This window comes from Staurois parvus, unplaced genomic scaffold (genome assembly GCF_062004578.1).
Source record: "Staurois parvus isolate SC_StPar_1 unplaced genomic scaffold, SC_StPar_1.0 ptg001029l, whole genome shotgun sequence".
Classification (NCBI taxonomy): domain Eukaryota; kingdom Metazoa; phylum Chordata; class Amphibia; order Anura; family Ranidae; genus Staurois; species Staurois parvus.
The window spans coordinates 105,821-238,079 of NW_028318825.1; the positions used below are offsets into that span (position 1 = coordinate 105,821).

Here is a 132,259-nt window from a genome sequence, read left to right on the forward strand (position 1 = left end):
ATAGAGCTGGACAACCGATATCGGGCTCTGCAATTGTATGCAGAGCAGGAATATTTAGGGGTGACAACAGAATGCTCTCTGGAGGGATATGACTTTGGTGGCCCTGGATTGCTGTGGGAGAGCCTTACAGATCATTTTGTGTTTGGCGATGAAGGAGAACCTACCCTGGAGGACCTGCGAGAAGACAGAGAGGCTATGTTCAGTCTCACATTTTGAGGGGACAGCAAATTTACATGTTTAACAAGCTGTACACTGACTACGTCACATTGTAGCAAAGTGTAATTTCTTCAGTGTTGTCACATGAGGAGATAGAATAGAATATTTACAAAAATATGAGGGGGGGGGGCTCACTTCTGGGAAATACTGTATGTATGTATATATACTGTATATATTAATAGTGCCCATGTGCCGGGAACTTGAGCGAAGGTGTGAATTGAATTAGAGAATTGAAAAGAAACACAGCAAAGTACATATTACATCCGGTCACTAACCTCTTGTGGCTGTGAAGGAGGTTCAGTTTCCTGTCTTGTACAGTTTGGTTTGTTCCATCACTCACACGGCATTAGTAATTCATTCACCTACCTGGAGATAGCATGGAGCCCATAATCCTCCTCCTGGGGGTGATCTCAGGTAAGTACACACAGCACAGTCCAGGCTGTAGGTTTGGGAATATTTTTTTATTATATTAATATTTTTATTATCTTTTTTTCTATTTCTTGCAAAGATGTCTTTAAAACCACCCTATTAACTTGTTAGTAAAAGTTTCTTTTCACAACGTCCGGCATTTTTTGCTGGCTGATAGCTAAGAAGAGTGGGAAATTTGAGTGGGATGGAAATGAGGGAAGCTGGCAGCACTGTGGAGGCACACAGAGGATACCTGGGTAACGGGGGGGGGGGAAACATGGCGCACAGGGAGGGTGATGGGTCTTGTGGGGGGGGCAATTACTGGAACTAAACCCCTGTATGGCTCTCTCTGCAACAGCTGAAAGCCAGCAGGAAGAAGAGAAGAAGGAGCCGGCTGCTGCAGAGAGTCATAGAGGGGATCAGTTCCAGTAATTGCCCCCCACCGTGCTGATCACCCTCCCCGCCCACATCTGCTTCACCCAGCTGCCTGGGCCCCCCTGCTGGCCGGGGCCCCGTACAGGAGGACTGGTGGTACCCCCTTATCCACGACCCTGTGAAGCACAGTAGGGGACCAGGGGGGTGACACTACTGGAAGTGTTGGCTTCAGAAAAAAAACCTCTACCTGGCGATTCCTGTACTCAGTAGTATGGATGGGAGAAGAGCTGTGCAAATACTTCTCAGTTTACAGGCACATCGTTATGGTGACGTTGGCAATAAATTTGCTTTGAAGAGGAACTGAACTGTGGAAGCTGTTCCCAAAAACAGGGAAGCGGAGGGTAAAGGACCCGTCACCAGGATTACGTGAGGTCTCCCTGCAGCTGACTGTTCCTCCTTAGACTTACTTGGAGTTTCGCTGTCCTTTGTCGCTGTGTGGAGGTGGCCATCTTGGTATAGGCTTTGCTTCCTTCAGTTAGAGTCTCCAGCAAGGAGAACAATGAGCGGGACCAGGGGAGGACTGACAACTCATGGGGCCCCCTACTGACTCTGGGCCCTCAGGCAATAGGGGATCACGGGACCCCTGTGTCCTTGACCACACTCAAAGCACTCCCCAAAAAAGCCTATAAAAAAGATACCAGGGGCATTTCAAGGGACCCGATACTGACCCTGGGCCCTCGGGCAGTGCCTGAGTGTTCTAATGGTCAGTCCGCCCCTGAGCAGGACATGAGTCCCATCACCAAATCTTCTACAACCTTTAGTCAGAGGCAGCCGTACCTTGGGGCCCATGTTGATGGGCTTTTGTTCGTCCTGATGGGTTTTGCATTCCTTTACAAGAATGAAAATGCAAAACCCACTTAAAGCAGATCAACTGCAAGTCAGGAGGTCAACTGCAGGTTAAATGCGCCTGTTAGTGAATTCTGAATGATCTCAGAACTGCATCACATTGATGCCGGTGACAAGCACAAAGCCCATCCATACAGGTCCTTAGAGCTCACTCCAGCCAACCAGAAGGCTACAGAACAGAAGGTCCGAGGCACACCCACATACCAGGACGATCTCAGCTATTTTTTTTTGGAAGAATTCAAGACAAAAGGTCGATTTTCAAGGTATTGCTTAGGCTCAATTAACATAGAAACCCCATAAAATAGCTTACCTGGACCCCTTAGTGATCATTTGGTGGATGCTTTGTGTGTTTGTCAATGATCACCAATAAACTGTTCTATAGGGACTCATCGGTGGCAGCCCTGGATGTCACTGCTATCCCTAACAGCCAGGAGGGCAGACCATCTGGGAGGGGTGGTGAGTGTAGTGCAGGAAGGCCTAGACAGCTGGTGGTAGCGGATTCTATAATCAGAAGGACTGATAGAATAATTTGTCGCCAGGATCGCCTCAACTGAATGGTTTGCTGTCTCCCTGGTGCCACAATTCGGCATGTGGTGGACTGGGTTGATAAATTACGGGGAGGGGCGGGGCATGACTGGCATGAGTCTTGGTCCATGTTGGAACCAATGACAGAATACATGGAAGGTGGAGGCTCCTTAAGAGTCAATGTAAAGAACTCGGCTGCAAGTTGAAGGGAAGGACCTCCAAGGAGATATTCTCTGAAATATTACCTGTGCCATGCGCAACTCAGGAGAGACGGGGAGATTAGAGAACTCCATGCATGGCTGAAGACCTGGTGTAAGAGGGAAGGATTTGGGTTTCTAGAGCACTGGGCTGACTTTTCATTGAGGTGCAACCGATATGCTAGAGATGGGGGGAAGGCTATGGCAGATGGTAAGAAGGTTCCTATGTTACAAACAACCAGTGGAATTGGTACCATTTGTATGAAAATAAAAAATATGCAAAATCCGTGTGAACAAGGTGTCAGTGAATGAACAAGGTGTCGGTGAATGAAATGTTTGTTCCCCAATGCCAGAAGTGTGGCCAGCACAATAGGTAAGTTGAAAGATTTGGTGTATGAAGAGAACTAGGATTGAATTGGTATTGCTGAATCTTGGCTTCATTCTTCACGCGGCTGGGCCATTCATATTCCTGGATAGGTTCTCTTCAAGAGAGACATGGAAATAGGAAAGGTGGTGGTGTCTGTCTTTATGTCTGAAGTGCTCTCAGAGCGAGTGTGAAAGAGGACCTAGTTGATGGAAAGTGTGATGAGGAATACTTGAACAGAGGGGTGGAGATGGACGTGGTATACTTGGAGAGCAAGGTGGCGGTAGACGTGGTATACTGGGACAGAGGGGTGGAGGTGGACGTGGTATACTTGGACAGCGGGGTGGCGGTGGACGTGGTATACTTGGACAGCGGGGTGGCGGTGGACGTCATATACTTGGACAGAGAGGTGGGGGTGGACCTGGTATACTTGGACAGAGGGGTGGCAGTGGACATGGTATACTTGGACAGAGGGGTGGATGTGGACGTGGTATACTTGGACAGCGGGGTGGCAGTGGACGTCGTATACTTGGACAGAGAGGTGGGGGTGGACGTGGTATACTTGGACAGAGGGGTGGCGGTGGACGTGGTATGCTTGGACAGAGGGGTGGCGGTGGACATGGTATACTTAGACAGAGGGGTGGCAGTGGACGTGGTATACTTGGACAGAGGGGTGGTGGTGGACATGGGATACTTGGACAGAGGGGTGGCGGTGGGCATGGTATACTTGGACAGTGGGGTGGTGGTGGACGTGGTATACTTGGACACAGGGTTGGATGTGGTATACTTGGACACAGGGGTGGTGGTGGACATGGGATACTTGGACAGAGGGGTGGCGGTGGATGTAGTATACTTAGACACAGGGGTGGCTGTGGACGTGGTATACTTGGACAGAGGAGTGGTGGTGGACGTGGTATACTTAGACACAGGGGTGGATGTGGTATACTTGGACAGAGGGGTGGCGGTGGACTTGGTATACTTGGACAGAGGGGTGGCGGTGGACGTGGTATACTTGGACAGAGGTTTGGTGGTAGACGTGGTATACTTGGACACAGGGGTGGCGGTGGACGTGGTATACTTGGACACGGGTGGCAGTGGACATGGTATACTTGGACACTGGTGGCGGTGGACATGGTATACTTGGACAGCGGGATGGCGGTGGATGTGGTACACTTGGACAGAAGGGTGGCGGTGCATGTGGTATACTTGGACAGAAAGGTGGCGGTGGATGTGGTATACTTGGACAGAAGGGTGGACGTGGTATACTTGGACAGAAGGGTGGCGGTGGATGTGGTATACTTGGACACGGGTGGATGTGGTATACTTGGACAGAGAGGTGGTGGTGGACGTGGTATACTTGGACAGAGGGGTGGTGGTGGACAAGGTATACTTGGACAGAGGGGTGGCTGTGGATGTGGTATACTTGGACACAGGGGTGGTGGTGGAAGTGGTATACTTGGACACAGGGGTGACGGTGGACGTGGTATACTTTGACACAGGGGTGGACGTGGACGTGGTATACTTGGACAAAGGGGTGGATGTGGTATACTTGGACACAGAGCTGGTGGTGGACGTGGTATACTTGGACACAGGGGTGGTGGTGGAAGTGGTATACTTGGACAGCGGGGTGGCGGTGGACGTGGTATACTTGGACAGAAGGGTGGCAGTGGATGTGGTATACTTGGACAGAAGGGTGGACGTGGTATACTTGGAATAAAGGGTGGCGGTGGCGGTGGATGTGGTACACTAGGAAACAGGGGTGGATGTGGTATACTTGGACACAGAGGTGGTGGTGGATGTGGTATATTTGGACACAGGGGTGGTGGTGGAAGTGGTATATTTGGACAGAGGGGTGGCGGTGGACGTGGTATACTTGGACAGAGGGGTGGTGGTGGACGTGGTATACTTGGACAGAGGGGTGGTAGTGGACATTGTATACTTGGACAGAGGGGTGGCGGTGGACGTGGTATACTTGGACAGAGGGGTGGCGGTGGATGTGGTATACTTGGACACAGGGGTGGCGGTGGATGTGGTATACTTGGACAGTGGAGTGGCGGTAGATGTGGTATACTTGGACAGAAGGGTGGCGGTGGATGTGGTATACTTGGAAAGAAAGGTGGCGGTGGATATGGTATACTTGGACAGAAAGATGGACGTGGTATACTTGGACAGAAGGGTGTCAGTGGATGTGGTATACTTGGACACAGGGGTGGTTGTGGTATACTTGGACAGGGGGGTGGCTGTGGATGTGGTAGACTTGGACAGAGGGGTAGTGGTGGACGTGGTATACTTGGACAGAGGGGTGGTGGTGGACGTGGTATACTTGGACAGAGGGGTGGTAGTGGACGTGGTATACTTGGACAGAAGGGTGGCGGTGGATATGGTATACTTGGACAGAGGAGTGGCGGTGGATGTGGTATACTTGGACACAGGGGTAGATGTGGTATACTTGGACACAGGGGTGGTGGTGGACGTGGGATACTTGGACAGAGGGGTTGCGGTGGATGTGGTATACTTGGACACAGGGGTGGCGGTGGACGTGGTATACTTGGACACAGGGGTGGTGGTGGACGTGGTATACTTGGACACAGGGGTGACGGTGGACATGGTATACTTGGACACAGGGGTGGATGTGGTATACTTGGTCACAGAGCTGGTGGTGGAAGTGGTATACTTGGACAGAGGGGTGGTGGTGGACGTGGTATTCATGGACAGAGAGGTGGTGGTGGACGTGTTATACTTGGACACAGGGGTGGCGGTGGACGTGGTATACTTGGATACAGAGGTGGACGTGGACTTGGTATACTTGGACACTGGTGGTGGTGGACGTGGTATATTTGGACAGCTGGGTGGCGGTGGATGTGGTATACTTGGACAGAAGGGTGGCGGTGCATGTGGTATACTTGGACACAGGGGTGGATGTGGTATACTTGGACAGAGGGGTGGCTGTGGAAGTGGTATACTTGGACGGAGGGGTAGCGGTGGATGTGGTATACTTGGACAGAGGGGTGGCGGTGGACGTGGTATACTTGGACAGAGGGGTGGCGGTGGACGTGGTATACTTGGACAGCGGGGTGGCGGTGGATGTGGTATACTTGGACAGAAGAGTGGCGGTGGACTTGGTATACTTGGACAGAAGGGTGGCGGTGGATGTGGTATACTTGGAAAGAAGGGTGGAGGTGGACGTGGTATACTTGGACAGAAGGGTGGCGGTGGGCATGGTATACTTGGACAGAAGGGTGGCGGTAGACGTGTTATACTTGGACAGAGGGGTTGCGGTGGACGTGGTATACTTGGACAGGAGGATGGCGGTGAACGTGGTATACTTGGACAGAAGGGTGGCGGTGGACGTGGTATACTTGGACAGAAGGGTGGCGGTGGACGTGGTATACTTGGACAGAAGGGTGGCGGTGGATGTGGTATACTTGGACAGAAGGGTGGCGGTGGATGTTGTACACTTGGACACAGGGGTGGATGTGGTATACTTGGACACAGAGGTGGTGGTGGCGGTGGATGTGGTATACTTGGACAGAAGGGTGGCGGTGGATGTTGTACACTTGGACACAGGGGTGGATGTGGTATACTTAGACACAGAGGTGGTGGTGGACATGGTATATTTGGACACAGGAATGGTGGTGAAGTGGTATATATGGACAGAGGGGTGGCGGTGGACGTGGTATACTTGGACAGAGGGGTGGTGGTGGACGTGTTATACTTGGACACAGGGGTGGCGGTGGACTTGGTATACTTGGACAGAGGGGTGGTGGTGGACGTGGTATACTTGGACACAGGGGTGGCGGTGGACATGGTATACTTGGACAGAGGAGTGGCGGTGGACGTGGTATACTTGGACCGAGGGGTGGCGGTGGATGTGGTATACTTGGACAGAGGGGTGGCTGTGGACGTGGTATACTTGGACTGAGGGGTTGCGGTGGACGTGGTATACTTGGACAGAGGGGTGTCGGTGGACGTGGTATACTTGGACAGAGGGGTGGCTTTGGACGTGGTATACTTGGACCGAGGGGTGGTGGTGGACGTGGTATACTTGGACAGAGGGGTGGCGGTGGACGTGGTATACTTGGACAGAGGGGTGGCGGTGGACGTGGTATACTTGGACACAGTTCCCCACACACGGCTAATGTGTAAGGTAAAGTCTACAGGCTGGAACAATCTGAATGCAAAATTGATAGAAAACTGGATAAAAGATCGTATTCAGAGAGTAGTGGTTAATGATTCATACTCTGAATGGTCTGGGGGTGTCAGTGGTGTACCCCAAGGTTCAGTGTTATTGGTGGGGTACCCCAGGGTTCAGTGTTATTAGTGGGGTACCCCAAGGTTCAGTGTAATTAGTGGGGTACCCCAGGGTTCAGTGTTGTTAGTGGGGTTCCCCAAGGTTCAGTGTTATTAGTGGGGTACCCCAAGGTTCAGTGTTATTAGTGGGGTACCCCAAGGTTCAGTGTAATTAGTGGTTTACCCCAAGGTTCAGTGTTATTAGTGGGTTACCCCAATGTTTTGTGTAATTAGTGGGGTACCCCAGGGTTCAGTGTTATTAGTGGGGTACCCCAATGTTCAGTGTAATTAGTGGGGTTCCCCAATGTTCAGTGTTATTAGTGGGGTACCCCAGGGTTCAGTGTTATTAGAGGGATAACCCAAGGTTCAGTGTTATTAGTGAGGTACCCCAGGGTTCAGTTTTATTAGAGGGATACCCCAGGGTTCAGTGTTATTAGTGAGGTACCCCAGGGTTCAGTGTTATTAGAGGGATACCCCAAGGTTCAGTGTTATTAGTGGGGTGCTCCAAGGTTCAGTGTTATTAGTGGGGTACCCCAAGGTTCAGTGTTATTAGTGGGGTGCTCCAAGGTTCAGTGTTATTAGTGGGGTGCTCCAGGGTTCAGTGTTATTAGTGGCGGTGGACGTGGTATACTTGGACAGAAGTGTGGCAGTGGATGTGGTATACTTGGACAGAGGGGTGGCGGTGGACGTGGTATACTTGGACAGAAGGGTGGCGGTGGACGTGGTATACTTGGACAGAAGGGTGGCGGTGGATATGGTATACTTGGACAGAAGGGTGGCGGTGGACGTGGTATACTTGGACAGAAGGGTGGCGGTGGATGTTGTACACTTGGACACAGAGGTGGTGGTGGCGGTGGATGTGATATACTTGGACAGAAGGGTGGCAGTGGATGTTGTACACTTGGACACAGGGGTGGTCGTGGACGTGGTATATTTGGACACAGGAATGGTGGTGAAGTGGTATATAAGGACAGAGGGGTGGCGGTGGACGTGGTATACTTGGACAGAGGGGTGGTGGTGGACGTGGTATACTTGGACACAGGGGAGGCGGTGGACTTCGTATACTTGGACACAGGGGTGGTGGTGGACATGGTATACTTGGACACAGGGGTGGCGGTGGACATGGTATACTTGGACAGAGGAGTGGCGGTGGACGTGGTATACTTGGACCGAGGGGTGGCGGTGGACGTGGTATACTTGGACAGAGGGGTGGCGGTGGACATGGTATACTTGGACAGAGGGGGGCGGTGGACGTGGTATACTTGGACAGAGGGGTGGCGGTGGACGTGGTATACTTGGACAGAGGGGTGTCGGTGGACGTGGTATACTTGGACAGAGGGGTGTCGGTGGACGTGGTATACTTGGACAGAGGGGTGGCGGTGGACATGGTATACTTGGACAGAGGTGTGGCGGTGGACATGGTATACTTGGACAGAGGTGTGGCGGTGGACGTGGTATACTTGGACAGAGGGGTGGCGGTGGACGTGGTATACTTGGACACAGTTCCCCACACACGGCTAATGTGTAAGGTAAAGTCTACAGGCTGGAACAATCTGAATGCAAAATGGATAGAAAACTGGATAAAAGATCGTATTCAGAGAGTAGTGGTTAATGATTCATAGTCTGAATGGTCTGGGGGTGTCAGTGGTGTACCCCAAGGTTCAGTGTTATTAGTGGGGTACCCCAGGGTTCAGTGTTGTTAGTGGGGTACCCCAAGGTTCAGTGTTATTAGTGGGGTACCCCAAGGTTCAGTGTAATTAGTGGTTTACCCCAAGGTTCAGTGTTATTAGTGGGGTACCCCAATGTTTAGTGTAATTAGTGGGGTACCCCAGGGTTCAGTGTTATTAGTGGGGTACCCCAATGTTCAGTGTAATTAGTGGGGTACCCCAGGGTTCAGTGTTATTAGAGGGATACCCCAAGGTTCAGTGTAATTAGTGGGGTACCCCAAGGTTCAGTGTTATTAGTGGGATGCTCCAAGGTTCAGTGTTATTAGTGGTGTACCCCAAGGTTCAGTGTTATTAGTGGGGTACCCCAGGGTTCAGTGTTATTAGTGGTGTACCCCAAGGATCAGTGTTATTAGTGGGGTACCCCAGGGTTCAGTGTTATTAGTGGGGTACCCCAATGTTCAGTGTAATTAGTGGGGTACCCCAAGGTTCAGTGTTATTAGAGGGATACCCCAAGGTTCAGTGTAATTAGTGGGGTACCCCAAGGTTCAGTGTTATTAGTGGGATGCTCCAAGGTTCAGTGTTATTAGTGGTGTACCCCAAGGTTCAGTGTTATTAGTGGGGTACCCCAGGGTTCAGTGTTATTAGTGGTGTACCCCAAGGCTCAGTTTTATTAGTGGGGTACCCCAAGGTTCAGTGTTGGGATCCTTACTTTTTAATATATTTATATACAATATGGTGTCGGGGATCTCAGTCTTTGCAGATGACACCAAGCTGTGCCGGGAATAACGTCCTTACAGGATGTCTCCAACTTACAAGGTGACCTCAATGCTCTGTGTAATTGGGGGACTATGGGGGCCAATGAGGGTTAACTGGTTCCCAACTACGCTATAGCCAAAGGACGGCTACAGCGCGTTTGTGTGATTCTGAGATGACATCCATGGACATCATTACAGGACATGCCCCTCCGTGTGCCCCAACGGCTCGCACCCTGCCCTGCCAGTGATCGCTGTTTCCTACAGACACAGCTGATCACGTGGTAGAATATTGGTCAATCACTGCGGCTTTTACCACATGATCAGCTGTGTCCAATGACAGCAATCACCGGGTAAATTTAGTTGCCGGTTATCGGCTGCACTTTCCTCACGGTGTACCAGAGGAGAAAAGAATTGCCAATAACTGGCAATTGTCAGAGGGGATCGGCACTAATAATCAGGGCACTGATGATCAGTGCCCCCCACCTGTGCTGCCTATCGGTGCCCATCAGTGCTACCTATCAGTGCCACCTCATCAGTGCCCATCAGTGCTACCTATCTGTGCCACCTCATCAGTGCCCATCAGTGCTACCTATCCGTGCCACCTCATCAGTGCCCATCAGTGCTACATATCCGTGCCACTCCATCAGTGCCCATCAGTGCTACCTATCCGTGCCACCTCATCAGTGCCCATCAGTGCTACCTATCAGTGCCACCTCATCAGTGCCCATCAGTGCTACATATCCGTGCCACCTCATCAGTGCCCATCAGTGCTACATATCCGTGCCACCTCATCAGTGCTGCTGATCAGTGCAGAGTCACCAATGCCAATCAGTGAAAGAGAAAAATTATCTGTTTGCAAAATTTTATAATAGAAACAAAGAAACCTTTTTTTTTTTTCAAATTATTTGCTCTTTTTTTGTTTATAGCGCAAAAAAATAAAACCCCCAGCAGGGAGTAAATGCCAACAAACAAAGCTCTATTTGTGTGAAAAAAAAGATAAAAATTTCATTTGAGTACAATGTTACACGACCGCGCAATTATCACTCACAGTGCGACAGCACTGAAAATTGGTCTAGTCAGGAAGGGGGTAGAAGTGTCCGGTAGGCAGGAAGGGGGTAGAAGTGTCCTGTAGGCAGGAAGGGGGTAGAAGTGCCCTGTAGGCAAGGGGTTAATGTTGATAATTGTAAAGTTCTGCACCTGGGGGCTAAGAATATGCATCATACATACTGGGGGGGGTACGACTAGGGGGTCAATGGTGAAGGATCTGGGAGGCCAGTGGTGGAGAAGGATCTGGGGAAGGTCAATGGAGAAGGATCTGGGGGGGGGGGTCAATGGTGAAGGATCTGGAGGGGGGTCAATGGTGAAGGATCTGAGGGGGGTCAATGGTGAAGGATATGAGGGGGGTCAATGGTGCAGGATCTGGGGGGTCAATGGTGGAGAAGGATCCGGGGGTTCTGGTAGAGCACAAATTTAATAATTCCAAGCTGCGGCTTCTAAACTGAGCAAAACCCTCTCTGGTATTAGGAGAGGTATAGACTCCAGAGAGAGATATCACCCCCCCCCCCCACCCGGGTACAAATCATTAGTAAGACCTCATCTTGAATATGCAGTTCAGTTTTGGGCTCCAATTCACAAAAAGAACATTGGGGAACTGGAGAAAGTACAGAGAAGGGCAACCAAACTGATACGAGGCATGGAGGAGATCAGATATGAGGAAAGATTAGAGGAACTGAATGTATTCTCTACTGAGAAGAGGAGATTAAGGGGGGATATGATCTCCATGTATAATACATAAGGGGGGATATGATCTCCATGTATAATACTTAAGGGGGGATATGATCTCCATGTATAATACATAAGGGGGATATGATCTCCATGTATAATACATAAGGGGGGGATATGATCTCCATGTATAATACATAAGGGGGGATATGATCTCCATGTATAATACATAAGGGGGATATGATCTCCATGTATAATACATAAGGGGGATATGATCTCCATGTATAATACATAAGGGGGGATAGGATCTCCATGTATAATACATAAGGGGGGGATATGATCTCCATGTATAATACATAAGGGGGGATATGATCTCCATGTATAATACATAAGGGGGGGATATGATCTCCATGTATAATACATAAGGGGGGGATATGATCTCCATGTATAATACATAAGGGGGGATATGATCTCCATGTATAATACATAAGGGGGGGATATGATCTCCATTAGAGATGAGCGAAGTATTAAAAAATTCGATTCGACTGATTCGGCGAATTCGTGGAAAAATTTTGATTCGAGTCGAATATATTCGCTGTGAATTTAACTTAAAAAAGGGTGTTTCTAGGCTTCAGAGAGCCTTTATATTAGTGCAGAACACTGTACCTTTAATTTAAATGCCCTTGGAGTCTGCTGGGGAAGAGAAATAATACTGTCAGGCAGTATGACATGCAGATTAGTGCCGTCGATCTTAGAATCACCGCACACTTCACTCATTTGGGCAGTCACGGGGCCAAAACCAGAGTGTGGAGCCACAGTGTGGCGGTGGAGGCAGCAGCAATGGGAGGCCATACAGCACCCTATGACAAAATGGAACCCACCAGCAGTGTGAGGAGACCTGAAAGTGGCACATGGCAGAGTGTGGCGATGGAGACAGCAGCAATGGGAGGCCGTACAGGGACCCATGACACACTCTGGACCTGGCAGCAGCATGAGGAGGCGGTACAGGGGCCCATGGCAGATTACGGGCCTGGCAGCAGCATGAGGAGTCGGTACGGGGGCCCATGGCAGATTACAGGCCTGGCAGCAGCAATGGGAGGCTGTACAGGGACCCATGACACAATCTGGACCTGGCAGCAGCATGGGGAGGCGGTACAGGGGCCCATGACAGATTACGGGCCTGGCAGCAGCATTTGGAGTCGGTACGGGGGCCCATGACACACTCTGGACCTGGCAGCAGCATGAGGAGGCGGTACAGGGGCGCATGACAGATTACGAGCCTGGCAGCAGCAACTTGGACAGGAGGACGTTCAGTTTCTGCACCGTCTGGTGCGTGCTCGCAAACTGTTGTCTCTTGGAAACGGATTCCAAGAAAGACTGCTGACGGAATCCGTGAAGAGGAGTAGCAGGAGAAGGAGCATCTGAACGAGCGGAATATGCCAACAAGCGACAACAGGGGCCCATGACAGATTACGGGCCTGGCAGCAGCATGAGGAGTCGGTACGGGGGCCCATGGCAGATTAGGGGCCTGGCAGCAGCTATGGGAGGCCCGTAATCTGCCAGCACCCTATGACAAAAAATGGAACCCACCAGCAGTGTGAGGAGACCTGAAAGTGGCACATGGCAGAGTGTGGCGATGGAGACAGCAGCAATGGGAGGCCGTACAGGGACCCATGACAGACTCTGGACCTGGCAGCAGCATGAGGAGGCGGTATAGGGGCCCATGGCAGATTAGGGGCCTGGCAGCAGCTATGGGAGGCCCGTAATCTGCCAGCACCCTATGACAAAAAATGGAATACACCAGCAGTGTGAGGAGACCTGAAAGTGGCACATGGCAGAGTGTGGCGATGGAGACAGCAGCAATGGGAGGCCGTACAGGGACCCATGAGAGACTCTGGACTTGGCAGCAGCATGAGGAGGCGGTATAGGGGCCCATGGCAGATTAGGGGCCTGGCAGCAGCTATGGGAGGCCCGTAATCTGCCAGCACCCTATGACAAAAAATGGAACACACCAGCAGTGTGAGGAGACCTGAAAGTGGCACATGTTTGGGGCATGATTCATGGCGGATTTAGTCAGTTGTGTCAGGAACTGGTGGTTTGAAATCCAGACTAATCCACGCCTGATTCATTTTCACAAACGTCAGTCTCTCCACACTTTGGGTGGACAGTCGTGTCCTCCGCGGAGTTGCAATACCTCCTGCCGCACTAAACACGCGCTCCGATGCCACGCTACTGGCCGGGCATGACAGCCTTTCAAGGGCAAATTCAGCTAGTTGGGGCCAAAGGTCAAGTTTCGTTGCCCAGTAGTCAAGGGGATTGTCTACCTCGGTTGGCAGGGTGCTGTCCAAGTAGGCCTAAGCCTGTTGTTTGAGGTCCTGCTCCAGGTCCACCTGATGCTGCTGCTGCTGCTGCTGCGGCTGGTTAGTAGTTTCCTCACTGCGCTGGTGAAGAAAGCTACTCATCATCGACTGCAGACTGAGGCAGCCGCTGCTGGTGGAGCTGCCACTGCTCCTACCACCCCACCCCTCCCCTGCTGCCATGGCAGCGGAACGCGAGCGCACAGGGCCCACAGTGTCTGAGGATGGACGTTGGCGCAGACAGGCAGAGACCAGCTGACTACATAGGTGGTTTTTATAGTACGTTATTTTGGCCTCCCTCTCAGCAGGTGTGAAAAAGGCCACCATTTTTGAACGGTAGCGAGGGTCCAACAAGGTGGACAGCCAAAAGTCATCCCTCTGTCTGATGGTTATTATTCGGCTGTCGCTACGCAAGCAAGCGAGCATGCTATGGGCCATTTGTGCCAAGGAATGCGAGGGACTCCCTGTCTCCATCTCCACAGCATACTGCCACGGTGCGTCTGGGTCCTCTGTCTCCTCCTCCTCCTCCTCTACCAGATGCTCCTGCTCCTCCACTCCTGTCCGCTGAGTGGAAAAACCACCCATTTCACTCAATAATTCCTGAGCACCAATGTCCTCCTCTACCTCCTCCTCTTCTTCCTGTCCTGCCCCCACAGGGGTCATGTGGCGTTGAGATCTGTGCGCCACGTCTACCGCACCCTGACCAGCCATTGTTAACAGCATTTGTTCCAGGACGTGCAACAGAGGAATGACGTCGTTCATCCCATAGTCCTGCCGACTCACGAATAGCGTGGCCTCCTCAAAGGGCCTGAGCAAGAGCAGGTGTCACGCATGAGCTGCCAATGGCTGACATCTAAGTTACACAGGGAGTACCTTTATCCGCTTTTAACATCAGGAAATCGGTGATGGCCTTTCGCTGTTCGTAAAGGCGGTCTAACATATGTAGGGTTGAATTCCACCTTGTTGCAACGTCACAGCATGAGGAGTCGGTACGGGGGCCCATGGCAGATTACGTGCCTGGCAGCAGCAATGGGAGGCCCGTAATCTGCCAGCACCCTATGTCAAAAAATTCAACACACCAGCAGTGTGAGGAGACCTGAAAGTGGCACATGGCAGAGTGTGGCTATGGAGACAGCAGCAATGGGAGGCCGTACAGGGACCCATGACACACTCTGGACTTGGCAGCAGCATGAGGAGGCGGTATAGGGGCCCATGAGAGACTATGGACTTGGCAGCAGCATGAGGAGGCGGTATATAGGGGCCCATGGCAGATTAGGGGCCTGGCAGCAGCAATGGGAGGCCCGTAATCTGCCAGCACCCTATGTCAAAAAATTCTACACACCAGCAGTGTGAGGAGACCTGAAAGTGGCACATGGCAGAGTGTGGCGATGGAGACAGCAGCAATGGGAGGCCGTACAGGGACCCATGAGAGACTCTGGACCTGGCAGCAGCATGAGGAGGCGGTATATAGGGGCCCATGGCAGATTAGGGGCCTGGCAGCAGCTATAGGAGGCCCGTAATCTGCCAGCACCCTATGTCAAAAAATTCTACACACCAGCAGTGTGAGGAGACCTGAAAGTGGCACATGGCAGAGTGTGGCGATGGAGACAGCAGCAATGGGAGGCCGTACAGGGACCCATGAGAGACTCTGGACCTGGCAGCAGCATGAGGAGGCGGTATAGGGGCCCATGGCAGATTAGGGGCCTGGCAGCAGCTATAGGAGGCCCGTAATCTGCCAGCACCCTATGTCAAAAAATTCTACACACCAGCAGTGTGAGGAGACCTGAAAGTGGCACATGGCAGAGTGTGGCGATGGAGACAGCAGCAATGGGAGGCCGTACAGGGACCCATGAGAGACTCTGGACCTGGCAGCAGCATGAGGAGGCGGTATATAGGGGCCTATGGCAGATTAGGGGCCTGGCAGCAGCTATGGGAGGCCCGTAATCTGCCAGCACCCTATGTCAAAAAATTCTACACACCAGCAGTGTGAGGAGACCTGAAAGTGGCACATGGCAGAGTGTGGCGATGGAGACAGCAGCAATGGGAGGCCGTACAGGGACCCATGAGAGACTCTGGACCTGGCAGCAGCATGAGGAGGCGGTATATAGGGGCCTATGGCAGATTAGGGGCCTGGCAGCAGCTATAGGAGGCCCGTAATCTGCCAGCACCCTATGTCAAAAAATTCTACACACCAGCAGTGTGAGGAGACCTGAAAGTGGCACATGGCAGAGTGTGGCGATGGAGACAGCAGCAATGGGAGGCCGTACAGGGACCCATGAGAGACTCTGGACCTGGCAGCAGCATGAGGAGGCGGTATATAGGGGCCTATGGCAGATTAGGGGCCTGGCAGCAGCTATAGGAGGCCCATAATCTGCCAGCACCCTATGTCAAAAAATTCAACACACCAGCAGTGTGAGGAGACCTGAAAGTGGCACATGGCATGAGACACTGTGGACCTGGCAGTAGCATGAGGAGGCGGTATATAGGGGCCCATGGCAGATTAGGGGCCTGGCAGCAGCTATGGGAGGCCCGTAATCTGCCAGCACCCTATGTCAAAAAATTCTACACACCAGCAGTGTGTGAGGAGACCTGAAAGTGGCACATGGCAGAGTGTGGCCATGGAGACAGCAGCAATGGGAGGCCGTACAGGGACCCATGACAGACTCTGGACCTGGCAGCAGCATGAGGAGGCGGTATATAGGGGCCTATGGCAGATTAGGGGCCTGGCAGCAGCTATGGGAGGCCCGTAATCTGCCAGCACCCTATGTCAAAAAATTCTACACACCAGCAGTGTGTGAGGAGACCTGAAAGTGGCACATGGCAGAGTGTGGCGATGGAGACAGCAGCAATGGGAGGCCGTACAGGGACCCATGACAGACTCTGGACCTGGCAGCAGCATGAGGAGGCGGTATATAGGGGCCTATGGCAGATTAGGGGCCTGGCAGCAGCTATGGGAGGCCCGTAATCTGCCAGCACCCTATGTCAAAAAATTCTACACACCAGCAGTGTGAGGAGACCTGAAAGTGGCACATGGCAGAGTGTGGCGATGGAGACAGCAGCAATGGGAGGCCGTACAGGGACCCATGAGAGACTCTGGACCTGGCAGCAGCATGAGGAGGCGGTATATAGGGGCCTATGGCAGATTAGGGGCCTGGCAGCAGCTATAGGAGGCCCATAATCTGCCAGCACCCTATGTCAAAAAATTCAACACACCAGCAGTGTGAGGAGACCTGAAAGTGGCACATGGCATGAGACACTGTGGACCTGGCAGCAGCATGAGGAGGCGGTATATAGGGGCCCATGGCAGATTAGGGGCCTGGCAGCAGCTATGGGAGGCCCGTAATCTGCCAGCACCCTATGTCAAAAAATTCAACACACCAGCAGTGTGTGAGGAGACCTGAAAGTGGCACATGGCAGAGTGTGGCGATGGAGACAGCAGCAATGGGAGGCCGTACAGGGACCCATGACAGACTCTGGACCTGGCAGCAGCATGAGGAGGCGGTATATAGGGGCCTATGGCAGATTAGGGGCCTGGCAGCAGCTATGGGAGGCCCGTAATCTGCCAGCACCCTATGTCAAAAAATTCTACACACCAGCAGTGTGAGGAGACCTGAAAGTGGCACATTTCAGAGTGTGGCGATGGAGACAGCAGCAATGGGAGGCCGTACAGGGACCCATGAGAGACTCTGGACCTGGCAGCAGCATGAGGAGGCGGTATATAGGGGCCCATGGCAGATTAGGGGCCTGGCAGCAGCTATAGGAGGCCCATAATCTGCCAGCACCCTATGTCAAAAAATTCTACACACCAGCAGTGTGTGAGGAGACCTGAAAGTGGCACATGGCAGAGTGTGGCGATGGAGACAGCAGCAATGGGAGGCCGTACAGGGACCCATGAGAGACTCTGGACCTGGCAGCAGCATGAGGAAGCGGTATATAGGGGCCTATGGCAGATTAGGGGCCTGGCAGCAGCTATAGGAGGCCCATAATCTGCCAGCACCCTATGTCAAAAAATTCTACACACCAGCAGTGTGAGGAGACCTGAAAGTGGCACATGGCATGAGACACTGTGGACCTGGCAGCAGCATGAGGAGGCGGTATATAGGGGCCCATGGCAGATTAGGGGCCTGGCAGCAGCTATGGGAGGCCCGTAATCTGCCAGCACCCTATGTCAAAAAATTCTACACACCAGCAGTGTGTGAGGAGACCTCAAAGTGGCACATGTTTGAGGCATGATTCATGGCGGATTTAGTCAGTTGTGTCAGGAACTGGTGGTTTGAAATCCAGACTAATCCACGCCTGATTCATTTTCACAAACGTGAGTCTCTCCACACTTTGGGTGGACAGTCGTGTCCTCCGCGGAGTTACAATACCTCCTGCCGCACTAAACACGCGCTCCGATGCCACGCTACTGGCCGGGCATGACAGCCTTTCAAGGGCAAATTCAGCTAGTTGGGGCCAAAGGTCAAGTTTCGTTGCCCAGTAGTCAAGGGGATTGTCTACCTCGGTTGGCAGGGTGCTGTCCAAGTAGGCCCAAGCCTGTTGTTTGAGGTCCTGCTCCAGGTCCACCTGATGCTGCTGCTGCTGCTGCGGCTGGTTAGTAGTTTCCTCACTGCGCTGGTGAAGAAAGCTACTCATCATCGACTGCAGACTGAGGCAGCCGCTGCTGGTGGAGCTGCCACTGCTCCTACCACCCCACCCCTCCCCTGCTGCCATGGCAGCGGAACGCGAGCGCACAGGGCCCACAGTGTCTGAGGATGGACGTTGGCGCACAAAGGCAGAGACCAACTGACTACATAGGTGGTTTTTATAGTACGTTATTTTGGCCTCCCTCTCAGCAGGTGTGAAAAAGGCCACCATTTTGGAACGGTAGCGAGGGTCCAACAAGGTGGACAGCCAAAAGTCATCCCTCTGTCTGATGGTTATTATTCGGCTGTCGCTACGCAAGCAACCGAGCATGCTATGGGCCATTTGTGCCAAGGAATGCGAGGGACTCCCTGCCTCCATCTCCACAGCATACTGCCACGGTGAGTCTGGGTCCTCTGTCTCCTCCTCCTCCTCCTCTACCAGATGCTCCTGCTCCTCCACTCCTGTCCGCTGAGTGGAAAAACCACCCATTTCACTCAATAATTCCTGAGCACAAATGTCCTCCTCTACCTCCTCCTCTTCTTCCTGTCCTGCCCCCACAGGGGTCATGTGGCGTTGAGATCTGTGCGCCACGTCTACCGCACCCTGACCAGCCATTGTTAACAGCATTTGTTCCAGGACGTGCAACAGAGGAATGACGTCGTTCATCCCATAGTCCTGCCGACTCACGAATAGCGTGGCCTCCTCAAAGGGCCTGAGCAAGCGGCAGGTGTCACGCATGAGCTGCCAATGGCTGACATCGAAGTTACACAGGGGAGTACCTTTATCCGCTTGTAACATCAGGAAATCGGTGATGGCCTTTCGCTGTTCGTAAAGGCGGTCTAACATGTGTAGGGTTGAATTCCACCTTGTTGCAACGTCGCAGATCAGGCGATGCTGTGGAATTCCGTTCTGCCGCTGCAGCTCAAGGAGGGTGTGCTTTGCGCTGTAGGAATGGCTGAAATGCATGCACAGTTTACGTGACATTTTAAGGATGTCTTGCAGTGGGATGGTGGATTTTAAGAACCGCTTGACAACCAGATTGAACACGTGAGCCATGCATGGCGCATGGCACAACCTTCCTTGACGCAGAGCAGACACCATGTTCTTTCCGTTGTCGGTCAACATGGTTCCGATTTTCAGTTTGCGCGGAGACAGCCATCTGTCGATTTCTCTGTTCATTACACTCAGCAGTTCCTCCCCTGTGTGACTACGTTCGCCAAGGCATACCAGGTGCAGAACAGCGTGACACCGTTGCGCCCTGCACATGTGATATGCCGGTCGGGTAATGGGACTTGGCACGGGGGTGGCGGCTGAGGACACGGCGGAAGAAGAGGTGGTAGAGGCGGACATCTTTGCCGGACCAAGGACGTGCAAACGTGGAGGCAAAAGCGGCGTGACCTGTCCAAGTTGCTGGTGCGGCTGTGACGGCACCACGTTCACCCAGTGGGCCGTAAATGACATGTACTGTCCCTGACCATAGTTACAGCTCCACACGGCGCTGCCGTGCACTTTGGCAGAGACCGACATGCTCAAAGACTGGCCCACCATGTCTTCTACATGTGAATGCAGGGCTGGCACTGCCTTTTTGGCGAAGAAATGACGGCTTGGCACTCTCCACCGCGGCGCGGCACAAGCCATCATTTCTCTGAAAGGTGCTGAGTCCACCACTTGGAAAGGGAGGGACTGCAGCACCAGCAACTTGGACAGGAGGACGTTCAGCTTTTGCACCGTCGGGTGCGTGCTCGCAAACTGTTGTCTCTTGGAAACGGATTCCAAGAAAGACTGCTGACGGAATCCGTGAAGAGGAGTAGCAGGAGAAGGAGCATCTGAACGAGCGGAAGATGCCAACGAGCGACAACTCCCCTCAGCAGAGGTGTTGGAGCCTTGACTGGCTGATGGAGGGCGATTGACGTCGGGTGACGGAGCAAGTAACGGAGCGGGTGATGGAGCGGGGGCTGGGGCGGGCAGAACCGCCGTATCTTTATCACGGTTTTCCCAGGCCACCAAATGGCGACGCTGCATATGCTGCCGCAACGCTGTAGTCCCAACATGGGCCCCCTGGCCACGCTTGACTTTCTGGCCACATAGTCGACATACGGCTACGTTTACTTCCTCGGGCGGCTTGACGAAAAATTGCCACACCGCCGAGTAGGAAACTTTGCCCCCGATACTCCTCACTGGCTGACTGCTGCTTCCTCCGTGCACACCGGCACCACTACTGGCCGTGGTGGTAGGCTGCAGTGGAGCTGGTGCTCTACTCCGTGGACGTTTGGCTCCACTGACACTGCTGCGACCCTGCTGCTGTCTCCTGGGCAACCCACCGACTGTTTTGCTCGCTGCCAAGCTGCCACCCTCTTCTCCTGATGATGCGGAAGAAATTGCCTGATGACGACGAGGCTGCCAAGTGCGATCAACCTCCTCATCATCAAGTAGGGTCTCCGCCTCACTACTAGCCCCCTCGGCTGCGTCTGAGTCAGGAGACAGACCTGTCTCTAGACCGGCTACCGGGCCACTCTCCTCGCCAGTACTTGTTCGCTTGGCTGCTGAAAAGGCGGATGTCTCCCCCCGTTCCTTACCGCCCTCTGTTAGCTCTTCCTCACTGTACAGTGGGGCTGAGCCCACAGCATGCGTTACTTCGCTTGGTGAGGGAACACCAAAGGACAGGGGCAGGTAGAGGACATGTGATTTCAGTGGGCTTGGTCCCGGGCCATGCCAACTAACGGTTGTGTCTGACGTACCCACCGACCGTTGGCTGTAGGTGTCAGAGGTGACCTGGGAAGAGGAAGACGACCGAGCCAACCAATCGACGACGGCAGGGTTGTCGGTGGAGACACGACCGCTGGATGACACCGGGAGCACTGGCCTCTGGCTGCGAATAGTGCTGCCTCGACCCCTTCCTCTGCTGCCACGTCTGCTCGCTCCTAAAACATTGCCTCCTCTGCCACTCCTCTGCATGTTGTCTGACATACTCTTTAATTAAACGATTATGTGTCCCTGAGTAACAATTCTGTGTCCCTGAGTAACAATTCTGTGTCTGTGCGAGTAACAATTCTGTGGCCCTAAGTAACAGTTCTGTGGCCCTCAGTAACAATTCTGTGTCCCTGATTAACGTTTCTGTGGCCCCAAGTAACAGTTCTGTGGCCCTCAGTAACAATTCTGTGTCTGTGCGAGTAACAATTCTGTGTCTGTGCGAGAAACAATTCTGTGGCCCTAAGTAACAGTTCTGTGGCCCTCAGTAACAGTTCTGTTTCCCTGAGTAACAATTCTGTGTCTGTGCGAGTAAGAATTCTGTGTCTGTGCGAGTAACAATTCTGTGGCCCTAAGTAACAGTTCTGTGGCCCTCAGTAACAGTTCTGTGGCCCTGAGTAACAATTCTGTGTCTGTGCGAGTAACAATTCTGTGTCTGTGCGAGTAACAATTCTGTCTGTGCGAGTAACAATTCTGTGGCCCTAAGTAACGGTTCTGTGGCCCTCAGTAACAGTTCTGTGTCCCTGTGTAACAATTCTGTGTCTGTGCGAGTAACAATTCTGTGGCCCTAAGTAACAGTTCTGTGGTCCTCAGTAACAATTCTGTGTCTGTGCGAGTAACAATTCTGTGGCCCTAAGTAACAGTTCTGTGGCCCTCAGTAACAATTCTGTGTCTGTCCCTGAGTAACAATTCTGTGGCCCTAACTAAAGTTTCTGTGGCCCTAAGTAACAATTCTCTGGCACTCAGTAACAATTCTGTCTGTCCCTGAGTAACAATTCTGTGGCCCTAATAACGTTTCTGTGGCCCTGAGTAACAATCCTCTGGCACTCAGTAACAATTCTGTCTGTTCCTGAGTAAAAATTCTGTGGCTCTAAGTAAAGTTTCTGTGGCCCTAAGTAACAGTTCTGTGGCCCTGAGTAACAATTCTGTGTCTGTGCGAGTAACAATTCTGTGGCCCTAAGTAACAGTTCTGTGGCCCTCAGTAACAGTTCTGTGTCTGTGCGAGTAACAATTCTGTGTCTGTGCGAGTAACAATTCTGTGGCCCTAAGTAACAGTTCTGTGGCCTTCAGTAACAATTCTGTGTCTGTGCGAGTAACAATTCTGTGTCTGTGCGAGTAACAATTCTGTGGCCCTAAGTAAAGTTTCTGTGGCCCTAAGTAACAATTCTCTGGCACTCAGTAACAATTCTGTCTGTCCCTGAGTAACAATTCTCTGGCACTCAGTAACAATTCTGTCTGTCCCTGAGTAAAAATTCTGTGGCTCTAAGTAAAGTTTCTGTGGCCCTGAGTAACAATTCTCTGGCACTCCGTAACAATTCTGTCTGTCCCTGAGTAACAATTCTCTGGCACTCAGTAACAATTCTGTCTGTCCCTGAGTAAAAATTCTGTGGCCCTAATTAAAGTTTCTGTGGCCCTAAGTAACAATTCTCTGGCACTCAGTAACAATTCTGTCTGTCCCTGAGTAACAATTCTCTGGCACTCAGTAACAATTCTGTCTGTCCCTGAGTAAAAATTCTGTGGCCCTAAGTAAAGTTTCTGGGGCCCTGAGTAACAATTCTCTGGCACTCCGTAACAATTCTGTCTGTCCCTGAGTATGAATTCTGTGGCCCTAACTAGCATTTCTTTGTCCCTAAGTAACAGTTCTGTGGCCCTGAGTAACAATCCTGTGTCTGTGCGAGTAACAATTCTGTGGCCCTAAGTAACAGTTCTGTGGCCCTCAGTAACAGTTCTGTGTCTGTGCGAGTAACAATTCTGTGTCTGTGCGAGTAACAATTCTGTGGCCCTAAGTAAAGTTTCTGTGGCCCTAAGTAACAATTCTCTGGCACTCAGTAACAATTCTGTCTGTCCCTGAGTAACAATTCTCTGGCACTCAGTAACAATTCTGTCTGTCCCTGAGTAAAAATTCTCTGGCCCTAAGTAAAGTTTCTGTGGCCCTGAGTAACAATTCTCTGGCACTCCGTAACAATTCTGTCTGTCCCTGAGTAACAATTCTCTGGCACTCGGTAACAATTCTGTCTGTCCCTGAGTAACAATTCTCTGGCACTCAGTAACAATTCTGTCTGTCCCTGAGTAACAATTCTCTGGCACTGAGTAACAATTCTGTCTGTCCCTGATTATGAATTCTGTGGCCCTAACTAGCGTTTCTTTGTCCCTAAATAACGATTCTGTGGCCCTCATTAACAAGTCTGTGTCCCTGAGTAATGGTTCTCTGTCCCTAAGTAACTTTTCTCTGTCCCCAATTATCGTTTCTGTGGCCCTAACTCTGTCCCTAATACAGAGCGGTCTGCCTCTGTTCAATAACTGCAGGCAAATGAAGAATTCCAAAATGGCCGCTATTTATAGCTCGACCATTACACAGTGCTGGCTGGCTGGCTGCTGATTGGCTGATGCGATCACATGTAGTTGAGGAATGCATTATGGGTCAGCGCGCCTTGTCTGCGCGCCTTCCCAGACATCCCCGCTCCGTCGCCGCACATGTCAGCCGCCATTTTCTGAAAAATTTCGATTCGCGCGTCCGAATTAGGCTATTTTTCGGATTCGGCACGAATCGAAATTTTTCCGATATTCGACTCGAATTCCACTTCGGATACTTCGATTCGCTCATCTCTAATCTCCATGTATAATACATAAGGGGGGATATGATCTCCATGTATAATACATAAGGGGGGGATATGATCTCCATGTATAATACATAAGGGGGGATATGATCTCCATGTATAATACATAAGGGGGGATATGATCACCATGTATAATACATAAGGGGGGATATGATCTCCATGTATAATACATAAGGGGGGATATGATCTCCATGTATAATACATAAGGGGGGATATGATCTCCATGTGTAATACATAAGGGGGGGATATGATCTCCATGTATAATACATAAGGGGGGATATGATCACCATGTATAATACATAAGGGGGGATATGATCTCCATGTATAATACATAAGGGGGGATATGATCTCCATGTATAATACATAAGGGGGGATATGATCTCCATGTATAATACATAAGGGGGGATATGATCACCATGTATAATACATAAGGGGGGGATATGTTCTCTATGTATAATACATAAGGGGGATATGATCACCATGTATAATACATAAGGGGGGATATGATCTCCATGTGTAATACATAAGTGGGGATATGATCTCCATGTATAATACATAAGGGGGGGATATGATCTCCATGTATAATACATAAGGGGGGATATGATCTCCATGTATAATACATAAGGGGGGATATGATCTCCATGTATAATACATAAGGGGGGATATGATCTCCATGTATAATACATAAGGGGGGATATGATCTCCATGTATAATACATAAGGGGGGATATTATCTCCATATATAATACATAAGGGGGGAATATGATCTCCATGTATAATACATAAGGGGGGATATGATCTCCATGTATGATACATAAGGGGGATATGATCTCCATGTATAATACATAAGGGGGATATGATCTCCATGTATAATACATAAGGGGGTATATGATCTCCATGTATAATACATAAGGGGGGATATGATCTCCATGTATAATACATAAGGGGGATATGATCTCCATGTATAATACATAAGAGGGGATATGATCTCCATGTATAATACATAAGGGGGGATATGATCTCCATGTATAATATATAAGGGGGGATATGATCTCCATGTATAATACATAAGGGGGGATATGATCTCCATGTATAATACATAAGGGGGGATATGATCTCCATGTATAATACATAAGGGGGATATGATCTCCATGTATAATACATAAGGGGGGATATGATCTCCATGTATAATACATAAGGGGGATATGATCTCCATGTATAATACATAAGGGGGGATATGATCACCATGTATAATACATAAGGGGGGATATGATCTCCATGTATAATACATAAGGGGGGATATGATCTCCATGTATAATATATAAGGGGGGATATGATCTCCATGTATAATACATAAGGGGGATATGATCTCTATGTATAATACATAAGGGGGGGATAGGATCTCCATGTATAATACATAAGGGGGGATATGATCTCCATGTATAATACATAAGGGGGGATATGATCTCCATGTATAATACATAAGGGGGGATATGATCTCCATGTATAATACATAAGGGGGGATATGATCTCCATGTATAATACATAAGGGGGGATATGATCTCCATGTATAATACATAAGGGGGGGATATGATCTCCATGTATAATACATAAGGGGGATATGATCTCCATGTATAATACATAGGGGGATATGATCTCCATGTATAATACATAAGGGGGGGATATGATCTCCATGTATAATACATAAGGGGGGATATGATCTCCATGTATAATACATAAGGGGGATATGATCTCCATGTATAATACATAAGGGGGGATATGATCTCCATGTATAATACATAAGGGGGGATATGATCTCCATGTATAATACATAAGAGGGGGACAGACTGGGACATTTTTACGGAAGACAATAATTGGTTGGTAGAAAGAAACACAGACGTCTGTCAGACAGTTGCTACATAAATCCTGATTGTGTTTCTGTATTTCTCTGTTCTTCATTGTGGTCTGTTGGTGGTGACACAGTGACGGTGATCCAGGATCCTCCATTCCTTAACTTGTCTGCCGGTGACACGGCCCGGATGTCCTGTGATGTCAGCAATGTCAAGGGCGAGGAGATTGAGCACCAGTACTGGCAATTGTATATAGATGGACTCTGGAGGCCTCTTGTTAACTCCTCCCGGGTGACGGTCACCCAGAACTCTCTCACCATCTCCTCTGTCACCCCCAATGACACCGGACTTTACGTCTGCTTCTTGCGGGACAAGTACCTTCATCTATACAAAGGGAATGGGATACATCTGTCAGTCACAGGTAAGGTATAGACCACCATACAATGCCAACACCTGAAACACAATGAGTGGAAAACTATAAATGTTCAATGGAGATGAGTCCCTATAGAACAGTTTATTGGTGATCATTGACAACCACACAAAGCATCCACCAAATGATCACTAAGGGGTCCAGGGAAGCTATTTTATGGGGTTTCTATGTTAATTGAGCCTAAGCAATACCTTGAAAATCGACCTTTTGTCTTGAATTCCTCTTAAAAAAATAGCTGATCTCTTCCTGGTATGTGGGTGTGCCTCGGAACCTCTGTTCTGTAGCCTTCTAGTTGGCTGGAGTGAGCTCTAAGGACCTGTATGGATGGGCTTTGTGCTTTTCACCGGCATCAATGTGATGCAGTTCTGAGATCATTCAGAATTCACTAACAGGGGCATTTAACCTGCAGTTGACCTCCGTCTGACTTGCAGTTGACCTGCTTTAAGTGGGTTTTGCATTTTCATTCTTGTAAAGGAATGCAAAACCCATCAGGATGAACAAAAGCCCATCAACATGGGCCCAGGGTCAGTAGGGGGCCCCATGAAATGCCCCTGGTATCTTTTTTATAGGCTTTTTTGGGGAGTGCTTTGAGTGTGGTCAAGGACACAGGGGCCCCATGATCCCCTATTGCCCGAGGGCCCAGAGTCAGTAGGGGGCCCCATGAGCTGTCAGTCCTCCACTGGTCCCCTCTCATTGTTCTCCTTGCTGCAGACTCTAACTGAAGGAAGCAATGCCTATACCAAGATGGCCACCTCCACACAGCGACAAAGGACATAAAAACGTCTAGTAAGTCTGTGATGAGGAACAATCAGCTGCAGGGAGACAGGGGGTCGCTGCTGCTAGGGCAGAGGACAGGGGGTCGCTGCTGCTAGGGCAGAGGACAGGGGGTCGCTGCTGCTAGGGCAGAGGACAGGGGGTCGCTGCTGCTAGGGCAGAGGACAGGGGGTCACTGCTGTCAGGGCAGAGGACAGGGGGTCGCTGCTGGTAGGGCAGAGGACAGGGGGTCACTGCTGGTAGGGCAGAGGACAGGGGGTCGCTGCTGGTAGGGCAGAGGACAGGGGTCACTGCTGGTAGGGCAGAGGACAGGGGGTCGCTGCTGGTAGGGCAGAGGACAGGGGGTCGCTGCTGGTAGGGCAGAGGACAGGGGTCGCTGCTGGTAGGGCAGAGGACAGGGGGTCGCTGCTGGTAGGGCAGAGGACAGGGGGTCACTGCTGTCAGGGCAGAGGACAGGGGGTCACTGCTGGTAGGGCAGAGGACAGGGGGTCGCTGCTGGTAGGGCAGAGGACAGGGGGTCGCTGCTGGTAGGGCAGAGGACAGGGGGTCGCTGCTGGTAGGGCAGAGAACAGGGGGTCGCTGCTGGTAGGGCAGAGGACAGGGGGTTGCTGCTGGTAGGGCAGAGGACAGGGGGTCGCTGCTGGTAGGGCAGAGGACAGGGGGTCGCTGCTGGTAGGGCAGAGGACAGGGGTCGCTGCTGGTAGGGCAGAGGACAGGGGGTCGCTGCTGGTAGGGCAGAGGACAGGGGGTCGCTGCTGGTAGGGCAGAGGACAGGGGGTCGCTGCTGGTAGGGCAGAGGACAGGGGGTCGCTGCTGGTAGGGCAGAGGACAGGGGGTCGCTGCTGGTAGGGCAGAGGACAGGGGGTCGCTGCTGGTAGGGCAGAGGACAGGGGGTTGCTGCTGGCAGGGCAGAAGACTGGGGCACAGCTCCTTCTCTCATCCCTGCACTGCACACAGCCTGGGAACAGGCAGTACCTCCTCCCCACACAAAGCATAACTGAGATCAGTAGATTGTCAGTCAAGGGCAGTATAGTGTCTCGCTAGGGCAATGTAGTGTTGAACTAGGGTGGTAAAGTATCTGATTAGGTGGTATAGTGTCAGATTAGGGCAGTATGGTGGCAGGTCAGGCTAGCATAGTGGCAGGCTATGGAAGTATTGTGCCAGGTTAGGGCAATATAGTGGTAGGTTATGGTAGTATAGTTCTAGGTTTGGGCAGTATAGTGGCGGGTTATAGAAGTACAGTGGCAGGTTAGTGTTGGCTCTGGGGGGGGGCACAACTAAAATCTGGGGTGATATAGCCCACCCCAGCACTCCCCTAGTTCCGGCCATGACTCCTAGGCGTCTCTGTCCTAGCTGGCAGAGCCCCCAGCACAGGGGTCCTCCCAGTCAGTAGGCTGACCTTAGAACTCACCCAGGCTGGCCAGGCCTCAGAATATTTATGGGCTTTCCCTCCAACTATTGGAGACACCTCCCCAGGGATTGGCTGGAGATCCATACATTTTTTCAAGCTGCCTGCCCTGCGCTTCCTCCCACTATATAACTCCCCAGAAGACGGGAACATATCAGACCAGCAAGCGGTGAGACACTGAACAGCTCCTAATATTGAACCCCTGCTCCTCTGCTTACTGAATGTTCCTAGCAGCCTACCTAATCTAGGAGGGTGCTACATTCCTCCCCACTCCTGTGCCTCATTCATTCCAAGTATGGCAACACATTCCTACACATTACTGACACATACAACAGGCTGAGGTGGTTACTAATGTGTGCTACTTGTAGAACGTGCCACTGTTGCTGCAACAAAAATTCAGAAATATATGCCACCAATTTGTGGATAAGAGCAGCTCTAAGTTGGTGTAGAGATGGGTCAGTGCGGCTCCTCCTCACTTTGTATCTTCCCTCTTACTCTTCTCCCTGCTGTGTGCCTGATATCAGTCCTGTGATGTCCCCTCTCGGCTCTCCTGCTATCACTCTGGTGATCCAATCCCCCCTGGCTCTACCCCTCACTGCTCTGTAGCATAGGATCCCCACTGTTCCCCTCACCTGTTGCCGCCTGAGCACTGGCATGTTTGGTTGCTAGGAGACCAGTGACTGCTGGTGTCCTAGCAACCAGTGACACCTTCCTTGCCCTATTCCGCTGCTGGCCAGTAGATTCCCTGGACAAAAGTTGAGTTTAAACAAAGCGATGGGACTGCTGGCCGATCTCATTACTCAGATATGGCAATGGCCATGTTTGGTTGATGGTATCTCCAGTATTTCCACCCCTTTTTTTTTTACAGTCACCTATCAGGTGGGGAATTTCCCAACCAGCAGATGAACAGGACCAGGGACACATCACTGGTTGCTATGACATAGAACCACTGTCCTTGCAATCAGTGACCCTTGTGGTGCAGTTGGGGCTAAACCTGCACTGTGGACCAGTATGGACACTCCGGTCTGGATGACAACCTCCTCTATGGTAACAGATGGATTACAGGGAATGTGTTTCAGCAAAAAAAGGGTTTGTGTCTGTAGCTGGTGTGCTGCTAGATTAGGTCCAACTACTAGATTGGAGGAAGAGGTTGGTGTGAATGGTGTGCTTATAGCCTGCAGATTTTTCCGCACTACATAAAACATATCAATTATAACAATTGCTGTGCTTGGTTTGACCATTTCTCTGTGCCGTTCTGCTGCATTAACAGGTTGTTGATGTATTTTCCAGTGAGGCCTGTGGTGACCCTGGTGGAGGGCACTCGGCGTAATCTCCTAATCTGTAAAGCTGAGAGGTTTTATCCTCAAGATTTGGTCATTTCCTGGAGCACCTCCCCGAGCATCAGGTTAAAGATCAGGTTGATCAAGTTAAAGAAGAACTGACCAAGAACCAAGATGGAACCTTCACCAAGGTGTCTGAACTGACCCTCACAAAGGAGATGCAGGGACAGATGGTGGCTTGCAATGTAAATCACACCACACTGAGTACCAGGCTCTACCAACACGGTGAGTGGTGAGGAGGACTGAAGCAGGGGTAGGGGAGATGGTCAGCTATTTAAATATTACTTCCATGTTAACCTGATGTTCCTGATTTACTAGGGACAAATGAATAGTTGAATTGGGTCCCCCTTTAGTCCTGCACAGCCAGTCATTTAGCATCTTCCCACACAAGCTCTCATCCGTAGGCAGAAAACAGCCCTGGAGCATTTGTTTTGTTAGTTTGAGGGGATTAGAACTTGGATAGGGTAAGGGGTGTATATGAAGCCCATGGGAACCCAACTATGAGGACAACTTCCTGAACAGCTTCTTTTCTCGGACACACAGTCTCTGATGGAGTGCTAGCCCACAGCTCCAGTTGTACCACCCCAGACACTAGATGAACGCCTCTTCACCCAGCAATCCGGATATGTTTCCTGAGCATGGGATCCTGTTCCTTTAAATGGGTAACAGTCACCAGTAGGGGGCTAATCTGGTTTCCCACCAGAGTGCTGCTTCCCCTATCTGCCCAGGGGGTACTCAGATCCTCCCCTGTACCTCTCATGGGTTGGTGGCTGCTACCAGGCCTATTAGCTGGGCCGCTCTTTCCCTGCCATACAGGTGGTCCTCTCTCAGGGGGCCAATGAGTCCCGAGTTTTCTTCCTATCCAGTTCCAGTCTAGCAGACAGGACCCATCTCACTACGCCTCCTAGCAGTCTTCCTCCTCCAACCTCAAATCTTCCTGCTCCACACTCCTCTCCTACCACAAGGCTCCTGCTATTGAGCAGGCTCTTCCACTTCTAAGGGAGTCCCAGCCCCTTGCAATGCCTCCTGTTGGGGATTGGCTGAGGTCCCTCAAGAGTGTAGCCAGCCACTCCTCAGATCTACCCACTGCCTCCAAAGCCCTCCTCCAAAAGCCTCAGAGCAGGGGAAAATTCCAGAGGGGCTAACCTGCAGTCTCTCAGTCCTGACCAGAATTTGACCCCTCTGGCCATCTCATCTGAGCTGCTAATCAGCTCCTCTCGAGCCATCAGGGTCTAGCTCTCTCTATCTAAACTAGGAGGGTGCTACACCGGTATAGATAGAAATGTATCTGTCTGATGCGTTCTCAGGGTGTATGAATGAGTGCATAGCAAATGGGAACTCTAAACTTATGTAGCAAATCACATCCTGTATTTCAGTGAGGTCCCTATACTGTGAGAATGTCATGTACCTGGTGGAGAAGCCCAAAAAGATGAGGGTGGTTTTTTGCACAGAAAGGGTACTTGCCTCCTTTTCTGGCAGTCCCCCTGTCTGTGTTGTCCTCTCCTTCCTTTGGGTGCCTCTTTAGCAAGCCGGGTGTTAAGGAGGCACCCATGCACATGTGCCCTTGAGCCGAGCTGTGTGCATCCATAGACACAAACAGTAGTGGTAAGCCACGCCCCCCCGATCCATCCTCACAGGAGATTGAATGGCAGCAGTGTCTCCTGGGAAAGCAGGAAGTGAGGGGAGTGGTGCTGAAGCCAAGACAGAGTTGAAGCGGTGACAGGAGTCAGGTAAGTTTATAGGAATGGGGTGGTAATTGTACAGGAACGGGGTGGTAGTTTGCAGAGAATACATTAAGGTAAAATGAATAAATAAAATCAGACTTTAGAACAACTTTACGCATCATAATGCTCTGAGCCCTAAGATACTATAATTAATTATTATTATTATTATTATTATACAGGATTTATGGCACCAACAGTTTGCTCAGCACTTTACAATATAACAGGAGACAATACAGCAACAATACATTTCAATACAAGAGGGTTAGGAGGGCCTGATCCTGGGAGCTTACACTCTAAGAGGGAGGGGCTAGTTGTACAAAAGGTAGCAACTGTGGGGGATGGACTGGTAGGAGGAGTAGAAGATTCCATTATTAGCTGAGGGCGGGATAGGCTTCCCTGAAGAGATCGGTTTTCAGAGATCGTCTAAAAGTGAGCAGAGTAGGCGATAGTCTGATAAATTGGGGTAGAGAGTGGGGGAAGCTCTGGAGAAGTCCTGGAGATGAGCATGGGAGGAGGAGACAAGGGAGCTAGAGAGTAGGAGGTCTTGCGAGGAGCGGAGAGTACGGTTTGGGTGATATTTAGAGACAAGATCGGTGATGTAATTTGGGGCGGAGTTTTATAAATGGCTTTATATGTTATTGTTAATGTTTTTAATTTTATCCATTGGGCAACGGGAAGCCAGTGGAGGGATTGGCAGAGAGGGGTGGAGGACACTGAGTGGAGGCCAGTGCAGGGATTGGCAGAGGGGGGTGGAGGACACTGAGTGGAGGCCAGTGGAGGGATTGGCAGAGAGGGGTGGAGGACACTGAATGGAGGCCAGTGGAGGGATTGGCAGAGAGGGATGGAGGACACTGAGTGGAGGCCAGTGGAGGGATTGGCAGAGAGGGGTGGCAGATATGGAATTAATGGTTAGTAAGGTGGATGATTCTGGCAGCATCGATCATGATAGACTGAAGAGGGGATAGCCTGCGATGAGGTCGGCCAATGAGGAGGGAATTGCAATAGTCGAGGCGAGAGATAACAAGGGAGGGAATAAGTTGCTTAGTAGTTTCAGAGGTTAGGAACGGGCGTATCTTGGAGATGTTGCGGAGGTTGGAGATGTTGTGGAGGTTGGAGGTGTTGCGGAGGTTGGAGATGTTGCGGAGGTGAAGTCTACAAGATTTGGACAGTGATTGGATTTGGGGCTGAAAGGACAGGTGGGAGTCTAGGATTACACCTAGTACCCTGGCGTGAGGGGAGGGACTGATGATTGTGTTATTGATCTTGATGGAGAAGTCGGGGCGGGAGGGGCACGGGCTGGAGGGAATACTAGGAAATCAGTTTTGGAGAGGTTGAGTTTGAGGAAGTGGAGTGACATCCAAGCCAATATGTCACTTAGTAGGTTAGTAATGCGAGAGGAGACTGAAGGGGTGAGGTGAGCGGTAGACAGGTAGATTTGCGTGTCATCAGCATAGAGATGGTAGTTGAAGCCGTGGGAGTTTATCAAGTGACCAAGGGAGAAGGTGTAGATGGAAAAGAGAAGGGGTCCGAGGACAGAACCTTGAGGGACCCCTACAGAAAGAAGGAGTGAAGAGGAGCAGCTTTATAGGTGACACTGAAGGAGCGCTGCGATAGGTAGGAGGAGAACCAGGAGAGAACAGAGTCTCTGAGGCCAAGAGAGTGGAGTTTTTTGAGGAGGAGGGGATGGTCAACCATATCAAAAGCTGCAGAGAGGTCAAAAAGTAAGAGTACGGAGTAGTGGCCGTTGGTTTTAGCAGTTAGTAGATTATTAATGAGTTTTAGTAGGGCAGTTTCAGTGGCGAGTAGTGTGCGAAAGCCAGACTGTAAAGGGTAAGGAAGGTTGTTGTCAGTGAAGATACATTTTCAGGTGCCCTTCAAGGCTCCACTGGGTCCTCTTCTGTAGCAACCACTTGGCTTGCAGACAAGGACAGAGCTTGTCCCGGCTCTAGAAATTTGATTGAAAAGGGTGAAGTCCTGGAAGTCGCACATCACTGCAAAACCCCATCAGGTGTATTGCAGCCTCAGCCCAGGCTCCAACCAGGACACCCCCCCCCCCCCAATATGGTTCACTCCACCCATGGAGAAACGCATTGGGGAGTGGCCGGGTTGGATCCCTGGCTGAGAATGTCATAAACCTTCTATTTCATGATATCAGTACACCAAATATGCATTTGTGCTCCCACATGGGATGTGCATGTAAAACCTCCAACTGCCAGTAGACTCAAAATCCGTTTTTATTTTAGGCATTCTACCACTTAACCAGCACATGTTCCATGCCTCCATCACTGATAGGCTGGGTGTGTGCATATGCTTCGGTGAATGAGGCCCAATCAGTGCAGCCTATTTTCTAACAGGTGTGCTGAGCAATAGATTGGGGAAGGTGAAACCTTCAGACCTCATACTGCTTACACTTTACCCTTTTCTGGAACAAATTGAATGTCTACGGAGTGTCACCAATGTACGCTATATTGTCCAAAGTATTGTCCCCACCCTCCATATCATGTGATTCAGGTGTTCCAATCCCCTCCCAATCATGTAACTCAGGTGTTCCAATCCCCTCCATATCATGTGATTCAGGTGTTCCAATCCCCTCCATATCACGTGATTCAGGTGTTCCAATCCCCTCCATATCATGTGATTCAGGTGCTCCAATCCCCTCCATATCATGTGATTCAGGTGTTCCAATCCCCTCCCAATCATGTGATTCAGGTGTTCCAATCCCCTCCATGGACACAGGTGTATACAATCAGGCCCCTAGGCATGCAGACGGCTTCTACAAACATTGGTGAAAGAATGGGTCGCACTCAGGAGCTCAGTGACTACAAGCATGGTCCCGTGATAGGTGGCCATCTGGGCAATAAGTCCATCCGTGACATTTCCTGGCTACTAAATATTCCACGCTCAACTGTTAGTGGGATTATAACAAAGTGGAAGCAACTGGGAACAACAGCCACTCAGCCACCAAGTGGTAGGCCACGTCACATGACAGGGCGGGGTCAGCGCATGCTGAAGCGCACAGTGCGCAGAAGTCGCCAACTGTCTGCAGAGTCAATAGCTAAAGACCTCCAAACTTGGTGTGGCCTTCAGATGAGCCCAACAACAGTGCGTAGAGAGCTTCATGGAATGGGTTTCCATGGCCGAGCAGCTGCATCCAAGCCTTCCATCACCAAGTGCAATGCAAAGCGTCAGATGCCGTGGTGTAAAGCACGCTGCCACTGGACTCTAGAGCAGTGGAGACGTGTTCTCTGGAGTGACCAATCACGCTTTTCTGTCGGGCAATCCAATGGGTGTGTTTGGGTTTGGCAGTGGTCAGGAGAACGGTACTTGCCTGACTGCATTGTGCCAAGTGCAAAGTTTGGTGGAGGGGGGATTCTGGTGTGGGGTTGTTTTTCAGGGGTTGGGATTGGCCCCCTAGTTCCAGTGAAGGCAACTCTTAAAGTGGTTGTAAAGGCTCAAGGTTTTTTTACCTTCATGCAAAAAACCTTCTGTGTGCAGCAGCCCCCTTAATACTCACCTAAGCCCCCTCTCGATCCAGCAATGTTCACTGGAGTCTTGGCAATCCCAGGACTTCCTCTCCCCATAGGCTGAGACAGCCACTGTCAATCATAGCCAGTGAGCCAATGGGAAGAGAGAGGGGGTGGAGCGAAGGCACGGCTATATGTGTGAAAGGACACATGGAGCAGCAGGTGCCCCCATAGCAAGCTGCCTGCTGTGGGGACACCCAACTGGAGGGAGGGGCCAGGAGTGCAGATTGGGTACCCAAGAAGAGGATGATCCGGGCTGCACTGTGCAAAACCACTGCAGACAGCAGATAGGTATGATGTATTTATTTATTTTTTTAAAATATCACTTTAAGGCGTCAGCATACCAGGACATTTTGGACAATTTCATGCTCCCAACTTTGTGGGAGGAGTTTGGGGATGGCCCCTTTCTGTTCCAACATGGCTGCCCCCCAGTGCACAAAGCAAGGTACATAAAGACATGGAGGAGCCAGTTTGGGGTGGAGGAACTTGACTGTCCTGCACAGAGTCCTGACCTCAACCCCATAGAACACCTTTGGGATGAATTAGAGCGGAGACTGTGAGCTAGGCCTTCTCGTCTGACCCTGGATGGCCTCTCCCATCCTCTGGAACTCCCTACCGCAGAATATCCGGTCAGCCCCCACCCTGTCTGCCTTTAGGCGATCTTTGAAAACTCACTCATGAAGATGAAGCTCTGATGAAGAAGGGAACCCCCCCCCCTTCGAAACGTGTCAGCGTCACTCTGAGAGTTTCCCCTTCCCATGGGTTTGGCACGTGTCTCCTTATCGTAGGATTCGCTTTTGGATTCTATATGTCTGTTTTATTACTACTGTTGTGAGCAAATCAATAAATCCACTAATTGTTTACTGAGGGAATGGGCAAGATTGGTGCTCTACTATAGAGACTGATGTGACTGTGGGGGAGGGGACATTAGAGTGTAAGCTCCTCTGGTACAAAGACTGATGGGACTGTGGGGGAGGGGACATTAGAGTGTAAGCTCCTCTGGTACAAAGACTGATGGGACTGTGGGGGAGGGGACATTAGAGCATCAGCTCCTCTGGTACAGTGACTGATGTGACTGTGGGGGAGGGGACATTAGAGCGTCAGCTCCTCTGGTACACAGACTTATGGGACTGGCTCAGTGGTCTCTGTACAGCACTACAGACTATGTTGGTGATATTTACATGAACAAAGTATTGATATTTCCTGTACTGTCAGTTCCTCGCACAGATCCCGGGATCCTCCTATACCAGCAGTTGTTTCCTGTTCGGGTCCTTCTGCTGGTTGTATTATTGTTGAGTCCGCTGTTTGTCCATGTGTGTCATCATCTACAGGAGAAGGTAAGATACGTAAAATACTGCCGAGTCCGATATCCCCGATATCCCTCATATCCCGGATTTCCCTGAGCCACAGTCAGATCAGTAGAAGGTGAACACTGATTTGGCGCTCGTGGTCTGTAGGGTTTTCCTTTGGATTTCACCTTCTCTTAGTTTGTAAAAGGCACACTGAGAAAGATACGGAAGCTGCCATGAATGACCTTCTGAAAATGCTAGTTGCTTGGCTGTCTTTGGCTTTACACGAACTAGAGAAAAGCGTGCAGCAAGTGAAGACAGAAATCATGGTCGATCGGCGTGCTTGTTTGCGCAGAAATTGTTGGTGACGGAGAACCATCCATAACAGCCAAGCAGCTAGAATATTCAGAAGCCAGGATGAGCCAGGACACTTGGACCCGAAATGGATTTTTGGCATGTTTGGAATTGTGCCTTATTGTCCCTGAGCCCTTTCCTTGCTATGACCCACTTAAGTCCCTGAGCCTTTTTCTCTCTAGAACCCCCGAGCCTTTTCCTCCCTAGAACCCTTGAAGTCTCATTGAACCCTCTTTAGCCCCTTAGCATTTTCCTCCCTATAACTCCAATAAGTCTCTGAGCCTTTTCTTCCTATACCCACTTGAGTTCCTAAACATTTTTCTCACTAGATCCCTCTTGAGACTTTCAACCTTTTCCTCCCTATAACCTCTGGAATTAACAAGCCTTTTGCTTTGTATAAACCAATGAATCCTTGAGCCTTTTCCCCCTATAACCCATATGAGTTGCTAAGTCTTTTCTGCCCTATGAAACCTTGGGCCTTCAAGTCTTTTCCACCCTATAACCCCTTGGGCCCCCAAGTCTTTTCCACCCTATGACCCCTTGGGTCCCTAAGACGTTTAATCCCTATAACCTTTTGGGCCTCTAAGTCTTTTCCTCCCTATAACCCCTTGGTTCTCCTAGTCTTTTCCTCTCTATAACCTCTTGGTTCTCCTAGTCCTTTCCTCCCTATAACCCCTTGGGTCTCCTAGTCCTTTCCTCTCTATAACCTCTTGGTTCTCCTAGTCCTTTCCTCCCTATAACCCCTTGGGTCTCCTAGTCCTTTCCTCTCTATAACCCCTTGGGTCTCCAGGTCTTTTCCTCCCTATAACCTCTTGGGTCTCCTAGTCCTTTCCTCCCTATAACCCCTTGGGCCTCCAAGTCTTTTCCTCCCTATAACACCTTGGGTCTTCAAGTCCTTTCCTCCCTATAACCCCTTGGGTCTCCAAGTCCTTTCCTCCCTATAACCCCTTGGGTCTCCAAGTCCTTTCCTCCTTATAACCCCTTGGGCCTCCAAGTCTTTTCCTCCCTATAACACCTTGGGTCTCCAAGTCCTTTCCTCCCTATAACCCCTTGGGTCTCCAAGTCTTTTCCTCCCTATAACACCTTGGGACTCCTAGTCCTTTCCTCCCTATAACCCCTTGGGTCTCCAAGTCCTTTCCTTCCTATAACCCCTTGGGTCTCCAAGTCCTTTTCTCCCTATAACCCCTTGGGTCTCCTAGTCCTTTCCTCTCTATAACCCCTTGGGTCTCCTAGTCCTTTCCTCTCTATAACCCCTTGGGTCTCCTAGTCCTTTCCTCTCTATAACCCCTTGGGTCTCCAAGTCCTTTCCTCCCTATAACCCCTTGGGTCTCCAAGTCCTTTCCTCCCTATAACCTCTTGGGTCTCCAAGTCTCTTCCTCCCTATAACCTCTTGGGTCTCCAAGTCCTTTCCTCCCTATAACCCCTTGGGTCTCCAAGTCTTTTCCTCCCTATAACCCCTTGGGTCTCCAAGTCCTTTCCTCCCTATAACCCCTTGGGTCTCCAAGTCTTTTCCTCTCTATAACCCCTTGGGTCTCCAAGTCTTTTCCTCCCTATAACCCCTTGGGTCTCCAAGTCCTTTCCTCCCTATAACCCCTTGGGTCTCCAAGTCTTTTCCTCCCTATAACCCCTTGGGTCTCCAAGTCTTTTCCTCCCTATAACCCCTTGGGTCTCCTAGTCCTTTCCTCCCTATAACCCCTTGGGTCTCCTAGTCCTTTCCTCTCTATAACCCCTTGAATCTCCTAGTCCTTTCCTCTCTATAACCCCTTGGGTCTCCAAGTCCTTTCCTCCCTATAACCTCTTGGGTCTCCAAGTCCTTTCCTCCCTATAACCCCTTGGGTCTCCAAGTCTTTTCCTCCCTATAACCCCTTTGGTCTCCAAGTCCTTTCCTCCCTATAACCCCTTGGGTCTCCAAGTCTTTTCCTCTCTATAACCCCTTGGGTCTCCAAGTCTTTTCCTCCCTATAACCCCTTGGGTCTCCAAGTCCTTTCCTCCCTATAACCCCTTGGGTCTCCAAGTCCTTTCCTCCCTATAACCCCTTGGGTCTCCAAGTTCTTTCCTCTCTATAACCCCTTGGGTCTCCAAGTCCTTTCCTCCCTATAACCCCTTGGGTCTCCTAGTCCTTTCCTCCCTATAACCCCTTGGGTCTCCTAGTCCTTTCCTCCCTATAACCCCTTGAGTTTCTGAGCTATTTCCTCCCTATAGCCATGAGTCCCAGAGCATGTTTATTTTCCATTCAGTAACATCTCACTTCTGCAAGTTATACCCCATCATATTTAAAAGAAATTGCTTTGTACTTGCATTTTATTTTTTTTTAGTTTGACCAAACATGGAGAAATGTGCATGTGTTGCAGGGATGTACTGTATGTTTTTTTAATGCAAAAATATACTGTAAGATGATAAACAGCAATGTTTATTGATTTAATTCAGTTTTTTTTCTTCCTTCTATTGTTCCAGTGATTAGAAAAGACAACTGGAAGAGATCCGAGGTTGCTGCCCCCTCCCCTAGTCCTGGATAGTGGAAGGTGTCGGAGATTTCATCATTTCAGCCATTTTTACCATTGCTATTAGATACCTGCCATTTGTGTAACATTGTTTCTGTGTTGCTGATCTGTTGTTTCATTGTTTCATCTTTCATTTGTTTCATTGTATTAAGCTTTGTTATTAACCAGTAAGGAAATGTTTTTGTTTTTGTTAAAAGCAGATTTGCATCAAAAACAAGATAACAATTTTTGGCACGTTAACCACTTCCCGTCCGGCCTATTTACATAAATGGCTGGACGGGAGCAGTGCAGGGGTGGGTGGCAGTTTATAAATGTCCTCCCCGCTTCCCTGCCTGTGCGCGCTCCCTGGGAGTGCACGGTACCACGATCCTCCGAACACAGCGCAACACCAATCGCTGTACAGGACCTCTGTGCGAGGTCCCGATCATGTGATCACTGATAGGCCAATCAGTGATCACATGCAGAGTAGTAAGCAAGATGTCACTTCTGACATCATTGCTTACTACGTGTGAAATCTGTGAATGATCACAGAGATCACATGGTACAGGGCCATTCACAGCAGCCTTGCACCATGTGACAAGCTGTGACCAATCACAGCTCACTCAATATTTCTCAATGGCTGCACAAATGCAGCCAGAGAGAAGGAGAAATGATTGCTTGTACACCCATAAAGGCTGTAAATGCAATCAGTGTAATAAAAAAAAAACATAAATAATAATATAAAAAAATAAAATAATGTTTGAAAAATTATAATTTTTGGTTATAAACTATTTTTTTTTTTTTATTTATTATTATTATTATTATTAACCATTAGCCGCCCGGCCAATGGCCGTTTGGCGGCTTGAAATGTGCTCCTGTATTCCGGGTGCACGCCATTTGGCGTGCTCCCGCACATGCGCGGTTTGCGCGGTTTGCACGGTTGCAGAGCGACGCAGCAGTGCGATCTTTCGTCGGCCGTGCACCTCGGACACGGCCGATGACAGATCCGAGTACCGGCTCCCGTTGCCAGTACCATGTGACCTGCTGTGACCAATCACAGCAGGTCACATGACAGTTGTATACAATGGATGGCTTCATTCATGATGCCATCCATTGTATACTAGTGCCTAGCTGTGAATGGTCACAGCTAATCACATGCACGTGTCATGTGATTAGCTGTGACCAAATCACAGCTAAGCACAAAAAAAAAAAAAAAAAGCTGAATGAATCGATTTCATTCAGGTAAATGCTTGCTTATGGCAAAGTAATTCTTTGCTACAAGCAAATTGTGTAAAAAAAAAAAAAATACTGATCACTCCCCCAAAGTAGTACAATGTTACTATGGTAACATTGTACTATTTTGGTCATAGTAAAATATGAAAAGAAAATCTTAAAAAAAATAAAAAAATATGTAATAAAAAATTAAATATAATAAAAAAATAAAAAAAAATAAAAAAAATATATATATTTTTTTTTTTCATACTGTCACCAGTCAGTGTCCCTGATCACCGCCATGCCAGTTATATGATGACGCTGTACTGCACTGGTGACAGTATGTAAAAAAAAAAATTGTGAAAATAATTTTTTTAATTTTTTCATTTTCCGAAAAATTATGACAAAAAAATACAACTTCAAAAAACTCGCCATGCCTCTTATGAAGTACGTCGGACTGTCTACTCTGCAAAAAGGGGTCATTTGGGGGATATCTGTACTGTTCTGACATTTGGGGGATATCTGTACTGTCCTGACATTTGGGGGATATCTGTACTGTCCTGACATTTGGGGATATCTGTACCGTCCTGACATTTGGGGGATATCTGTACTGTCCTGACATTTGGGGGATATCTGTACCGTCCTGACATTTGGGGGATATCTGTACTGTCCTGACATTTGGGGGATATCTGTACCGTCCTGACATTTGGGGGATATCTGTACTGTCCTGACATTTGGGGGATATCTGTACCGTCCTGACATTTGGGGGATACCTGTACCGTCCTGACATTTGGGGGACATCTGTACCGTCCTGACATTTGGGGGATATCTGTACTGTCCTGACATTTGGGGGATATCTGTACTGTCCTGACATTTGGGGGACATCTGTACTGTCCTGACATTTGGGGGATATCTGTACTGTCCTGACATTTGGGGGATATCTGTACTGTCCTGACATTTGGGGGATATCTGTACTGTCCTGACATTTGGGGGATATCTGTACTGTTCTGACATTCTTGGACCTCAAGATATTAGATTGGCTGTCAGTACTTCAGGATTGATCAATATTCAGATCTATCCCATAGTTTGTGAACTCTATAACTTTCCTACAAACTAAATAATACATCCTAATTTGGGTTATTTTCACCAAAGACATGGAGCAGAATACATCTCGGCCTAAATTTATGAAGAACAATTATTTATTTGTAAACTTTTATAACAGAAACAAAGAAAAATGTGTTTTTTTTTCAAAATTTTTGGTCTTTTTTTGTTAATTTAGCAAAAAATAAAAACCCCGGCAGTGATTAAATACCACCAAAAGAAAGCACTAGTTGTGTGAAGAAAATTATAAAATTTTAGTTTGGGTACAATGTTGTATGACCGCGCAATTGTCATTCAAAGTGTGAGATCGCTGAAACCTGGCCTGGGGGGGAAGGTGGAAAATTGCCCGGTATTGAAACAGTTAAAAAGGTAGCTGAATACATTTTGGCCAAGATTTAGAAAGAGATTACCGTATTTTTCGCTCCATAAGACGCACCTAGGTTTTAGAGGCAGAAAACAGGAAAAAAAAAAATTCTGAACTAATGGACTGCAGACATAGTACAGGGATGACCAGAGACTGCGGACAGCACAGAGATGACCAGAGACTGCGGACAGCACAGAGATGACCAGAGACTGCGGACAGTACAGGGATGACCAGAGACTGCGGACAGCACAGGGATGACCAGAGACTGCGGACATAGTACAGGGATGACCAGAGACTGCGGACACAGTACAGGGATGACCAGAGACTGCGGACATAGTACAGGGGATGACCAGAGACTGCGGACATAGTACAGGGGATGACCAGAGACTGCGGACATAGTACAGGGGATGATCAGAGACTGCGGACAGCACAGGGATGACCAGAGACTGCGGACAGCACAGGGATGACCAGAGACTGTGGACAGCACAGGAGATGACTGCTGACCTTTGGGGAGGTGGGGAGAGAGTACCTGAATTTGACAGGTACCCGCTCCCACTTCCGTGGAGTTGTTCTTTCATCTTACCTGTTCCTCGATCCAGCCGCGCGCTGTCTTCCCGGCTTCTGTAATGGCGCTCGGCATGACAGCCGGGTGCCCAGTGCGCATGAGCGAGAAGCACTTGCGCTTTGTGATTGGTCCGGCGGCTTCTGGGATCGGTCATGTGTCCCAGGTACCGCCTTACCATTGACAAAAAAGCACCGCACATGCACACTTGGCACCCGGCTGTCATGCCCAGTGCCCACACTACAGAAGCCGGGAAGACAGCACGCCGCTGGATAGAGGAACAGGTAAGGTCAAAGAAGTAAGAGCGGGTACCTGTCCAATTCAGGTACCCGCTCCCCACCTCCCCAAAGGTCAGCAGTCCTCTCCTTAAGGTCCCGCTGCAGAGCTGAGCGGCCGGCCCGATATTCTGCACGGCGGCGGTGGAAATACCGGACCGGCCGCTCTATATTCGCTCCATAAGACGCACTGACATTTTCCCCCCTTTTTTGGGGGGAAAAAAGTGCGTCTTATGGAGCGAAAAATACGGTACTTATTTGCAAAATTTTATAAAAAATAAACACTTTTTTTTTTTTAAATGTTTGGACTTTTTCATTTATATAGCAAAAAAATAAAAATCCCAACGGTGAATAAATACCGCAACAATAAAGTTGTTGTTTTTTTATCTGTCTCAAAAAAATTCATATAGTTACAGTGTCGCATGACTGCGCAATTGTCTTTCAAAGTGTGATAGTGCTGAAAGCTGAAAATTGGCCTGGGGGGGGGGGGTTAAATAAAATCATTTTAGTCCTTAAGATCAGTTAAAACCACTAAACAGTATATATTTTCCAAAAACAAAGACTCTGGAGAATAAAATGGTGCCAGTTTCAGTTTTTCTTGTTGCACAATATTATATCAAATTTTCAATAAAAAGTACACTAAAGTTAGTTTTAGCTCACACAAATGTGATATATTACCTATTCTTTGGGGGTTAAAATATGAGGTTGTGCTGAGTAAACAGATACCCAACATGTTACGTCAATACGGGACACTTCCTTCTGGCCCAGGCCAATTTTCAGCTTTTATTTTCAAAGGATTTTATTTGTAAACTGAAAATTACGTTAATCGAGGCGTTCATAAACCGAGGTACTACTGAATATATATATATACAGTGCAGGAAATGTGTATTTGCTCCCCGGCTGATGCTGAATGTTCGCCCCTCACACAGAAACGATCGGTCTAACAATGGAATGTTCGCCCCTCACACAGAAACGATCGGTCTAACAATGGAATGTTCGCCCCTCACACAGAAATGATCGGTCTAACAATGGAATGTTCGCCCCTCACACAGAAATGATCGGTCTAACAATGGAATGTTCGCCCCTCACACAGAAATGATCGGTCTAACAATGGAATGTTCGCCCCTCACACAGAAATGATCGGTCTAACAATGGAATGTTCGCCCCTCACACAGAAATGATCGGTCTAACAATGGAATGTTCGGTGTAACACTGAGAGACAGAATACAACAACAAATTCAGCAGAAATGCGTCTAACAAATGATGACTGATCTGCATGTTCATGAGGGAAAGAAGGATTTGATCCCCTTCACAAAACATGACTTAGTACTTGGTGGCCAATCCCTTGTTGGCCATCACAGAGGTCAGACGTTTCCTGGAGTTGGCCCCCAGGTTCGCACACATCTCAGGAGGGATATTGGCCCACTCCTCTTGGCAGATCCTCTCCAAGTCATTAAGGTTTGGTGGCTGACGTTTGGCAACTCGAACTTTCAGCTCCTCCACAGATTTTCAATCGGATGAAGGTCTGGAGACTGGCTAGGCCACTCCGGGACCTTAATGTGCTTCTTCTTGAGCCGCTCCTTTGTAGCCTTGGCCGTGTGTTTTGGGTCATTGTCATGCTGGAACACCCATCCACCACCCATTTTCAATGCCCTGGCTGAGGGAAGAAGGTTCTCACCCAAGATTTGATGGTACATTGCCCCGCCCATCGTCCCTTTGATGCGGTGCAGTTGTCCTGTCCCCTTAGCAGAAAAACACCCCCAAAGCAGAATGTTTCCACCACCATGTTTCACAGTTGGGATGGTGTTCTTGGGGGTCATAGGCAACATTCCTCCTCCTCCAAACACGGCGAGTTGAGTTGATGCCAAAGAGCTGGATTTTGGTCTCCTCTGACCACAACACTTCCCACCAGTCCTCCTCTGCATCATTCAGATGTTCAGTGGCAGACTTCAGACGGGCTGGACATGGGCTTTCTTGAGCAGAGGGACCTTGCTGGCACTGCAGGATTTCAGTCCTTGTCGGCGTAGTGTGTTACCAATTGTTTTCTTGGTGACTGTGGTCCCAGCAGCCTGGAGATCATTGACAAGATCCTCACGTGTAGTTCTGGGATGATTCCTCACTGTTCTCATGATCATTGACACTCCACGAGGTGAGATCTTGCATGGTGCACCAGACCTAGGGAGACTGACACTTGTTTTGTGTTTCTTCCATTTGTGAATGATTGTACCAACTGTTGTCACCTTCTCACCAAGCTGCTTGGCCATAGTTTGGTAGCCCAGTCCAGCCTTGTGTAGGTCTACCATCTTGTCCCTGACCTCCTTGGACAGCTCTTTGGTCTTTGCCATGGTGGAGAGTTTGGAATCTGATGGTTTGATGGCTCCTGTGGACAGGTGTCTTTTATACAGGTAACACAATGAGATTAGCAGCACTCCCTTTAAGAGACTGCTTCTAATCTCAGCTTGTTACCTGTATGAGAGACACCTGGGAGCCAGAAATCCTGCTGAATGATAGGGGATCAAATCCTTCTTCCCCTCATGAACATGCAGATCCGTCATCATTTGTTAGACGCATTTCTGCTGAATTTGTTGTTGTATTCTGTCTCTCAGTGTTACACCGAACATTCCATTGTTAGACCGATCATTTCTGTGTGAGGGGCGAACATTCCATTGTTAGACCGATCATTTCTGTGTGAGGGGCGAACATTCCATTGTTAGACCGATCATTTCTGTGTGAGGGGCGAACATTCCATTGTTAGACCGATCGTTTCTGTGTGAGGGGCGAACATTCCATTGTTAGACCGATCGTTTCTGTGTGAGGGGAGAACATTCCATTGTTAGACCGATCATTTCTGTGTGAGGGGCGAACATTCCATTGTTAGACCGATCATTTCTGTGTGAGGGGTGAACATTCCATTGTTAGACCGATCATTTCTGTGTGAGGGGCGAACATTCCATTGTTAGACCGATCATTTCTGTGTGAGGGGCGAACATTCAGCATCAGCCGGGGAGCAAATACGCATTTCCTTCAATGTATATATATTAAAGAGAGAGAAAGAAATTTCATTTGGGTAAAGCGTTGTATGACCGAGCACTTACCAGTTAAAGTAGCGCAGTGCTGCATAGCAAAAAAAATAAAAAATGTCCTGGTCAAGGGGTTAAAGGCACCAAAATCCACAATGAAAAAATATTTGCAAAAAATGACAGACCTTTATTGTTACAAAATAATATAAAATCAATGTCTGATCTCACAGTAGCAGTTTATAACATGATGCTGTAAAGTGGGGGGGCGGGGCTTCAATGTCATGACAAAGATAACGCGATTACCCTGTACGCCATAATGCTGATATAGTGACCAATGAAGACGCTGCAATCTGCCCCCTCCCCCGCTGACTGCAGTGAATTGTATCTCGTACACCGGAGACAGAATGAAGGGAAATGTACAGAATTCGCAGGAACGGACGCAATGATACAATATGACTTTATTGATGTATTTATCACACAGATACAGAGGAGAGCGAACCGTCACCACAATCCATCCACAGGGACATGTCACCTCCAGGAACCCAGATCCGTACAAGGACCAGAAAATCACATTAGTAAATGTTTGACGGAAAAAAATAATTATTAAAAAAAAATTTTCACATCTTCTAATATTTTTTTATGATGTAAATGTTTACATTGTATCTCTTTTCATCTTCTACAGAAACAGTCAATGTATGCAGCACTTTACATATATATATATATACAGGGGCGGACTGACCATTTGGAAACTCGGGCACTGCCCGAGGGCCCAGGGTCAGTAGGGGGCCCTATGAGATGCCCCTGGTACCTTTTTCATAGGCTTTTTTGAGTTTGGGCAAGGACACAGGGGCCCCATGATCCCTTATTGCCCGGGGGCCCCATGAGTTGTCAGTCCGCCCCTGTATATATATTGTATGGTCACATCAGTCCCTGTGCCCAAGGAGCGTACAATCGAAGGTCCCGAACTTACATTCATACACTGGTGAGGATGTGGAACTCCCTCCTCCAACCAGTGGTGTCAATCGTTTTTAAAAAACAACCTCTTAGATGGGTATCTTAGTGAATGCAATATACAGGGAAATGGGAAATGACATTGAATTACACACACACAGGTTGCACTAGATGGACCGGTGTCTTTATTCAACCTTACCATGTAACATACTAGGGCCAATTTAGACAGGAGATAATTAACCTCCCAGCATGCTTTTTTAGTGTGGGAGGAAACCGGAGTACCCGGAGGAAACCCACGCAGGCACAAGGAGAACATGCCTGGTGGTGCCGTGGTTGGAATTTAAACCGACAACCCCAGTACAACTTTAAAATAGAAAAATACGGTTCATATGCCACACCCAAATATATAAATCAAAAATGAGAAAAATCTGAGGATTTGACATGAATTGGGGAACAAACAGGAAAAATTACAGTTCTGTGTAATAAACATTAAGTATAAAAAGACAATAAAAACATTAAATACAAACGATATAGAACACCACTTGGATACAAGTCCTACTTTCTATATTGGTATATATTGATATTCTGATATATAGATCTCTTAATCCTCTAGAACAATAAATGTGGTCCTGAGTCCTCGTGGGGCAACGCGTTTCTTGTTTGCACTTCATCAGGACGTTTGGAGATACAGCAGCAATGATTGGACATACAAAGAAATACAAAAAAGAAACTTTATAAAGTGCATACATTTTACATTACATATGTATATACTTCATTTATATGTATTTCTTTGTATGTCCAATCATTGCTACTGTATCTCCACGCGTCCTGAGGAAGCGCAAATGAGAAACGCGTTGATCCATGCCTCCTGAGGAATTCCCTCCTCTTGTGTGATCGTTATTAGTGATGTGTGTATTAGAATCCTCTCTCTACTCCTATTGGTTGGATCGGTGATAACATTTGTCCCGGCACTTGGCTATGGCTATGATCAAGGCTAAATGCCGAAACGCGTAAGTCATGGGACTAATAAGTCAATTTATTCAGGAAGATCGATATGATGGCTTCCTCTCATCTCAAATGTCTCCGTACTCAGTCCTGCTTGCCAGCTCTGCCGGGTGTTTGGGGGGTTTTTTTGTCTCCGCCCATATCTTCCTCGCTAGATTCCACGTGGGAGCACCATTTTCTCTGGTTGCATGTTTGAAGCACAACCGAAAGATTTTCAGCTGGTCACTCGTGCACTAGCACTCAACATCCTACACAGGTGAAGATTTTTTTTTTTACCAGCTGGTGGGTCTTATATATGGAGGCCTATTAAAGTAGTTGTAAACCTCAGACATGAAATATGAACAAAGCACATCCCTCTATAGTGTGTACTTGTCTCAATCCAGAGCACTGAGTATCATTTCTGTCTGCTGCCTCCTTCCTCCGCTATCAGCATGAACCACTTCTGACAAGTTTTGCTGACATCAAGAGGTAAAAAGGTGACAGGGGAGGGAGTTCCAGCACACAGCCTGTGATTGACAGTCTCATTTCTGTTCCTGTGTGCTGTGTGGTGGGGGGGGGGGAGGGTGTCTCTTTCCTCCAATCAGCTCTCACAGTGTAACTTCAACTGCCCGCTTCCTCCCTTCTGAAGGCTCAGACAAGCTGTGTAAATTCTAAACTTTCAAAGGCTGTAGAGATGAGTCCTCCTAGGACAGGAAGTGTGCTATGGGCAGGATCACCGGAGAAAAATAAAAGGAAATAAGGAAACAAATGCAGCCGCCACATCTAAGCTGCAATGTAATACCGTTCTGTCCTTTGGTTTAGATCGACTTTAACTAATGAACCGTTACTGCTGATGAACCGAAGAGCTGCTGCCGTGTTTTCCTATTGCTGAGGCTCATCTCAGGAGCCTGTTCATGTGAACGTTCGATGGAAGTCGAAGCTCACCGATTCCCTGATCCCAAGTAGAGCATTGAGAAAAAACTCTGCTATGCTGGAAGATGGACGCTAAGCCGTGGAATAGGATGACCCTTACACGTTGCCGAGCTCCGCAGGGAAGCAGCACAGAGGTACTAAGGAGCCAATCAGATCCATGCAAATTGGATTTCCTGGATGGTAAAGTGGTAAAAAGAGGATTCCATACGTCTCGTTTCAACCTCTCTCTCCCTGCACACCTTGGATGGAAAACTGCAGTGCAACCAACTTATCGTCTTGTTTCGTCACGCAGGAAATTAAAGGCGCTAAGCGATTGGATAGGACAACCCTACCGAGCTCCGCAGGGAAGCAGCACAGGTACTGAGGAGCCAATCAGATCCATGCAAATTGGATTTCCTGGATGGTAGCAGAGTAGGAGGATTCCATTCATCTCATTCAGCCTCTTACTCTCTGCACACCTTGGATGGAAAACTTAATTTCAAGAAGTTATCGTCTTGTTTAGTCACGCAGGAAATTAAAGGTGCTAAGCGATTGGATAGGACAACCCTACCGAGCTCCGCAGGGAAGCAGCACAGGTACTGAGGAGCCAATCAGATCCATGCAAATGAGAGTCACTGGATGGTAACAGAGTAGAAGGAGGATTCCATACATCTCATTTCAGCCTCTTACTCTCTGCACACGTTGGATAGAACGCTTCAGGGCAATAAAACTTTACCGTCTCTTTTAGTCACATAGGAATTAAAAAATACTTTACATACAAAAAGTCCCGTCGTATTCAGAACATCACTCAACACAGATAGATCCATCACCGAGGAAGAACGAAGAACAGGAGCTAGAAGTCCAAGAACAGGAGCTAGAAGTCCAAAAATATATTCATTCCAGGAAACTCGTTCAGCTGTGGTTGAGCATGCTGCTAACTCTGCACCCCACTCCCCTCACCCTCATGAGTCCACCTGTTGTGTCTCCACACACAACCTAAAGTGGTGGTCAACTCTGTCCTCCACCACCTCACACATTCAGAACCCCATTTCCCCAGAAGACCTGTATTTGTGTCCTTACTGTGTATACTGCCCCAGGACCTCCAGCTCTTCTACAAAGTCACCGGGACAGGTGGCCTTGGGACCCGTTACCCTCCTTCAGACTTAGTAGCACCTGAAAGGCCTCGCTCTGTATTCCTTCAGGCTAAAAAAAACGTTATTGGTCAAGTTCCAGCATGGACATTGACATGCCAACCCACTCCTTTCACGGTTGCATTTTGCACCTAGTGGAGCTTAATTGTTTTCTATTCTCCTCTTGCTCTACAATGAAGCTCCACTGGGGGAGCTTAATGAATCAGACGCAGGGGTGTCAAACCGGCGGCCCTCCAGCTGTTGCGAGACTATAAGTCCCATTATGCCTTGTAACCTTGGGTTATGCTTGTAACCGTCAATTTTGCAATGCCTCATGGGACTTGTAGTTTGGCAACAGCTGGAGGGCCACCAGTTTGACGCCCGTGAATCAGAGGATGGAGTGGGTTGGAATGTCAGCGTACACATAGGAACTTGAACAGTAAAGTTGATTTTAGCCTGCAGGAGGATTGAGTGTGCTCTTCTAAGTACTATTGAGTCTACCCCTGTTCTTGCTGAAGCTGGGGCCATCTTGTATGTGTCTCAACATTTACTTCTTCTCCATCTTCTACCCTCAAAGGCGTCATCCACAAAGCCTGCATATGCATGAACTAAAAGAGCCAAGCCCCAATCAAGGTTGCCATGCTCCATGTAACTCCATGCTGCCTATGTACCACTGATTTCCTAACTCCTGCTGGTCACCAGGGGTTTCAGAAGGTAACCGAAGCCAATGCCAGACCCAGAAGAGGGCCTCATCCAAGCAGGACTGTCAAGGTCCTACCTTTTCCCTGAGGTTTTGTTACTCCATGTGCTGGCGTCCATCTTGGATTCTGCTGTGCATGGTGGGAATCCTTTTATGCCTTCAGGTCTCTGAGGTCCATCCCCCAGAGGGGTGTGGCTGATGACATATAAGCCTGTGGCCCGCACATGCTCTTTGCACTTGTGTCTTGTGTCTTTGTCTTCCTACAACTGTGTATACGCTCGTGGCTCTTCTGGTATCTGACTCGGCTTGTGATTAAGACCATTCTCTGTGTTTTTCTTCGATCTGACCTTCCGTTGCTGAACCCGGCCCGTGACCTGTGATTCTCTGTCTACTGTTCTGTACCGTTTTGTCCCGTTGTTGTTGACCCGGCTTGCCTGACTACGCTATTGTCATTCTCACCAGCTACACGCCATTGGCAGTGGCCATTACCGCAGCCGGGGTGTCTCGGGGGCCGCGACCTGGTTCCTGGCTGCGTCAAATCCATCCCCACCATCAGGGGCCCTGGTGAAGGGCAGCCTGGGACTTAGACTCCGTGCCCTGAGGGACTTCGGTCTGTTGGTGGTGGTTGTCGTCAGCCAGTGCGTTACCCTGCCACAAGGCCTACCTGTCCGTTCCACAGCCCCGCCCTGACAAGGACGCTTTTATCATTGGCTCACCCAAGATGTAGTGAATGTGAGAGCGAATGGGCATGGGCAAACGAGGTCACCAAAAATACCCACATCTATAACTCATGAACGGAACGGCTTTGGAGGATTTGTATTAAGAAGCTCCTGAGTTGACGCCTACCTATCTATGCTTTGAAGGGTGAATGCCATGCTTTCAACAAGTAGTATGTAGATGAGAACAAATCCTACCCAAGCTCAACTGCTCTGTGGAAGACAGGAGACTGAGAGACTGGCTAAGGCGTTCACCCTTCAAAGCATAGATCCACAAAATAGGTATCCATCAACTAGGGAGCTTCTTAATATAAATTCTTTATCGGTTACACAAGTACAGAATCCAAGGTGCTAACATGTTTCAGCTTACAAAGCCTTCCTCATAGCATACCGCGTTACAAGGAAAGCTTTGTAAGCCGAAACACGTTAGCACTTTGGATTCTGTACTTGTGTAACCGATAAATAATTTATATCAAGAAGCTCCCGAGTTGACAACTACCTATTTTGTGGATCTATGCTTTGAAGGGTGAACACCATGCTTTGAAGGGTGAACGCCTTGCTTTCAACAAGTACTATGTAGATGAGAACAAATCTTACCCAAGCTCAACTGCTCTGTTGGAGTGTGGAGGCAGGAGACTGGTGGATTGGCTAAGGTGTTCACCCTTCAAAGCATAGATCCACAAAATAGGTATCCGTCAACTCAGGAGCTTCCTAATATAAATTCTATATTGGTTACAGGAGTACAGAATCCAAAGTGCTAACGTGTTTCGGCTTACAAAGCCTTCCTCATAGCAAAATGGAGGAGACATCAGGGCAATTTACAAGCTGCACTATAGACACCAGGACAGGAAGGGAAATATTACCCATATCATCCTTGGAAAAGTTCCAAGCCTTCCATACTTCATCCAAAACCAATATAGGCTGCTAAAGTCCCACTTTAAAGGATAACTCCACTTACGCGGGAAATAAATTGAACGAATAATAAAAAATAATAATAATGGAGCGCATACAATTGCAACACAAGTCATATAGTAAGTGAATCTTATTATAAATGAACTTTCCTTACAGCCTGTCAGACACCGCCTGGCGGTACCACTAGCACTCCACAGAACAGGATTCCCCAGAGCGAGGAATCTAAGCCCCAGCCTGCTGTTCACCAGGGCCCCTGATGGTGGGGATGGACTTGGTCGCGGCCCCTGAGTACACCCACCTGTGGTAGAGGGATCCGCCAGAAGTGTGTACAGGTGGAGAGCCTGACGTGAAGAGGCAGATGGGCCTGAGCAGTGGTGACCGGATCCGTGCAGGGCGGATGGATAGCAGGGCAGTAAGTGTGGTCAGGCAGGCCGGTTCAGTAACAGTGGGATCAGCGTGGTACAAGGCAGCAGACAAAGAATAGTCAAGTCACTCGCCGGGTTCGGTAACAGGAGTTCAGATCGGTAGAATTGTCCAGAAGAGTAGTCAAACGATCCAGGGGTCAGAGCAGGAGAAGTCAGTGAAGTCAGGATCCAGCAGGGTCAGCAACGAATCAATCAGCAGGAAACACACGAGCAGGAACACACGAGCAGGAACACACGAGCAGGAACAGGGTAAGAATACCATACGGCAACTTGTGTCTGTGCAGGGCTGGTTTAAATAGCCCGCCTGGCACTGACAGGCGCGCCTGGGTCCTAGTGCCTGCCCAGCGCCGTCATAGGTGACAGGCGCGCCTGGGTCCTAGTGCCCGCCTACCTGCATGTCTTGTCGGACACCTACGCATGTGCAGACTTATGCGTCGCGGTGATCCCTGACACAGCCGCTGTAAAATTCAGCATGGCGACATAGACCTCCCCCCCCAAGAAATTTAACTTCCTGCTTGTGTGATTGGCTCACTGATTTTCCCAGAAGTTAGATTTTGGGTGTCCCCTGCAACACAAACATCGTTTTTGGTGAGATGCTTACAAAGGGAAATCACAGCTAAAGTCCGATCACATACAGATTCACTCCGCCCATGGACACAGACAGACAAACAAACAAACGGCTCTTTCTTCAAAATAACAAAAAGTATGGATCTGCAACAATCCCTGCAATGTCCACCACCCAGGGGGGATTTTTTTTTTTCTCAAGTGGATTATTCTGATTGTAGCAAGAAAAACAAACGATCTCCAGATTATATAAACCTCGGGATCGCTGTACAAGTGTTCCTGAAACATATTAAAATACTGCGTACAGTATACTATCCCCGAGAAATATATGTAAACCGATAGTTATAAAGTGCAACAGAGAAAACTAAAGAGATGACTGGTTTTTTTTATATTAAAGTGTTACTAAACCCCCAACAGTGACACCCGTCTGTCTATGCAGCAAAGCATGCTGGTTATACTCACTGTGGAACCTAAGGGGTTAATCCTCTGCATTGTGTAAAAAGGGCTGTTTGATCCTGTCTTCTCTGATCCTCGGATCCTCCCTTTCTTCTACTGTCCTCAATCCATCTGCTGATAGAACAGAGCCTTGGGGGCAAGCTGCACATGTTCAGTTTGCTAGAGGTTTTTTTTTTTCTTGGAAGAGTACATGTGATCAGCACAGGGCCAATCAGCGATGTCCAGACAGAAGTCCAGGGTCCTGTGTCCTGCTAGAGTAGAATGAAAACTCCTACAAGCATTAACCAGTGCTCTGCAGGACACTGATAGAAGTCACAAGACTGCTATATACTGCTGATGAGAAAAGGTATAGTGATAGGAATAAGATATAGTGAATGCAGGGTCCGGGGAGAGCGGATATAGTGAATGCGGGGTCCGGGGAGAGCAGATATAAGGAATGCGGGGTCTGGGGAGAGCGGATATAGTGAATGCAGGGTCCGGGGAGAGCAGATATAGTGAATGCGGGGTCCGGGGAGAGCAGATATAGTGAATGCGGGGTCCGGGGAGAGCGGATATAGTGAATGCGGGGTCCGTGGAGAGCGGATATAGTGAATGCGGGGTCCGGGGAGAGCGGATATAGTGAATGCGGGGTCCGGGGAGAGCGGATATGGTGAATGCGGGGTCCGGGGAGAGCGGATATAGTGAATGCGAGGTCCGGGGAGACCGGATATAGTGAATGCGGGGTCCGGGGAGAGCGGATATAGTGAATGCGGGGTCCGGGGAGAGGGGATATAGTGAATGCGGGGTCCGGGGAGAGCGGATATAGGGAATGCGGGGTCCGGGGAGAGCGGATATAGTGAATGCGGGGTCTGGGGAGAGCGGATATAGTGAATGTGGGGTCCGGGGAGAGTGGATATAGTGAATGTGGGGTCCTGGAAGAGCGGATACAGTGAATGCGGGGTCCGGGGAGAGCGGATATAGCGGATGCGGGGTCCGGGGAGAGCGGATATAGCGGATGCGGGGTCCGGGGAGAGCGGATATAGCGGATGCGGGGTCCGGGGAGAGCGGATATAGCGAATGCGGGGTCAGGGGAGATGGGATATAGTGAATGCGGGGTCCGGGGAGAGCGGATATAGTGAATGCGGGGTCCGGGGAGAGCGGATATAGCGGATGCGGGGTCCGGGGAGAGCGGATATAGTGAATGCGGGGTCAGGGGAGATGGGATATAGTGAATGCGGGGTCCGGGGAGAGCGGATATAGTGAATGCGGGGTCCGGGGAGAGCGGATATAGTGAATGCGGGGTCCGGGGAGAGCGGATATAGTGAATGCGGGGTCCGGGGAGAGCGGATATAGTGAATGCGGGGTCCAGGGAGAGCGGATATAGTGAATGCGGGGTCCGGGGAGAGGGGATGTAGTGAATGCGGGGTCCGGGGAGAGCGGATATAGTGAATGCGGGGTCCGGGGAGAGCGGATATAGTGAATGCGGGGTCCGGGGAGAGCGGATATAGTGAATGCGGGGTCCGGGGAGAGCGGATATAGTGAATACGGGGTCCGGGGAGAGCGGATATAGTGAATGCGGGGTCCGGGGAGAGCGGATATAGTGAATGCGGGGTCCGGGGAGATGGGATATAGTGAATGCGGGGTCCGGGGAGAGCGGATATAGTGAATGCGGGGTCCGGGGAGAGCGGATATAGTGAATGCGGGGTCCGGGGAGAGCGGATATAGTGAATGCGGGGTCCGGGGAGAGCGGATATAGTGAATGCGGGGTCCGGGGAGAGGGGATATAGTGAATGCGGGGTCCGGGGAGAGCGGATATAGTGAATGCGGGGTCTGGGGAGAGCGGATATAGTGAATGCGGGGTCCGGGGAGAGCGGATATAGTGAATGCGGGGTCCGGGGAGAGCGGATATAGTGAATGCGGGGTCCAGGGAGAGCGGATACAGTGAATGCGGGGTCCGAGGAGAGCGGATATAGGGAATGCGGGGTCCGGGGAGAGCGGGTATAGTGAATGCGGGGTCCGGGGAGAGCGGATATAGTGAATGCGGGGTCCGGGGAGAGCGGATATAGGGAATGCGGGGTCCGGGGAGAGCGGGTATAGTGAATGCGGGGTCCGGGGAGAGCGGATATAGTGAATGCGGGGTCCGGGGAGAGCGGGTATAGTGAATGCGGGGTCCGGGGAGAGCGGATATAATGAATGCGGAATCCGGAGTTTAGTAACACTTTAATGCCCCCCCCCCCAATACTCATCTGAGTCCCATCTCGATCCATCAATGTGCAAGAAAGCAGTGGCTTTCTCCCATCTCATTGGCTCAGAGGCAGCAGCAGGAGCCACTGTCAATCACAGCAAGAGAGACGCACAGAGCCGGCTCAGGAGGGAGCGCACACAGGTGCCCCGTAAGTGACTTGCTATAAGGGCCCTCGGCGGGGGACCCCAGAAGAAGAGGATGGGGGCTGCTCTGTGCATAACCATGACACAGAGCAGGTAAGTATAAAAAATATAAACTGTGATCCTTTACAATCGCTAGAAGGCGGTCGTAGACATTAGCAATCATATGAACGAGTAGAAATGTAGCAAAGTATAAAATCTACAATATAGACTGAAGTTACAGAACATTTGAAGGTCTGTTTAGGAACGTTTTCACACAAGGTTTGCATGTTTTTCCCAACTGCATGTGTGAATCCTGAGTGAAAGTTGTGTGAATCTTGCCTGAAAACCTTTCTAAGTGGACCCTCTTGGTTTCTTATGGAGGTAGTAGGACAATTTGTGAACCATATAATTCATTGATAAATGTCCCCAGACAGTTCCTGATGGTGGGACTGGATTGGGAGGACATTCAGCCATTACAGAAGCAAATGATCACAGTAAAGTGCAGACAATTCTGAGCTCCACAACCTTGAGGTGACCACATCTACCCCAACTTGTGTAGAGCCGGGGCAAGACTCGGTGCTCCTGAGACTCAGCAAAAACTCCCAACCAGATTGGTCGTGGAGACTCTAGTTCACTATCACAGTCTTGACGGATTAGTAATTTCACAATATCGGTAGTGCAATGTGCAAAGTGCAGCAAGTATATGAGATGAATCTTCATTGCCTGCAGGCAGGCCTGGACTGGCCATAGGGGACATCGGGCATTTGCTGTGGGCTGAGGCCGCCAGGATACGAGGGGAAGCCGGGTGGCACATATAGGAGCAGATCATTGTATTTTACTCCTGCCACCGCTTCTCCTCCTCGCCCTGCGTGAATCCTAATATAAAAAAATGTAATAAAATTGGAAAAAATTATTAAAAAAAAAACTACTGACCCCAGTAGTGGAACCACCAGGGTTACCAAGGTCGCTCTTGCATCCGGGCCCTGCCGTTCTGCCATTGGGCTCCAAGGAAAGGGTACCCGGGCATGAGGCTGCTCATTCTAAATTGCCCGGGCCTATGTTTTGTCCCAGTCCGGGCCTGCCTGCAGGGAAAGTAAAAAAAACCTGCATAAAAATGCGTCAAAAATGCATGGGCAAAAAAGCAATGCAGAAATGGATGACACGCAAACTGCGTAGGTGTGAACCTAGCCTTAGGGGTGCATGCGGAGATGCATTGAAGGTCTCTGTCAGGTCCTGAAGCACATCTGCGCATGCGTATGCAATGACATTCTCGCCTAGGCAAAAAAAAAAAAGGTGCCTAAAAATGTATAGATCCAATTGTGGGAGAGGGAGGGGACTGGAACCAGGTGAAAACAGAGTTTTTTTGTGGGGGTGAAGGTCCATTCTTGGAAAGTTCTCAGTAGTTGTTTCTAATTCTTGCAAACCCTTGGAAGCTCTATAGGGGGCGCACATGGCTGAGTTAGGTAGACTCATCTGCTTTTAGAAGCTCAGAAACGTTTTATCCGGAATACATTCCATGAGGTGTAAAGCCTTCAGAAGCTACTATCAGCCCTATGGAGAGAATGGAGGTCATGTGACTAAGGGTTGGACAGGACTTGATGGATCACAGAGGAGAAGAGATCATCAGGGGGAGGATTTTCTTGTTATGGGGCTGTTTCTCACTCTGGAAGTGGTATTTCAGGGAGAGTCACCGGTTTTCCATCTGCAAAATAAAAAATAAAAAAATTGGTAAAGGTCTCATCTTCATCCAGACGTTCTCCATAAATGGAGCATTCATAAAACATAAATGAGTTTTGTAAGCCCTCCAATCCATTCTGGAGGACCAGAGGATGTTCCTTCCTATTTGCCACCATGAGGTTGGAGCTTGTACATAGAGCCCTGGGGACCTCAGTCTCTGACCTTCAGGCAGAATATGGAGGAAACTATGAGAACATCTTAGGTGGTATCAAAAAGTTTCGAGACTAGTTTTGTAACACGCCAACAGATGGCAGCACCAGGCTGCAAGTCAGTGTATCAAAAGACATTGTCCTGAGTTACACAGGCTGTGTACATTGGGAGCTGTGCAACTGGTGCTAATCTGACTGAGTGCGTTACCATTAGTGATGGGCAGAACACCCCCATGTTCGGTTTACGGTCAAACGTTTGAACCTAATGAACATTTGACCGTGAACTTAAAACTCAATGCAAGTCTATGGGACATGAACATATCCCCCCTTATGTATTATACATGGAGATCATATCCCCCTTATGTATCACACATAGAGATCATATCCCCCACCTTATGTATTATACATGGAGATCATATCCCCCTTATGTATTATACATGGAGATCATATCCCCCCCTTATGTATCATACATGGAGATCATATCCCCCTTATGTATTATACATGGAGATCATATCCCCCTTATGTATTATACATGGAGATCATATCCCCCCTTATGTATTATACATGGAGATCATATCCCCCCTTATGTATTATACATGGAGATCATATCCCCCCTTATGTATTATACATGGAGATCATATCCCCCCTTATGTATTATACATGGAGATCATATCCCCCTTATGTATTATACATGGAGATCATATCCCCCCTTATGTATTATACATGGAGATCATATCCCCCCTTATGTATTATACATGGTGATCATATCCCCCTTATGTATTATACATGGAGATCATATCCCCCCTTATGTATTATACATGGAGATCATATCCCCCCTTATGTATTATACATGGAGATCATATCCCCCCTTATGTATTACACATGGAGATCATATCCCCCCTTATGTATTATACATGGTGATCATATCCCCCCTTATGTATTATACATGCAGATCATATCCCCCCTTATGTATTATACATGGAGATCATATCCCCCCTTATGTATTATACATGGAGATCATATCCCCCCCCTTATGTATTATACATGGAGTTCATATCCCCCCCTTATGTATTATACATGGAGATCATATCCCCCCCTTATGTATTATACATGGAGTTCATATCCCCCCTTATGTATTATACATGGAGATCATATCCCCCCCTTATGTATTATACATGGAGATCATATCCCCCTTATGTATTATACATGGAGATCATATCCGCCCTTATGTATTATACATGGAAATCATATCCCCCTTATGTATTATACATGGAGATCATATCCCCCCCTTATGTATTATACATGGAGTTCATATCCCCCCTTATGTATTATACATGGAGATCATATCCCCCTTATGTATTGTACAGGGAGATCATGTCCCCCCCTATGTATTATACATGGAGATCATATCCCCCCTTATGTATTATACATGGAGATCATATCCCCCTTATGTATTATACATGGAGATCATATCCCCCTTTTGTATTGTACATGGAGATCATGTCCCCCCCTTATGTATTATACATGGAGATCATATCCCCCCTTATGTATTATACATGGAGATCATATCCCCCTTATGTATTATACATGGAGATCATATCCCCCCTTATGTATTATACATGGAGATCATATCCCCCCTTATGTATTATACATGGTGATCATAACCCCCCCTTATGTATTATACATGGTGATCATAACCCCCCCCTTATGTATTATACATGGAGATCATATCCCCCCCCCCTTATGTATTATACATGGAGATCATATCCCCCCCTTATGTATTATACATGGAGATCATATCCCCTCCTTATGTATTATACATGGTGATCATAACCCCCTCTTATGTATTATACATGGAGATCATATCCCCCCTTATATATTATACATAGAGATCATATCCCCCCTTATGTATTATACATGGTGATCATATCCCTCCCTTATGTATTATACATGGTGATCATATCCCCCCTTATGTATTATACATGGAGATCATATCCCCCCTTATGTATTATACATGGAGATCATATCCCCCCTTATGTATTATACATGGAGATCATATCCCCCTTATGTATTATACATGGAGATCATATCCCCCCTTATGTATTATACATGGAGATCATATCCCCCCTTATGTATTATACATGGAGATCATATCCCTCCCTTATGTATTATACATGGAGATCATATCCCCCCTTATGTATTATACATGGTGATCATATCCCCCCTTATGTATTATACATGTAGATCATATCCCCCCCTTATGTATTATACATGGAGATCATATCCCCCCTTATGTATTATACATGGAGATCATATCCCCCTTATGTATTATACATGGAGATCATATCCCCCTTATGTATTATACATGGAGATCATATCCCCCTTATGTATTGTACATGGAGATCATATCCCCCCTTATGTATTATACATGGAGATCATATCCCCCCTTATGTATTATATATGGAGATCATATCCCCCCCTTATGTATTATACATGGAGATCATAGCCCCCCCTTATGTATTGTACATGGAGATCATATCCCCCTTATGTATTATACATGGAGATCATATCCCCCTTATGTATTATACATGGAGATCATATCCCCCTTATGTATTATACATGGAGATCATATCCCCCCTTATGTATTGTACATGGAGATCATATCCCCCTTATGTATTATACATGGAGATCATATCCCCCCTTATGTATTATACATGGAGATCATATCCCCCCTTATGTATTATACATGGAGATCATATCCCCCTTATGTATTATACATGGAGATCATATCCCCCCTTATGTATTATACATGGAGATCATATCCCCCCTTATGTATTATACATGGAGATCATATCCCCCCTTATGTATTATACATGGAGATCATATCCCCCTTATGTATTATACATGGAGATCATATCCCCCTTATGTATTATACATGGTGATCATATCCCCCCTTATGTATTATACATGGAGATCATATCCCCCTTATGTATTATACATGGAGATCATATCCCCCCTTATGTATTATACATGGAGATCATATCCCCCCCTTATGTATTATACATGGAGATCATATCCCCCCTTATGTATTATACATGGAGATCATATCCCCCCTTATGTATTATACATGGAGATCATATCCCCCCTTATGTATTATACATGGAGATCATATCCCCCTTATGTATTATACATGGAGATCATATCCCCCTTATGTATTATACATGGTGATCATATCCCCCCTTATGTATTATACATGGAGATCATATCCCCCTTATGTATTATACATGGAGATCATATCCCCCTTATGTATTATACATGGAGATCATATCCCCCTTATGTATTATACATGGAGATCATATCCCCCTTATGTATTATACATGGAGATCATATCCCCCCTTATGTATTGTACATGGAGATCATATCCCCCTTATGTATTATACATGGAGATCATATCCCCCCTTATGTATTATACATGGAGATCATATCCCCCCTTATGTATTATACATGGAGATCATATCCCCCTTATGTATTATACATGGAGATCATATCCCCCCTTATGTATTATACATGGAGATCATATCCCCCCTTATGTATTATACATGGAGATCATATCCCCCCTTATGTATTATACATGGAGATCATATCCCCCTTATGTATTATACATGGAGATCATATCCCCCTTATGTATTATACATGGTGATCATATCCCCCCTTATGTATTATACATGGAGATCATATCCCCCCTTATGTATTATACATGGAGATCATATCCCCCCTTATGTATTATACATGGAGATCATATCCCCCCTTATGTATTATACATGGAGATCATATCCCCCTTATGTATTATACATGGAGATCATATCCCCCCTTATGTATTATACATGGAGATCATATCCCCCCTTATGTATTATACATGGAGATCATATCCCTCCCTTATGTATTATACATGGAGATCATATCCCCCCTTATGTATTATACATGGTGATCATATCCCCCCTTATGTATTATACATGTAGATCATATCCCCCCCTTATGTATTATACATGGAGATCATATCCCCCCTTATGTATTATACATGGAGATCATATCCCCCTTATGTATTATACATGGAGATCATATCCCCCTTATGTATTATACATGGAGATCATATCCCCCTTATGTATTGTACATGGAGATCATATCCCCCCTTATGTATTATACATGGAGATCATATCCCCCCTTATGTATTATATATGGAGATCATATCCCCCCCTTATGTATTATACATGGAGATCATAGCCCCCCCCTTATGTATTGTACATGGAGATCATATCCCCCTTATGTATTATACATGGAGATCATATCCCCCTTATGTATTATACATGGAGATCATATCCCCCTTATGTATTATACATGGAGATCATATCCCCCCTTATGTATTGTACATGGAGATCATATCCCCCTTATGTATTATACATGGAGATCATATCCCCCCTTATGTATTATACATGGAGATCATATCCCCCCTTATGTATTATACATGGAGATCATATCCCCCTTATGTATTATACATGGAGATCATATCCCCCCTTATGTATTATACATGGAGATCATATCCCCCCTTATGTATTATACATGGAGATCATATCCCCCCTTATGTATTATACATGGAGATCATATCCCCCTTATGTATTATACATGGAGATCATATCCCCCTTATGTATTATACATGGTGATCATATCCCCCCTTATGTATTATACATGGAGATCATATCCCCCTTATGTATTATACATGGAGATCATATCCCCCCTTATGTATTATACATGGAGATCATATCCCCCCCTTATGTATTATACATGGAGATCATATCCCCCCTTATGTATTATACATGGAGATCATATCCCCCCTTATGTATTATACATGGAGATCATATCCCCCCTTATGTATTATACATGGAGATCATATCCCCCTTATGTATTATACATGGAGATCATATCCCCCTTATGTATTATACATGGTGATCATATCCCCCCTTATGTATTATACATGGAGATCATATCCCCCTTATGTATTATACATGGAGATCATATCCCCCTTATGTATTATACATGGAGATCATATCCCCCTTATGTATTATACATGGAGATCATATCCCCCTTATGTATTATACATGGAGATCATATCCCCCCTTATGTATTGTACATGGAGATCATATCCCCCTTATGTATTATACATGGAGATCATATCCCCCCTTATGTATTATACATGGAGATCATATCCCCCCTTATGTATTATACATGGAGATCATATCCCCCTTATGTATTATACATGGAGATCATATCCCCCCTTATGTATTATACATGGAGATCATATCCCCCCTTATGTATTATACATGGAGATCATATCCCCCCTTATGTATTATACATGGAGATCATATCCCCCTTATGTATTATACATGGTGATCATATCCCCCCTTATGTATTATACATGGAGATCATATCCCCCCCTTATGTATTATACATGGAGATCATATCCCCCCTTATGTATTATACATGGAGATCATATCCCCCCTTATGTATTATACATGGAGATCATATCCCCCCTTATGTATTATACATGGAGATCATATCCCCCCCTTATGTATTACACATGGAGATCATATCCCCCCTTATGTATTATACATGGAGATCATATCCCCCCTCATGTATTATACGTGGAGATCATATCCCCCCTTATGTATTATACATGGAGATCATATCCCCCCCTTATGTATTATACATGGAGATCATATCCCCCCTTATGTATTATACATGGTGATCATATCCCCCCTATGTATTATACATGGAGATCATATCCCCCCCTTATGTATTATACATGGAGATCATATCCCCCCTTATGTATTATACATGGTGATCATATCCCCCCTATGTATTATACATGGAGATCATATCCCCCCTTAATCTCCTCTAATCTTCCCTCATAGCTGTTCTCCTCCATGCCTCGTATCAGTTTGGTTGCCCAAGACTTAACTGTATATTCCAGATGAGGTCTTACTAGTGATCTGTACTGGGGGGGGGAGGGGGGGTGATATCTCTCTCTGTAGTCTATACCTCTCCTAATACCAGAGAGGAGTGATTTCAGCCTCTGCACACAGATTACACATAAATAGTTGCCAGCCAGCTCATGGTGTCCCTTTTCTCTGCCCAACAATGTCTAGTGTGAACAACACCAGCGGGTCCTGATCACCGCCACACCAGCAGGTCCTGATCACCGCCACACCAGCGGGTCCTGATCCCCGCCACACCAGCGGGTCCTGATCTCCGGCACACCAGCGGGTCCTGATCACTACCATACCAGGTGGTCCTGATCATCACCACACCAGGGGGTCCTGATCATCACCATACCAGTGGGTCCTGATCATCACCACACCAGGGGGTCCTGATCATCACCACACCAGGGGGTCCTGATCACCACCATACCAGTGGGTCCTGATCACCACCATACCAGTGGGTCCTGATCACCACCATACCAGTGGGTCCTGATCACCACCATACCAGTGGGTCCTGATCATCACCATACCAGGGGGTCCTGATCACCACCATACCAGGGGGTCCTGATCACCACCATACCAGTGGGTCCTGATCACCACCATACCAGGGGGTCCTGATCACCACCACACCAGTGTCAATGCCATGTAAAAAAACCTACACCAGGGAGGAGGCGTTCCAAATTCTGAGCATGATGGATGAGAGTAGCGGGGAACTCTCACTGTCAGACTCACATTCAGAATATGAACCTGCAGACGGCAGCAGTCCAGAATCTGACTGAGAAGAAGAAGAGCTTCCAACTAAAAGACATTCCAAGGAGCATCAGGCAACAACCAGCAGCTCAATACCTCCCAGTGACATGGCTACCTGTGTGCTGTGTGTTGGGAGACATGTTGTGCAGAGAGATACAAAGCAGCATGTCCTTGCTGACAGGAGAGAGATCCGTGTTGTTTACATACAGACCTCTCCCCTGTCAGCTTTCCCCAACGATCGCCGTGTGCTGGCCAGGAAGCGCTGACCCGGGACCCAGTGATTGTCATCCCTAGTCGCCAATAGAGGCGCGGGTAGGGCGGCGCTCGCATGCCCCCTACCTGGAAATGCAAATCACCAGGACTGGTGGCAATGTAGCAAGGACCACTGTTGCGGACATACACTGGTCTGGTGGCACTGGGACTGGTGGCGAGGTAACAAGGACCACTGTTGCGGACATACACTGGTCTAGTGGCACTGGGACTGGTGGCGAGGTAACAAGGACCACTGTTGCGGACATACACTGGTCTGGTGGCACTCTACTGCTCTGGGGGGTGATCAGGTATTTTATTTTCTCACACTATGGTTGCTTATTACAGCAATGATCGCGGTATAAACAATCCCTCTTTATTTAGCAATCATTTATGACACCATTGTTTAATATTTTTGATTGATGTGATTGGCCACAACTACCGCATGGTACAGGGCCGCTTTGATGCCCTGTACTATGTAATTACTGTAACCCATTACAAAGAGCAATGGTGTCATGAATATTCCCCCCAGCCCGTGCCCCTCCCCCCGACTTCTCCATCAAGATCAATAACACAATCATCAGTCCCTCCCCTCATGCCAGGGTACTCGGTGTCATCCTAGACTCCCATCTGTCCTTTCACCCCCAAATCCAATCACTGTCCAAATCATGTAGACTTCACCTCCGCAACATCTCCAACCTTCGCCACACCTCCTACTCTCTAGCTCCCTTGTCTCCTCCTCCCATGCTCATCTCCAGGACTTCTCCAGAGCTTCCCCCATCCTCTGGAACTCTCTACCCCAATCTATCAGACTATCGCCTACTCTGCTCACTTTTAGGTGATCTCTGAAAACCAATCTGTGCAGGGAAGTCTATCCTGCCCTCCGCTAATAATGGAATCTTCTACTCCTCCTACCAGTCCACCCCCCACAGTTACTACCTTTTGTACCACTAGCCCCTCCCTCCTAGATTGTAAGCTCCCAGGATCAGCCCCTCCCTCTTAGATTGTAAGCTCCCAGGATCAGCCCCTCCCTCTTAGATTGTAAGCTCCCAGGATCAGCCCCCCCTCCTAGATTGTAAGCTCCCAGGATCAGCCCCTCCCTCTTAGATTGTAAGCTCCCAGGATCAGGCTCCTCCCTCTTAGATTGTAAGCTCCCAGGATCAGGCCCTCCCTCTTAGATTGTAAGCTCCCAGGATCAGGCCCCTCCCTCTTAGATTGTAAGCTCCCAGGATCAGCCACTCAATCTTAGAGTGTAAGCTCCCAGGATCAGGCCCTCCCTCTTAGATTGTAAGCTCCCAGGATCAGGCCCCTCCCTCTTAGATTGTAAACTTCCAGGATGAGGCCCTCCCTCTTAGATTGTAAGCTCCCAGGATCAGCTCTTCCCTCTTAGAGTGTAAGCTCCCAGGATCAGCTCTTCCCTCTTAGAGTGTAAGCTCCCAGGATCAGCTCTTCCCTCTTAGAGTGTAAGCTCCCAGGATCAGCTCTTCCCTCTTAGATTGTAAGCTCCCAGGATCAGACCCTCCTACCCCTCTTGTATTGATCTGTATTGGTGCCACTGTTGGCGCCATAAATCCTGTATAGTAATAATGAATGACAGCCGTTGTTTACTACTGAACATATGATCGCGGTGACTGGTCACATGTATGTAACTCGTTGATATGTGGAGAATATTTTTCACATCCAGATAAGGGTAACCAATACCACATATGGGACTACTTGAGCGGAGCATTGTGTTCACATCTTAGAATGCTCATGTACTTGTACAAGACTGGCCCATTCAAGCCTCCAAGGACACGGGAGGGACGTCATGACGCTAATGGTGGTCAGATTGACTTGACCAAACCAGTAGGGGTTCAATTTGTCACACACGAACTTCAACTGCACCAGCTTCCAGGGCATGGTGAGTGGATGTGTCAATCAGTCTGTAAGTGTCAGGGTTCTGTCCTCAGCAGAGGTGTTAGGAGACCTGGCACCCCTGCCAGTACCTTGCATGGCCGCAGAAGTTCACATCGGCTCAAACGGCCTTTATAAGGAAGCCCTGCACCACTCTCAGGTGTTGGTAGATCTCTGGCTCCCCAGTACCTTGTTCCTGTTCCTGTGCTACTGTGACCTGTGATTTCCTGATACCGACTTGGCTTGCTCCTGGACCTGTCTATTCTGCGAAAACCCTGACCTGACCTCAGCTTGGCTAACGAATATTCTCTCTCGCTCCTCTGTGTATGACCTTGGCTATCCCATCTGACTACGTCTGCTCTGATCTCCACCCGGTACCGGACCTTGGCTTTGAACCAGCTATCCAGTAATCCTCTGTTCCCCGGAAGGCCTTGCATACCTCGCACAGGTGCCACCAGTGCATCAGCTGTGCTCCTGGGTGGACCACCAACGAGCACTCCTACAGGCAACCTGTGCCACTTTTTGGCCTGACTCCCGCTGTCCCACTGTCAGGGGAGTCTGGAACTTAGCCGCAAGGGAAGCCCTCTCTCCATTGGCCTCCATCACCAGGTACGTGACAGTAAGAGGTGGAGACCGTGATTGCCTCCTCCAATGCTGAGAGGCTTTCTGGATCTATACACTTGGCACCATATAACCAAGTGGTCTGAATACAAATTTAAGAAGAAAAAAAAAATTCTTGACTAGGGTAACCCCATATGTCTCCAAGTCCTTCTACATCTCATCATAGCTACCCTTCCCAACTTATACTAATGAAGAAATGACCAAAGACCAGATCTGGAGGAAATTGGCCAACCTTGCCGTTTATTAACAAATAAAACCCAAATAACATTCCTTAAAACAGGATCATTTCTTTGTGAGGGGCGAACATTCAACATCAGCCGGGGAGCAAATATGCATTTCCTTCTCTGTATAATGAGATAGGAAGGAAGGGGAGCATTGAAGTTCAGTACCATGGAAGGCACCTCTCCCCCTTATTGTTATTTTTCTTTGTTTTTTTTTTTATTTTTTTGGTACTTTCTTTTATTTTGATTTTATTTTAACATTTTTATCTATTTTTATTTCCATTCTTACTTATTTTTTCATTTTCTTTTTTTTTTTTTATATATATATATATATATTTTCTTTTTTTTTTCTCTTCTTTTTTTTCTTTTTTTCCATTTTCAGTCTTTTTGTTTACTTTTTTCTCATTTTCATTTTTGTCTTTTTTTTTTTTTTTTCAATATTTTTTTTTTTTCCTCTTTTTTTTTTCTTCTTTTATATATATTTTTTTTTCATATTTTTTATTTTGTTCTGTTTTTATTGTTTTCTTTCCTTCAGTCTTTCATTGTTTGATTTTTTCTCATTTTTATAATTTTTTTTTTCTTTTTTCATTTCTTTTTTTTCTTTTTTTTAACTCTTCAGTTTTTTATTGTTTACTTTTTTCTCATTTTTGTCTTTTTTTTCAGTTTTTTTCAATATTTTTTTTTTCTTTTTCCTTTTTTTTTCTTCTAATATATATATATATATTATTTTTTTTTTTTTTTTTTTTTTTTTTCATTTTTTTGTTTTCTTTTTTCTTCTCTCTCTTTTTTTATTTTTTCTTTCTTTCTTTTTATTTTAGGCTCGTAATGATGAGAGGTTTAGACTGCACAGAAAATGAATACTTTGAGCAGCAAAATCACCCAAAAATGTAATCTGCAGCCAGGGGCAGACTGACAACTCATGGGGCCCCCGGGCGATAGGGAATCATGGGGCCCCTGTGTCCTTGCCCAAACTCAAAAAAGCTTATGAAAAAGCTACCAGGGGCATCTCATGGGGCCCCCTACTGACCCATTTCCAAATGATCAGTCCGCCCCTGTCTGCAGCATTCACATTGGTAATTGTTGCTGATACAGGTTCACATGGATGGGGATAGACAAACTCTGTTGTCCCCAGCATCACTAAATGTATGTTTGGAGAGGGCACTAGGTGTGTAGTTGCGTATGCACACGCATTTAGGCACATCTAGTGTTTAAAGTGAAGGTCTGGTAAAATTTTTAAAAAATAAAAGACAGCAGCTACAAAAACTGACTTTAAAAAACAAGACACTTGCCTCTCTCACATGACAGCACCCAAAATAATTACTATGGAAAGAAACTTGGATACATATTATAGTAATAAATGAATGAGGAAATCAAGATGAGCGGTGAGTGACAACAACGATTGTAAGTATTGGGGTCCCTCTGGTGACCCCTGAGATTGGGACTACTTTCTATATGACAAGATACCACTCGGTCGTTATATATTTGATGTTTCACCTTGCAGATATTATATATATGTATCTACTCCTGAAGAAGGGAACTAAGAGCACGAAACGCGTCGAGGTTTGGAAATTGTGCTGTAATTATGTATCGACATTTGGATTGTCTATCCAATGATGTATGAAATGCATTAAGCGCTTCCCATCCGGCCCATGTACATAAACGGCCGGATGGGAGCGCTGCCGAAGCGGGTGGCCATTTATAAACGGCCTCCGCATTCACTGCCTGTGCGCGCTCCCTGGGAGCACCGATCGTTGTACAGGACCTCTGTGTGAGGGCCCGATCATGTGATCACACATAGTAGTAAGTTTACTACGTGTGAAATCTGTGAATGATCACAGAGATCACACGGTACAGGGCCATTCACAACAGCCTTGTACCATGTGACATGCTGTGACCAATCACGGCTCTCACAGTATTTCTCAATGTCTGCAGGAATGCAGCCAGAGAGAAGGAGAAATGATTCCTCTTAAAGCAATCGGTGTAAAAAAAAATACAATCTTCATCACCCCCCCACAAGTAGTACAGTGTCACCATGGTGACCCTACTGCTAGGGTGACAGTATGTTAAAAAAAAACATAAATAACAAAATAAAAAAAATTAAAATAAAAATATAAAAAAGTTTTTTGAAAACTTATAATTTTTGGTTATAAACAAATTTGGGTTGTTGTTTTTTTTACTAAAAAGATAGCTGAATACATTTTGGCCGAGATTTATAAAGAAAGATTATTTATTTGCAAAACTTTATAACAAAAACAATTTTTTTTTTTTAATTTTTGGACTTTTTCATTTATATAGCAAAAAATAAAAATCTCAGCGGTGAATAAATGCCACCAAAATAAAGTTTTATCTGTTTCAAAAAAATGCTAAAGAATTCATATGGGTACAGTGTTGCATGACCGCGCAATTGTCATTCAAAGTGTGATAGGGCTGAAAGCTGAAAATTGGCCTGGACAGGAAGGGGGGAAAGTGTCCGGACTGGAAGGGGGGGAAAGTGTCCGGACTGGAAGGGGGGAAAGTGTCCGGACTGGAAGGGTGGGAAAGTGTCCGGACTGGAAGGGGGGGAAAGTGTCCGGACTGGAAGGGGGGAAAGTGTCCGGACTGGAAGGGTGGGAAAGTGTCCGGACTGGAAGGGGGGGAAAGTGTCCGGACAGGAAGGGGGGAAAGTGTCCGGACTGGAAGGGGGGGAAAGTGTCCGGACTGGAAGGGGGGGAAAGTGTCCGGACAGGAAGGGGGGAAAGTGTCCGGACTGGAAGGGGGGGAAAGTGTCCGGACTGGAAGGGGGGAAAGTGTCCGGACTGGAAGGGTGGGAAAGTGTATGGACTGGAAGGGGGGGAAAGTGTCCGGACTGGAAGGGGGGGAAAGTGTCCGGACTGGAAGAGGGTGAAAGTGTCCGGACTGGAAGGGGGGGAAAGTGTCCAGACTGGAAGGGGGTGAAAGTGTCCGGACTGGAAGGGGTGAAAGTGTCCGGACTGGAAGGGGGGGAAAGTGTCCGGACTGGAAGGGGGGGGAAAGTGTCCGGACTGGAAGGGGGGGAAAGTGTCCGGACTGGAAGGGGGGAAAGTGTGCGGACTGGAAAAGGGGGTGAAAGTGTCAGGACTGGAAGGGGGGGAAAGTGTCCAGACTGGAACGGGGGAAAGTGTCCGGACTGGAAGGGGGGAAAGTGTCCAGACTGGAAGGGGGGGAAAGTGTCTGGACTGGAAGAGGGTGAAAGAGTCCGGACTGGAAGGGGGTGAAAGTGTCCGGACTGGAAGGGGGGAAAGTGTCCGGACTGGAAGGGGGGGAAAGTGTCCGGACTGGAAGGGGGGGAAAGTGTCCGGACTGGAAGAGGGGAAAGTGTCCGGACTGGAAGGGGGGAAAGCGTCCAGACTGGAAGGGGGGAAAAGTGTCCAGACTGGAAGGGGAGGAAAGTGTCCGGACTGGAAGGGGGTGAAAGTGTCCGGACTGGAAGGGGGGAAAGTGTCCGGACTGGAAGGGGGTGAAAGTGTCCGGACTGGAAGGGTGTGAAAGTATCCGGACTGGAAGGGGGTGAAAGTGTCTGGACTGGAAGGGGGAAAGTGTCTGGACTGGAAGGGGGGGGGGGAAGTGTCCGGACTGGAAGGGGTTATTATGTATTTATTACAAATCGGCTTGTTACCATTGTATCCTCTTTTTGTAAGCAATGAGAAGTTTATTCATTTATGAAAAATTGGAATGTTGGAAAGTAGTTATTGGTTGGCCGTGTGTGTTGTGTCTTGTTATGTTCACATGACTGTCATATGCCTTTAAGAGTTTTCTATATCTTGTCTCTGCTCCTCCCTTTCCTTTGGTTTAGCTAATTCTGCATAGATAGCCCCTCCCCCTTTCCCAGGAATGCATTGCAGGAAGCCTCATGGCAAGAAGCAGAAACATTATGAACTTTTGACTTATGGAATTTCATTGTTTTAAGATTCTCTCAGTTTATGGAATAAACTTCACAAGATCTACAAGATGTCATTCTCATTGAGTCACTGACTGTGGTGTCCACCAGAGGTCGGAGTTATCGCTATCTCATCACAACTGTAAGTTACAGAGATCACACTATCAATGCTTAGATTGGAGACACAGAACATTTACTGTCCCAGGACATATAAATTGGTGTATGGACCGTCCCGAGGCACCCTTTGAAATGATGGACCATTCAGAGGCACCCTTTCAAATGATGGACCGTCCCGAGGCACCCTTTCAAAAGATGGACCGTCCCGAGGCACCCTTTCAAAAGATGGACCGTCCCGAGGCACCCTTTCAAATGATGGACCGTCCCGAGGCACCCTTTCAAAAGATGGACCGTCCCGAGGCACCCTTTCAAAAGATGGACCGTCCCGAGGCACCCTTTCAAATGATGGACCGTCCCGAGGCACCCTTTCAAAAGATGGACCGTCCCGAGGCACTCTTTCAAATGATGGACCGTCCCGAGGAACCCTTTCAAATGATGGACCGTCCCAAGGCACCCTTTTAAATGATGGACCGTCCTGAGGCACCCTTTTTAAATGATGGACCGTCCCGAGGCACCCTTTTTAAATGATGGACCGTCCCAAGGCACCCTTTTAAATGATGGACAGTACCGAGGCACCCTTTCAAATGATGGACCGTCCCGAGGCACCCTTTCAAAAGACGGACCGTCCCGTGGCACCCTTTCAAATGATGGACCGTCCCGAGGCACCCTTTCAAATGATGGACCATCCCGAAGCACCCTTTCAAATGATGGACCGTCCCGAGGCACCCTTTCAAATGATGGACCGTCCCGAGGCACCCTTTCAAATGATGGACCGTCCCGAGGCACCCTTTCAAATGATGGACCGTCCCGAGGCACACCATTCTAAAATGTGAAAAACTATTATAATAGGTTTTTATAACGCAGCAACATCCACACATATAGGACACCCAACATTAGAGGGGATTTATCCTTCCAAAGCAAATACACTTTTGCACCCTGGTACTGACTAGTATTCTCATGTTTCTCTTCTCCCTCAGTTGCACCCTGGTACTGACTAGTATTCTCATGTTTCTCTTCTCCCTCAGTTGCACCCTGGTACTGACTAGTATTCCCATGTTTCTCTTGTCAATCAGTTTTTCTCCATCACTGAGCTAATGTGACCCCAGTGCTGACGAAGAGAGGGCAGGGGAGGGCCAAAATAGGATGCTGTGCAGGCAACCAACATCCTCCTTATCATCTGATGATGTCATTGGTTGTCAGGACGCCGGCGGCTAGAAGGTCATAATGGCGCACAATGAAAACCTACGGCTTTGTGTAACTAAAAGGCCGGCATGTTCCGCCCGTTGGCTCGTATACAAGTTTTGGACAATTTTTAGACATTTTGCCAAGGCATCCCTGAAGAAACCTCAAGGCACCCCTGAAGAAACCTTATGGCACCCCTGAAGAAACCTCAAGGCACCTCTGAAGAAACCTCAAAACACCTCTGAAGAAACCTCATGGCACCCCTAAAGAAACCTCAAGGCACCCCTGAAGAAACCTCAAGGCACCCCTGAAGAAACCTCAAGGCACCCCAGGTCGAGGAAGGCTGTACTAAGGGATGGAGGCACATCACTTGGTGCATCACGTCACATTCTAATTTAGTCATTCTCAGGTTTTTATTGCCTTTCGGGTCCTGCCGAAATGTCCTTTTTTCTGATGGAGTCTCCAAGGCAAGAAACACAGGGAAATGTCCCCATGGGCACCCAGCGATATAAAACCCACCATTCTCCACCCTACCTTGAACAATATGTATACGGTATATATATATACAGTATATGGATCGTCAATTTGCACCCCAAGTTGTATCAGTCTTTTTCCTCTTCATACATCCTATTACGAGGGGAATAATGCGATTGGTGGATTATGTTTTCCTTAAAACGTCATATTATGGAAATTGTGTGAAAGTGTAGATGGTGAATACAATACACTGCTCTGACCATGATGGGAAAGGGGGGTTGAGGAACTGTTCCAGGATGAATGTACCTACCTAAATACCTACCTAAGAGACACAAGCCACTCCTCTCATCCCATGCTGCGGGTCACAATAGTTAGGTCAGGCACTGGAACTCTAAAATAGCCATTGAGCGGATATCAATCCACCTGGTGGTACTCAGTGCTGGTGCCTATAAGGGGAACATCGATGTGTAGGCACTACTTTCTCCCCTGCAGGTGCTGCATTGCAGTTGGAGAGGAAGTCAAGAGGAACATGGCTCCTCTATGGATTCCTGGGTCACTGGGGAAACTATACAATTGGATGCTGCTGCCCCATGTGACTTTAGCAGCCATCTCGAGTCAGGCATAACCTATTTAAGTCCCTGGCTCTCAGGCTTGGCATGAATTTTGCAGTGGGGAGAGTAGGGATAGGTACCCCACCTGGAAGGGACAGAGCTAGTAGCAGAGAAAGGTTCCTGATGAGGAGGGAAAGCATAGAGCTTGCCTGCGCATGCGATGGTCAGGCCACGGTCTGCCCCTTCTAGTTGTCAGGTTGTCAGCTCGGCTGGAATCTGCTGTCTACATGTTGGTGGACCTGTGAGTGTTCCCGGTTGGGTTGTCTTCCCACTCAGCTTATGGTGAACTGTCTGTTCATTATTCCAATACACGTTCTTTCCTCACACTACAACTGTGTGCGTTATTGCCCCCACACCACACCTACAGGTGCCACCACCGAGCAGATCTGAGAATCTCTTATGAACATCGGATGATGGCACCTAGGGGTTGACTTACTACAACTGGAGAGTGCACGATCTGGTGCAGCTCTGCATGGGAGCCAATCAGCTTCTAACTTCAGTTTGTTCAATTAGGCTTCAGCAATAAAACCTGGAAGCTGATTGGTTTCTATGCAGAGCCGCACCAGATTTTGCACTCTCTGGTTTTAGTAAATCAACCCCTATATGTCATTGATTTTCATCATTAAAGTGTATGTATAGACGATGTTCGTAGATTTGGATGGAGTAAGTGAGGGTTAGAACCCCACCGAGTTATTTTCTTCTGACTTCCTGTCTTACATTTCTGAAACACAACAGGTAGTTAGAGCAAAGTTAGTGATGGGATTCCCTCTCTTAGCCAGTTGTCCCCGTTACAAGTGCCCCCCTGTGAGATGTCCCCCCTCCTCTTGTTCTGGGGACAACTCTAACATTTTGGGTTTCCCCGTCGCTTTCTTTTTTGTTGACAATCATCACCAATACAAACAAAGGGGGTGAATCTTCCCAATGGGAACACAGATAGGGATAAAACTGTCCAAATTTGTAGACTTCACCTCCGCAACATCTCCGACCTCCGCAACATCTCCAACCACTGCAACATCTCCGACCTTCGCAACATCTCCGACCTTCGCAACATCTCCAACCTCCGCAACATCTCCAACCTCCGCAACATCTCCAAGATATGCCCGTTCCTAACATTTGAAATTATTAAGCAACTTATTCCCTCCCTGGTTATCTCTCGCCTTGACTATTGTAACTCCCTCCTCATTGGCCGACCTCATCGCAGGCTATCCCCTCTCCAGTCTCTCATGAATGCTGCTTCCAGACTCATCCACCTTACTAACCATTCATTCCATATCTGCCACCCCTCTCTGCCAATCCCTCCACTGGCCTCCATTCCGTGTCCTCCACCCCTCTCGGTCAATCCCTCCACTGGCCTCCACTCAATGTCCTCCACCCCTCTCTGCCAATCCCTCCACTAGCCTCCACTCAATGTCCTCCACCCCTCTCTGCCAATCCCTCCACTAGCCTCCACTCAGTGTCCTCCACCCCTCTCTGCCAATCCCTCCACTGGCCTCCACTCAATGTCCTCCACCCCTCTCTGCCAATCCCTCCACTGGCCTCCACTCAGTGTTCTCCATCTCTCTCTGCCAATCCCTCCACTGGCCTCCATTCAGTGTCCTCCACCCCTCTCTGCCAATTTCTCCACTGGCCTCCATTCAATGTACTCCACCCCTCTCTGTCAATCCCTCCACTGGCCTCCACTCAGTGTCCTCCATCCCTCTCTGCCAATCCCTCCACTGGCTTCCCATTGCCCAACGGATAAAATTCAAAACATTAACGATAACCTATAAAGCCATTTATAACTCCGCCCCAAATTACATCACCGATCTTGTCTCTAAATATCATCCAAACCGTACTCTCCGCTCCTCCCACGACCTCCTTCTCTCTAGCTCCCTTGTCTCCTCCTCCCATGCTCATCTCCAGGACTTCCCCAGAGCTTCCCCTATCCTCTGGAACTCTCTACCCCAATTTATCAGACTATCGCCTACTCTGCTCACTTTTAGGCTCTGAAAACCTCTCTCTTCAGGGAAGCCTACCCCACCCTCAGCTAATAATGGAATCTTCTACTCCTCCTACCAGTCCATCCCCCACAGCTACTACCTTTTGTACCACTAGCCCCTCCCTCCTAGATTGTAAGCTCCCAAGATCAGGGCCCTCTTGACCCTCTTGTATTGAACTGTATTGGTGCTGTATTGTCTCCCGTTATATTGTACAGCGCTGAGCAAACTGCTGGCGCCATAAACCCTGTATAATAATAATATAAATCCTGTATAATAATAATAATAAAAAACCTAACAGACGGCTTTACCCTTCCCCCCCCCTCTATCCAAAATCAAAACAAAAAAGTTTTTCCTAGAGATACACTTTCATATCTGCACTGGTGGTGTCCGGGTCTTCTAGTTGCTCCTCTGGCCTTTCTCTCTGTTTCTGTGTTGTGATTCCCCCATTACATTGGACTTTGTTAGGTTTTATTACCTGATATCACAGCTCGGGCGGTCCTCTTCAGTCTCCCCTCTTTCACCACACAGAAGTACTGCTTATTTATTTCCACATCCATGTTCAGCACGGACTCCACCTTCTTCCGGCCATTACTGATGACAGTTACATTACGTGTTCCATGTTGGGACAGATCCGTCTTCTGCTCATCGTACCACCTGACCCACGGATTCCTGAACACGCCAATATCCATACATTTCAGACGCTTCTCCCCATCAATGTGAATGACGGTAACTGTTGAATCAGCTGCATTTAAATCTAAAAATAAAAAACAATTTACATTACATTAGAACAGATTTACATTATGTTTATTCGATACGTTGATCAGTCATTTCAAGAATGCAACGTGGTTGCTGCAGTACCCAACATGTCTCCAGCACTGACCCCTTCAGAAAGTCCTCTCCAGTCCGGTCCTCCTTTGTGTTATTGAAAATAAAGCCCAGGGGGAGGGGGGGGTACTCCAGGGGGGAATTTGTTCTTACAATGGAGAAGGCAGTCAAACTAAAATAATTGGCATTTATTATCTGCATATAATCAGTACTTAGTAGAACCAGCTTTGGTTGCAGTTTAGGCTCTTTGGGGTCATTTGTCTTTGGGGTACCAACTTTGCACATTTAGGATCTGATCTTTTTTTTCTAACAGTTCTCCATATCCAAATAGCTAAAACTCTGTTGGGTTGGATGGAGGCCATTGATGAACTGCAACCTTCAGGTCTTAGTTTCTCAGATGGACTTAGGTCTTTGACTGGCTCTTCTTATGTATATAAAAAATGGGTGCAGCGCTAAAACCTTAACATTGCCAAGTGTCAAAGTATAATATATGTAATAAATAACGAATATATATATGAGAACATTCAATAAAGTGACCAGTGATAAGGTGCTAATATACAGTTGCAAGAAAAAGTATGTGAACCCCTTGGGATTCCGTGGAGGTTTGCATGAATTGGGCATAAAATGTGCTCTGAACGTCATCTAAGTCACAACAATAGAAGAACACAGTCTGCTGAACATAATACTACACAAACATTAGATGTTGCCATGGTTTCATTGCACATAACATGTAAACAATCACAGTGCAGGGAGGAAAAAGTATGTGAACCTTTGGACTTAATAACTGGTTGACCCTCCTTTGGCAGCAATAACCTCAACCAAACGTTTCCTGTAGTTGCAGATCAGACCTGCACAACGATCTGGAGTCATTTTGGACCACTCCTCTTCACAAAACTGTTTCAGTGTAGCAATATTCTTGGGATGTCTGGTGTGAATCGCTCTCTTAAGGTCATGCCACAGCATTTCAATGGGGTTGAGGTCAGGACTCTGACTGGGCCACTCCAGAAGGCGTATTCTGTGCTGTTGCAGCCATTGTTTTGTTGAATGACTTGTATGCTTTGGGTCATTGTCCTGTTGCATCACCCATCCTCTGCGGAGCTTCAGTTGGCGGACAGATGGTCGTACGTTTTCCTGCAAAATGTCTTGATAAACTCTGGAATTCATTTTCCCATCAATGACAACAATCCATCCAGGCCCTGAGGCAGTAAAGCAGCCCCAAACCATGATGCTCCCTCCGCCATGTTTCACAGTGGGGATGAGGTTTGATGTTGGTGTGCTGTGCCTTTTTTTCTCCACACAGTGTTGTGTGTTCTTCCCAAACAACTCAATCTTGGTGTCATCTGTCCACAGTATATTCTGCCAGTAGTGCTGTGGAACATCCAGGTGCTCTTTTGCAAACTTCAAACGTACTGCAATATTCTTTTTGGCCAGCAATGGCTTCCTCCGTGGTGTCCTCCCATGTACTCCATTCTTGTTTAATGTTTTCCTTATTGTAGATGTGTCAACAAAAATGTTAGCATGTGCCAGAGATTTCTGTAGGTCTTTAGCTGACACTCTGGGATTCTTCTTTACCTCATGCAGCATTCTGCGCTGGGCTCTTGCAGTCATTTTTACAGGACGACCACGCCTAGGGAGAGTAGCAACAGTGCTAAACTTTCTCCATTTGTAGACAGTCTGTCTTACCGTGGACACATGAACATCAAGGCTCAAGGAGATACTTTTGTAACCCTTTCCAGCTTCATGCAAGTCAACAATTCTTGATGGTAGGTCTTCTGAGAGCTCTTTTCTGCAAGGCATGGTTCACATCAGACAGTGCTTCTTGAAACCAGTAAACCCAAAACAGGTGTCAGCAACACATCCAATATCATCACACTGATTGGAGTCAAGGTTGGCTCACTCCTGGCTCCAATTAGCTCTGGGAGAAGTCATTAAGCTAGGGCCTCACATACTTTTTCCTCCCTGCACTGTGAATGTTTACATGTTATGTGCAATTAAACCATGGCAACATCTAATGTTTGTGTAGTATTATGTTCAGCAGACTGTGTTCTTCTATTGTTGTGACTTAGATGACGTTCAGAGCACATTTTATGCCCAATTCATGCAAAACTCCACGGAATCCCAAGGGGTTCACATACTTTTTCTTGCAACTGTATCAACAAAATACAGTGACTTTGTGGCACTGGAAGTTCTGGTCACTGATCCTGCTGTGTAGAACTACAGAGAGCTGCGGATAGAGGAGACCCCACTCAGCAGAGGAGGAGGGGACTATGGCCTGAGTCTGTAATCCTGACCACCTGGAGGCGCTACATTCACATTCCAAGCTTTGTTTACAAAACAGTTGCCAAAAAGTTTCTGCTGGTGATCTCTGGAAACCGTTTGCCGTGAATGTGACGAGAGGAAACTTCTCAGAACACAGAATCATGAGGGATTACTATGAGATTCTCGGAGTGCCCAGGAATGCCACCCAGGATGACATCAAACGGGCAGCTGCATGAGGGGAGCGGCAGAGCCATTGCTGACAGCAGAGGAAGCAGTGAGGGAACATCAAACCAGACCATACTCACCTTTAAAGGGGCCTCCAGTCGATCTACTGAGAGTGTTATCTCTAAATGCGCTATTTGATTGCGCATCTGGTGAGTACGCAGTCTTTACACTATTGGACACAGCCCCATTATACCGGATAGATCACCAGCAATTGAAGATCATTATCAGATCTTCCATACACCCATCTTTGGACATTAATATTATCTTTCCAACACTTTATTAAGCACTATTGGTCACTACATAGTGACAGAGATATATGTTGCCACTAAGTCACTTTATTTTGTTGATATATTAGCATCTTATCACTGGTCACTTTACTGAATGTTCTCATATATATATATTCGTTATTTATTACATATATTATACTTTGACACTTGGCAATTGTAAGGTTTTAGCGCTGCACCCATTTTTTATATCGATGCTTTGGAGGTTTTTTTGGTACCTTTTGGTGTTTCAGCAGCTCAGTTGACTTTAGCACTCACTTACCTCTCTGACTCTTCTTATGTATTTAGGTTCTTGGTACTAAAATATTCCAGAAGAACATTGGCTATGTGTTTAGGGTCCTTGTTCCTCCAAAACGTGAACCACTGGCCCAGTCTCAGGTCTCTTGCAGATTAAATAAGACTTTCGTCTAGAATTGCCATGTATGGGTTGCATCCATCTTGTCCTCCATGGATGGTTGTTCTCATCCCAACTGTGGAACTCCACAGCTTCTTCAGGGTTACAAACAAATCTCTCGGTTGCATGTCGGATTAATGTCCTGCTTATCCAGGTATGTATTTTGTGTAGCCAGCTTTAGTTATGCAGAGTCACAACTGTGCTGTTCTCTTTCCAGGTTTTTGATAATGGATTCAGTGCTGGATCTACCCTGATTAGTCCTTCTGTATCCTGGGTATTCGTGATGATGTTTATTTATCAATGTCTAAAACTCTGGGCCCTTTCAGCAGCTGTATTTACGTAGTGTTCTATTGTTCCTCTTGAAAAATTCACATGACAAAACATGTCAAGGAAGTGACACAGGCAGGAACCAGAAGTCAATGGTTCCCCATCTTTGTTTTTACTATTATATGGATTTTTATGTTCAGGATTTGGCTTCTCCCAACCTGGTAAGCTGATCCTTCATATGAGTTCTTCCCACTCCTACAGCCATGACTGTGTATCAGTGTGTATTCCTGGCTCTGGGATTTCCGAGTTCCCCAGAAAGTGTTTTGAGTTACCCTGAGAGCGTTTCCAGTTACCCCAAAAGTGTTCTGAATCACTCTGAAAGTATTCTGAGTTCCAAGTTACTCTGAGAGTGTTCTGAGTTATTCTGAGAGTATTCCAAGTTACCTCAAAGAGAATTGTGAGTTCCAAGTTACTTTGAGAGTGTTCAGAGTTACCCCAAATGTGTTCTGAGTTACCTCAAGAGAATTCCAAGTTCCAGGTTACTCTGAGAGTGTTCAGAGTTATCCCGAGATCATTCCAAGTTACTCCGAGAGTGTTCTGTGTTAGCCCAAGAGAATTCCGAGTTCCAAATGACTCTGAGAGTGTTCCAAGCTATCCCGAAAGTGTTCTGAGTTACCCCAGGAAAATTCAGAGTTCCAAGTTACTCTGAAAGTGTCCTGAGTTATCCTAAGAGTGTTCCACTTTATTTTAATAGTATTCCAAGTTACCCTGAGAGTGTTCTGAGTTACCTCAAGAGAATTTGGAGTTCCACGTTACTCTGGAAGTATTCCAAATTACCCTGAGAGTGTTTTGAGTTACCCCAAGAGAATTCTGATTTACCCCAAGAGAATTCCAAGTTCCTGGTTACTCTGAGAATGTTCAGAGTTATCCCGAGATCATTCCAAGTTACTCCAAGAGTGTTCTGTGTTAGCCCAAGAGAATTCAGAGTTCCAAATGACTCTGAGAGTGATCCAAGTTATCCCAAAAGTGTTCTGAGTTACCCCATGAGAATTCAGAGTTCCAAGTTACTCTGAAAGTGTCCTGAGTTATCCTAAGAGTGTTCCACTTTATTCTAAGAGTGTTCCAAGTTACCCTGAGAGTGTTCTGAGTTACCCCAAGAGAATTCTGAGTTCCAAATTACTCTGGAAGTGTTCCAAGTTACCCCGAATGTGTTCTGAGTTACCCCAAGAGAATCACAAGTTCCAGGTTGCTCTGAGAGTGTTCTGACTTACCCCAAGAGAATTCTGAGTTACAAGTTACTCTGGAAGTGTTCCAAGTTACCCTGAGAGTGTTCTGAGTTACCCCAAGAGAATCCCAAGTTCCCGGTTACTCTGAGAGTGTTCAGAGTAATCCCGAGATCATTCCAAGTTACTCCGAGAGTGTTCTGTGTTAGCCCAGGAGAATTCCAAGTTCCAAATGACTCTGAGAGTGTTCCAAGTTATCCCAAAAGTATTCTGAGTTACCCCAAGAGAATTCAAAGTTCCAAGTTGCTCTGAAAGTGTTCTGAGTTATCCTAAGAGTGTTCCACTTTATTCTAAGAGTGTTCCAAGTTACCCTGAGAGTGTTCTGAGTTACCCCAAAAGAATTCTGAGTTCCAAATTACTCTGGGAGTGTTCCAAGTTGCCCCGAATGTGTTCTGAGTTACCCCAAGAGAATCACAAGTTCCAGGTTACTCTGAGAGTGTTCTGACTTACCTCAAGAGAATTCTGAGTTACAAGTTACCCTGGAAGTGTTCCAAGTTACCCTGAGAGTGTTCTGAGTTACCCCAAGAGAATCCCAAGTTCCCGGTTACTCTGAGAGTGTTCCAAGTTACCCCAAGAGTGTTCTGAGTTACCCCAAGAGAATCCCAAGTTCCAGGTTACTCTGAGAGTGTTCCAAGTTACCCCAAGAGTGTTCTGAGTTACTCCAAGAGAATTCTGAGTTCCAAGTTGTTCTGAGAGTGTTGCATGTTTCCCCGAGAGTGTTCCGAGTTACTCCAGGAGAAATCTGAGTTTCAAGTTACTCTAAAAGAGTGTTCCAAGTTACCCCAAGAGTGTTCTGAGTTATCATGAGAGTATTCTCAGTTACCCCCAGAGTGCTCCAAGTTCCTCCAAGAGTGTTCTGAGTCACCTAAGAGTGCCCCCAGTTCCTTGTGACCCCAAGTTCCAAGCTATACTATTTTCCATGTGACTCCAGAGTGACCCTTGTGTACTTCACTTGTCTCCAGCATTCCAGTCTTCTTGCATCTTCTGTGACATCTGTGTCTTCCAAGTGCCACTTTGTACAGTTGCAAGAAAAAGTATGTGAACCCCTTGGGATTCCGTGGAGTTTTGCATGAATTGGGCATAAAATGTGCTCTGAACGTCATCTAAGTCACAACAATAGAAGAACACAGTCTGCTGAACATAATACTACACAAACATTAGATGTTGCCATGGTTTCATTGCACATAACATGTAAACATTCACAGTGCAGGGAGGAAAAAGTATGTGAGGCCCTAGCTTAATGACTTCTCCCAGAGCTAAGTGGAGCCAGGAGTGAGCCAACCTTGACTCCAATCAGTGTGATGATATTGGATGTGTTGCTGACACCTGTTTTGGGTTTACTGGTTTCAAGAAGCACTGTCTGATGTGAACCATGCCTCGCAGAAAAGAGCTCTCAGAAGACCTACCATCAAGAATTGTTGACTTTCATGAAGCAGGAAAGGGTTACAAAAGTATCTCCAAAAGCCTTGATGTTCATGTGTCCACGGTAAGACAGACTGTCTACAAATGGAGAAAGTTTAGCGCCTTAAACACACATCTATCATACATGTAGGCTGCATGGTGGGCCCACAATTCCCAGCCATATATGACAGTATAGAGATGGTGAACCGGGAAAACAGAAAAGCTGTGTATGTACGGCCATAGACTGGAACAGAACTTACTGCCTATGGTCAATTCCACCTTCTGGTCCCCATGGCCTCTCCTATTGGCTGCTCTGCAGTAATACGTTCCTTCATCACTGAAGGTGACCTCTCGCAGTGTCAGGTCCAACGTTCCCTGGGAGACATCTTCAGACAATGCTGTGCGTCCTGTGTAGTTTAGATCTTGATCCTTGACATTATCCCGGCCATCTTTGAACTTGTGTGCGATAAAACTTCTTTTATCCGGACCAATCTTCTCCCAGACCACTACCAGACCTTCCGTCCCACGTATTAAGGGAAAGGAGCAGCGGAGGATGACGGTGCCATAGAGGGAAGCAACCACTTCAGTCTGATCTGTGGAGGGGAGCAGAAATATTCGCTAAAAACAAATCCTTCATACAATCAGCCTCATTCTGAATATATTTCACATGATCTCTGTTTGATACATTGTGTAATGATTAGTATTTGTTCATTTATAACAATGATAAACATGTACATATACGATCATTTTCCAGTCCATGCAATCAGTGGAGGTTCAGGATACTGTTCTCTGGCCAGGAAGTATATTGTCTGGTAGCCAGAAAGGATATTGTCCTGTGTCCACAAAGGATATTTTCTGGCGGCCAAGAAGTATATTGTCTCGTGGCCTGGAAGGAAATTGTTGAGTGTCTCGTGGCTAGGAAAGATATTGTGTCACGGTCAGGATGGATATTACTGAGTGTCCAAGAAGGATACTGCCTGGTGGCCAGTTGATCTTTATGTATTTTGGGCAAAGTATATATAGTTGGTATCCTACAAATAATTGGAATGAAATTTTTCCCTTTTTTTTTGTAAGTACTTGAGTTTGATTTCTACTAATCCCCTAAACTCTTCTTTATATTGCCTATGACATAGTGACCCCATCAGAGTCCCCATATAAAGCAACTACCCCACCCCCCCTTATCTGCAGGCCGGATTACTATCTCTTTTCTCTCCTCCAAAGACTGAATACCTTCCTGTATATACCTAGGTTCACCCCTTTCTTCAGAACTACTGTTGATAAATTTCTCAATACTAGGTGTTTAACCCCTTCCAGTCCGGACACTCCCCCCCCTCCTTCCAGTCCGGACACTTCCCCCCCTTCCAGTCCGGACACTCCCCCCCCTCCTTCCAGTCCGGACACTTCCCCCCCTTCCAGTCCAGACACTTTCACCCCCTTCCAGTCCGGACACTTTCTCCCCCTTCCAGTCCGGACACTTTCCCCCCCTTCCAGTCCGGACGCTTTCTCCCCCCTTCCAGTCCAGACACCCCCCCTTCCAGTCCGGACACTCCCCCCCTTCCAGTCCGGACACTTTCACCCCCTTCCAGTCCGGACACTTTCACCCCCTTCCAGTCCGGACACTTTCTCCCCCCTTCCAGTCCGGACACTTTCCCCCCCTTCCAGTTCAGACACTTTTACTCCCTTCCAGTCCGGACACTTTCCCCCCCTTCCAGTCCGGACACTTTCCCCCCTTCCAATCCGGACACTTTCCCCCCTTCCAGTCCGGACACTTTCCCCCCTTCCAGTCTGGACACTTTTACTCCCTTCCAGTCCGGACACTTTTACTCCCTTCCAGTCCGGACACTTTCTCCCCCTTCCAGTCCGGACACTTTCTCCCCCTTCCAGTCCGGACACTTTCACCCCCTTCCAGTCCGGACACTTTCTCCCCCCTTCCAGTCCGGACACTTTCACCCCCTTCCAGTCCGGACACTCTCCCCCTCTTCCAGTCCGGACAATTTCTCCCCCTTCCAGTCCGGACACTTTCACCCCCTTCCAGGCCGGACACTTTCCCCCTTCCAGTCCGGACACTTTCCCCCTTCCAGTCCGGACACTTTCCCCCCCTTCCAGTCCAAACACTTTCTCCCCCCTTCCAGTCCAGACACCCCCTACCTTCCAGTCCGGACACTTTCACTCACCTCCAGTCCAGACAATTTCTCCCCCCTTCCAGTCCGGACACTTTCTCCCCCTTCCAGTCCGGACACTTTCATCCCCCTCCAGTCCGGACACTTTCTCCCCCCTTCCAGTCCAGACACTCCCTCTTCCAGTTCGGACACTCCCCTCCTTCCAGTCCAGGCACTTTCACCCCCCTCCAGTCCAGACACTTTCCCCCCCTTCCAGTCCAGACACTTTCCCCCCCTTCCAGTCCGGACACTTTCCCCCTCTTCCAGTCCGGACACTCCCCCCCTTCCAGTCCAGGCACTTTCACCCCCTCCAGTCCGGACACTTTCCCCCCATTCCAGTCCAGACACTCCCCCTTCCAGTTCGGACACTCCCCTCCTTCCAGTCCAGGCACTTTCACCCCCCTCCAGTCCAGACACTTTCCCCCCCTTCCAGTCCAGACACTTTCCCCCCCTTCCAGTCCGGACACTTTCCCCCTCTTCCAGTCCGGACACTCCCCCCCTTCCAGTCCGGACACTTTCCCCCCTTCCAGTCCAGACACTTTCCCCCCCTTCCAGTCCGGACACTTTCTCCCCCTTCCAGTCCAGACACTTTCCCCCTCTTCCAGTCCGGACACTCCCCCCCTTCCAGTCCGGACACTTTCCCCCCTTCCAGTCCGGACACTTTCACCCCCTTCCAGTCCGGACACTTTCACCCCCTTCCAGTCCGGACACTTTCACCCCCTTCCAGTCCGGACACTTTCTCCCCCCTTCCAGTCCAGACACTTTCCCCCTCTTCCAGTCCGGACACTTTCCCCCCCCTTCCAGTCCAGACACTTTCACCCCCTTCCAGTCCGGACACTTTCTCCCTCCTTCCAGTCCAGACACTCCCTCTTCCAGTTTGGACACTCCCCCCCTTCCAGTCCAGGCACTTTCACCCCCTCCAGTCCGGACACTTTCCCCCCATTCCAGTCCAGACACTCCCCCTTCCAGTTCGGACACTCCCCTCCTTCCAGTCCAGGCACTTTCACCCCCCTCCAGTCCAGACACTTTCCCCCCCTTCCAGTCCGGACACTTTCTCCCCCTTCCAGTCCAGACACTTTCCCCCTCTTCCAGTCCGGACACTCCCCCCCTTCCAGTCCGGACACTTTCCCCCCTTCCAGTCCGGACACTTCCCCCCCTTCCAGTCCGGACACTTTCTCCCCCCTTCCAGTCCTGACACTTTCTCCCCCCTTCCACTCCAGACACTTCCCCCCCCTTCCAGTCCAGACACTTTCCCCCCTTTCCAGTCTGGACACTTTCCCCCCCTTCTAGTCCGGACACTCCCCCCCTTCCAGTCCGGACAGTTTCACCCCCTTCCAGTCCGGACACTTTCTCCCCCCTTCCAGTCCGGACACTCCCCCTTCCAGTCCGGACACTCCCCCCCTTCCAGTCCAGGCACTTTCACCCCCCTCCAGTCCGGACACTTTCCCCCCTTTCCAGTCCGGACACTTTCCCCCCCTTCCAGTCCGGACACTTTCCCCCCCCCTTCCAGTCCGGACGCTTTCCCCCCCCTTCCAGTCCGGACACTCCCTCCCCCCCTTCCAGTCCGGACACTTTCCCCCCCCTTCCAGTCCGGACACTCCCTCCCCCCCTTCCCCCCCCCAGGCCACTTTTAAGCTTTTAGCGCTACCACACTTTGAATGACAATTGCGCGGTCATGCAACACTGAACCCATATGAAGTTTTTAGCATTTTTTTGAGACGGATAAAACTTTATTTTGGTGGTATTTATTCACAGCTGGGATTTTTATTGTTTTTGCTATGTAAATGAAAGAGTCCAAACATTTTGGAAATAAATAATATTTCTTCATAAATCTTGACCAAAATGTGTTAATCTATCTTTTTAGTAAAAATAAAATAACCGAAATTAGTTTATAACCACAAGTTATCATTTTTTTTTTAAATTTTGACATTTTAATTTTATTTTTTTATATTATTATTTATGGGTTTTTTCACATACTGTCACCCTAGCAGTGTGGGGTCACCATGGTGACACTGTACTACTTGTGGGGGGTGATGAAGATTTTTTTTTTCTACACTGATTGCTTTTACATCCATAAAGGCTGTACAAGCAATCATTTCTCCTTCTCTCTGGATGCATTCCTGCAGCCATTAAGAAATACTGTGAGAGCTGTGATTGGTCACAGCTTGTCACATGGTACAGGGCTGGTGTGAATGACCCTGTACCATGTGATCTCTGTGATCATTCACAGATTTCACACGTAGTAAGCGATGATGTCAGAAGTGATATCTTGCTTACTACTATTCATGTGATCACGGATTGGTCAATCAGTGATCACATGATCAGGACCTCACACAGAGGTCCCGTACAGCGATTGGTGTACCATTTCATCTGTCTCCCTTTTTCTTTTTTTTTTATATTGGACCCTTCTCCCCACCCTACATCCTGTTCCTCCCTTCTTTGGGGTTCTTCCCTGATGTAGCCTTGTCTCAAGCCATGTGGGGGTGCTTGGGGGGGAGGGGGTTGATGGTATAATGGTGGCCATTATACCCCCACATGACATATAATTGCGAAGGCCTCAGCAAGTTATGGTATTGGGGAGGATCCATATAATTGGTAATAAAGGTTCAAACCCGTTGTATGTAGTCACATATCATTTATAGATTTTATTTATTTATTCTGACCTTTCATTATTATGTGTTTATTATTGTTATTATTGCAAGAAAATTATTTTGGCTATGATAGGTGGAGCGCTGTTACTTGTGACTCATATCATTTGGGCAGCACTTCCGCCCGGCAGTACTCGGGTCGTTGGTTTGAATCCCAACCATGGCACCACCTGCCTGGAGTTTGCATGTTCTCCCTGTGCCTGCGTGGGTTTCCTCCCACACTCCAAAGACATGCTGGTAGGTGAATTGGCTCCTGTCTAAATTGGCCCTAGTATGTGTATGTATGACTGTGAGTTAGGGACCTTAGATTGTACGCCCCTTGAGGGTTAGGAACCTTAGATTGTACGCCCCTCGAGGGTTAGGGACCTTAGATTGTACCCCCCTCGAGGGTTAGGGACCTTAGATTGTACACCCCTCGAGGGTTAGGGATCTTAGATTGTACGCTCCTCGAGGGTTAGGGACCTTAGATTGTACGCCCCTCAAGGGTTAGGGACCTTAGATTGTACGCCCCTCGAGGGTTAGGGACCTTAGATTGTACGCCCCTCGAGGGTTAGGGACCTTAGATTGTACGCCCCTCGAGGGTTAGGGATCTTAAATTGTACGCCCCTCGAGGGTTAGGGACCTTAGATTGTACACCCCTCGAGGGTTAGGGACCTTAGATTGTACGTCCCTCAAGGGTTGGGGACCTTAGATTGTACGCCCTTCAATGGTTGGGGACCTTAGATTGTATGCTCCTCAAGGGTTGGGGACCTTAGATTGTACGTTCCTTGAGGGTCAGGGACCTTAGATTGTACGCCCCTCGAGGGTCAGGGACCTTAGATTGTACGTTCCTTGAGGGTTAGGGACCTTAGATTGTACGCCCCTTGAGGGTTAGGGACCTTAGATTGTACGCCCCTTGAGGGTTAGGGACTGATGTGAATGTACAATATATATGTAAAGCGCGGCGTAAACTGATGGCGCTATATAAGTACAATAAATAAATTTGTCTTTTTCGTGTATTGAATGCAGCAGCTGATTGGGTTAATATTCCAGTCTTGATTCTCCGGTACATAAGCGCAGTTTCCACTCGTAGAGCGACAAATTGTGAACAATAGAAAATTCTTCCTGGTTCCCAGCAGATAAAAGGTGACGCATTTTACCAGCATCCACCGAAGGTGATTTCCTCAAAAAACTGTCATTAGGTTTATTATCATTTTGAAAAAAGTCCCTCATTAACTCACATTGGGGAAATACATGATGACGTCTCCAGTGCAGAGATAAGTACAACAATAAAACAGAAAACTACATGTGCTCAGATCCTAGGCTAGATATACAGTTGTGTTGATAATACTAGCCGTCAGACATCACTAACCGGATCAATCACTGTTTTTGGTGGAAATGATATTTCTACATGGCAGATAATTTCCTAGCAGGTGTAGTAGAGTCATAGAAATCCAACAGACCCGACAGTCATGACATGCATGCTGCTGATTCTGTGTCATTGAATCACTCATTGAGGGGCGTGTTCACAATAATAGCCGTGTGGAGTTCTATTAGTGAGGTCATTCATTCTTTGATAAACAGGTGGCAATTATTGCCCTTATTTAAGGAAGGAAGGCAGCAAATGTTGGACATGCTGGTTACAGTGCATTTCTCTCTGAAATTCTGAGGAAAATGGGTGGTTCCAGACATTGTTCAGAAGAACAGCGTACCTTGATTAAAAAGTTGATTGGAGGGGAAAACATATAAAGAAGTGCAGAAAATGATCGGCTGCTCAGCTAAAATGATGGCAAATGCTTTAAAATGGCAACCAAAACCTGAAAGACGCGGAAGAAAGCGAAAAACTACCATTGGAATGGATAGAAGAATAGCCAAAATGGGGCGGACTCAGCCAACAATCAGCTCCAGGAAGATGAAAGAAGGTGTGACGTTCCCTGTGAGGACTCAGCCAACAATCAGCTCCAGGAAGATGAAAGAAGGTGTGACGTTCCCTGTGAGGACTCAGCCAACAATCAGCTCCAGGAAGATGAAAGAAGGTGTGACGTTCCCTGTGAGGACTGTTACAATTAGAAGACGCCTATGTGAAGCCAAGCTATCTGCAAGAAGTCCCCGCAAAGTCCCACTGTTGGGAAACAGACGTGTGCTGAAGAGGTTACAATCTGCCAAAGAGCACATTGACTGGCCTAAAGAGAAATGGGGCAACATTTTGTGGACTGATGGAAGTAAGATTGTTCTTTTTGGGTCTAGTGGGCGGAGACAGTTTGTCAGACGACCCCCAAACACTGAATTCAAGCCACAGTACACTGTGAAGACCGTGAAGCATGGTGGTGCAAGCATCATGATATGGGGATGTTTCTCATACTACGGTGTTGGGCCTATTTATCGCATACCAGGGATCATGGATCAGTTTGAATCCATCAGAATACTTGAAGAGGTCATGCTGCCTTATGCTGAAGAGGAAATGCCCTTGAAATGGGGGTTCCAACAAGACAACGACCCCAAACACACCAGTAAACGGGCAACATCTTGGTTCCAGACCAACAAGATGGACGTTATGGAGTGGCCAGCCCAATCCCCGGATCTTCATCCAATAGAAAACTTGTGGGGTGACATAAAAAATGCCGTTTCTGAGGCCAAACCAAGAAATAGAGAAGAAGTGTGGAATGTGGTCCAATCATCCTGGGCTGGAATACCTGATCACAGGGGCCAGAAGTTGGGGGACTCCATGCAACACAGATGTACAGCAGTTCTCAGAAACAGTGCGACTACAACCAAATATTCATGAAGTCATTCAAAGGAAAGCAAAATCTTCAAACATTTCTCAGTTTATATAGTGAATGTTGGAGTTTGTAAAGAAGAATACAAACACGGCCATTTTTTTGAACCGTCTAATATTCACTTTTCTTCCATTTTTTTTAGAGGAACAACACAAATTTGATGTATTTTTCTTCACGTTGTGATTTGGAATAGAATGTGTCGTGTTCCCAATGCATTTGTGTGGATGGAAATAAAAGGATTAGAAGGATTTGCAGCTTTACTCACTTTTATCATCACACGGATATTATTCTGAACACAACTGTATGTAACCATCTGTACATTTAATCATTTTCATGAATCGTTACATATTAGCCATAGTATGTGTGTTTTTTTCCTGCGGCCCCTACACAGTGGTGTAACTAGAACCTTGAGAGTCCCGCTGCAAGAGCTCTGAAGGAGTCCCCTGACCCCCAGCTGGGGCCCATCCCTCCGATCACAGTGGCGTGACGCCAGGGCACGGTCACAAGTGTGTCCCTGGTAGTTCCGCCACTGGTGTCAGTAGTTTTTTAAATATTATTTTTTACAATGTTTTTAAGAACTTCGCTGGGAGGGGCTTATAAAATAAACAAACAAAAAAAACAGTCTTTTTGGTTTGCAATGTCAGTGGAAACCCGGCTGCCTCCTAGAACGGGCTGGGAACCCGCACACTGGAAATTAATGCTTGATGCTGGTAAATGCATGTAAACGCAGTACGCACTTTAACAAGCGTCAGGCATTCTTTTGGCCAAAATAAATTTAAACATCAGCGTGCGACCCGACCTAAATATTATCCAAGTAGAATTCTAACTTTTGGCCTCACGCAGCACCAAGTATTCTATTTCTCGGGTATCTTAGGGACTGGTCACCCATGGTGAGGAAGTGGTAAGACTCAGTGGATGGTCTCCAGATTACTCCCTTCATATATAATTTATATACAAGTTGTAAAGAGCTACACAAACTGTTGGCGCTATATAAATCCTGAATAATGTGTGGAAGTTTCTGCCTTATGTAAAACTATTAGAATAGGTTTTTATATTTTAGAATTGGGGCCTCAAGACCGTCCATAATTTTAGAGGGTGCTTCAAGACCGTCCATAATTTTAGAGGGTGCCTCAAGACCGTCCATAATTTTAGAGGGTGCCTTGAAATTGTCCATAATTTTAGAGGGTGCCTCAAGACCGTCCATAAATTTAGAGGGTGCCTCAAGACCGTCCATAATTTTAGAGGGTGCCTCAAGACCGTCCATAATTTTAGAGGGTACCTCAAGACCGTCCATAATTTTAGAGGGTGCCTTGAAATTGTCCATAATTTTAGAGGGTGCCTCAAGACTGTCCATAATTTTAGAGGGTGCCTCAAGACCGTCCATAATTTTAGAGGATGCCTCAAGACCGTCCATAATTTTAGAGGGTGCCTCAAGACTGTCCATAATTTTAGAGGGTGCCTCAAGACCGTCCATAATTTTAGAGGGTGCCTCAAGACCGTCCATAATTTTAGAGGTGCCTCAAGACCGTCCATAATTTTAGAGGGTGCCTCAAGACCGTCCATAATTTTAGAGGGTGCCTCAAGACCGTCCATAATTTTAGAGGGTGCCTCAAGACCGTCCATAATTTTAGAGGGTGCCTCAAGACCGTCCATAATTTTAGAGGGTGCCTCAAGACTGTCCATAATTTTAGAGGGTGCCTCAAGACTGTCCATAATTTTAGAGGGTGCCTCAAGACCGTCCATAATTTTAGAGGGTGCCTCAAGACCGTCCATAATTTTAGAGGGTGCCTCAAGACTGTCCATAATTTTAGAGGGTGCCTCAAGACCGTCCATAATTTTAGAGGGTGCCTCAAGACCGTCCATAATTTTAGAGGTGCCTCAAGACCGTCCATAATTTTAGAGGGTGCCTCAAGACCGTCCATAATTTTAGAGGGTGCCTCAAGACCGTCCATAATTTTAGAGGGTGCCTCAAGACCGTCCATAATTTTAGAGGGTGCCTCAAGACCGTCCATAATTTTAGAGGGTGCCTCAAGACTGTCCATAATTTTAGAGGGTGCCTCAAGACTGTCCATAATTTTAGAGGGTGCCTCAAGACCGTCCATAATTTTAGAGGGTGCCTCAAGACCGTCCATAATTTTAGAGGGTGCCTCAAGACCGTCCATAATTTTAGAGGGTGCCTCAAGACTGTCCATAATTTTAGAGGGTGCCTCAAGACTGTCCATAATTTTAGAGGTGCCTCAAGACCGTCCATAATTTTAGAGGGTGCCTCAAGACCGTCCATAATTTTAGAGGGTGCCTCAAGACCGTACATAATTTTAGAGGGTGCCTCAAGACTGTCCATAATTTTAGAGGGTGCCTCAAGACCGTACATAATTTTAGAGGGTGCCTCAAGACTGTCCATAATTTTAGAGGGTGTCTTGGTTGAAGGAAGGTTGTGAAACACTGGTCCATTCTTGATCTGGAAATGGCCACTTACCTGAGGTCTTCACAGGAAGGAAAAGCAGGAATGCTACCAGTGCCACCTACAACATATAAATGTTTCTGTAGTCAGCACATTGATACTAAATAATGAATAAAGATTACAACAGAAATATACATCTCTAATTGTTTGGCTTTTACACAGTATATGGTGTCATGGGGATAAATCAGAACAAGGACCACAGAGTCCACAATGATGATTGTTGGATCAGGAACTCTTCTGTGGACAAAGGCAGAACAAGTCCATGCGACCTGGGGGGCAGATAAAAGCTCTTGGGTGTGTATGGCCATGGGGGAGGGGAATTCAATCACTTTACACAGCTTTTTTTGAGTCAGTGGGAACGTGTCACATATATCTAACAATTTTTCTGTTTTGCAGTTTTGCTGTTTATTGGGGTTTTTTATTTTTTTTTTATTAAAATAGGGGGAAAAAAGGCATAAAAATAGTCATCAAGAGACAGTATGCAAGAATGTAACACATTGTCCTACAAGAAGCAACAAAATACTCAAAATTTTTTTTAAAAATGTACTTTCTTGTGTCCTGTTTTTAGGTTACTATTTTGAGCCTTTTTTTTTTTTCCGCATTGCCACCGTTCAGGAAAGTGGTTTGTATTTGACAGGTGGCTGGGAGGAGTTATGTCCCATTTGACAGGTGGCTGGGAGGAGTTATGTCCCATTTGACAGGTGGCTGGGAGGAGTTATGTCCCATTTGACAGGTGGCTGGGAGGAGTTATGTCCCATTTGACAGGTGGCTGGGAGGAGTTATGTCCCATTTGACAGGTGGCTGGGAGGAGTTATGTCTCTGCCTGTTAACCTGTAAAATCCCGCAGGACAGCACCACAGGCATTACATGCAGGTCAGATGTGGCCGGCCCCATTCACGTACCCCAGTTTCACACCTGGGCGATTTTCTGCAGAAACGCAGTACATTCCATGTAACATGATTTCTTATGGGACACATTCCCATCTCCACGTATGCACTCCGGTGCGTTTTTTTGGAAAGGGTTGGGGACTTTTCTGAATGCAAAACGTTGCATTTTTGGTTCTATAAACTTCAATGGGAAGGCTGCAGAACACCATGCATTGCGTTTTTGATGCGTTTGGTGTTTAAAATCTGCCTAGCAACAAGAAAAGAAAAATGGAAAAAAAAAAACCGCAGCAAAAACACAAAATGCAGTGCAGAAACTCAACCTGCGTAGGTGTGAACCTAGATGTAAATGGATTGTATGGCTGCAGTACTTTCTGCCAGGTACGACCTGTTGTATACATTTTGTAGCAGCATGTGCACAGCCCCCTCCGGACACCATGTTAGGCAGCGGGGCTGGACACTGTGCTTGTACCTTCCACTTCTACGTAGCACCAAGTACCCGACTCCCGGTATCCTAGCTCCAGATTCCCACCACTCTGCTGACTGGTTTTCTTGGTTACAACCTTGCTTGTTCATCTGCCTGCTGCCCACCTCGACCTCCAGCCTTACCCCAACTCTGTGTCTACTTGATGGTTTGGTAAATTTCCCTCATTTTGTTTTTGATGTCAACCATCTATAGTAGGGTGAGCTGGAAGTTTACACCCATGGGGTATCTGCCGCAGAAGACCAACTCATCCCGTGGGACATTCCTTACTTCCTTTGGCTCCCTTTTCCTTAGATAAGCCTGCCCCATCATTGGGAGACTCAGATGGTCCACCATCTATGGTCAGGTTGAAGCTGCCTTCTTTCTTCAGCTGTCCTTGGTGCCCTACTAGCTGCTTTGAGGTAAGCCAATCCCAGTGCCCCAACCCCCCTCCTTCACAAAGGAACACACTTACATCAGATCATTGAATGAATAGATTGTCCATGATGACCAAACCCCATCTGATGTGCGTTAGACTTTGCTCCTCAAGGATGGGAATTCCTTAGGATTTTACATGACACCGTGAGTTTGTCCTGGATGGTAGATACATTTCCCCGATATTTGCAGTGTGGTCTCTTTATGGGAGACCGTTGCAGAGACAACCAGGACTTTGGTCTCAAGGGGGTTAAATCCCGGGTCAGGGAGGCTTAAATGGCAGCAGAGGGAAATTGGCAGTCGTGTCAGGGAAGTGAAGAGAGAGACTCACAGGCTGTGAGGCTAGTGGAAGCGCTCAGACAAACTGAGACACAGGCTGTTGATCCCCCAATGTGGCCTGCCTGGCACCCTTGTATGTAGGAGTCTAACCCCCTGTATGGAGGAGTCTAACCCCCTGTATGGAGGAGTCTAACCCCCTGTATGGAGGAGCCTAACCCCCTGTATGGAGGAGCCTAACCCCCCTGTATGGAGGAGCCTAACCCCTGTATGGAGGAGCCTAACCCCCTGTATGGAGGAGCCTAACCCCCTGTATGGAGGAGCCTAACCCCCTGTATGGAGGAGCCTAACCCCCTGTATGGAGGAGCCTAACCCCCTGTATGGAGGAGTCTAACCCCCTGTATGGAGGATTCTAACCCCCTGTATGGAGGAGTCTAACCCCCTGTATGGAGGAGCCTAACCCCCTGTATGGAGGAGTCTAACCCCCTGTATGGAGGAGTCTAACCCCCTGTATGGAGGAGCCTAACCCCCTGTATGGAGGAGCCTAACCCCCTGTAAGGAGGAGCCTAACCCCCTGTATGGTGGAGCCTAACCCCCTGTATGGAGGAGCCTAACCCCCTGTATGGAGGAGCCTAACCCCCTGTATGGAGGAGCCTAACCCCCTGTATGGAGGAGCCTAACCCCCTGTATGGAGGAGCCTAACCCCCTGTATGGAGGAGCCTAACCCCCTGTATGGAGGAGCCTAACCCCCTGTATGGGACGGAAGATTGTGGTGAGGTTATGATTCAGCTTCTGAAACCAGCTTTTGGGTCTGTTTATAGACTTTTGCTGAAGTAAGTTGTCTTTTGTTTTTCATGAACCGAAGAAATGAACTGTTTTGCTTTTACCAAACTGGCTGGCGGTCGTTCCGGAGCCACCCCACAAATCATCCCAACGTCTGTCCAACCCTTCCTGGAGCACCTCTACATCTCCTCCTCGCCTATGTGGTTTCATCACATTCAGTGTTCCAGAAGGAAATGGATGATCAGAACTTTACATAAATCCAATAAATCTTCAGAATCTCACCTGAAGGAATGACTCCATAGTAGATCGTGATGCGTCTTCTCTTCCTGGATGAAATATACACGAGTCAGTTATATACGGAAGAGTTTCTATCATTCTATGGCAGTGACTTCTCACTTACTAAGAAAAGGTTACAGATGTTGTCACATTTCCTTTACTTTGAAAACAAGATGAGCTCCAGAATACATTTTACATATTATTTTAGCTGCTGACCCGATGATTTGGACATAACTTTATCAGAACTGATATTTATCATTTTTTACTGTAAAAGAGTTATTGACATTGGTTGGGTGTAGTTAGGGATGGGAAGGGTTCAGTCAGGGAAATATATACCGTATCTCCCAGAAGTGAGTCCCCCCCTCCCCCTCACATTTGTGTCAATATTTGATTCTCTCTTTTCATGTGACAACACTGAAGAAATTACACTTTGCTACAATGTGACGTAGTCAGTGTACAGCTTGTATAACATGGAAATTTGCTGTCCCCTCAAAATAACTTTTTTTTTTTTTTACACAGCCATTAATGTCGAAACCGCCGGCAACAAAAGTGAGTCCACCCCTAAGAGACAAGGTCCAAATTGGGCCCAAAGGGTCAATATTTTGTGTGGCCGCCATTATTTTCCAGCACTGCCTTAACCCTCTTGGACATGGAGGTCACCAGAGCTTCACAGGTTGCCACTGGAGTCCTCTTCCACTCCTCCATGATGATATCACGGAGCTGGTGGATGTTAGAGGCCTTGCAATCCTCCATCTTCCGTCTTCCACTCCTCCATGACGTCCTCATGCAGCTGGTGGATGTTGGAGACCTTGCGCTCCTCCACCTTCCCTCTTCCACTCCTTCATGATGACATCATGCAGCTGGAGGATGTTAGAGACCTTGCGCTCCTCCACCTTCCATTTGAGGACGCCCCACAGATGCTCAATAGGGTTTAGGTCTGGAGACACGCTTGGCCAGTCCATCACCTTCACCCTCAGCTTCTTTAGCCAGGCAGTGGTGGTCTTGGAGGTGTGTTTGGGGTGGTTATCATGTTGGAATACTGCCCTGCGGCCCAGTCTCCGGAGGGAGGGGATCACGCTCTGCTTCAGTCTGTCACAGTACATGTTGGCATTCATGGTTCCCTCAATGAACTGTATCCCCCCAGTGCCGGCAGCACTCCTGCAGCCCCAGACCATGACACCCCCCACCACCATGCGGCCCCAGACCATGACACCCCCACCACCATGGGGCCCCAGACCATGACACTCCCACCACCATGGGGCCCCAGACCATGACACCCCCATCACCATGCTTGACTGTAAGCAACACACTTGTCTTTGTACTCCTCACCTGGTTGCCGCCACACACGCCTGACACCATCTGAACCCAATCAGTGTATCTTGGTGTCATCAGACCACAGGAGACGGTTCCAGTAATCCATGTCCTCAGTCTGCTTGTCTTCAGCAAACTGTTTGCAGGATTTCTTGTCCATCATCTTTAGAAGAGGCTTCCTTCTGGGACGACAGCCATGCAGACCAATGTGATGCAGTGTGCGGTGTATGGTCTGAGCACTGACAGGCTGACCCCCCACCCTTCACCCTCTGTAGCAATGCTGGCACCACTGACAGGCCAACCCCCCCACCCCTACACCCTCTGCAGCAATGCTGGCAGCACTCATACGTCTATTTCCGAAAGACAACCTCTGGATATGACGCTGACCACATGCACTCAACCCCTTTGGTGGACCATGGCGAGGTCTGTTCTCAGTGGAACCTGTCCTGTTACACCGCTGTATGGTCTTGGCCACCGCGCTGCAGCTCAGTTTCAGGGTCTCGGCAATCTTCTTATAGCCTCGGCCATCTTTATGTAGAGCAATAATTCTTTTTTTTCAGATCCTCAGAGAGTTCTTTGCCATGAGGTGCCATGCTGAACTTCCAGTGACCAGTATGAGAGAGTGAGAGCGATAACACCAAATGTAACCCACCCGCTCCCCATTCACACCTGAGACCTTGGAACACCACCGAGTCACATGACACTGGGGAGGGAAAAAGGCTCATTGGGCCCAGTTTGGACCTTGTCACTTAGGGGTGGAGTCACTTTTGTTGCCAGCGGATTAGACATTAATGGCGGTGTGTTGAGTGATTTTGAGGGGACAGCAAATTTCCATGTTATACAAACTGTACACTGACTACGTCACATTGTAGCAAAGTGTCATTCCTTCAGTGTTGTCACATGGAAAGAGAGAATCAAATATTGACACTAATGTGAGGGGGGGGAGGGGGGACTCACTTCTGGGAGATACTGTGTATATATATATACATTGTATACAGTCCGGGGGAGGGGGGACTCACTTCTGGGAGATACTGTGTATATATATATATATATACATTGTATACAGTCTGGGGGAGGGGGGACTCACTTCTGGGAGATACTGTGTATATATATATATATATATACATTGTATACAGTCTGGGGGAGGGGGGGACTCACTTCTGGGAGATAGTGTGTGTATATATATATATATATATACATTGTATACAGTCCGGGGGAGGGGGGACTCACTTCTGGGAGATACTGTGTATATATATATATATATATACATTGTATACAGTCCGGGGGAGGGGGGACTCACTTCTGGGAGATAGTGTGTGTATATATATATATATATATATACATTGTATACAGTCCGGGGGAGGGGGGGACTCACTTCTGGGAGATAGTGTGTGTATATATATATACATTGTACACAGTCTGGGGGAGGGGGGACTCACTTCTGGGAGATAGTGTGTGTATATATATATACATTGTATACAGTCTGGGGGAGGGGGGGACTCACTTCTGGGAGATAGTGTGTGTATATATATATATATATACATTGTATACAGTCTGGGGGAGGGGGGGACTCACTTCTGGGAGATAGTGTGTGTATATATATATATATATACATTGTACACAGTCTGGGGGAGGGGGGACTCACTTCTGGGAGATAGTGTGTGTATATATACATTGTATACAGTCCGGGGGAGGGGGGACTCACTTCTGGGAGATACTGTATATATATATACATTGTATACAAAAGGATCACCTTGAATTTTGGACTTTCTTATCTTGTGTATTTATAACGCACTTCAGTCACTTTATTAGTTGGTTTTATCAGCCACATTGTCATGTATGATGGTTCACTATCTGCATTTTATATACACACACAGAGTATCTCCCAGGAGTGAACCCCTCCCCCGGACTGTATATAATGTATATACATATACAGCATCTCCCAGAAGTGAGTCCCCCCCTCCCCTGGACTGTATATAATGTATAATATATATTTTATACATTGTATACAGTCTGGGAGGGGCTCACTCCTGGGAGATACTCTGTGTGTGTATATATACATTGTATACAGTCGGGGGGAGGGGGGACTCACTTCTGGGAGATACTGTATATATATATATACATTGTATACAGTCGGGGGAGGGGGGCTCACTTCTGGGAGATACTGTATATATATATATACATTGTATACAGTCGGGGGGAGGGGGGACTCACTTCTGGGAGATGCTGTATATATATATATACATTGTATACAGTCCGGGGGAGGGGGGACTCACTTCTGGGAGATACTGTGTATATATATATATACATTATATACAGTCTGGGGGAGGGGGGCTCACTTCTGGGAGATACTGTGTATATATATATATATACATTGTATACAGTCTGGGGGAGGGGGGACTCACTTCTGGGAGATACTATATATATATATACATTGTATACAGTCTGGGGGAGGGGGGGCTCACTTCTGGGAGATATGGTGTGTATATATACATTGTATACAGTCCGGGGGAGGGGGGCTCACTTCTGGGAGATACTGGATATATATATATACATTGTATACAGTCCGGGGGAGGGGGGACTCACTTCTGGGAGATACGGTATATATATATATACATTGTATACAGTCCGGGGGAGGGGGGACTCACTTCTGGGAGATACGGTATATATATATACATTGTATACAGTCCGGGGGAGGGGTGTGTATATATATAACTTTTTTTGGTAGATTTGAATTAGCTGCAGTAACTCTGCTACACAGGACACCTATAGAGGTCCCACCTGGGGGGTGGGACCAGCCGGAAGGACTGCAGGACACACATGGTACATTCTAGATGACTAACAGCAATGCCCCGTGTTGTAGACACAGCCGGCACCATGACTGGGGACGGGCCCTTCGGACTGGGCTGTAGGGTAATGAAGGGGTTAAGTGATGGCAGGAGGGTGAAGGGGCGGGATTTGGATTGTGTTGGCAGAAGATTGGAAGGAGGAAGAAAAAGGAGGGGCCTCCTGCATCATGTGACCTCCCTTGACATACTGGTCACTCAATTGGCCCCCTTCCAATATTCTGGGTTTTGTTGTTATGGATTTGCTTATAACGAAATAAGGAAATTAATATATTAATAAATAATTTTTTTAAAAAAACAAAAACAAAAAAAAAAACAAAGAATACATATATAAATTAAAAAATAAAATAAAAAAAGAAGTGCAGTTTTTTCTTGCAAGACAATGAATAAATAACTATAAAGTGCCTAATTCAGTGACACCTTCTTGTTGTTGGTTCCAGTCCAGTATGTTGGTTGTCACGTGATATTTTTGTCAAAAAAATGGACCGGATGGAATTATTGGCATCTTCTCAGAATTGTAAGAAATAATTGCGTTCCCAGTCTGTGATGTTTCTGTCATTTGTGATTTAACTCCCCCGTATCCATGACCAGGCGCTGACAACATCACACCGACAACCGGGGACAATGGTGACAAACGGCCTCCACCTTTCTGTTGGGTGTCTCTGTGTGCCACATGGAGGAGAGAAAGAGAAGCAAAGAATTATCTGACGATTGGAGAACAGTATTGTGGAAAAGCATGAACAACCTCAAGGTGACAAGTCCATCTCCAGAGATCCTAATGTTCCTGTGTCCACTGTGCGTGACATTGTCAGAAAGTTTACAGCCCATGGCACTGTAGCTAATCTCCCTGGACGTGGCCCAAGGAGAAAAATTGATGAAAGATTGCAATGGAGGATTGTTGAAATGGTGGCTAAAAAACCTCCATCGACTTCCCGACAAATCCAAGCTGACCTTCAGGCACCGGGTACAACGGTGTCCACTCCCACTATACATCGCCATCTGAAGGAAAAGGGACGCTATGGTAGGAGACCCAGGAGGACCCCACTGCTGACACAGAAATATGGGAGAAGACCCAGGAGGACCCCACTGCTGACACAGAAATATGGGAGGAGACCCAGGAGGACCCCACCGATGACACAGAAATATGGTAGGAGACCCAGGAGGACCCCACCGCTGACACAGAAATATGGTAGGAGACCCAGGAGGACCCCACCGCTGACACAGAAATATGGGAGGAGACCCAGGAGGACCCCATTGCTGACACAGAAATATGGGAGGAGACCCAGGAGGACCCCACCGCTGACACAGAAATATGGGAGGAGACCCAGGAGGACCCCACTGCTGACACAGAAATATGGTGGGAGACCCAGGAGGACCCCACTGCTGACACAAAAATAAGGGAGGAGACCCAGGAGGACCCCACCGCTGACACAGAAATATGGTGGGCAACCCAGGAGGACCCCACCGCTCACACAGAAATATGGGAGGAGACCCAGGAGGACCCCACTGCTGACACAGAAATATGGGAGGAAACCCAGGAGGACCCCACTGCTGACACAGAAATATGGAGGAGACCCAGGAGGACCCCACCGCCGACACCGAAATATGAGTGGAGACCCAGGAGGACCTCACTGCCGACACAGAAATATGGGAGGAGACCCAGGAGGACCTCACTGCTGACACAGAAATATGGGAGGAGACCCAGGAGGACCCCACCGCTGACACAGAAATATGGGAGGAGACCTAGGAGGACCCCACCGCTGACACAGAAATATGGGAGGAGACCCAGGAGGACCCCATTGCTGACACAGAAATATGGGAGGAGACCCAGGAGGACCCCACCGCTGACACAGAAATATGGGAGGAGACCCAGGAGGACCCCACCGCTGACACAGAAATATGGTAGGAGACCCAGGAGGACCCCACCGCTGACACAGAAATATGATGGGAGATCCAGGAGGACCCCACCGCTGACACAGAAATATGGTGGGAGACCCAGGAGGACCCCACTGCTGACACAAAAATAAGGGAGGAGACCCAGGAGGACCCCACCGCTGACACAGAAATATGGTGGGCAACCCAGGAGGACCCCACCGCTCACACAGAAATATGGGAGGAGACCCAGGAGGACCCCACTGCTGACACAGAAATATGGGAGGAGACCCAGGAGGACCCCACTGCTGACACAGAAATATGGAGGAGACCCAGGAGGACCCCACCGCCGACACCGAAATATGAGTGGAGACCCAGGAGGACCTCACTGCCGACACAGAAATATGGGAGGAGACCCAGGAGGACCTCACTGCTGACACAGAAATATGGGAGGAGACCCAGGAGGACCTCACTGCTGACACAGAAATATGGGAGGAGACCCAGGAGGACCCCACCGCTGACACAGAAATATGGGAGGAGACCTAGGAGGACCCCACCGCTGACACAGAAATATGGGAGGAGACCCAGGAGGACCCCACCGATGACACAGAAATATGGTAGGAGACCCAGGAGGACCCCACCGCTGACACAGAAATATGGTAGGAGACCCAGGAGGACCCCACCGATGACACAGAAATATGGTAGGAGACCCAGGAGGACCCCACCGCTGACACAGAAATATGGGAGGAGACCCAGGAGGACCCCACCGCTGACACAGAAATATGGGAGGAGACCCAGGAGGACCCCACCGCTGACACAGAAATATGGGAGGAGACCCAGGAGGACCCCACCGCTGACACAGAAATATGGGAGGAGACCCAGGAGGACCCCACCGCTGACACAGAAATATGGGAGGAGACCTAGGAGGACCCCACCGCTGACACAGAAATATGGGAGGAGACCCAGGAGGACCCCACCGATGACACAGAAATATGGTAGGAGACCCAGGAGGACCCCACCGCTGACACAGAAATATGGTAGGAGACCCAGGAGGACCCCACCGATGACACAGAAATATGGTAGGAGACCCAGGAGGACCCCACCGCTGACACAGAAATATGGGAGGAGACCCAGGAGGACCCCACCGCTGACACAGAAATATGGGAGGAGACCCAGGAGGACCCCACCGCTGACACAGAAATATGGGAGGAGACCCAGGAGGACCCCACCGCTGACACAGAAATATGGGAGGAGACCCAGGAGGACCCCACTGCTGACACAGAAATATGGGAGGAGACCCAGGAGGACCCCACCGATGACACAGAAATATGGGAAGAGACCCAGGAGGACCCCACCGCTGACACAGAAATATGGGAAGAGACCCAGGAGGACCCCACCGCTGACACAGAAATATGGGAGAAGCCAGATTGGAGTTTGCCAAAACTTACCTGAGGAAGTCACGATCCTTCTCAAAGAAGGTGCTGGGGACAGACAAAACAAAATGTCAGCTTTTGGTAAATCCCATCATTCTACTGTTATCAGAAAAAGAAATGAGGCCTAAAGAGGAGAATCCAGTCCCTCCAGTCACACATGGTGGGGGGTCACAGTCCCTCCATTCACACATGGTGGGGGGGGTCACAGTCCCTCCAGTCACACATGGTGGGGGGGTCACAGTCCTTCCAGTCACACATGGTGGGGGGGTCACAGTCCCTCCAGTCACACATGGTGGGGGGTCACAGTCCCTCCAGTCACACATGGTGGGGGGGGTCACAGTCCCTCCAGTCACACATGGTGGGGGGGGGTCACAGTCCCTCCAGTCACACATGGTGGGGGGGGGTCACAGTCCCTCCTGTCACACATGGTGGGGGGGTCACAGTCCCTCCAGTCACACATGGTGGGGGGGGTCACAGTCCCTCCAGTCACACATGGTGGGGGGGTCACAGTCCTTCCAGTCACACATGGTGGGGAGGTCACAGTCCCTCCAGTCACACATGGTGGGGGGGGTCACAGTCCCTCCAGTCACACATGGTGGGGGGGTCACAGTCCCTCCAGTCACACATGGTGGGGGGTCACAGTCCCTCCAGTCACACATGGTGGGGGGTCACAGTCCCTCCAGTCACACATGGTGGGGGGGTCACAGTCCCTCCAGTCACACATGGTGGGGGGGGTCACAGTCCCTCCAGTCACACATGGTGGGGGGGTCACAGTCCCTCCAATCACACATGGTGGGGGGGTCACTGATGTTTTGGGGTGGCTTTGCTGCTTCAGGCACTGGATGTCTTGGCCGTGTACATGGCATTATGAAATCTGAAGACTATCAAAGAATTATGGGGTCCAATGTAGGGCCCGGTGTCAGAAAGTTGGGTCTCCAATGTCAGAGGTCATGGGACTTCCAGCAGGACAATGACCCCAAAGCACACGTCACAAAGCCCCCAGAAATGGTGTCAGACAAAGCGCTGGAGAGGACTGAACTGGCCAGCAATGAGTCCAGATCCCCATCCCATAGAGCTCCTGTGGAGAGCAGAGGTGTGGAAATTATTTGGGAATTGTGTGTGAAGCCGTGTGGCAGTGAAGGGGTCAGGTGTAGCGGGCTGGGTCTGGCGTGTGAAGCCGTGTGGCAGTGAAGGGGTCAGGTGTAGCGGGCTGGGTCTGGCGTGTGAAGCCGTGTGGCAGTGAAGGGGTCAGGTGTAGCGGGCTGGGTCTGGCGTGTGAAGCCGTGTGGCAGTGAAGGGGTTAGGTGTAGCGGGCTGGGTCTGGCGTGTGAAGCCGTGTGGCAGTGAAGGGTTAGGTGTAGCGGGCTGGGTCTGGCGTGTGAAGCCGTGTGGCAGTGAAGGGGTTAGGTGTAGCGGGCTGGGTCTGGCGTGTGAAGCCGTGTGGCAGTGAAGGGGTGAGGTGTAGCGGGCTGGGTCTGGCGTGTGAAGCCGTGTGGCAGTGAAGGGGTTAGGTGTAGCGGGCTGGGTCTGGCGTGTGAAGCCGTGTGGCAGTGAAGGGGTCAGGTGTAGCGGGCTGGGTCTGGCGTGTGAAGCCGTGTGGCAGTGAAGGGGTCAGGTGTAGCGGGCTGGGTCTGGCGTGTGAAGCCGTGTGGCAGTGAAGGGGTTAGGTGTAGCGGGCTGGGTCTGGCGTGTGAAGCCGTGTGGCAGTGAAGGGGTTAGGTGTAGCCGGCTGGGTCTGGCGTGTGAAGCCGTGTGGCAGTGAAGGGGTTAGGTGTAGCGGGCTGGGTCTGGCGTGTGAAGCCGTGTGGCAGTGAAGGGGTTAGGTGTAGCGGGCTGGGCCTGGCGTGTGAAGCCGTGTGGCAGTGAAGGGGTTAGGCGTAGCGGGCTGGGTCTGGCGTGTGAAGCCGTGTGGCAGTGAAGGGGTTAGGTGTAGTGGGCTGGGTCTGGCGTGTGAAGCCGTGTGGCAGTGAAGGGGTTAGGTGTAGCGGGCTGGGTCTGGCGTGTGAAGCCGTGTGGCAGTGAAGGGGTTAGGTGTAGCGGGCTGGGTCTGGCGTGTGAAGCCGTGTGGCAGTGAAGGGGTCAGGTGTAGCGGGCTGGGTCTGGCGTGTGAAGCCGTGTGGCAGTGAAGGGGTCAGGTGTAGCGGGCTGGGTCTGGCGTGTGAAGCCGTGTGGCAGTGAAGGGGTTAGGTGTAGCGGGCTGGGTCTGGCGTGTGAAGCCGTGTGGCAGTGAAGGGGTTAGGTGTAGCGGGCTGGGTCTGGCGTGTGAAGCCGTGTGGCAGTGAAGGGGTTAGGTGTAGCGGGCTGGGTCTGGCGTGTGAAGCCGTGTGGCAGTGAAGGGGTTAGGTGTAGCGGGCTGGGTCTGGCGTGTGAAGCCGTGTGGCAGTGAAGGGGTTAGGCGTAGCGGGCTGGGTCTGGCGTGTGAAGCCGTGTGGCAGTGAAGGGGTTAGGTGTAGCGGGCTGGGTCTGGCGTGTGAAGCCGTGTGGCAGTGAAGGGGTTAGGTGTAGCGGGCTGGGTCTGGCGTGTGAAGCCGTGTGGCAGTGAAGGGGTTAGGTGTAGCGGGCTGGGTCTGGCGTGTGAAGCCGTGTGGCAGTGAAGGGGTCAGGTGTAGCGGGCTGGGTCTGGCGTGTGAAGCCGTGTGGCAGTGAAGGGGTTAGGTGTAGCGGGCTGGGTCTGGCGTGTGAAGCCGTGTGGCAGTGAAGGGGTTAGGTGTAGCGGGCTGGGTCTGGCGTGTGAAGCCGTGTGGCAGTGAAGGGGTTAGGTGTAGAGGCTGGGTCTGGCGTGTGAAGCCGTGTGGCAGTGAAGGGGTTAGGTGTAGAGGCTGGGTCTGGCGTGTGAAGCCGTGTGGCAGTGAAGGGGTTAGGTGTAGTGGGCTGGGTCTGGCGTGTGAAGCCGTGTGGCAGTGAAGGGGTTAGGTGTAGCGGGCTGGGTCTGGCGTGTGAAGCCGTGTGGCAGTGAAGGGGTTAGGTGTAGCGGGCTGGGTCTGGCGTGTGAAGCCGTGTGGCAGTGAAGGGGTTAGGTGCAGCGGGCTGGGTCTGGCGTGTGAAGCCGTGTGGCAGTGAAGGGGTTAGGTGTAGAGGGCTGGGTCTGGCGTGTGAAGCCGTGTGGCAGTGAAGGGGTCAGGTGTAGCGGGCTGGGTCTGGCGTGTGAAGCCGTGTGGCAGTGAAGGGGTTAGGTGTAGCGGGCTGGGTCTGGCGTGTGAAGCCGTGTGGCAGTGAAGGGGTTAGGTGTAGCGGGCTGGGTCTGGCGTGTGAAGCCGTGTGGCAGTGAAGGGGTTAGGTGTAGCGGGCTGGGTCTGGCGTGTGAAGCCGTGTGGCAGTGAAGGGGTTAGGCGTAGCGGGCTGGGTCTGGCGTGTGAAGCCGTGTGGCAGTGAAGGGGTTAGGCGTAGCGGGCTGGGTCTGGCGTGTGAAGCCGTGTGGCAGTGAAGGGGTTAGGTGTAGAGGGCTGGGTCTGGCGTGTGAAGCCGTGTGGCAGTGAAGGGGTTAGGTGTAGCGGGCTGGGTCTGGCGTGTGAAGCCGTGTGGCAGTGAAGGGGTTAGGTGTAGCGGGCTGGGTCTGGCGTGTGAAGCCGTGTGGCAGTGAAGGGGTTAGGTGTAGAGGCTGGGTCTGGCGTGTGAAGCCGTGTGGCAGTGAAGGGGTTAGGTGTAGAGGCTGGGTCTGGCGTGTGAAGCCGTGTGGCAGTGAAGGGGTTAGGTGTAGTGGGCTGGGTCTGGCGTGTGAAGCCGTGTGGCAGTGAAGGGGTTAGGTGTAGCGGGCTGGGTCTGGCGTGTGAAGCCGTGTGGCAGTGAAGGGGTTAGGTGTAGCGGGCTGGGTCTGGCGTGTGAAGCCGTGTGGCAGTGAAGGGGTTAGGTGCAGCGGGCTGAGTCTGGCGTGTGAAGCCGTGTGGCAGTGAAGGGGTTAGGTGTAGCGGGCTGGGTCTGGCGTGTGAAGACGTGTGGCAGTGAAGGGGTCAGGTGTAGCGGGCTGGGTCTGGCGTGTGAAGCCGTGTGGCAGTGAAGGGGTTAGGTGTAGCGGGCTGGGTCTGGCGTGTGAAGCCGTGTGGCAGTGAAGGGGTTAGGTGTAGCCGGCTGGGTCTGGCGTGTGAAGCCGTGTGGCAGTGAAGGGGTTAGGTGTAGAGGGCTGGGTCTGGCGTGTGAAGCCGTGTGGCAGTGAAGGGGTTAGGTGTAGCGGGCTGATAATGAAATTAACCCCTCGCCTACCAGGCACTTCTACCCCCTTCCCCCCCAGGCCAATTTTCAGCTTTCAGCGCTGCCGCACTTTGATTGACAATTGCGCGGTCATGCAACATTGTACCCATATGAAATTTTGATCATTTTTTTCTCACAAATAGAGCTTTCTTTTGGTGGTATTTACTCCCCGCTGGGCGCTTTACTTTTTGCGCTATAAATAAAAAAATTGCAAAAAATTTGAAAAAAAAAAAAGTTTATTTGTTTCTTTTATAAAATTTTTCAAACAGGTATTTTTTCTCCTTCACTGATGTGCGTTGATGAGGCAGCACTGATGGGCACTGATAGGCGGCACTGATGGGCACTGATAGGCAGTACTAATGAGGTGTCACGGATAGGCGGCACTGATATGCAGCACTGATAGGCGGCACTGATAGGTGACACTGATTATGGGTACTGATAGACGGCACTGACTGGCATCACTGCTGGGCACTGACTAGCGGCACTGACTGGCACAACCCCTGGGCACTGACTGGTGGCACTGACTGGCAGCACTGCTGGGCTGCACTGGTGGGTGGCACTGGTGGGCAGCACTGGTGGGTGGGCACAGGTGGGTGGCACTGGTGGGCACAGGTGGGTGGGCACAGGTGGGTGGCACTGCTGGGCACATGTAGGTGGCACTGCAGAGTGGCACAGGTGGGTGGGCACAGGTGGGTGGCACTGCTGGGCACATGTAGGTGGCACTGCAGAGTGGCACAGGTGGGTGCACTGCTGGGCACAGGTGGGGGCACTGCTGGGCACAGGTGGGTGGAGCTAGTGGGTGCACTGCTGGGCGGAACTTGCGGGTGTCACTGCTGGGCACCGATCATCAGGGCACTGATCATCAGTGCCCTGATGATCGGTGCTGATCCTCGCTCTGACAACTGCCGGTTCTCGGCAGTACTTTCCTCACGATCTGACAGCGTGAGGAAAGTGCAGCCGAGAACCGGCACTTGCATTTCCCTGTGATCAGCGTGTCATTGGACACCGCTGATCACGTGGTAAAAGGCCGCTGTGATTGGCCTTTTAACACACCACGTGATCAGCTGTGTCCGTAGGACACAGCGATCACGGAGATCGCCGGGTGCGCGCCCCCCTGGGGAGCGCAGGAGAGCGCGTTCTGGGGGGACGTAATATGACGTCCACCCAGAACTGGCCGGCCGCGGTGAAGCCGTCATTCAGCTATGCGCGGTCGGCAAGAGGTTAAATAATAATATAATTACATTAGAATGTATTGTGTATTATACTTTTATTATTATTATTGTTACATAATGAAGTTATTATTATAATTACCGAAATGAATTGTATTTATTTATTTTGTCCCAATCCTTCATCCTGACTCCAGCCCTGACATGTGACTTTGGACACATAAAGGTTCCTGCAGCACTTTGATGCGACTTGAGTGACGCAGAGCGGGAAGTCGCACTACATGGACACAACTGCCTCACTTTTCTGTTAGCAAAACAAAAACAAACCGGAACCCCTCATCAGCCGCATCCTGCTAGATCCTCGCCGCGCTCTGCACCGGACGCAGACTATTTCTCCAGAATAATAAATGATCGGAATCTGATACAAAGTATTCCTTATGTCGCGGCTCCAAGCCGGGGATGGAAGGGAAAAAGCCCCCCTACCGGCAAGTGAGAAGAGGGGGGCACGAGTCCCAGCCATTCCTGTGTCAGCCAATACAAGTGAAGGGATGGACGCTGCTCAACCCACCCCAGGAGTCCAGTATTGAGGACCAAGCCAACAGTGGGCGGGGTGAAATGCGTCAATGGGCGTGACCAGAACGGTGGCTGAGACCATTCCTCAGTACTGGAGCCGGATGAGCGGCACCATCCCTTCACCTGCAACCAAGTGTGTTACTACCCCTGCAATGTGCAGAGACCACCCAGATTCCGGTGAGAAATCGAACAGGACAAATGGAGAGGATGAATCTCCCTGACAACTGACAGGGGGTCTCACCCCTCCCCCTCCATCCAACACTGACAGGGGGTCTCACCCCTCCCCCTCCATCCAACACTGACAGGGGGTCTCACCCCTCCCCCTCCATCCAACACTGACAGGGGGTCTCACCCCTCCCCCTCCATCCAACACTGACAGGGGGTCTCATCCCTCCCCCCTCCATCCAACACTGACAAAGGGTCTCACCCCTCCCCCTCCATCCAACACTGACAGGGGGTCTCACCCCTTACCCCCTATCCAACACTGACAGGGGGTCTCATCCCTCCCCCATCATCCAACACTGACAGGGGGTCTCATCCCTCCCCCTCCATCCAACACTGACAGGGGGTCTCATCCCTCCCCCTCCATCCAAAATTGATAGGGGGTCTCACCCCTCCCCCTCCATCCAACACTGACAGGGTTCTCATCCCTCCCCCCTCCATCCAACACTGACAGGGGGTCTCACCCCTCCCCCCTCCATCCAACACTGACAGGGGGTCTCATCCCTCCCCCCCTCCATCCAACACTCACAGGGGGTCTCATCCCTCCCCCCTCCATCCAACACCGACAGGGGGTCTCATCCCTCTCCCTCCAACACTGACAGGGGGTCTCATCCCTCCCCCCTCCATCCAACACCGACAGGGGTCTCACCCCTCCCCCTCCATCCAACACTGACAGGTGTAAAACTCCCTGCTAGTATATTCTAGAGACACATGCTCACCAGACAGAGGAGGAAACAGACAAAGTTCCAGTCAGAGAAGCTTTATGGAAGCAGAGAAGGCCAAATAGGTATTTAATGCACTTGTGTGTTCCTCTGTTGTTTAGTAATGCAGGTAGATCTGTGTGTAAAAACTGTTGTGTGTGTTTACTTGTAGTTCCACCGAACTTACGAATCAAGTCACTGTAGAGTAATCATAATCGATACATTCTACCGAACTTAACGAATTAATCTAACAACATAAGCTAACGAATGTATCGAGATAAGCTATCGAATCATCCCAATGTAATATGAAAGAATCAACCCAATGTAATATGAAAGAATCAACCCAATGTAATATGAAAGAATCAACCCAATGTAATATCAAAGAAACAACCCAATGTAATATGAAAGAATCATCCCAATGTAATATGAAAGAAACAACCCAATGTAATATGAAAGAATCAACCCAATGTAATATGAAAGAAACAACCCAATGTAATATGAAAGAAACAACCCAATGTAATATGAAAGAAACAACCCAATGTAATATGAAAGAATCATCCCAATGTAATATGAAAGAATCATCCCAATGTAATATGAAAGAAACAACCCAATGTAATATGAAAGAAACAACCGAATGTAATATGAAAGAATCAACCCAATGTAATATGAAAGAATCAACCCAATGTAATATGAAAGAATCAACCCAATGTAATATGAAAGAATCAACCCAATGTAATATGAAAGAATCAACCCAATGTAATATGAAAGAATCAACCCAATGTAATATGAAAGAAACAATCCAATGTAATATGAAAGAAACAACCCAATGTAATATGAAAGAATCATCCCAATGTAATATGAAAGAATCAACCCAATGTAATATGAAAGAAACAACCCAATGTAATATGAAAGAATCAACCCAATGTAATATGAAAGAATCAACCCAATGTAATATGAAAGAATCAACCCAATGTAATATGAAACAACCCAATGTAATATGAAAGAATCAACCCAATGTAATATGAAAGAATCATCCCAATGTAATATGAAAGAAACAACCCAATGTAATATGAAAGAAACAACCCAATGTAATATGAAAGAATCAACCCAATGTAATATGAAAGAATCAACCCAATGTAATATGAAAGAAACAACCCAATGTAATATGAAAGAATCATCCCAATGTAATATGAAAGAAACAACCCAATGTAATATGAAAGAATCAACCCAATGTAATATGAAAGAAACAACCCAATGTAATATGAAAGAATCAACCCAATGTAATATGAAAGAAACAACCCAATGTAATATGAAAGAATCATCCCAATGTAATATGAAAGAAACAACCCAATGTAATATGAAAGAATCATCCCAATGTAATATGAAAGAAACAACCCAATGTAATATGAAAGAAACAACCCAATGTAATATGAAAGAAACAACCCAATGTAATATGAAAGAATCATCCCAATGTAATATGAAAGAATCATCCCAATGTAATATGAAAGAAACAACCCAATGTAATATGAAAGAAACAACCCAATGTAATATGAAAGAATCAACCCAATGTAATATGAAAGAATCAACCCAATGTAATATGAAAGAATCAACCCAATGTAATATGAAAGAATCAACCCAATGTAATATGAAAGAAACAAGCCAATGTAATATGAAAGAATCAACCCAATGTAATATGAAAGAATCAACCCAATGTAATATGAAAGAAACAAGCCAATGTAATATGAAAGAAACAACCAAAATGTAATATGAAAGAAACAACCCAATGTAATATGAAAGAAACAACCCAATGTAATATGAAAGAAACAACCCAATGTAATATGAAAGAAACAACCAAAATGTAATATGAAAGAAACATCCCATTGTAAGCTGTTATATGAAGAAGATTGAAGTTATTAAAGAAGTTAACTAAAGTATTCGGTTTGCTCTTTAAACCTTCTGCATCCATAGAGCGGCATTGGAGGAATTACAGAGTAAAGTCAGTCTAATCAAACAAAGAAACAGCAATTGCATCATTTTACTAATGCCACAGCGCACTAGGCACCAAAGGGTGCTGCGCCTGCCACACTCCCCCTCCATCCAACACTGACAGGGGGTCTCACCCCTTCCCTCCATCCAACACTGACAGGGGGTCTCACCCCTCCCCCTCCATCCATCACTGACAGGGGGTCTCACCCCTCCCCCTCCATCCAACACTGACAGGTGGTCTCCTCCCTCCCCCCTCCATCCAACACTGACAGGTGGTCTCCTCCCTCCCCCCTCCATCCAACACTCACAGGTGGTCTCCTCTCTCCCCCCTCCATCCAAAACTGACAGGGGGTCTCACCCCTTCCCTCCATCCAACACTGACAGGGGGTCTCATCCCTCCCCCTCCATCCAACACTGACAGGGGGTCTCCTCCCTCCCCCCTCCATCCAACACTGACAGGGGGTCTCACCCCTCCCCCTCCATCCAACACTGACAGGTGGTCTCCTCCCTCCCCCCTCCATCCAACACTGACAGGGGGTCTCACCCCTCCCCCCTCCATCCAACACTGACAGGGGGTCTTACCCCTCCCCCTCCATCCAACACTGACAGGGGGTCTCTCCCATCCCCCCTCCATCCAACACTGACAGGGGGTCTCCTCCCTCCCCCCTCCATCCAACACTGACAGGGGGTCTCACCCCTCCCCCTCCATCCATCACTGACAGGGGGTCTCACCCCTCCCCCTCCATCCATCACTGACAGGGGGTCTCACCCCTCCCCCTCCATCCAACACTGACATTTGTGATCTGCAGCGGGGTCAATAATAAGTCAATGGCCCCCCAATTGCAGGTTGCAGATGCAGCGGGTCACATGGTGCAGAGTAAGAAGTTCCATGCAATCTGCTTGCAGTGCGTTTCCATAGGCAGTGCTTGGAGGACTATTGGTGCTCCGTACAGAACGGCATGTGACCTGTGCATGACGGATCACACAGCATGCCGTGTCATCCACATCCACATGGACATACATTCCCGTGTCATCCACATGGACATACATTCCCGTGTCATCCACATCCACATGGACATACATTCCCGTGTGATTCACATCCGCATGTACATACATTCCCGTGTGATTCACATCCGCATGTACATACATTCCCGTGTGATTCACATCCGCATGGACATACATTCCCGTGTGATTCACATCCACATGTACATACATTCCCGTGTGATTCACATCCACATGTACATACATTCCCGTGTGATTCACATCCACATGTACATACATTCCCGTGTGATTCACATCCGCATGTACATACATTCCCGTGTGATCCACATGGACATACAGAGGGGCAAAAAAGTATTTAGTCCCCACCAATGGTACAAGTTCTCCCACTTACAAAGATGAGAGAGGCCTGTAATTGGCATCATAGGGAGACCTCAACTATGAGAGACAAAATGAGAAAACAAATCCAGACAATCTCATTGGCTGATCTGGAAAGAATTTATTTGCAAATTATGGTGGAAAATAAGTATTTGGTCTCCTACAAACAAGCAAGATTTCTGGCTCTCACAGACCTGGACCTTCTTCTTTAAGAGGCTCCTCTGTCCTGCACTCATTACCTGTATCAATGGCACCTGTTTGAACTTGTTATCAGTATAAAAGACACCTGTCCACAACCTCAAACAGTCACACTCCAAACTCCACTATGGTGAAGACCAAAGAGCTGTGGTACATTCCCAGTTACGACCGAAAGACAACCCAGAATATCCAATATAATGTAACATTCTATTCTATTCTATTTGTGTTTTGATTCTGCTCTGTCCTCTGTATCTCCAGTGAGGGTATAAACACAATACAAAGGATTACAAAAAACAAACAAAACCCCCCCATAGACAACCCCCCCCCCCATAGACAAAACCACCAGATGAGAGCCCTGGTGCCCTACTTGACCCCCCCCCCCAAAAAAAATAAAAAATAAAGACAAATTAAACTGCAGAAAATATGAAATCAACAAAACGACCGCTACATGTCTTGTTATTTGCAAAAATAAGTTCCATAAGATGCCACCGGCACCGATATCAAGACGAAACATCTATTAACCAAATGGATAAATGGGCAGCACTTCCACCTGGCAGTACTCGGGTTGTCAGTTCAAATCCCAACCATGGCACGTCCTGCCTGGAGTTTGCATGTTCTCCCTGTGCCTGCGTGGGTTTCCTCCCACACTCCAAAGACATGCTGGGAGGTAAATTGGCTCCTGTCTAAATTGGCCCCTAGTATGTGTATGTATGATGGGAGTTAGGGACCTGAGATTGTACGCCTCTCAAGGGTTAGGGACCAGGGGCGGACTGACAACTCATGGGGCCCCCCGGGCAATAGGGGATCATGGGGCCCCTGTGTCCTTGCCCAAACTCAAAAAAGCCTATGAAAAAGGTACCAGGGGCATCTCATGGGGCCCCCTACTGACCCCGGGCCCTCGGACAGTGCCAAGTTTCCAGATAGTCAGTCTGCCCCTGTTCCTGTGTGATTCACATCTGCATACATTCCCATATGATTCACATCTGCATACATTCCCGTATGATTCACATCTGCATACATTCCCGTATGATTCACATCTGCATACATTCCCGTATGATTCACATGTACATGCAATTCCTAGCATGATCCGGTCCTAAATCCCACAGCACTGGTCACATCCCTGTCCTGCAGGCGCGGTGCGTTTTAAAGTCAATCCCTGCATTCCGCATCAATGTTGCTGTTTAGAAAAACGTTCCAGAAATTCAGCTCCCCATTGTAATGGATGGAAAATCCAACAAAAACATAAAAAACACACTGACTTTGCTTTATTTATTTTTTTGCGTCCTATGCCCACTATTCACAGATCAGAAATGCATCCAAAATGCCACAGAAATACATATGTGTTTATGGCATGTAGCCGTGTAGAAGCAGTCTGCCGATCCTACCCGGTCTGCTGAGCTCTCTACATTCCCAGTTACGACCGAAAGACAACCCAGAATATCCAATATAACTTAACATTCTATTCTATTCTATTCTATTTGTGTTTTGATTCTGCTCTGTCCTCTGTATCTCCAGTGAGGGTATAAACACAATACAAAGGATTACAAAAAACAAACAAAACCCCCCCATAGACAAAACCACCACATAAGATATAAAGATCGATTTGTATGGAATGCATTCACTGGGTGCGGCTCTGCTGCTGTGTATTCCTGTAAATGAGCTGCACCGACCATAGAATGTGTAACATTTCAGAACTGGTTTCACGTCTGTGAAATCACATGACCACTTCTAATTCTCCTGACATTCGCTTGCATCACCCCATGGCCCCTCCCAGCCTGGAATCTACCTCCTGGTCTCAGCCTCCTGCAGCACTCCACTATGGTCCTGGGAGCTGTATTCTGGGGTAGGGCTGGTGTCCTACTTGCCCCCCCCCCCCAAAAAAAAAATTTAAAAACAAATTAAACTGCAGAAAATATGAAATCAGCAAAACGACCGCTACATTTCTTTTTATTTGCAAAAATAAGTTCCATAAGATGCCACCGATATCAAGACGAAACATCTATTAACCAAATGGATGAATGGGCAGCACTTCCGCCTGGCAGCACTCGGGTTGCCAGTTCAAATCCCAACCATGGCATGTCCTGTCTGGGGTTTGCATGTTCTCCCTGTGCCTGCGTGGGTTTTCTCTGGGTACTCCGGTTTCCTCCCACACTCCAAAGACATGCTGGGAGGTGAACTGGCTCCTGTTTAAATTGTCCCTAGTATGTGTATGTATGAATGTGAGTCAGGATTGTACGCCCCTTGAGGGTTAGGGACCTTAGATTGTACGCCCCTCGAGGGTTAGGGACCTTAGATTGTACGCCCCTCGAGGGTTAGGGACCTTAGATTGTACGCCCCTTGAGGGTTAGGGACCTTAGATTGTACGCTCCTCAAGGGTTAGGGACCTTAGATTGTACGCCCCTCGAGGGTTAGGGACCTTAGATTGTACACCCCTTGAGGGTTAGGGACCTTAGATTGTACGCCCCTTGAGGGTTAAGGACCTTAGATTGTACGCTCCTCGAGGGTTAGGGACCTTAGATTGGACGCCCCTTGAGGGTTAGGGACCTTAGATTGTACCCCCCTTGAGGGTTAGGGACCTTAGATTGTACGCCCCTTGAGGATTAGGGACCTTAGATTGTACACCCCTTGAGGGTTAGGGACCTTAGATTGTACGCCCCTTGAGGGTTAAGGACCTTAGATTGTACGCCCCTTGAGGGTTAGGGACCTTAGATTGTACCCCCCTTGAGGGTTAGGGACCTTAGATTGTACGCCCCTCGAGGGTTAGGGACCTTAGATTGTACGCCCCTCGAGGGTTAGGGATCTTAGATTGTACGCCCCTCGAGGGTTAGGGACCTTAGATTGTACGCCCCTCGAGGGTTAGGGACCTTAGATTGTACCCCCCTTGAGGGTTAGGGACCTTAGATTGTACGCCCCTTGAGGGTTAGGGACCTTAGATTGTACGCCCCTCCAGGGTTAGGGACCTTAGATTGTACGCCCCTCGAGGGTTAGGGACCTTAGATTGTACGCTCCTCGAGGGTTAGGGACCTTAGATTGTACGCCCCTCGAGGGTTAGGGACCTTAGATTGTACGCCCCTCCAGGGTTAGGAACCTCAGATTGTACGCCCCTCGAGGGTTAGGGACTGGTGTGAATGTACATTATACAGGTGTACCTCAGTTTATAAATGTAATTTGTTCTGCGGCACTTTTTGTATAGCGAAAAAGTCGTAAACCAAAACGCCATTTCCCATTGAAATGCATTGAAAACCAATTAATCCATACCGGGGGTCAGAAAAAAGTAAATGCTACTAAAATACGACAGGAGTTATCTGATGAAGTCATGCAGTATTTTAGTAGTGACAACCACGTGTTCATGTTCCAGCTGCCAGCGGGGTTCCCCACTGACAGATGAATGTAAAAGAATTGCCGGCAATTAAAAAAATAATTTAAAAAATGGCGTGGGGTCCCCCCCCTCCATCCATTCCAAGCCCTTCTGATGTAGAAGAGATCACCCTTTGAAACGCGTTAGCTTGTACCTCCCTTTTGGATTGACCTTTGACCCTGTGTGCACTTTGGGGATTTTATGCCTGTTTTATCGCTACTCTTGTGAGAATATTTCTTCAATAAAATGATTCATTGTTTACTGAGGGAATGCGCAAGGTTGGTGCGCTCTCTTGTATCCCCTTCTACCATATACAGTATAATGACTCCATACGCCGGAGAAGTTGCATCAGCCTAGTCATGTGACCGATCTCTCCGATAATATAAACTAAGAATGGATCTTTACAGCAAAATGTCTCAATAATGTCGTTTAACCAAAAACCTGCATATTGTATCAATATCAGCAACTTATACAACGTGCATCATATACACTCACATACTACTACAATAGATTCTATTCTGGTCACTCCGGACTCCCATGACACCCCACATCATGACACCCCACACCATGACACCTTACACCATGACACCCCACATCATGACACCCAACACCATGACACCCCACACCATGACACCTTACACCATGACACCCCACACCATGACACCCCCCACCATGACACCCCACATCAGGAAACCCCACACCATGACGCCCCACACCATGACGCCCCACACCAGGACGCCCCACACCATGACACCCCACACCATGACGCCCCACACCATGACGCCTTACACCATGACACCCCACACCAGGACACCCCACACCAGGACACCCCACATCATGACACCTTACACCATGACATCCCACACCAGGACGCCCTACACCATGACGCCCCACACCATGACACCCCACACCATGACACCCCACATCATGACACCCCACACCATGACGCCTTACACCATGAGGCCCCACATCATGACACCCCACACCATGACACCCCACACCATGACACCCCACATCATGACGCCCCACACCATGATGCCCCACACCATGACGCCCCACACCATGACGCCCCACACCAGGACGCCCCACACCAGGACGCCCCACACCATGACACCTTACACCATGACGCCCCACACCATGACACCCCACACCATGACAACCCACACCATGACGCCTTACACCATGACACCCCACACCAGGACGCCCCACACCATGACGCCTTACACCATGACGCCCCACACCAGGACGCCTTACACCATGATGCCCCACACCATGACACCCCACACCAGGACGCCCCACACCATGACACCTTACACCATGACACCTTACACCATGACGCCCCACACCATGACACCCCACACCATGACACCCCACACCATGACACCCCACACCATGAAACCCCACACCATGACGCCTTACACCATGACGCCCCACACCATGACACCCCACACCATGACACCCCACACCATGACACCCCACATCATGAAACCCCACACCATGACGCCTTACACCATGACGCCCCACACCATGACACCCCACACCATGACACCCCACACCATGACACCCCACATCATGAAACCCCACACCATGATGCCTTACACCATGACACCCCACACCATGACGCCTTACACCATGACACCCCACATCATGACGCCTTACACCATGACACCCCACACCATGACGCCTTACACCATGACACCCCACACCATGATGCCTTACACCATGACATCATTGGTTGGTTGAAGGCCAATCACACATATTAATATTAATTAGGATTAATCATAAAAACACCCCCTAGTAAAACACGCCCCTCACACAGATAACCCTTCCCTGAATAATAAACTTAACCCCTTCCTCCCCAGTGCCATTAGTACAGTGTCAGTGGTTTTTTTTTGTACTGATCACTGTATTGGTGTCACTGGGGATGTCAGTGACCCCAAGTCAGTACCCCCCAATGTCAGAATGTCGCCGCAGTCCCACCATAAGTCGCTGATCGGCGCCATTATTAGTATAAAAAAAAATTAAAAATCCCAGTATCTTTCCCGCCATTTGTAAACGCTATAACTTTCACGTAAACCAATTAATTTACACGTATTGGGGTTTTTGTAGCAGAAACTTATAACAAAATTAGATTTTTAAATTTTTTTTACTGGATATGTTTTATAGCAAAAAGTCCAAAATATAGTTTTTTTTCCTCAAAATTGTCAGCCTTTTTTTTTATAGCTCAAAAAATAAAAAATGCACAGGCGATCAAATACCACCGAAAGAAAGCTCAATTTGTGGGGAAAAAAAGGATGTAAATGTCATTTATGTACCGTATTGCATGACCGCGCAATTGTCCGCTAAACTAGCGCAGCGCTGTATAGCAGAAAAATGTCGTAAATTGCAGTATCTCTCCCATAGTTTGTAGACGCTATAACTTCACACAAAGCAATCAATATACACTTATTGGGATTTTTTTACCAAAAACATGGAGCAGAATACATTTTGGTCTAAATTTATAACCAGCTTTGAGTTCACTATATATTTTTTATAGCTGAAAGTAAAAAATATCGTTTTTTTTCAAAATTTTTGGTCTTTTTTTGTTTATAGCGTGAAAAATAAAAAGCGCACAGGTGATCAAATACACAGAAAGAAAGCTCTATTTGTGTGAAAAAAAGGACGTAAATTTCGTTTGGGTGCAGCGTTGCATGACCGCGCAATTATCAGCTGAATTAGTGCAACACCGAGTAGCAAAAAGAGGCGTGGTCATTAAGGGGGGTAAATCCTCAGGAGGGGGAGGGGTTAATGTTTATAACATGGAGGGAGGGGGGGAGCAGTGTCAGTGACATATGGGGGGGCAGAGTCAGTGACATGGGGGGGCAGTGACATGGGGGCAGTGTTAATGAATGGGGGGGGGGCAGTGACATGGGGGCAGTCAGTGAAATGGGGGGACAGTGATATTGACATCAGGGAGGACTGTTCTCCCTGATGTCACTATCACTGTCCTCCCCATGTCACTGCCCCCCCATTTCACTGACTGCCCCCTACCATGTCACTGCCACTGTCCTCTCCCCCCCACATCACTGACTCTGCCCCCCATGTCACTGACACTGTCCTCTCCATGTCATTGCTACTGCCCCCCATGTCACTGCCCCCCCATGTCACTGTACCCCCCCATGTCACTTCTCGCCATGTCACTGTACTTCCCCATATCACTGCCCCCCCCATGTCACTGTACCCCCCCATATCACTGCCCCCCCATGTCACTGTACCCCCCCATATCACTGCCCCCCCATGTCACTGTACCCCCCAATGTCACTTCTTGCCATGTCACTGTACCCCCCCATGTTACTTCTCGCCATGTCACTGTACCCCCCCATGTCACTGCCCCCCCATGTCACTGTACCCCCCATGTCACTTCTCGCCATGTCACTGTACCCCCCCATGTCACTTCTTGCCATGTCACTGTACTCCCCATGTTACTTCTCGCCATGTCACTGTACCCCCCCCATGTCACTGCCCCCCCCATGTCACTGTACCCCCCCCATGTCACTTCTCGCCATGTCACTGTACCCCCCCATATCACTGCCCCCCCATGTCACTGTACCCCCCATGTCACTTCTCGCCCTGTCACTGTACCCCCCCATGTCACTGTACCCCCCCATGTCACTTCTCGCCATGTCACTGTACCCCCCCATGTCACTGTACCCCCCCATGTCACTGTACCCCCCCATGTCACTGTCCTCTCTCTGATCCCTTACAGTGATCTGCGGGATCAGTGTCATCGGTGTGCGGCCTGTAAGGGGGTAACTGTGGCAGTTCTGCGCTAAAGGCGGAGATCAGCTTCTCCCTGAACCCGGCACATACGCGGCTCCTTCAGGGGAACACATTTTACCGCCACACCAGCTCGCCGACCCGCTCCTTGACTACCAGATATTCGCTGTAAAAACGCTTATTAACGGTTGTTAAGGATGCCAGCGGCCTCCGCTTAGGAAGGAGAAGCTGGAAAAAAGCTACTAGCAGCATTTAGGAGAGTTTAGGAGTGCTCAGCAATTTTTTTTTTTTTTCCTGTCGGCAATCTCCCCCCCCCCCCCCCCTTAAAAAAAATAACTCTACAAAAATATTTTTTTTTTCTGCTTTTGAATGCTGAGATGGAAGAACCCTTCCGGCCTTTTTGCACGGACACAGGAGATCTCTCATCAGCTTCTAGGAGCAGATAGGAGTTGTAGTGTTCATAGATCCTCGCATGACGTCCTCATGGAATCCTGGAAGAAGTGACGGTGTACTCACCCCTCCGAATGGTGCGACTGGACATAAAACCTGCAGATGGACTGAGCTCCCCGCCCCACTCCGTGTATATATATATATCAGATGTTAGTTTCAGTTTCTGTGTCTCGGGTGACCAACTGACATTCCTCTTCTGCATTCACTTGTCTCATATTTCCCTTCAGCATTACATTCACACGGGAGGGTCTGGAGGCGGTACTTAACCCCTTCCAGTCCGGACACTCCCCCCCCTTCCAGTCCGGACACTTTTCCCCCCCTTCCAGTCCGGATACTTCCCCCCCCCTTCCAGTCCGGACACTTTCCCCCCCTTCCAGTCCGGACACTTTCCCCCCCTTCTAGTCCGGACACTTTCCCCCCTTCCAGTCCGGACACTTTCACCTCCTTCCAGTCCGGACACTTTCCCCCCCTTCCAGTCCGGACACTTCCCCCCCTTCCAGTTCGGACACTTCCCCCCCCCCCCTTCCAGTCCGGACACTTTCCCCCCCCCCTTCCAGTCCAGACACTTTCCCCCCCCCCTTCCAGTCCGGACACTTTCCCCCCCCCCCTTCCAGTCCAGACACTTCCCCCCCCCCCTTCCAGTCCGGACACTTCCCCCCCCCCTTCCAGTCCGGACACTTTCCCCCCCCCCTTCCAGTCCGGACACTTTCCCCCCCCCCCCTTCCAGACCGGACACTTTCCCCCCCTTCCAGACTGGACACTTTCCGCCCCTTCCAGACTGGACACTTTCCCCCCCTTCCAGACTGGACACTTTCCCCCCTTCCAGTCCGGACACTTTCCCCCCCTTCCAGTCCGGACACTTTCCCCCCCTTCCAGTCCGGACACTCCCCCCCTTCCAGTCTGGACACTTTCCCCCCTTCCAGTCCGGATGCTTCCCCCCCCCCCCCTTCCAAAGCAATCATTTCTTCTCTCTGGCTGCATTCTTGCAGCCATTGAGAAATACTGTGAGAGCTGTGATTGGTCACAGCTTGTCACATGGTACACGGCTGTTTTGTATGGCCCTGTACCATGTGACCTCTGTGATCATTCCCAGATTTCACATGTAGTAAGCAATGATGTCAGAAGCGACATCTTGCTTACACCTATTCATATGATCAGATTGGCCAATCAGTGATCACATGATTGGGACCTCACACAGAAGTCCCATACAATGATCGGTGTTCCACTGTGTCTGGAGGGCACCAGATCACAGTGGCGCGCGCTTCCAGGGAGCGCACACAATCCAAAATGGCAGAGCAGTATAAATCCCCCCAAATGTTAGGTTGGTACAAATCCCCCCAAATGTCAGGACGGTACAAATCCCCCCAAATGTTAGGTTGGTACAAATCCCCCCAAATGTCAGGACGGTACAAATCCCCCCAAATGTTAGGTTGGTAGAAATCCCCCCCAAATGTCAGAACAGGACAAATCCCCCCAAATGTCAGGAAGGTACAAATCCCCCCAAATGTCAGGACGGTATAAATCCCCCCAAATGCCAGAACAGGACAAATCCCCCCAAATGTCAGAACAGTACAAATCCCCCCCAAATGTCAGGACGGTACAAATCCCCCTCAAATGTCAGGACAGTACAAATCCCCCCCAAATGTCAGAACAGGACAAATCCCCCAAATGTCAGGACAGTACAAATCCCCCTCAAATGTCAGAACAGGACAAATCCCCCAAATGTCAGGACGGTACAAATCCCCCCAAATGTCAGGACGGTACAAATCCCCCCAAATGTCAGGACAGTATAAATCCCCCCAAATGTCAGAACAAGACAAATCTCCCCAAATGTCAGGACTGTACAGATACCCCCAAATGTCAGGACAGTACAAATTCCCCCCCCAAAATGTCAGGACAGTACAGATCCCCCCAAATGTCAGGACGGTACAGATACCCCCCCCCCCACCTTCAAATGCCCCCTTTTTGGAAAGTAGACAGTCTAAGGTATTAAGAGGTGTGGAAAGTCACTTTTTTTGTCACAATTTGTTTTTAAATCAAGAAATAAATATGTCCAATGACACGCTGATCAGAGGGAAATGCAACTGCCGCTTCTCGGCTGCACTTTCCTCTCGTTGTCAGATCATGAGGAGAGTAATGCTGAGAACCGGCAGTTGTCACAGCAGGGATTGGCACCGATCATCAGGGCACTGATGATCGGTGCCCTGATGATCGGTGCCCAGCAGTGCCACCCACCAGTTCCGCCCACCTGTGCCCAGCAGTGCCACCCACCTGTGCCCACCCACCATTGCCACCCACCTGTGCCCACCCACCTGTGCCCACCCACCTGTGCCCACCAGTGCCACCCACCAGTTCTGCCCACCTGTGTCCAGCAGTGCCACCCACCTGTGCCCATCAGTGCCCACCAGTGCCACCCACCTGTGCCCACCCACCTGTGCCCACCAGTGCCCACCAGTGCCACTCACCAGTGCCCATCAGTGCAGCCCAGCAGTGATGCCAGTCAGTGCCACCTATCATTTTATTATACAATAAAAAAAAATAAAAATTGCCTCATCAATTTAGGTCAAGATGTATTCTGCGACATGTCTGGTGAAAAGAAAATCCCAATAAGTGCATATGAATTGGTTTGTGTGAAACTTACAGCGTCTACAAACTACGATATACAGTGTATATATATATATATTTATTGAGGTTTTTGTTATTATTAATGGCAGTGATCAGCGACTTATAATGGGACTGCAATAGTGTGGTGGGCAATCTGACACTAACTGACACTGGAGGAGGGGGGGGGACTAACTGTCACTGACATCACCAGTGACACCAATACAGGGATCAGTGATAATACCGTACCCTGTACTGTACATTCACACCTCCCAACTTTTTGCGATAGGAACAAGGGACACCTATTATAAGTATGAAGGCATAGGACACTCAGCAGAGCTCCTCCTTCCCTGCGCTGCTCACAGCCGGGACACTCAGCAGAGCTCCTCCTTCCCTGCGCTGCTCACAGCCGGGACACTCAGCAGAGCTCCTCCTTCCCTGCGCTGCTCACAGACGGGACACTCAGCAGAGCTCCTGCTTCCCTGCGCTGCTCACAGCCGGGACACTCAGCAGAGCTCCTCCTTCCCTGCGCTGCTCACAGCCGGGACACTCAGCAGAGCTCCTCCTTCCCTGCGCTGCTCACAGACGGGACACTCAGCAGAGCTCCTGCTTCCCTGCGCTGCTCACAGCCGGGACACTCAGCAGAGCTCCTCCTTCCCTGCGCTGCTCACAGCCGGGACACTCAGCAGAGCTCCTCCTTACCTGCGCTGCTCACAGCCGGGACACTCAGCAGAGCTCCTCCTTCCCTGCGCTGCTCACAGCCGGGACACTCAGCAGAGCTCCTCCTTCCCTGCGCTGCTCACAGACGGGACACTCAGAAGAGCTCCTCCTTCCCTGCGCTGCTCACAGCCGGGACACTCAGCAGAGCTCCTCCTTTCCTGCGCTGCTCACAGCCGGGACACTCAGCAGAGCTCCTCCTTCCCTGCGCTGCTCACAGCCGGGACACTCAGCAGAGCTCCTCCTTCCCTGCTCTGCTCACAGCCGGGACACTCAGCAGAGCTCCTCCTTCCCTGCGCTGCTCACAGCCGGGACACTCAGCAGAGCTCCTCCTTCCCTGCTCTGCTCACAGCCGGGACACTCAGCAGAGCTCCTCCTTCCCTGCGCTGCTCACAGCCGGGACACTCAGCAGAGCTCCTCCTTCCCTGCGCTGCTCACAGACGGGACACTCAGCAGAGCTCCTCCTTCCCTGCGCTGCTCACAGACGGGACACTCAGCAGAGCTCCTCCTTCCCTGCGCTGCTCACAGACGGGACACTCAGCAGAGCTCCTCCTTCCCTGCATTGCTCCCCCCCCCATGTGTGAGCAGCATGTTCTCAGCATTAAAGAAAGAAAAACAGCAATTATCAGCACGCTCCCCCTCAGCAAAAATGACCTCAGCAAGCTAGAATTCTCCCCAAACGAAAATTCCTTGTCCTCCTCCCCCTCTACATCCCCCCTCAGCACAGATCTTTGCCCCCCCCACCCCCATCCCACCTCTTAGATCAAATCCCCCCAATTTCCCCCCAGCACTAATCTACTGAAAAAAAATTACCCCCCCCCCCAACACACACATGCTCTTTCTCCTCAAATTTCTCATCCTAGCACAAATGCTTATGTGCAAATCCCCCCCTCCCAGCACAAATCCTCCCCCCAAATTCCCCCTCCTAGCATAACTCTCCCCATCCTAGCTCACCCCCCAATCCCCCTCTTAGACCAATTCGTCCTCATCCCCCCTCCCAGCACAAATCCTCCCCCAAAATTCCCCCTCCTAGCATAACTCTCCCCATCCTAGTCCAAATCCCCCCACCCATTCCTAGCTCAACCCCCTCCCCCCCCCAATCCCCCTCTTAGACCAATTTCTCCTCACCCCCCCCTCCCAGCAGAAATCCTAACCCCCAAATCAATTGCCCTCCCAGCACAAATCCTCTCCCACATATCCCCCTCCTAGCATAAATCCCCCCCAATCCTGCCTCTTAGCCCAAATCCCCCCACCCCTTCCTAGCTCAACTCCCTATTCCCCCTCTTAAACCAATTCCCCCTCATCCCCCTCTTAGCAAAAAATCCTCACCCCAAAATCAATCACCCTCACAGCACAAGTCCTCTCTACCCCCCCCCCCCCCCAGAACAAATCCTTTCCCACAAATCCCCCCTCCTAGTATAAATCCCTCCAATCCCCCCTCCTAGCCATCTGTGAGAAGGCCAGCCTTGGGGGGGGGGCACAACTGAATTCTGGGGGGGGCACAGCCCACCCCAACAACCCCTAGATCTGGCCATGTTGCCAAGCCTTCTGTTGCGGATTGGCCGAGGTCCCTCAAGAGTGCAGCCAGCCAGCCACTCTTCAGATCCACCCACTGCCTCCAAGACCCTCCTCCAAAAGCCTCAGAGCAGGGGGAGCAGGGGCCTGCAGAGTCTCTCAGCCCTGACCACAATTTGACCCCTCCGGCTATTACACCTGCCAATCAGCTCCTGTCCAACCATCTAGCTCCCCCTAGCTGAACGAGGAGGGTGCTACACAGAGACAGGGCTTAGGAAAGTCATTGTCTTCTTACACCTGAGACGTGAAATACATCCTCTGTACTGCAATCAGCTGAATTCAAATCGTGTCGGATTCCACTTCTCTGTCTCATCGAAGAGTTACGCTGCCTGTGGATGGTGCCAAGCTAGCAAGTGACCATACCATCAGACAGACTGGGTCTAGGCAGGTCAATACATAAAGCAACATTTGAGACGTAAGATTTTCCTTCACTTCTTGACCCTGAGACACTCCAGGAAGTGAGAGAAAATCTCTAAAGAGAGAATTTCCCTTTCTGTATAAAAACAAAAACCTGTCTGGTGACATTTGTTTCCTGTAGCGGAAACCTCGCCCTAAAAGAAGAAAAAACTAACAGTCAGCAGCTACAAATACTGCGACTGCTGACTATTAATATTAGGGCACTTACCTGTCCAGGGACCCAGCGGTGTCCTCCCCCCAAGGGGTGCCGGGTGCTGGCACCGCCATCTTGACTAAGGGAAACTGACAGTGAAGCCTTGCAGCTGCGCTTTGTGAATGGGCCGCAGTCCTCCGGGACTTTGGAAGTGGACCTTGGAAAGGGGGGGGGGGTTCTCCGCGGTGAACTGAGCTGAAAGTGTTAGCGGGTATCTGTCAAAACCAGGTACCCCCCCAAAAAAAAAAAACATGCTAAATGTGACAGTGGGGGGGGGGGGAATCCACTTTAAAGTTTCACTTTAACCCCTCGCCTGCTCAGGCCAATTTTCAGCTTTCAGCTCTGTTGCACTTTAAGAATGACAATTGTGCGGTCATGCGACACTGACGACACTGTACCCATATGACATTTTTATCATTTGTTTTTCACACACATAGAGCTTTGTTTTGGTGGTATTCAATCACCATGGGGGGTGGGGGGGGGGGTATTTTTGGTAAACAAATGAAAAAAGACTGAAAATTTTGAAGGGGAAAAAAAACCTCTCTTTTCGTTTCTGTTATAAACTTTTGCAAATATGTAATTTTTCTTCTTCACTAATATGTGCTGATGAGGCTGCACTGATGGGCACTGATGAGGCTGCACTGATAAGGCAGCACTGATGGGCACTGATGAAGAGGCACTGAGGATGCTGCACTTATAAGGAAGCACTGATGGGTACTGATGAGGCTCCACTGATGGGCACTGATGAGGCTGCACTGATGAGGTGGCACTGATGGATACTGATAGGCTGCACTGATGGGCGCTGATGAGGCTGCACTGATGAGGCTGCACTGATGGGCACTGATGAGGCTGCACTGATAAGGCAGCACTGATGGGCACTGATGAAGAGGCACTGAGGATGCTGCACTTATAAGGAAGCACTGATGGGTACTGATGAGGCTCCACTGATGGGCACTGATGAGGCTGCACTGATGGGCACTGATGAGGCTGCACTGATGGGCACTGATGAGGCTGCACTGATGGGCACTGATGAGGTGGCACTGATGGGCACTGATAGGCTGCACTGATGGGCGCGGATGAGGTTGCACTGATGAGGCTGCACTGATGGGTACTGATGAAGAGGCACTGATGAGACTGCACTGATGATCCGGTTATTGGATTTTCTTTCCTCGCCCTGTGACAGCAGACGTGTTCCATGGTCAGCAGTAGACTCACACAGCCCGGTCAATGCTGCTCCCATTCCTTCTATATTCATTTCATTCTTCAGTCCTGTCTCCTCAATGCAACATTCAAGTCCAACATTCCACACCCCCCCCCCCCCCACCTATTGTGATGTTTTCTGTGTATTTTTTCATCGATTGTTAGTGGCATTAATTGTACAAAGTCTCCATCCTCAGGCCCCGCCCCCGGTGACGGAACGTTTAGACTCGCTGCTAAATTCTTCTCTTCATTTCTTTTGTTGCCTAAATGAAGTCACCATTCAGGTTCCATCACCACCAACACTACAAATGTCCACCTTGGAGTCACATTGGTGAGGATGATCCTCAGATGACCAATAAACATCCATCACATTCTTTGGTTCAGCATACAATGGAATGTTCGTGGTTTTGGGGCGGAGCCTACAAACCCAACAACTCTTGATACCCGAGGGCTTGGCATACCGACACGTAAAGGTCAGCTGTGACATATCTTCAGTCAATCATCTCTTCTGCACTTTATTAGTTCAGCCATTCCTGTTCTTCTGGTTGTGGCCACAGATAGGTGGCCCTTCTTGTAGATGATGGTAGCCGTGACTAACTGAAAGAGTTATCACTGAGAGACAACCAATCAGAAGAAAGTTCTTCCAGGCCGTCTCTGGAGGAAGCAGCACCCTGAAGATTGGAGGGTGTTGATAGGTCCGTCTCCTTTCCTTGTTCTGTCTGTTGCTCCTCGTTCTTTGGTGGTTCCGGGATCCTCTTTGCTCTAGAAGCTAGAAGACGTTGGAGTCACCAATCAGAACTGAGGTTCTCATCACAGCCCTCACTATGGTGGGTTCTCCGTAGGGCGGATCTGCGGTCTTGTGTCTGTGAAGTTCCTTCAAGTGAAGCTCCACCCAAAAGGGGAAGACCCTCTTTAAGTCTTTATCCCGCGCTCCTCGTAGAGGATTGTGTCTGTGAAGTTCCTTCAAGAGAAGCTCCACCCAAAAGGGGAAGACCCTCTTTAAGTCTTTATCCCGCGCTCCTCATTGAGGATTGTATCTGAAGTTCCTTCAAGTGAAGTTCCACCCAAAAGGGGAAGACCCTCTTTAAGTCTTTGTCCCCCGCTCCTCATTGAGGATTGTATCTGAAGTTCCTTCAAGTGAAGCTCCACCCAACAGGGGAAGACCCTCTAAGTATTTTTCCCCTGCTCCTTGTAGAGGATTGTATCTGTAAAGTTCCTTCAAGCGTAGCTCCACCCAAAAGGGGAAGACCCTCTATAAGTCTTTGTCCCCCGCTCCTCATTGAGGATTGTATCTGAAGTTCCTTCAAGTGAAGCTCCACCCAAAAGGGGAAGACCCTCTTTAGGTCTTTGTCCCCCGCTCCTCATTGAGGGTTGTGTCTGTGAAGTTCCTTCAAGTCTGTGAAGTTCCTTCAAGTGAAGCTCCACCCAGAAGGGGACGGTCCTCTTTAGGTCTTTGTCCCACGCTCCTCATTGAGGATTGTATCTGTGAAGTTCCTTCAAGCGTAGCTCCACCCAACAGGGGAAGACCCTCTAAGTCTTTGTTCCCAGCTCCTCATTGAGGATTGTGTCTGTGAAATTCCTTCAAGTCTGTGAAGTTCCTTCAAGCGTAGCTCCACCCAACAGGGGAAGACCCTCTAAGTCTTTGTCCCCCGCTCCTCATTGAGGATTGGCACCTTTGGGGAGTGAATTTGGTAGGTTCCTGCTCCCACCTCCGCTGGAACTCCACCACTACCCGATCTCCTGGCTTGTATGGGTGAGTTGGATCATCTGTGGGAAGAGGAAACAAGAGAAACCTCATCGTATACAACATTCAGCACCCTAATCCGTTCCCGGACAAATCTTTCCTGGACCATTCACCCGCCATAAATACCAAGAGGACCTCTTGTCGTATATTTTTTGCAACTACAATAACCAACCAGCAAAAGAACCCAAAATAATTTCTGCTGCTCCTGACGATCACAGCGATACCACACGTGTATGTTTGTTGTTGTTTGTACCCGGAGTGCCGCCCCCGGAACAATAGCGAGAATTTTGCTTTTTTTTTATCTTGCCACTAACTGACACTAATACTAATTTAACAATTAAAAAAAAAAATTTGACAAAAAAAAAAAAGTCGGACCCTGACCCTTAATCCTGACCTTTGACCCTAACACAGGCACTGACCTCGATCAACTCTTAATCTAGGAATTTGTATTTATTTATTTATTTTTTTATTTTTATTTAATTATGTTTTTATTTTTTTATTTTTTTTACTTTTTTTATTTATTTATTATTTATTTATTATTGTTATTATTTTAAGTATTTTTACTTATTTATTATTATTATTGTTATTATTATTATTTTTTTATTTATTTATTTTTTACAAACCCTTTTTTTTTCTCTCTCTGAAAGGACAAAGAGAGATACAATGTATCTTCTCTCCTCCACTCAGAGAGAGAAAACAAGTGGGGCGGGCTTCGCAGTGAGTGATCATTGTGATATCCAATCAGAGGCTTTCACAGCAATCACGTGACCCAAAATTGGGGAGTTCCAGGTACCAATCATTAGAACGGGACTCGCGGCTCTCACTGACACCCTGATGTTTGTGCTGGTGACACCAATGATGGGGCACTATTCCTCCCACTGACACCAATGATGGGGCACTATTCCTCCCACTGACACCAATGATGGGGCACTATTCCTCCCACTGACACCAATGATGGGGCACTATTCCTCCCACTGACACCAATGATGGGGCACTATTCCTCCCACTGACACCAATGATGGGGCACTATTCCTCCCACTGACACCAATGATGGGGCACTATTCCTCCCACTGACACCAATGATGGGGCACTATTCCTCCCACTGACACCGATGATGGGGCGCTATTCCTCCCACTGACACCGATGATGGGGCGCTATTCCTCCCACTGACACCGATGATGGGGCGCTATTCCTCCCACTGACACCGATGATGGGGCGCTATTCCTCCCACTGACACCGATGATGGGGCGCTATTCCTCCCACTGACACCGATGATGGGGCGCTATTCCTCCCACTGACACCGATGATGGGGCGCTATTCCCCCCACTGACACCGATGATGGGGCACTATTCCTCCCACTGACACCAATGATGGGGCACTATTCCTCCCACTGACACCAATGATGGGGCACTATTCCTCCCACTGATACCAATGATGGGGCACTATTCCTCCCACTGACACCAATGATGGGGCACTATTCCTCCCACTGACACCAATGATGGGGCACTATTCCTCCCACTGACACCAATGATGGGGCACTATCACTCCCACTGACACCAATGATGGGGCACTATTCCTCCCACTGACACCAATGATGGGACACTATTCATCCCACTGACACCAATGATGGGGCACTATTCCTCCCACTGACACCAATGATGGGACACTATTCCTCTCACTGATACCAATGATGGAGCACTATTCCTCCCACTGATACCAATGATGGGGCACTATTCCTCCCACTGACACCAATGATGGGGCACTATTCCTCCCACTGATACCAATGATGGGGCACTATTCCTCCCACTGACACCAATGATGGGGCACTATTCCTCCCACTGACACCAATGATGGGGCACTATTCCTCCCACTGATACCAATGATGGGGCACTATTCCTCCCACTGACACCAATGATGGGGCACTATTCCTCCCACTGACACCAATGATGGGGCACTATTCCTCCCACTGACACCAATGATGGGGCACTATTCCTCCCACTGACACCAATGATGGGACACTATTCCTCTCACTGATACCAATGATGGAGCACTTTTCCTCCCACTGACACCAATGATGGGGCACTATTCCTCTCACTGATACCAATGATGGGGCACTATTCCTCCCACTGACACCAATGATGGGACACTATTCCTCCCCCTGACACCAATGATGGAGAACTATTCCTCCCACTGATATCAATGATGGGACACTATTCCTCCCACTGACACCAACGATGGGGCACTATTCCTCCCACTGACACCAACGATGGGGCACTATTCCTCCCACTGACACCAATGATGGGGCGCTATTCCTCCCACTGACACCAATGATGGGGCACTATTCCTCCCACTGACACCAATGATGGGGCACTATTCCTCCCACTGACACCAATGATGGGACACTATTCCTCCCACTGACACCAATGATGGGGCACTATTCCTCCCACTGACATCAACGATGGGGCACTATTCCTCCCACTGACACCAACATTTGGAAGAAGTAAGGAGATCCGGGTAGGAGGTGACAGAAGAATGGCACAATTTGGGTGTCACAGACTGTGGGGTTCTCTGCAGACCGTCCATTGTGTTACACC

At 48.6% G+C, this 132,259-nt stretch overlaps 1 protein-coding gene across 1 annotated transcript; it reads right to left on the reverse strand.

The window, feature by feature from the left end:
• Nucleotides 1–55,998: 55,998 nt before the first annotated feature.
• On the reverse strand, nucleotides 55,999–121,406 carry LOC149441067 (V-set domain containing T-cell activation inhibitor 1-like). Its single transcript, XM_089657800.1, has 8 exons — nucleotides 121,285–121,406; nucleotides 103,262–103,294; nucleotides 100,362–100,603; nucleotides 95,791–95,834; nucleotides 92,683–92,728; nucleotides 82,904–83,236; nucleotides 76,181–76,459; nucleotides 55,999–57,497 (listed from the first exon to the last, which is right to left on the reverse strand). The coding sequence occupies exons 4-8, from the start codon at nucleotides 95,806–95,808 to the stop codon at nucleotides 57,454–57,456; spliced, it is 720 nt and encodes a 239-aa protein (XP_089513926.1). The 5' UTR covers nucleotides 95,809–95,834; nucleotides 100,362–100,603; nucleotides 103,262–103,294; nucleotides 121,285–121,406; the 3' UTR covers nucleotides 55,999–57,453.
• Between the last annotated feature and the right edge of the window lie 10,853 nt (nucleotides 121,407–132,259).

Excerpts from the sequence above, each read along its gene's own strand:
- LOC149441067 (XM_089657800.1), bottom strand. Across the intron at positions 83,237-92,682 it reads CCTTCCTGTGAAGACCTCAG|ATCAGACTGAAGTGGTTGCT; the intron begins GTAAGTGGCCAT and ends TCCCCTCCACAG. Across the intron at positions 76,460-82,903 it reads GGTGGAATTGACCATAGGCA|ATTTAAATGCAGCTGATTCA; the intron begins GTAAGTTCTGTT and ends TTTTATTTTTAG.